This window comes from Anopheles ziemanni, chromosome 2 (assembly GCF_943734765.1).
Source record: "Anopheles ziemanni chromosome 2, idAnoZiCoDA_A2_x.2, whole genome shotgun sequence".
NCBI classification, from domain to species: Eukaryota; Metazoa; Arthropoda; class Insecta; order Diptera; family Culicidae; genus Anopheles; species Anopheles ziemanni.
In genome coordinates, this window is record NC_080705.1 from 39,113,643 (window position 1) to 39,235,082 (window position 121,440).

At 44.8% G+C, this 121,440-nt stretch overlaps 14 protein-coding genes across 15 annotated transcripts; 6 read left to right on the forward strand and 8 right to left on the reverse strand.

The window, feature by feature from the left end:
* Window positions 1–13,961: 13,961 nt before the first annotated feature.
* Window positions 13,962–15,776, reverse strand: LOC131282020 (hormone receptor 4). The gene is made up of 2 exons (XM_058311402.1): window positions 15,518–15,776; window positions 13,962–15,451 (listed from the first exon to the last, which is right to left on the reverse strand). Exons 1-2 carry the CDS (start codon window positions 15,774–15,776, stop codon window positions 13,962–13,964), a joined length of 1,749 nt encoding a protein of 582 aa, XP_058167385.1.
* A 3,803-nt stretch (window positions 15,777–19,579) lies between these two features.
* Window positions 19,580–20,196, forward strand: LOC131281462 (uncharacterized). The gene has a single exon (XM_058310794.1). It carries the CDS (start codon window positions 19,580–19,582, stop codon window positions 19,688–19,690), a length of 111 nt encoding a protein of 36 aa, XP_058166777.1. The 3' UTR covers window positions 19,691–20,196.
* On the reverse strand, window positions 19,812–21,687 carry LOC131281460 (tektin-4). Its single transcript, XM_058310793.1, has 6 exons — window positions 21,616–21,687; window positions 21,478–21,552; window positions 20,909–21,410; window positions 20,552–20,846; window positions 20,254–20,476; window positions 19,812–20,180 (listed from the first exon to the last, which is right to left on the reverse strand). The coding sequence occupies exons 1-6, from the start codon at window positions 21,685–21,687 to the stop codon at window positions 19,812–19,814; spliced, it is 1,536 nt and encodes a 511-aa protein (XP_058166776.1).
* A 342-nt stretch (window positions 21,688–22,029) lies between these two features.
* On the reverse strand, window positions 22,030–23,346 carry LOC131281499 (uncharacterized). The gene is made up of 2 exons (XM_058310833.1): window positions 22,787–23,346; window positions 22,030–22,686 (listed from the first exon to the last, which is right to left on the reverse strand). The coding sequence occupies exons 1-2, from the start codon at window positions 23,297–23,299 to the stop codon at window positions 22,030–22,032; spliced, it is 1,170 nt and encodes a 389-aa protein (XP_058166816.1). The 5' UTR covers window positions 23,300–23,346.
* A 1,597-nt stretch (window positions 23,347–24,943) lies between these two features.
* On the forward strand, window positions 24,944–25,926 carry LOC131288688 (spindle and kinetochore-associated protein 1-like). The gene is made up of 3 exons (XM_058317859.1): window positions 24,944–25,314; window positions 25,375–25,687; window positions 25,752–25,926. The coding sequence occupies exons 1-3, from the start codon at window positions 24,985–24,987 to the stop codon at window positions 25,907–25,909; spliced, it is 801 nt and encodes a 266-aa protein (XP_058173842.1). The 5' UTR covers window positions 24,944–24,984; the 3' UTR covers window positions 25,910–25,926.
* LOC131288678 (mediator of RNA polymerase II transcription subunit 6) lies at window positions 25,762–26,989 on the reverse strand. The gene is made up of 3 exons (XM_058317848.1): window positions 26,717–26,989; window positions 26,372–26,652; window positions 25,762–26,284 (listed from the first exon to the last, which is right to left on the reverse strand). Exons 1-3 carry the CDS (start codon window positions 26,914–26,916, stop codon window positions 25,965–25,967), a joined length of 801 nt encoding a protein of 266 aa, XP_058173831.1. The 5' UTR covers window positions 26,917–26,989; the 3' UTR covers window positions 25,762–25,964.
* A 1,026-nt stretch (window positions 26,990–28,015) lies between these two features.
* On the forward strand, window positions 28,016–36,769 carry LOC131281931 (regulatory-associated protein of mTOR). Of its 2 annotated transcripts, none has more exons than XM_058311299.1 (4): window positions 28,016–28,135; window positions 29,018–32,131; window positions 33,980–35,298; window positions 36,352–36,769. In XM_058311299.1, exons 2-3 carry the CDS (start codon window positions 29,079–29,081, stop codon window positions 35,133–35,135), a joined length of 4,209 nt encoding a protein of 1,402 aa, XP_058167282.1. In that variant the 5' UTR covers window positions 28,016–28,135; window positions 29,018–29,078; the 3' UTR covers window positions 35,136–35,298; window positions 36,352–36,769. The 2 variants fall into 2 exon arrangements, with proteins under 2 accessions (XP_058167282.1, XP_058167281.1); XM_058311298.1 differs by having other exon boundaries at window positions 28,076–28,704.
* A 2,887-nt stretch (window positions 36,770–39,656) lies between these two features.
* LOC131293535 (tribbles homolog 2) lies at window positions 39,657–72,602 on the reverse strand. Its single transcript, XM_058321611.1, has 5 exons — window positions 71,826–72,602; window positions 70,765–70,893; window positions 70,499–70,659; window positions 46,322–46,513; window positions 39,657–40,008 (listed from the first exon to the last, which is right to left on the reverse strand). Exons 1-5 carry the CDS (start codon window positions 72,600–72,602, stop codon window positions 39,657–39,659), a joined length of 1,611 nt encoding a protein of 536 aa, XP_058177594.1.
* A 4,332-nt stretch (window positions 72,603–76,934) lies between these two features.
* Window positions 76,935–78,988, reverse strand: LOC131294328 (NADH dehydrogenase [ubiquinone] flavoprotein 1, mitochondrial). Its single transcript, XM_058322411.1, has 4 exons — window positions 78,842–78,988; window positions 78,454–78,708; window positions 77,291–78,367; window positions 76,935–77,218 (listed from the first exon to the last, which is right to left on the reverse strand). The coding sequence occupies exons 1-4, from the start codon at window positions 78,888–78,890 to the stop codon at window positions 77,139–77,141; spliced, it is 1,461 nt and encodes a 486-aa protein (XP_058178394.1). The 5' UTR covers window positions 78,891–78,988; the 3' UTR covers window positions 76,935–77,138.
* A 2,277-nt stretch (window positions 78,989–81,265) lies between these two features.
* LOC131282607 (zinc finger CCCH domain-containing protein 11B-like) lies at window positions 81,266–82,273 on the reverse strand. The gene has a single exon (XM_058312112.1). The coding sequence runs from the start codon at window positions 81,870–81,872 to the stop codon at window positions 81,450–81,452; it is 423 nt and encodes a 140-aa protein (XP_058168095.1). The 5' UTR covers window positions 81,873–82,273; the 3' UTR covers window positions 81,266–81,449.
* A 788-nt stretch (window positions 82,274–83,061) lies between these two features.
* On the forward strand, window positions 83,062–85,201 carry LOC131282606 (E3 ubiquitin-protein ligase PPP1R11-like). The gene is made up of 2 exons (XM_058312111.1): window positions 83,062–83,235; window positions 84,843–85,201. Exons 1-2 carry the CDS (start codon window positions 83,140–83,142, stop codon window positions 85,176–85,178), a joined length of 432 nt encoding a protein of 143 aa, XP_058168094.1. The 5' UTR covers window positions 83,062–83,139; the 3' UTR covers window positions 85,179–85,201.
* Window positions 85,202–88,388: 3,187 nt separating this feature from the next.
* LOC131281176 (F-box/WD repeat-containing protein 5) lies at window positions 88,389–92,808 on the forward strand. Its single transcript, XM_058310439.1, has 8 exons — window positions 88,389–88,871; window positions 89,134–89,291; window positions 89,369–89,546; window positions 90,387–90,825; window positions 90,931–91,267; window positions 91,322–91,662; window positions 91,742–91,892; window positions 91,969–92,808. The coding sequence occupies exons 1-8, from the start codon at window positions 88,595–88,597 to the stop codon at window positions 92,098–92,100; spliced, it is 2,013 nt and encodes a 670-aa protein (XP_058166422.1). The 5' UTR covers window positions 88,389–88,594; the 3' UTR covers window positions 92,101–92,808.
* Window positions 92,809–93,727: 919 nt separating this feature from the next.
* On the reverse strand, window positions 93,728–108,016 carry LOC131293536 (solute carrier organic anion transporter family member 74D). Its single transcript, XM_058321612.1, has 7 exons — window positions 107,830–108,016; window positions 102,482–102,970; window positions 102,078–102,419; window positions 100,910–101,569; window positions 100,432–100,864; window positions 100,163–100,368; window positions 93,728–93,903 (listed from the first exon to the last, which is right to left on the reverse strand). Exons 1-7 carry the CDS (start codon window positions 108,014–108,016, stop codon window positions 93,728–93,730), a joined length of 2,493 nt encoding a protein of 830 aa, XP_058177595.1.
* A 4,820-nt stretch (window positions 108,017–112,836) lies between these two features.
* On the forward strand, window positions 112,837–118,325 carry LOC131281860 (solute carrier organic anion transporter family member 4C1). The gene is made up of 8 exons (XM_058311217.1): window positions 112,837–112,915; window positions 113,095–113,440; window positions 113,788–114,008; window positions 114,084–114,615; window positions 115,795–115,850; window positions 115,962–116,453; window positions 116,578–116,764; window positions 117,779–118,325. Exons 1-8 carry the CDS (start codon window positions 112,837–112,839, stop codon window positions 118,323–118,325), a joined length of 2,460 nt encoding a protein of 819 aa, XP_058167200.1.
* Window positions 118,326–121,440: the final 3,115 nt, after the last annotated feature.

Below are 121,440 nucleotides of genomic sequence, written 5' to 3' on the forward strand. Positions count from 1 at the left end.
AACCATTCGATTCGCATTCAACCTCTCCTCGGCCGGAAAACCTGCCAATTTGTCCAACCTCCCAATTACAACAGTCGGCAGTCCAACCTACCCGGACCCTTCCTTCCCGGCTCAGGTGAACGCCTTGGGCCTGCCAAAATTGGTTTCATTCGGCAACGGGTTGCCCGCGATCCGAACCGGGTGATTCTCAATTTATTTTCCGCCCGATTTGAGCGTCCCGGTTTCGTGCTCAATCTCGCCCCGTATTTTCGATGGATGGAACCCCAGCGGGAAGGTCGATGGAACGTGCGTGCTTTTTTTTAAAGAAATCATTGGTTTATCATATATTTTTTGTAAGTTTTTTCTTCCTACACACTGCATCACAACTGAGGAAATTGGGAAAAACGAACGGGTTCGTGACACTTTTCTCTTGTCGGTAGTTTGAGAAGAACGTAGAAGAAGTGCTATGCTCTGTGGCGGGTTATTGGAAGGAGTTCCTTAGGTGTGGGACAAAAACCAAAAACGTTCCTTCGTGTCCTTAGACCAGCATGGACGCGATCGGGATGTCCGCGTCCGTGTAGCTTAGTTTAGCTACTTAACCCGCATGCGGCGGCAGCGTTCCGGCAAAAGATGGCACCCAAGCAAAGCGTACGCCTACGTGCGGAACTGTCTACCACCATGCGCTTTCCAATGGAGCATCAAATTGCGGTGCGATTCACGAGCGCAAATTGTCCCGCGATTTTCCACGGATCCACACACGTGCGAAACAAAATCGCGTACCTCCACACTGCACGCCATCGGCAAACGATGATGCTGGGAAAATTGTACTCGGTAATGCTAGACTATTCCACGGTTTGCCCGCAGATTACCCTCCCACCCTGGAAGGTGGGTAAAAATGGTTCAATCAATTCAATCAATGCAAATCGTCTCCTTCGGTTGTGAACCTACGAACGATTTATAACCTCACACCTTTCGGCACGGCACTTCCTTGCAGAGATTGACAACATTGTCGCCATTTGTCTTGCCGTTTATGCCGTCCCTCATATGAATCGTTAGCAGTTTTCTTTTTGTACCATCTTTTGTTTTGTCTTTTTTTTGCGTAGCTATGGGTTGCTGGTTTGCATTACATTATCCTACGGCACATCGCCCACTTCTCTTCGGGCACCACAGGAACATGTTTACTAAATACTCTCCAACCCCGGGCCTCGAAAGACGATTAATGTAAACATGAGATCTATGGCAGCTCTTCAAGCGATTAGCATTATCCACGACAGGCACACTCACACTCACTCACCCACATACGGCCGCACCGTTTATCAAACCTTCGCGAACCCGCCCCGCAGCAGGGGACACCCGTTTTCCCGATATTTTATTATGTTTACGGACACCGGCCACCGGTCACCCATCATCAAGAGATACAATCGCAACGATCGTACGACCATCGCATTGCCGGCGAAAAGTGTACACATACCCATTACCGCGGAAAGAAAAATGCTTCCCTTCGGATCGGATCACCCTGGAGTTGTCCGGGCAAACCGTTGACCAGCGATGGCTTTCGGATGGCCGAAATGTCACGTTTTACTCATTAGAAGCTACAAAAATCGGCCACCCGACCGGAACCTGGTAACCCTTTCCCGGCAGCAAACACTCCTCCGTACCTATTCGTTTGACTTTCCCCTCGCTTGGTGGGGAAATAGGGATGGAGCGGGTGTTTGGAAAATCGGACCAACCACGGACCACGGTGAAATGGCGAACGGCTGGCAAACAAACCGTAAATAGAAATAGCCGAATGGTATTAAATTTTAGTGACCACCGGGCGGAAGGACCGGTACCGGATTTGGAAGCACGCCCCGGGAACGGATTAGATGTCTTAAGAAACGGTCCACACCATAATGGACGTCTTAAGTAAATTTCATTAAAATTGCAAACACTCTTCTTCGGACTTTGCAACTCCCGGGCCAAGCATCCTGGATCTGTCGAGGGGTTAGGGACGGGCGGGGGAGTAATTTGCCGCCTATCGGGAAAATTGTGCCCATCCTAGCTGGTAAGTTTCGCTCCAGACTCTTCCACGCGCGGGGCGAAAGTAAACGGATCCGATTTATCATAAAAGAGCGCATGCAATTTCGTTTTATACAGCACAAAAAGGACCGGCCATACCTCGCGCGCGCAAACGAAGCTCGGCCAGTCGACCGGAAGATGGTTTTGAATTTAAATTCAAATCTATTTATTATCTCCCCGGGTATCTGCCCTTTGTAGTTTCGTAATCCGGCCGAGGCTTTCAACTAGAGCGTCTTAAGAAAAAGCAGGGCAGCGCGCGTTTGGCAATTGCATTCATAGACGTATCATAAATTCGGTTGATGTTTGTAGCAAAATATTCCGCCCTTCGAGGACGCGGCCGTGGATGAATTGGTATCTCAAATCCGAGCTAAGAAGTCTGGAAACGCGCGAGCCCCAAAGCATCGCTGCACTAAATCAACTCCTTTCGGAAAAATTCCCCGCACGAACGGCGGTAACACACTCGGTTCCGCACTGACGAACGGGGTTGAAAAGTTCAATCTCTTTTTCCAAATTTCACGCTTCATTCTGCGAACCCACTCTCCCAATGCAAACCCTTTTCTTTTCTTTTGCCGGCGTAAGTGTGTATAAAATAACTTTTTTGTGCTTTTTTAAACACAAGCCGATGTATGTGTTTCTGTTATCTTCGAGTTGAAATCAACTCCATTTTTATAACTCAACCATACAAGGGTGAATCAGTTCGCTTGTCCAGTAGGATAATCGATTTTCAATTATTGGTAAAGAGTACAGTTCAAACCCTTTTTGTGTCTCACGTTTCATGAGATGAGGATCTTTGACCGGTGACACGTGTAACCTTACTTACTGCTGACACATTTAAGGAAGTGTAAATGGAAGTGGACATGCTTGAATTTGTTTGTCTTTCTTGGCCAATTGTTTGCCAATGTTACACGCCACTTATAAAATTTTTGTTCACAAATTAGGGATAAAAATTGTATGCAATACAAGTCAAATATGTACATTAACTAACTTTATGTTTTGACTTATGCTTAAATTTTGAACTATTTTCATATTGGCATCTTTTCTTCTAAATTTCTAAATCTATTTATTTTCGTTACCCACAAAGAGCTGTTTAGTTTTCAACAAACAATAAAATAATTTGGATGTTTAACATTCATTTTTTAGAGGCAGCTACTAAAAATAATTGTTTTTTTACTTTTATCATCACGAAGTTGTTCATAAAAGGTGGTTTCCTTTTTTTTTGTTCCTTTACTTATTCTAAACATTCAAAGCAAATTTTAATCTTCAAAAACAAATATCCCAAGTAAATTTACTCTTAACTTAACTTAATGTAAGCGAGCTAACCCTTCCTGTATTTTCTAATATTTTTACAACATCTCCTCATTTGATTTGAAGGTTTTTGTTTTAGTTTTTTTATTCTGTTTGATATCAATGACATTTGATGTTTATGTTCAGGGTTACTTTCTACCGTTTATTTATTTTCCTTCTCACATTTGCGCAACAATTACTGCTTTCAATATGTTGTACAAAAAAATCCTCAACCTCGGAGGTTGTTGAAAACGGAAACCGAACGAAAAAGAAAACACACCATAAAGAGCAGGAAGGAAGTGAAAGGAACATTTAGGGCTAACATATTGGTTTCACATAAATCTTCCCCTGTCCGATAAAGCCCCGTCCTTTGAGCCCTAACTAACTTTCAACTAATACGTCTCTTCTAATCCCAAATCAAAGCAGACTGCCACCACGATTCCCCGCTCTGCTGTCCGACAAAGTTCAATCTTTGAAGATTCTATTAGTGCTCGTTATCTTTAGTCCGTCCGCCATTATCATAATATTTAACCTCTGTCCCACTTAACCATTTTTAGCACTCCGTGGACGCGTCGTTGCGTGGTTGATTGTGGTTTCGTTGTTTGCCTTCGTATTTCCTGGAATCCTTGCGCTTGATAAAGAGAAAGGAAAAACTAAATAATATAACTGCACATAATGTCCTTCCATCGCCATTCCAATGCCTTCCGTTATGGCGTGCTCGGACATGCGACCGTTTGTTTTTTATTCTTGTCCACCCGGCTTGACCGTATCGAATTCGTTGTATTTTTTATTATTTATTGACACCCCCACCCCTCCTTACAGGGCTTTCCGCTTCTTCTTCAAAGTCCTCGTCCCTGCAAGAGACATCCACTTCCAAGATGTCACGCGGAGTTTGGCTGCGAGATAGAATACAATAAAAACCAGAACTGAAGAAAATTTAATATGATCTCCAAATCGCACGTGTGACGCTTCCTCTAGCTCGTACGACATGGGGAAGTATGGAAAGTCGAGGGAAACTCGCTGCTACACCGGAAAACCAAATTCTAAGCGCACCGGTTATCGAAATGAAATCCCTGACCATGTTGGGCCCGAAGCTTGCGGTTAGACGTTTTATTTATTGTTTTTCGATTTTTCCTTTCTTACGATTTTTTCTTCGGATTTCCCCCCTTCTACTCTGCTGATCTTCATACAATTCTTCACCTCTTACTCCCACACATCTGCCCATGGGTTTGTGGTTGAGTTCGGCTTTCATAAACGATTTTTCGTGCGATTGCGGTTGCGAACAACCTAGCAATTGGGCTTTATGGGCAGAGAAAATCGTTCGGCCAGCAGAGTCGATATTGCTGTTTTATGCGCTCCATATGTAAATTACGGCTCCCGTGTATGGTCACACCAAGCCCACCGCCCATCCGTGATGACCATCCGGTTGAAGATGCTCGGCGAAGACGCTACGAGCCCCAGGGGAGGGGCGGTTTGAATAAGTATCCTGTGTGACGGCCCGCCGTAAAAGCGTATGGTAAAAGGGCAGCGGTCGAAGGCCAGTTTGCGTGCCGTAGATGCACTCGATGTCGATACTAAATGGTTGGATTTTATTTGCTCCTCCGGGTGTAACGACATACGCATGGAATTCGGTACTTAAAATATAAACTAACTTTAAACGTAAAAAGTGTTACTTACGATTTCAGCAGATTTGTGTTGATATTATTTGAACTTCATCATGATAGTTTATACTTGCTTCCCTATCTTCAAACCTTTCTATTCGAATACGGTTAAAATTAATACAATCTTATTGTACTTTCGTACTGCAAAGATAACATTTATTTTTATTCATTAATTTCCATCTCAAGTGTCAAAACTTAGGAATTTCCTCAACTTTGTAAGAAAATAAAGATCAGATCAGATAAATCGACATTACAATAATGGTAGTTTCGGTTCTAAACAAATAAACCACTTTGTTATACTTAAACTACTTTGACATACCGGAACACTATACATATTCCATTTTGTATCATTTTAAAAATGTTAAAATATTGGAAATGGTAATTACTTTTATACAAATAGCTACTCCTCTTTACTAATATACTGAAATCAAAATATTTTCATTTCTCCGTGTTTTGTTTGCCGTCGCTACATCACAATAATTCACAATAATTTTGGATTCTATTTTATACATATCTCTTCTATCGCGTTTTGATGGATTCATAATATTATCAAAGCGTATCTTGTCTTAAAGAACATTAATTTATCTTTATCGTTCTTGTCTAGGCGTGTTCATTTGAAGACCTTCTGTGCTTTGAACCACGAACGGAAGCCAGTCGTTACCAAGTGAAGAGGTGAACGACACCTAACACATGGCAGCACGCAACGACCATAAATGCTGGCTCATCGGTTATCGAAAAATCATAACAAAACAACATTGGCACAGTGCAAATCGCACCAATTAGCATTTATGTCGTTCGGGCTCCCCCGTAAAAAGTCCACCGGGTTCGTTGGCCCCGCAGAAAACGCGTATCGCCCCAATGGCCCCGGGGCAAGGTAGCAGGTTCCCAGCTGCTTGCTCCAGCTCGCGCAAAAAGTTGTTGCTTGGCCGAAAAACTGCACACCGCAGCTCCACTCCGGGCGATGGCGAGGTCGAATGCTTCTTCCGTTCTGTGTGTGGTGGAAAACAATTTTACAAAATTCAAACATATGATTTCCCACCACCAACCATGTACAAGTGCCATACCAGGACCGCCCCGACCGGTCGGTAAATCGTGGCAAGTGATGGACATCGAACCGTACTGCCAATAACAATAAAAAACGAGGGCACCTCACGACACGCAAGGAAAAAGGAAAAACCCATAATGAACGAGAGACAAGTGCGAACAGTCGTCTCGTTCCGGCGTCCCTTGGCACCTTTCGTCATCAAATGTCCTCGCATTGCCAGCTTCCCTCAGTGTGCCGTACTGTGACACTTTATATGAGTCAAACGTGACTTTTATGAATTTAATTTTCCGACCCTCCGCAGAACGGCGTCTCGGGGCGGCCCCCTTCGGCGATTAGGTGCTGGATTCCGGTTTGCCCGCCACCATCTGGCAGCATCCGGGCAGCGGGCTTTTTTCCGGGGGCAGAAGAAAACCTGAAAAGGGAAAACAGTCCTTGACGCTCAAGTGGACACGGTCGGTTGTTTTCGTAAACCTAAAAATTAGGACCGAGCACACTTACGGCTCTTCGGGGTTGACAAAGTTGGCCACTTGAAGGGCATAGATTTCCGCGAGTTTTGTTCTCTACTTTGTTCTAGTTTTTCATCAATTATTTTAAAAATGTTGATCTTTGTTTTAAGTTTTGAACACAAATTATATATTTTCCGCTCAAAGAAGCCAAAGAACGTTTCAAACGAATATAATTTTTGAATTCCCTTTGCACTAACTGTGCGTTTTCGAACAGAATTATATAAAATTACATAACTCTGTCCAAAATAGACAACAAGAGCAAGCAAGCAAACACTAACAAAAAACATGCCGGCCTTAAAAAACCGTCCCCTATCGAACTGAGCACGCAATCGGCCCAGAGAGCGCATTTATTAAAGCTCTGTGGCGAAGCGTAAACAGTTTTATCGTCCCAGACTGATAGTAAAACCTATCCCCGCCATTGATCAGTCGCTTCTTCAGTTGATTGTCGTAATGAGCTCAAGGAAGCCGCCCTAAGCTGCCGAACCAGCGAAAGGGGGAAGCCGAGGAAGGCGACGACTTCATCGGCGAGGGAAATCCCTATTTCGGGGTCCGGTGTTTTTCCTGGTTACATTTTTTATCTCATTGGGTTCTCTGCGTTTGTGTGTGTGTGTTTGTGTGTCACGGAGAAAATGAAGGACAATTGAGCAGACGGCTGAGAGGGATGGAGAATGAATGGAAAGGCGCCTGAAGGTCAGAATGTGGCAAAAAATGTGGAGACAAAAAACTGAACAATAAAAAGTGATTTTACCAAATTGGATATCGGTTTTCCGACGTTTGACCGTGCGCCGAGGGGACGGGAGACCCTGCGTTCGACTGATCCGGGGCCACCATCGATGATGATTCGATGATTGCCGGTAGGAAATCTAAAGATTGAGTGGGGGGAGGCTGGAAGAGGATGCAGTTGGTCACACTTGCTTAAAGTGTGCTCCCGGGGGTTTGCTGGGCGACTTTGGGCTGGACGAACCGGAGCGATCCTTTGGGAGTTGGAATTACTTTCTAAATCTTATTCATTGGAACCGGATGAATCGAAACGGATGAAGAAGTCAAATGTGTATTACTTGTTACCAGGACTCCGGCCAAAAGGTGGATGTGTATGTGCCTGTAAAGAGTTCGTTTGTTTGAGAGGTAGACCAACTCTTCTGTTCTAGTCTAATCAACCTTTCTGAGAATTTGGAGGCCCTAGACTTATCCCTTTTTTATTGTATTTTATGCAATGTAAAATTTTGTACGGAACATTTTATCACATTTTCCTTCTACTTTATATTATTTTCTACTTTTATGATACAATACGAGGTTTCTCTTTGTTGGCTATCTCCAGTAAAGTCTAGTATATTATAAAATATTTATAAAAAAAACAAGAAAACTGCCACGTAGAGGACAAAACACAAGGATTTGAATTGACAATCATAATCCATCATGTTTTTAAAGTTAGAACTTATCATGATTGGTTTAAAAGTAATGGTTTAAAAACACCTTACATGTTTCAAAAATATCATTAGATAACTCCACTATTCTAAAACCTATGTTGGGGTAGGAAATGGGACTCATCATCACTTAAATAACATGTCAATTAGTTCTTTCATTGCAATATAAGCGTATTACGCCTTACAAATAACTTTTACTTTTATGAAACCTTTGTTTTCTTTCTATATTTTTTCTAACCAATTATCAAATATCAATATCGATGACATAAAGCGGAAAAATAATTTTTAGGAAAGTCGAGTGTAAATTGGATAAAACAGCTGAAACTGGATAGCTGAATGGGTGTATAAAATAATAATTACCTTAAATTTTGACGCACATGATAATTTTGGAGGAGTAGGGTTTTTTTTAAGAAAACACAAAATCATTTTTATTTTAAACAAATAAAATATTAAAGGACAAAACATAATATTCGTTCGCTATCCAAACTGCATCAATCGCTCTTACAACCTCGCTTGTACAAAGCACCACTCAAAATACATCAAAATCTAGGTCGAACGACGTAAACACTGTCATTGCTCGATTGCCCGACGTAAATCTGTCATCAACAGTTCATACTGATCGGGCCTTGAAATGAGGACACCAAACATATGATTAATCGAACGATAGCGAACCAAACCTGTCTTCCAATAATACTTCTCCGGAATAGGCACAACAAAATATAATCGAAGGGAAAATCACAGCCGTACTTTACGGATCGATTGCAATCGCACGCCGGAGATTTAATCGGAGACGATGCGATGAACTTCCCGTGGGTCAACCAAGGTGGCAGATTTGTTTCCAGTTGCAGTTTATTGACTTAGATGGTAAAGTGGCGGTTGATACGGGTGGGATGCAAACGACTCTCTCCCATCGAAGCGACTGGCATGGGTGTTTGTGATTACACCATTTATTATCAGTCGCCAATATTACGAAGCAAACTATACTTCGATCCATAATCGGAACTGGAGGCTTCAGGGTAAATCTTGGAATCCCATCAATATCAAGCGTGAACTTAAACATATTGAAACAAATCGGTATTAGCAGGAAATACGGAAAACTACAAATGGTAAATTGGTGGAAAATAATCTAAATTAAAGGAATGTTTGTTGTTTGAAAACATTACCAGAGCCATCGTTCAGTTGCGTTTTTTTTCATTTTTAATGTTCCTTTACCTCCGTTTTTTTGCGAGTAATGCAGGCAACTGTCTAATAAAACATCCCCAGCAACGGCTATTATTGGTTTGGAACGAGCTCAATAAAATGAATACACATGCCGAAGGATGATTAAAAGCGATACTAATAAAATTTGACGCATGGTTTTGCGAGGTTTATGATATTGGGTTTCGCCACGCCACGTTGCACCAAAACAAGGGACAAGGATTTCGATATCAAACGATTTTTGAAAAACAAAATAAAACCATCGCCACAAACTTGACCAACCGAATCGGACGACATTTTACGATATTCTATAGTGGACATCGTTTTTAATTCCGAAACAAAATATTTATGACAATGAAACGGTTTATCGTATTTTCCTACATATTTGTTATTGATTTCTGGTTTCAAAAGTGAAGCGAAACAATGTTTCAAAAATACGTACTCCTCTCTAACATGCGAGCCAAATGTTTGCGGTTGTGAGACAACCTTCGAACATCGACTTACAAATTGTACAACTGTTCCAAGATGATCCTTCTCCTCGCTCTTTATTATCTGCAGAGCCTTTCCCTTCTGTAGCAATGTACGAGATTTCCTTTTTCCCTATGCCAAAAAGGGGTGCGAAAATCGGCGCACGTCCACCCGCCCGGTCCAGATCCCGATCATTATCCTGGTCACGTTTTTTCGTACATCGTTACCAATATCATAGCCGCCGTTGTCGACACTGGTCAGGGTTTTTCGGTGATATCTGATGAAATATCAGACGACCCACGCCCCCTTCGGCCACGCGGTGGACCGCGCGTGTCCATCCGATTTTCCCACCACCACACTACACGCCACACGCCCGTGTGGAAAAATCCTATACACCGATTTAGCATCGGACCACAAGCGGTCCGTTTCCTCTGTTTTACGTCCGCCGTTTTGGAGGTTTTTACTTTTTTATTTTAACTTTATTTTATTACCTTCCCGACTGGACTTTATCTTGTCCGGCTCAAGAGTGCAACATGTCGGATAGCTGCTACCCTAGTTACAAACATGTATCTGCTGCCTTCGTTTGGGTAGGGTTTTATTTCATGCTGTTTACTCTCCGTCCACCAAATGTCTCTCCCTCACGCTTCCTTTACCCTCTGTTGTGTTGTTTTCCACGCGTGTTCGCTTTAAACCGGTCAGTTAAGGCCAAGGGTGTTGAGGTTAGGTGCTAATCTCTAGCATCCCGGAACGAGCATTCCGGGGTATACTGCGATTCCTCGGTTGAACCTAAGCATCAGCCAAAGAAATGCTGAACAGAACTGCTTGGTGCTAGACTATTTTAGTTTTAGTAAAAACATTGAATACCATTTGATCCGATGAAACGAAATTTACGAAACATACAAAATGTGGAAAAATGTGCCACATATTTTATTCTATCACAATCGAATCGTGTGTTCAATAGTTTCCGTCATACGATGTACGGCTGTCTAAACATTGTCCACTGCGTTTCTTATCCCAACCAAAGAGAGTCATTCAAATTGAACACCGATCCCGTTCAAGTGTTTCCTTCCTCGCCTTTGATTTTCATGCGTACGCTAATCGCTCACCTAATTCAATGGGGATCGTGCGTCGTGCAAAGGGACCGTGTTTATAATTTATTTAATCACTTTTCAAGTGGTACACTTGCGCATAGATCGCCGAAGTTGTTCCTGCTGACTTGAGCTAATCGGACGGCAAGCGCGCGAGTGCCCGTGAAAGACACTCGAAACGAAATGCGCCATGTCAATACGCTTCATTCAGCTGAGCAAGTGTGCCCTTCATTGACGATTTTTGAGGCAAATGTTTTGATTAATGGAATAATAAGAGTGGATTGTTTATGCCACAGAATGTGTGTAATATCTTATTCTTGCGCTCCAGGGTGGGATAAAGTAAACAACGAGAAAATATTTCTTCACCCACCGAACACTAGGGAATTGTTGAAGAAACGTATGATATTCATAAATTGTGTTTATTTTATGAAATCTAGCTAAGCGACACAAACGAAGGCACGTGGGTGGACAAAACAAAGACACTTAGCTTTCAAAAATTCTAATATAGACGGCTTCAACGAAAGTTAACATTTGCCATAATATATTATTGAATGCTGTACTGTGCCGTAGAAGAATCAATTTATTATTTAGATTTTTAGAAAATTGAAAAACTTTGGATTCTTGTGATCTGAATTTATTTTATAACATACTCACTAAATACTGACACATTTTGTCTACATTTCTTAGTTTGAACGGTCATCATACAAAACATCGACAAAACCCGATCGATGAAATCGAGCGATTCTAGAATCGGTCTTATAAAATGTTCATTGTCAAAATAATATTAAACATTGGCTTTGTTTTTTATCGCTCTTCCAATTTTCATGCAGTCTTTTTTCGGTCAACAAACATTCGTATCTCAAGCGTCAAACCGGACCATTTCCGTAACGACACAAGGCCATAAAATCGGGACACGCCCGTTGCTCTTACCCAACCGAACCGTTGCCAATCGGTTCCATACAACACCGACAAAACGACATCAACATAGGAACCGCTCAAGAACCGTCGTTGAGGACACCACACCACGTCAAAAAGGAAGCGATTCCGACTGGCGGGACGGAAGAATGTTTTCGCCATTCTCGGAAATGACCATCCTTGTTGACACTCGCAGAGTTATGTGTCAGATAAACACGCACCACCCACGGATGGCAACCCGCAGCAGCCGATAATCCGGAAGGACCTCCGAATGCTAATGCCACCCGCGCACGATGGACATTCGAGACGAAGCCAATATATTGTTCCGCTGCTTCCTTGCCATTACGCGAACGCGACGGCGGGCCGCGCAAAACAAAACATTCGCCAATGGACCTCCCCTTTCGGACGTTTGAGCGGACCGGAGGGTAAACAAACAACAAATGGATCCGCGGGAGTTTTCTTTCGCCATGCAACAAACAACACTTTGATGGATAGGAGGCATAGGAGCGAAAAAAATACCGCCATACACTTACTTGCGTCGATCAAATCAATGAGAACCCGATGAACCACAGCCCTTACGATCGCCGAAGAAAAAACACAAGACGTTATTTTTTTCATTTTTGTGCATTTTTACTTTATCTTTAACATCATTTCATGATAAACCTTCGAACTGTTCCCTTACAATCATGCTCCTTCATTTATACATTAGCGGTAAGTTAAGTCGGTTAGCTTACAGTTTTTGGCCTACGGGAGAATTAAACTGAACGAAACGAGATGCCAACAGATCGCACTCACCAAAGACACTGTTCATCTAGACTTGACGGAATTTACATTCAACCACCGCCGTATTGATTTATTTAACTTACTCTACTAGCAATAGAAACAAAAACCTTCACTACTCGAACGATTTTTAATGAACATGTTGATATTTCCTTTCTTATTCGTTCATCGAAAAAAAAACTCCATCGCCTCGCATGGTCGCTATTTAGCTTTTCGGTAAATCTATTGCTATTACTATCGATATAATTATTGCTGCGATATTTTCCTTTTTTTCTTCTTGTTTATCTATGTACATTAGTAGATTTTGCTGTTGGAACCAGTTACTGTTATTACCTGTTATTCACATAGCATTAGGAAACATGTTCGACAGTGTGCGGTTGCTATAACTCAGACTCAGTCGTATACTTTTGCCATTTCAAAAACAATAGAGTAGAGCTTCTGGATAGTGTTTGTTACCCCTACGACGCATATTTGAGCGTTCAAATAAATTGTTGTAAGATAACAAAACTGAGAAATAACTATTAATATAGCTGATACGTGCTTAGGGAGGTAGAAATTAAGTTGAAACATGATTAAAGTTTATTTGCAATTTAAGCAGTAAATAATGTTGTAATTATTGTAAAATGATAACATACAAAATTTCTAATGATGTAGAATAAAAATACAATTTTCTGTCGCAATTGTTAAACATTTGAAAAGCATTCGAAAAGCGTATAGCGATAAAATTATAAATTTCACCATACATCGGTCGTGTTATACATTTGGCTCGCAAATAAATCAGCAAATAAACTTATACTAGATAAATGCATCATTATTATCCGTAACGAATGCTCTACGGTAAACTTCACCGATATTAAGCAAAACTAACCTTTTTACAACATGAATTTAAGTGAAGTCTGGAAAGAATTTATGACTTCACCCAAAGTAACGCTTAAACTCTTAAAAATGTAGACACAGGGAAAAAAGGATAATAAAATTGAAAAAAAAAAATAATCATTTGCAAGCATTCGGAAACAAATTTTATAACATGGTTCGACCGATTCTAATGAAAAAATATCACTTTAAATGTAACGATTAAACAAGCTAAACAATTGATAATCGTCGTCCTAGCACTAACTAACAAATGATACACATGAGCATATTATGCAAAATTTTAAACATTTGAAAAGAAACTTTAAATCGTCTAAAAGGCAGTTAAAATTAAAAACAATAAATGAACGGTTCAAAAAGAAATACGATTAAGTAAACAAACAATTTCAAGTGAATGTTGACAGAAAAGTGATTAACCAAGTGAACTTTAAACTTTACGTAGAATAGGAGCGTCTTCTAGTCACCAAGTTCTCTTTATCATTTGCAGCAACTCACCTATCACGATGTTGAATTAGAGCATTTGAAAAAAAAATAGAAACATCTATATACAATACGACTTTTCGTCCCTCTCTCTTTCCCTCTATCTATACATGGCCATGCAATGGCTCTCTTTTTCCACCGAGTAACTAACATGCGTATCGTCCGACCCACGACGGCGTTTGATGGCCACCGAGTGTCGTCTGGCGTCATACGTAGTACTCCTGGGAGCTGACACTTTCGGCAATCAGTTGCTTCACCGAAGGTACCAACCCTGCTCCGCCACCGTTGCCACTTCCGCTACCTCCTCCTGAACCACCGGTGCCACCGCCAACGCAAGTTCCGTTGTGCTGAGTGCTGCTCAGATGCTGCTGTTGTTGCTGCTGTTGCTGTTGTTGTTGTTGTTGCTGCTGCTGCTGCTGCTGCTGCTGCTGTTGCTGCTGTTGATGATGGTGCAGATGGTGTTGCTGCTGACGAGATTGCTGCTGATACTGTTGATGCTGTTGGTGCTGTTGTTGGTGTTGCTGGTGTTGCGGGTGTTGTTGCTGCTTCTGTTGTTGAGCTTGATGTTGTTGCTGCTGGAGGACGTTGGCCGTCTGCTGTTGATGCTGTTGCTGCTGCTGAGCTGCTGATTGTTCTCGCTGGCGCATCTGCAGTGTCTGGATGAGTTCGTCGCGCTCCTGTTTGATCTTGGCCAGCTCCACCTTCATCTGCTGCATCTCGTGGTGAAGGTGACGGTTGGTGAGCTCTAGATCATGGCGCTGCTGGAGTCGCTTCGATCGGCAGTTCTGTGCGTAGCCACGGTTCTTTAGCGTTCGCCTTTTCTGCTTCAACCGCACGACCTGATCGCGGGGACAACCATGGAGCCGCTTGTTCAATTCGCGCACGGATAGCGTCATCAGGAGATCGTCGTTGATCAGGTCCTCCGACGATAGCCCGTTTCCAGAGCCCGATCCACCGAGCCCGTTGTAGCAGCTTCCGCCACCACTGCTGCTGGTTCCGTTTCGTGGCGAGATCGTCGAGCTCGTCGAGCTGACCGAGTGCGGGCGATTCGGGTGCAGCGAGTGATGGTGATGGTGGTGATGGTGGTGGTGCGGGTGCGAGTGCTGATGCGACGCCGTATGCATGTTGAGCGGACTGAACTCCAGCTGTGCCGCCGTGATATGGTGATGATGGTGCTGGAAGCCACCGCCTACTCCACCCCCAACACCACCACCGTTGCCAGCTCCATTCGCACCAACGCCATTGATGCCACCGCCCAACATTCCATTCTGGCCATTCGGACCTCCGCCGGACACCGCCAGCACACTGGCGTACTCCTTGCGATCCATCCACTCACCTTCCGGACCGATCGAGCAGTGGAGTGGCCGCAGATCGAGCGGTTGCTCACCACGCATCGTCTGCGGTAGGAACATCATTTCCTCGACCAGGCCCGTCTGTGAGCGGGTGCTGTAGAACGGACCCCCACCGTAGCCACCGGTGCCCGCCCCGGCTCCTGTTACTGCACCGGAAGAGTTTGGCGAACCGATGACCGGCGGCGTTTCCGGTGGAGTCGATGGAACACCACTGATCGGTGGATTGAACAACATCGGCTGACCGTGCGTGGGACCACCGACATGTGTGAACAGGTCCCCTGCACCGGGCGAACAAGCGTGCAGCTTCCGGGCGTCCTCCAGGTGCCATCCGCCGCCACCACCACCTCCTCCTCCACCACCACCACCAACACCTACAACACCACCACCAGTTCCAACGCCGACGATCCCACCCGCCACAACGCCATTACTGACCGCCTTCAACCGGATCGGCACCAGGACACCGTTCTCGTCCACCGTGGCCCCGTTCCAGACATTTTTCGAACCCAACCCATTCGCGAGCACCGAGTTGGGGCTGGTGTCCTCGCGCTTTACATTCGGTCCGGTGTCGTGGTCCAGGTGCTCTAGGACGAACTCCTGTATGTAGTTATCACCGAAGCTGGGCTCTTCGAGATTCATCACTCTAGCTAGTCGGTCGAACGGGAGTTTCATAAAATTGGCACACACTTTTCCCAACCAAGATCACACTTCTTTTCACACGCTTTGCCTAGACAGCCGTACCCTACCACCTGTAGACCTTTCGCAGTAACCGTATTCACGAAGTCCAGAATGCTTAGAGTCCGCAACAACAATGATCTACTGATTCTGAGACCTCCCTTATATGTTTACAGTTGACTTGGTATGGCTCTTTTAGATTATTCTGAGCGGGAAAGTGTAAAGACCTTACACCTTGAAAACACTTGGCTCATTTCCTTGCGAACTTCCTATCACATTCCTTGGCATAACATCTCCAGGGAAGTACTCGTTTGTACGTTGTCTTTCGCACCGTCTCTGGCGCTGTTTATCTGGTTGAAAATGGGACCATACACTTTTTTTACATAACTCTTACGCTTGTTCGCTCCACACATGAAACTTTTTTCGCTTTTCCATCCACTGAAGCAACGTGATTTCGTATACACGGAAGCACTAACTGGCACTAACGGGGTCTAGAACTTCCTAGGACGACCAGACCGGGGTTTATTTGCCGGTGGGCAACCAAAACAGTCACATGAAAACGAAACAATAGACAGCCAGGCAAGTGTTGGGCTTATTGTCGGCTCACTTTAGCACTCGATCACTCGGGGTTGGGGCCAGGAATGCCTCGCTGGGACCCACTGACCATTCCAAACAAGTACCGCCCTGTCCGGTAAGCTGGTGGGGTTGGGTTTATTTTCCTTTTTATGTGAAAACAAATAGGAAACAATTACTACAGTGTGTGAAAGCGACGCTTCAACAACATTGGCAAAATGGTGACAACATTTAGAGCGATGTACTAATGCGGTTCTACGTTGGTTTTGTTGGTCACTCTCTAGATGGTTGTTGTATTTTTCTCCCAGTTATCCACCCCCTTTTGGCTAATGGGTTCTTTTGCACTTTTCACCGACCACAAGCACTCTTTTGTTTTTGCTAGAAAGTCGAGAAGTTCTCGCGAACTTTTGTTACCGCAAACAACCCCCGTATGCCGTAACACTTTCACCACTTTCTCGGGACTGAATTTTCCTTACCACGTGATTCATATGTTATCCATGTGTCTCTTGTTTTGGAACATTGTATATTTCCTGTTTTTGGCGTTTTTTTTCCTAACGTAGTTTTTTCGGAAACATTTCACAAACCACGACCCTTTAAGACTATCAGCAGCAAATCACCACAGCTTCCATTCGAATGTTTTGGTTTAGATTTTCTACTGCCACGCTTTGTTTGGAGGAAAGCAAGTGGAAAAGTGTTTCCGTACGATTGATATCCTTATGAACACTACTGTTTCCGTATGTCGAGCACAATTCCCTTTTCCACAAAAGGCACCGAAAATACCGACAGTTTGCAAACTGCGCCGTTCGAATAAAAACGATGTGCATCGGTCCACTACTCGACGACAAATAGTCCACCGGAATTTGTTCGTTCTACACGCACGCGTTGCACTAACATCGCGCACGTCGGAACCGCAGACACGATGACTCCACCCCTCATGTAGGTGTAAAAGAGACCAGTATGTCGAAAACCGCGACAACACGATCATTGTGCAAATAAAAACGGATACCTCAGGTTCATCGAATTGGTTGTGTATGTGAAGCTCCGCCCAAGTCTCGATTTGGTAGTGTTTGATGGAACATTGTGAAGTGCGCATAGTCGTATTTATAGTTAAAAGTTTATGTTTTGGTATTTGCGGCTCGCAAGCCTTTATGAATCGGCACGTTTAAACAAATTAATAAAATTTTCACAAGAGCAGCAATCAAAACAAATCATTTTCGTGCAATAGATCAAACTCGAATATTTGCAAAAGAAATATGCTGAAACCAAATCAACCTGTTGGAACTGTATTAAGAGGTTGCTATGCATTCTTTAAAGTTTTGTAAATAATATTTCCATTTCAGAAAAGTAGTTTTCTAGTATTTTCATGAAATATTAATTTCACCATTTAAAATAATAATAAATTTCCAAAAATATTGTGATTTACAAATTTTGTCGGCCCTCGTTTAGTTCTACATTTCTTCGTTCTCGTTAATTTGCTTATGAACTGCCATTTCATATATTTTTCTCTTATTTTAATCCTGGATGCTGAAAGTAACCATATGTATGTTACGTTAATTATTTTTTTTAGTGCTAGATAATTTTTTGTTTCTTTATGTAATAACTACTGAACAATCACCACTCGTTTTTTTATTGACTTTGAGTAACAGAAAAGTTAAGTCATTAATTTAAAGAAAAAGATAGTCGAGTACCAATAGTACAATATTTTATTTAAATTTGTTTCGTGCTCGATGTTTTTCTAACATATTATTTATTTATTGAAATTCAAAACGGTCGGACCTAGTTTTCTCGTTCACAGTTCCTTTGAAAGGACCGGCCTAAGGTTCCCAGATATTGACAACCAAGCTCCGCTTCGTTTTAAGAACCTTGCTACTGTTATAGTGTTGGGAAAATCGATTCCCGTTTGGGATTCCAATCTTTCGATTCGAATCCATTTGGAGATCCGGATCTCCGAATCCGAATCCCAATCCGTCATACCATACACGCTTTCCAGACTGCACCGTCGCGTAACGCGACATCGCCTGACAGGCGCTGAACTCCATGCAAAAAAAACCTAGCGCGATTCGCGCGACATCGCGCAAGGTTTTTTTTATACGGAGTTCATCTCCTGTCAGGCGACGTCGCGCTGTAGTGTGGACCCCGAGATACATGCACATCTTACTCGGGGTCCACACTACAGCGCGACGTCGCCTGACAGGAGCTGAACTCCATATAAAAAAAACCTTGCGCGATGTCGCGCGAATCGCGCTAGGTTTTTTTTGCATGGAGTTCTGCGCCTGTCAGGCGACGTCGCGTTACGCGACGGTGCAGTCTGGAAAGCGTGTTACTCGGGGTCCACACTACAGCGCGACGTCCCGTCACAAAACGCGACGTCACCTGACAGGCGGCCGAACTCCATACAAAAAAAATGTCGCACAAATCGCGCCAGTGTAGAAATAGCGAAAACCGCGACGTCACGCTAGCTCTTGTCAAATGTTAATTCGAAACGTAAACAAACCGACAGCTGGACAAAACATAAACAAACCGAATCATAAACTCGAACAAAACGAGCAATATTCTTCACGAAACATCGGGTTTTTCGTTGTACTACTTATTTTTAGGCTTCACAAATGTAATTCAGTTATCAAACTCCATTTTAATTGATATTTTTACCAAAGTTTTTTCGGGTGCCGAAACGTAAACAAACTGCTCTTCAACAAGTAGGAGATGACGGAAAAATATATATCTCCTACGGTGGGGCAAAATATCGTCGTTGTCTGTTTTAGTTTCTTTTCTCAGTGAATTTCAAATGTAGAATCGCCAAACTTACTCAGAGGGCATAAAATAAGTAGTTAAACAAATATCATGCATTACTATGTCAAAATTCAACAAAAATTTTTCGCCAAGTTTGCGCCCCGATGTAATACATATTTCCACATACTCCCATATTTCTGTCGCGCTTGGCTTGCGCAATTGTTCTGCCGAAACTGGGTCAAGTCAGAACCGAATCAAATCGCGTCCCAAACAAATCAAATCAGGTTCGAATCCCAAACAAATCAAATCTGATTCGAATCCTAATCGAATCAAATCTTTAGAATCCGTCAAATGGGACTCGAATCTTTAGAATCCGTCTAGGGATCGAATCTTCAAATCTTCGTAATTGAGATTCTGCCAACACTATACTGTTGTTACCGTAAAAATGTAAACAAAGTTGTGCAAACCGGTTTGTTTAACTGGTTCAGCGTCGGAAAATGGAAGAAGATATCAGTTACTACGTTTATATTACGCTTACACTCGTGCCAGTTTATTTAGCGTTCAAGCTCATACAATGGATGGGCTGGGAACTGTTTGTCAATAACTAAACGTTACCCGGGACAGTGCCAAAACAGAAACCAAAGCCGAAAGACAGTGCATCGAAATCGCCCCAAGAAGAGGTGCATGTGATTGTAAAACTATTCTAAAAAATTCCACACAATTTAGTTGTTAATATCCGCTTAACGCCGTAGATGACGGAAAATGTGATCTCAGCAATTGACAACGGTCTCGGTCGATGGCGATGGTGCGTCGTTTGAGCATAATTTCGCGTTCCAGCTCGTTGCGACGATTTACGAGTTCTTGTTTAATATCCTCCTCCTGCTTCAACTGGGCATTCATAGCTGATGTACCCTCCTCGAGCGATTTGACCTCGGCTATTAGAAGTGCCTGCGGCTGGTCACGACAGTTTTCCACTCTCGGACGTTGATTTCTGTTATCGAGCCGTGTGTGGACAACCATCATACCGTAATCCATGTTACGAATAGCTACCTGCAGCTTTCCGATCTGTATTTCAGTGTCTGCCAAGCGTTGCAGCGTCTGAAAAAGGAGGTGTACGTTGAATAAATCATTCCGGTATGCATAACACGGTGATCAACACGGCCTATCTTACTGTTCGCAAATCAATCTCAAGCTTCTCTCGGATTTCTTCCATGCAAGATATGCGTGTTGCCAACGCCCGCTCTACACAATCCGCTTGCGTTCGCAAATCTCGGGCGGCATTAGTAAGTATGGCATCAAGTGTATTACGTAGCTGTTCCGACTTACGGCGGCAATCGTTGAACATATCCAAAGTTTCACGAGTAAATTTTTCCCAGTAGATCTCGGTAGATTGCCTGAAAGACGCAACAAAAGGGAATTACCCAATCAAATACGTGTTCCAAACCATTTTTGAATATCTTTTAGCACACTCATTCGAACAGCGTGTCGCTCCGGGCTTGAACAGAGTGTTGGTCGACTGGTTGCGCAGGTTACAATTGATAGCATCGTTCTCGTGGGCCATCTTCTTTTCGCTCCAGTCGAATTCCATCCTTTGCCGTACTGCGCGATTGTCGCTTTGCTGTTGTTCAATGTTCGCCAGAGTTTGCAATAGGATCGCTTTTATCTCGGATATAAGACTTATTTCACGTATGAGCTCCTCTTCTGGACGGTCGCGGATCAATTCAGTGTCTGGACGTCCTGTACGACGTTCGAGGCATTCGTTCGCTATGATGAGATGGATGTTGGATAAAAATGATGTGTTCTACTGTAAGCTAGCCATAACTCACCGATTGCTTCTGGCATACGTAGAACCGCGAGCGATTGCTTCAAGCGCCGACGCTGACGTTCAAGAGCCGTTATTTCTTCCTGCATTGCAGAAATGGCTCGATTCAGCTCACTCTTTAAATCGTCGATATTCTTAGCGCGCACATGCAAACTCTGGGTGCAATCGGTTTGCGTCTTGTCCGCCGTGGCGTAGGTGCGTATGATGGTGTTTTTGCTAGTGTTTTCTACCTTGACGCTATGGTCAACCGTAGACTGACACGCGGCTATGATGTCCGCATTTCTTTGACGCCATTCGTCCACACTGTAGCGCGTAATGCTGTACTGATTAACCACGGGACGTGTTCCAGTTTGCCCAGACAGCGCACCCCAATCGACGCGACCCGTAGCCCAAGGACCAATGGGACCCATCAGTTTTGCCAAAGGATAACCATCCGAATTGCCATCCCTTTGCGGTAGATACGGTGGTGGCTCGCTTGCTGGCAAACCGACCGGATTTGTTTGTAGCTTTTACAAAAAGAAAAAAAATCAAATTTGCTTCTAACACTAATTAATAACTACATTCAATGTTTACCTCCTTTTGATATGCATTAATATCAGCTACTGTAGGTTCCCTGGGAGTGTGGAAAGGATTATCCAAAGAAGTTTCCTGCATCGAAAACAATATTTTTAGGTAATAAACAAGTTTTCCGTACCCCCAACTATCACTTACCGTTTGAATTGGTTGGTGTTCAATACAAACAGATGCACAAGGGGTACACGGCGGACAATTTAGTTGAGCCATTTTACTTTAATTTCACAATTTGCAACCACGCCGAAAGAAATGCTTTCACAGTCAAGACTTTCGCAAGTCTGGCATCCACAACCCCTGGTTGCTAGGTTAATTGTTATGAGGAAGCATGAAATGTTTCTAGGAAACGGTTGCTTTGTATCCATTCGCCGAACTTTTCTAGCCTCCCGAACCGTCGGAAGAAAATGTCCTTTTTCGAAATGTTTCATGCCGACAATGAATACAGGGATGATATTTGGCAAATTAATACTTTCTCTTTGCATAACATCAGGCGTGTGTTTACGTAACCAACTGTTAATTTTTTTTACAATTCAAAAACATCAATCTTTGCCCATATTACAAATCTTTTATTATATCAATAAGAACCGGATTTACAATTTGATTGCACCTATCCATCTCTTTTAACGAGAAATCGATATCCTCAAACAAGCCCTTTAGGGAGGATTCATTTTTAATCAAGCCGGACAACGCTTCCACGTAATCCTTAATGCTACGCTCCAGTTCCATAATGTGCGCTGGCGGTCGACTGCCAAAAGGGTTTGAAATGAGGATATAATTAGAATTATTCCAACCATGCCGCAGCAAACGGCCGGTAGCGGAATAGTGAGACACGCTTTCCTCTGGCTCGGAACCATCCGAGAACCAGATAGTTTTTCTGACTTCCTTCATGGTTTCGGATATTTTCCCATCCAGTCTCGAAGGTGCCGCTGTTGGGACAGCAGGTGAAATTTTATGAATGCAATTGCCAACCCTGCCCTGAACGTCAACCGTCTGACTGCAGATTTCGCCAACAAAGTTAGTCAGGATCAAATACCGTAGCAGCAGCAGTTGCAGCCCATCCGGGACGATAATTTGTTGCCCGTTACTATGGTCGCCACACTTTTCTGCCGTGCTCAGCAAGCCTTGAAAGCTTGCGGAATGTAAGCCATCACTCTCTTGCCGGTAGGCCGTTACGTGGTGTTGTTCGTCAAAGTAGAGCTGTATTTGCTTTTCCTATTAAAAGAAACCGAATAGCAAATATTTGAGAATGACGCATTTGCAATCAGTAATTGATATGTTAATTAACACCTCGTAACAGGATCGATCAACTAACCTGCCTTGTGTTGCCCGCGATCAGCGTTTCACATTTTCGCTCTTGCAACGGGCGGCAATTTCGATCCGCAAACGACATCAGCTCACTTTCGGCCGTGCGTCCGAAGAATGTGAGTCTGGTACTGGAAAATGCTGCTAATACTTCTTCCGCTATCAAGCTGACGTTGATAGCGGCGCCACCCACTATATTTTCGCTTCCGTCGCAAACCAAAAGCATTTCACTGAAGCACAGCTTCTTCATGATGTCTTCGCTGATCGGATGGCGCAGAATGTCCCAAAGCTGATGCACCCGGTGCGCGACCGGTGTAATGCTGAAGATTTCCTCGCTGCCATCGTTCGCCGCAACGGTGGAGCGGTTGGATTCGGTTTTCTGCGCATCGTTCAAGCTGGTCTGCCGGATAAAATCCTCTGATAAATTGTACATGCATTGTTCAATTTCGAAAACTTTACTACTTTCACTGGGATCGCTTCGCTTGGCATGGGATCGGAATTTAAAAACGGAATTTGAAGGCATTTTGATGCGAACGGAATATTCAACAATCAATCTAACCTTTTCAGCGACCAACAGACGACCAAAGCGAACCGATCAGACTCAAAGCACAGCACGGTATGTCTCTAAACTGTTCATGTGCTAATGAGCAAAGTGGATCGAGTAAGCTACGGCGTAGTCGCTACAGACAAGTTTGAATCGAGATACGCCTTTCTACCAATTTCTACCACCACTGCACTGCAGATGAAATGAAATACATCAAGCTAGTTGCCATCAATATGCTAAATGATTCGCAATTGTGAGATCGTTTGTAAATAATCTTTCGGAAACGGGAACGTGTTCGTAAAGTCGTCCAACGGAACTACTACCAAATCGTATCTGCTGCCTCGTCGTCGTGACGATTACTACATTTGAAGGTGTAATAGCTTGCAGCTAGCTACGTACAGAGGATGAGCTGAAAATAGATTGCCGCTGATAAATGCAAGCACGCTTCATGCAAGTGTCTCCGTTTGTCCTTGTAGGTGTGGTATCGCAAGCTTTTGCGTCTTTTTGCATAACGCATCAGCCATCGGGTATGGATGCAACTTTGTTGCAATCGAAACACGTTCTGTAAAATAAAGAATACTTTGTACGGCTTGCAAAGAATGTAAATTTAGAATTTTTTTTTATTCTTCCATATCAATTTATAAGTACGATGACAAGTTAATCAGTTTAAGTCAGTTTTGCTAATTCGACATAACGTTAATACACTGATACAGAAATGCTCCTGGCACTTATGAAAATAATCTAGAATGTCCAGAATCACCACCACGTACGAACAATTGTATATTGTAGAAAATCAAGATTTTTGAAACGAGTTACGTAGTAAATTTCATAATTTCGTAATGGAGCGGTGCCTGGTTTGTTACAGATTTCTGATTTTTTTATAGTGAACACCATCTATCGTGTTCACTTCCAACACTTTGAAAAAATACATTTAAGCCACGCCGGCCACGTGGCCTGCGTGGGAGCACGTGCACGAGAGAAATATCGTGTTGGGATTTCTTTTTGTACTATTCCTTGGTGAAGGCATACAAGAAAAGTATTTTTAAGAAGAGCAATCATGTAACATGTATTTCAATACGACGGTGGGAAGGAAGCTAGCTAAAAATAGGAATCAAGAGTTTTAGACAACGTTAATTAGACAGCGTGGAGAAATAAATTAGGGAATGTTATTCAAATCGACTGGAATTTGAATTTTTATTCTATAAACTAAAAGCCTTTGAAAACAATTCGTTCGAAGAATGTGTAATGAAGATAAAAGATGTTTACAGTGTCTTTAATCTGATTCCGTCAAAATCTTCCATATACTATAGAGGTTCCGAACAACACTACAGATTTCCCGAACGATATGTCACAAATCCAAGGTCTAAACAAGACAGATATCCAACGAAAATTTTCTGGAGTGGTTGGAACATGCAAATACAATAACCACAGGATTCGAGAGTTTTATGAAAATTTTGTAGATTTGTTCAACTTAAAAAGGCTAATCATATAAATGATTGGTTGCATAAACATTTTGCATATTTCTTTGGGAATTATTTCAAAATGAACTGTCATAACAAATCATGCTGTGAATAGACCTCTCTCTTCCACTATAGACCTTGAACCAATCCTTCGAATCTGAAAACCATAACCGACTTCTGTTGTTTTGCATCAAACGCTCGAACATGGATACTTTAGAAGCATTGTTCCAAAAGCAAATCGATACAATTCAACGTATAGAGTTGTTTTTAGACATCTACAAGTGTAAACAGCACGTTTCGGAGGACTTGCGGGAGCTTCGGTCGGACGTTCGCGTAGCCAGTGAAAAATTACACCGGACCAGGGAATACCTCGAAACCGATCGGAGGCAGGTTTCATCCCAATTTATTGAAATAATGCGTAAGATGAGGAGAAACGAATTGTTAATGCTTCATCTCCTAGAATTGGCTCCATCCAACGTAGATAATACTGCATCCAAACCCGCACCCAAGATACCTTCGGATGTGTTGAAAGAGGTACGCATATGGAGCCGTGAATGATGTGAGGTGATTAAACAAGCAGGAAATCTTTCGCAGGTTCAAAATGAAAATCCAACGAAGATGTATCTTGCGGACTACTCAAAGTCCCCATTTACGGTACGCTCAAAACACAGAGCTATGAAGTTCTACGACTTTGATGCGGAAATTACCGAAGAACAGTTTGATTCCATACCCAAATACTTGAAAGGTAGGATGCAGCTTTCTGAGCTCACCCAGTTCTTGCAAGGAGAAATTATCAAATGCTTTGAAGACAAATACGCACTGATGTACAAGCAACGGAAGGCTATACCGAACCAACAGGATGTGACTGCTTGGAAGGAGTACAATAATTTACAGGCGAACTTCCCTGGTGAGTAGGATTGTCGGTGGAAATTCGGGAATGATGTGTAACGACAGATGATTAATGCTTTTAGGACACAGCTTTATTACACAAGATGACTTGACGCGGAGAACAGGAAAAGTGCTAGACAAGAAAAGCTACTCGAAACTGCAGATGTTGCGCCATCTCCACATCCTGCAGGAGGTACGCTCCGATGGAATAGTTTATTTTCTTTGGGTTTTCAATAAATGAGAGTGGATTTTAATCATTAAATATATTTTTTTAAACGCTGACATTTAGTGTAAAACTACATTTTCATTTTCTTCTCTACGGGAGCATCGCTGTTTCCGCCCCGACCGCCACTGCCATCGGAAGGCTCCTGTTTAATAATAGTGTGATCTGAAGCTGAGTGGTCGTTTTCACTGCCCGCACCGCCGTGATTGTTATTTGCATTGATATCGGTTCCAGTTCCGCCAGCTGTACTGTTTGCAACCTGCGGCAGCGGAAGAGGAAATTTTCTGAGAAGGTCTCCGAGCAACATATCCACCCGTTGACGCTGAAAGATGGAGCTCGGTTCCTCCTTCACCGGAGCCTCTTTTTTCGTCTGTGTTTTCGTCTTTTCCGCAACTATACCAAACGAAATCCTGATGTCAGTACTTTGGAAATTTTATCACACAAAATGTATACCGCACGAATCATGGCTAGGTGACTTACTGGCTTTGTTAGAGGAAAAATCCCATGAGTATCCTTTGCTTGGGTGGTAGCGAGAGTAGGAACTGGCCTCATCGAATGCCGTCTGCAAATGATGTACGGTCGATAGAATCCTTGAATTGAATACGCTGGCCAGATCTGGTGCCTGGTACACAGTTCCGGCTATGATGTAGTAGTCCGCCATAGGTGTAGCTTCCGTTGGAGAATGCCGATGCTGCTTACGGATCACATAGAGAATAGGATCTTGTACGTGTAGCAGAATGTACTCAACCCCGGTCATATTGCTGTAACAGAAGGGAAGAATTCAATTGTTTTCGACCAAGCTATATCGCTATCATGAACACATACTTTAAAAGTTCTAAGCTTTGGCGCTGCATCCGTACAATCTCATTATTACACGTACGGTCGTAAAATGGATTAGATTTTTCCGAAAAGTAGTCCATCACATTTCCGGGATTCAAAACCGGTATCCAATTGGAATCGTGCCACGATATCCAAAGAGGATTTTCCTGCACGATCGGAGCCAGCCCTAACCTACCCGGATTCATGGCTAAGAAGGGTGATAATTTAATAACAGTAACTTTAAGTTGTAGAAATGAAAGAGCAAACACCACTGTTTGGTAAAACTGCACAAGTCGTCTGTTTTGTTTATTTGATGGATATTTGGCATCGCTTACAAATGGGATATTTTCTAAAATACCCAAACAAACACGTATTTACTTTGGCGGGTCGAATTCTGCAGTAGAAACATTTTCAAACCTTTCAATGCAAAAATTGCTTTACATATTTACTTTAAATTTCATGTTAAAAATCAGATTATATTTTTCTAAACTTTTAAATCTCAACAAAATAATTAAAACTAACAAGAAATACAGAGTTTCCAAAATATCCCTTTCTATCAAACGGGATTTAAATATAATTAACCCTTAAGGGTAGTTGAGCAGGTGATTCTTCAGTTGACACATTGTTAAAAGAAGAGTGATGGGCGAATCGAATAAGATCTAGAATGTGAATCTCATTCCATGATACAAACTGGGCACGCTTATTTTTCGCAGTGAAAGACTCAGTGCAAGCACGAACTTTGATCGGCGAAAACGCATCATGCATCGTTTATACTGCACATACCCAAGGGTTCCTTTGGCGTGATATGTATGACACGCTTTCCAGACTGCACCGTCGCGTAACGCGACGTCGCCTGACAGGCGCAGAACTCCATGCAAAAAAAAACCTACCGCGATTCGCGCGACATCGCGCAAGGTTTTTTTTATATGGAGTTCAGCTCCTGTCAGGCGACGTCGCGCTGTAGTGTGGACCCCGAGTGATAATTGAACGATCGACTTAGTATGAGATTTGAAAGGTGTCGTACGATAAAATCAATATCATATCGAGGAAAAATCGATTTGAATCAAACCTACATCAACTTTCAAATGAAAGTTTAAACGGAATGTAATGAAATCAAGTATTATCAGCATCAAATATAACCAGATCTAATCAAGTCCTAGACGAATCGTATCAGATGAGATTCGAATCCGCCACATGGGATCCAGTCCAATCGAATCCGACAAGGGCTTGAGTCTTTGAATCTTCCGGATCGCGATGCTGCACACTAGATGGCACATCACTAGTCAAATCCCCATCGATTGTGACAAAAAGCGAAATAGGATTTTCATTCTAACCTCCCTTTCTTCGATTAGACGTATTGAGAAGTGTGAAGCGGCGCAATAAAACGTTCGGGAACAGGTCGTGCCGAAGGTTCAATGTACATTTGTATGCATCGTTTCCCTGTAAACACGTTAACGGTTTAGTAAACAGACGCATCCCATGGATTTGAGCGCATAAATTCCATTTGAACCGGTGCAGCAGTGTTATTGCAGTGCGTCCAGTAGTCCCCCGATGCTAGAGGTCCCTGCAAAGGTTTTAAACCACAGCATTCGATTCCAAGTTGTTTGATAGTGGTTCTTCTGGCGGTGGGATTCCCCTCGCGGAAAACAGGCGTCTTAAACGTGTATCACTGAACCATACTCCCCACGAGTCATCGCGTGCGACGGACGCCAGAACGGCGACGAAGGAAGGGTGCGCAACACAACACTGAGCATGGTGGACGTGTTCCGCTGCGGAAAGACGAGATGGTGCTAATACTGTCATAGTACAACACACAAACAGGGCAAAACGAACTTTACTTCATCTTCCGCGGTTGCCCATCAGCTGCAGCACAGCCTACTTCGAACGTGATAAGCGCACGCCCGTAAGTTCGAAGAAACTCGTCCACACAGTGAGCCGATCTGATAACAACAACAAGCAGGCCGGAAGGGATTGGTCGAAACCCTAGTCGAAGGGTGAGTTTGGTTTTGGAAGTGACGATCAAAACATGTGTATTACGTACGTTCAATATATCCGAACACGCGTGGTTCGGGTGCAGCTCGCGTAGATGGTATGCACGTGACACACAATGTTTTTGTTTGACTCTTTCCATTCAGAAGATGCAAAGATGCATTACCTAATGCGCCACCGACTGCGAATGCCCAGTGACTATCTGTGTGTGTTTTTGTTCTAAAATTTTCCACCTAGGATACATCAATGCCTAAAGTGCATCCAGGCCCGTGCAGACCCTTGCTGTGACCAAATCTTGTTTTTCTTCCTTCACCGTAGGCATATTGCAGGGACACGGTGGTAACCTCCTGCCCGGCTGGGTGGGGCCGGTATGTGAATTATGATTGAAACGACGGACAAAGCCAACGATGCCACCCAGCAGGAGGATGAGGACGATGCGACGCTACCGATCAGTTTCGGTAGCGTGCGGCATTCCGGCCGCATCGAGGGCATCAACTGTACGACGCAAAGCTGGCGCGTGAAGGAGCGTATGAAAACGGTCAGTGTGGCCTTGGTGCTGTGCCTAAACGTTGGCGTCGATCCGCCGGATGTGGTGAAGATCGACAAGTGCGCCCGGATGGAGTGCTGGGTGAACCCGTCGTCCGTGTCGCCCAGCAAGGCGCTCGAGCTGATCAGCTTCGCGCTCCAGAAGCAGTACGAACGCTGGCAACCGCGTGCCCGCTATCGCTACTCGCTCGATCCGACGGTGGAGGACGTTAAGAAGCTCTGCACCTCGCTGCGACGGAACGCGAAAGAGGAGCGGGTGCTGTTTCACTACAATGGGCACGGGGTTCCGCGCCCGACGTCGAACGGCGAGATTTGGGTGTTCAATCGTACGTACACGCAGTACATCCCGTTGTCGATCTACGATCTGCAGACGTGGATGGGCGCACCGTCGATCTACGTGTACGACTGCTCGAACGCGGGAATCATCGTGACCAGCTTCCAGGCGTTTGCTGAGCAGCACGAAAACGAAATGGATCAGTTGCGCACTCGTAGCGGCAGCACGGCCGGCCAACAACAAGGGCACGGTCCTGCGGGAAGCGAACGGGACCCGCCGGAAGGGGCTCGAAAGTCGCCCTCGCCATCGATAGGGACGGGGACGGGTGGCCCGACCACGTATCGAAACTGCATCCAGCTGGCCGCATGCGCCGCGGATCAGCTGCTCCCCATGAACCCGAATCTACCGGCCGATCTGTTCACCTCCTGCCTCACAACACCGATTAAGATGGCGCTGAAATGGTTCACGCTGCAGTCGGCCTCGAAGCTGGTGCCGAACGTGACCGAGGAGCTGATCGAAAAAATCCCCGGCCAGCTGAACGATCGGCGGACGATGCTCGGTGAGCTGAACTGGATCTTTACCGCCATCACGGATACGATCGCGTGGAACACGCTCCGGCCCGACCTGTTCCAGAAGCTGTTCCGCCAGGACCTGCTGGTGGCCAGCCTGTTCCGTAACTTTCTGCTCGCCGAGCGTATCCTCCGTGCGTACGATTGTACGCCGGTCTCGAGTCCGGCCCTACCACCCAGCTATCGCCATCCGATGTGGGCGGCTTGGGATTTAGCGCTCGATCTGGCCCTAATGCAGCTGCCCGACATCCTCGAGCGGGGCAAACCATTCCAGCACTCGCCGTTCTTCGAGGAGCAGCTGACAGCTTTCCAGGTGTGGCTCGAAGGCAGCACTGAGCAGCGCAGTCCACCAGAACAGCTGCCGATCGTGCTACAGGTGCTCCTATCTCAGGTGCATCGCGTACGTGCCCTGGAGCTGCTCGGGCACTTCCTCGACCTAGGACCGTGGGCGGTCAACCTAGCACTGAGCGTCGGCATATTTCCCTACGTCCTGAAGCTACTGCAAAGCTCGGCCAAAGAGCTGCGCCCGTTTCTCGTGTTCATCTGGGCCAAGATACTGGCCGTGGACGGTACGTGCCAAATCGATTTGGTGCGTGACCAAGGCCACAAGTACTTCCTGGCAGCGCTGCAGGATACCAACCCGGGTGGCCAGCCGTTCAAGGGTAACCACCGTACGTACGCCGCGTTCGTGCTCGCCAGCATTGTACATAACTTCCCCAATGGGCAGCTGAGCGCGCTGCACGGTCAGCTGGTATCGATCTGCTTGGATCAGCTGAACGACGACAGCAATCCACTGCTGCGGCAATGGCTGGCCATCTGCCTTGGGCATCTGTGGCAAAACTGTGAGGAAGCCTACTGGCCGAGCGTGCGGGACAACGCGAACGAGAAACTATACCCGCTGCTTAGCGACCCGCATCCGGAGGTACGTGCGGCCGCCGTCTACGCCCTCGGGACGTTCATCAGCTCCGTGACGCGGCGGTCGGATCATGCGAACAAAATCGACCGCTCGACCGCGATGCATCTCTTCGCGACGGTCAGCAACGATATGAGCCCGCTGGTGCGGATGGAACTGATCGCCGCCCTCCAGTGGATGGTGCTGTTCTTCGAGACGCAGTTCGTGGCCACGCTGCAGATGGCCGACAGTCCCGAGCGGGCCGGCACCAATCCGATGAAGCGCGTGTCCAGCACGAACAACATTATCGGCAATGTGGGCAAGGCGTCCGTCACGGTCGGTATTTACCAGAAGCTGTGGAATGGGTTCGTTTCGCTCTCGAAAGACCCATTCCCGGAGGTGGCGGCCATGGCGCAGAAGGTCGTCGATTACGTGCGCGCCGAGACGGCCAAGGAGGTGACGGTGTGCGATCGGAGCGGTAGTAGCAGCGGCCACTATAGCAGTGCCTCCAGCGTCAGTTTGCCTCCGTCACCGAACACGCGCGTCAACTATCTGACCGGCGAGTCACCACCTACCGGGCACGGTCCGAGCGATAACGGGAGCCATCGGATCGTCGGTAACCACCATCACCACCCGCACCATCAGACACCCCTGTCGCTCAAGCGAAGGGTAGTGCACGCCCTCAATGAATCGTCCGACTATTCTAGCATCGAAACAACTAGCACCATCGTTGCCGGTCCAACGCAATCCTCGGCATCCTTCACCAGCGGTTCGACGGCTGCAACGGCAACGGCGACAGCGATGGCAGCGGCGACAGCGACGGCGGTGGGGTCGGCCGTTCCGCTAAAGCCTATCGTTGGCACGAAGTTTATCGAGTGGTCGGTCAGCTTCTTCGCGCAGCCCTCGAAGCACATGCACGACACGAAGGAAACCGGGGGCACCGCCGCCAGTACGGATCACAATTCGTACGAGTTCCTCAACCGGCAGTCGCGCCGCGTCCGGAACCAGGCCGTCCGGGAGGAGGGCCGTTCACAGCGCAAGAAGGCCATCTTCAAGCGGCTGGACGTGCAGCATTGGTCTTGCCGGACGCAGCACGCCCCGACGATCATTAAGCTGAACCCCTATGACGAGCAACTAGCCTTCGCGTACAAGTGAGTAATGCGTATCCGTTTGCTTTCATCTTTTTAGACCAGAGGTGCCAAACATGCGACCCGCAAGAGCGATGGCTTCAGCCCGCGACCCCTTTGAAACAATACATGGAGAGTTTTGAGCCTTGACTATTGGCATTCGTTTGAGTAGCAAACATTTGTTGTGAACGCGGTTCCACGTAATGTGAATTTCATACGAGCAAGAGGACTGAATCACCATCATTTTTTGAAAAATCTACAAGAAAGTAATACTCATCATTGTTCCACATCACGCTGACATTCATATATGTGGTGGTGGACATGAGTAAGGGCTTTACACCCTTTTTTACGAGAAAAGCGAATAAATCTACAAGAGTTTTCGCTATGAAATTACAGAAGTGTAGCAGTATATACTATTATAAACGAAAAAACGGCATAAACTGTGCTGTCCTAAATTGCTGAGATCAAGAGAATGTTTCTTGAATTGTCTCAAAACCTGACAATTATCTGAAATTCATTACGGAAAGACGAACAAAACAGATATATTCTGTTAATTAATGTGTTTTAGCGCGCAGAGAAAAGTTTTTCTTTTTACTTTCTTTTTTACCCACTGTTGTAACGACGAATAGAGATCGAATTTTCTAAACGAGACGTGCAAGTGATACGAAATCAATGTTCGCCTTTTTTATTTTCGATCTGAGCTCCATACAACAAATATGTTGTTATTTATAAGTTTATAGAAACTTTGAGCCTTGATCGCTTTTTCGTTTCTAATACAACAAATATGATCGTTAAGTGAACTAAATATGATATAGTTATTTAAACGTATTTTGCAATTCAACATTATTGTGCTTTTTGGTAGAGAGTTAAATTAAAGAGAGATAATTAAAAGTACATAATTACTACAGCTAACTGAATGCTGAACAACTGTAATTTCATTTAGAATGCTCGTGCAGTTCGTCAGCTTCGTTTTCAATGAATACTGTTTATATGTATATTTGTCTCGAAAAATTTATGAAAACCCCTTGCTCTTGTTCACCGCCATAGTGGGATATAATTGATAGCAAATTTATAAGAGAAAATATGTATTATGAGAAATGTGTTAAGCATGCATGTTAAGTTAAAAGCACACTGATAACAGCCAATTTTCATAAATCCAACCAATGTTACATTTTGGCCCGAAAACGTATTTTGGGAGGTAATGCGGCACGCGAGGTCAACTTTGAGTTTGACATCACTGTTTTAGACATTAGTGTCAACAACCTGGGAGTTATTCGCCGGCCAACCCTAACTAAAAACTTCCGTTTCAACTAAACACCTGGTCTCTGAGTAGTCCTAGTTACCCTTCGTAGCTGAACACTTGCGATGCATAAGTTTTTAACTTGTCAAATAACAACACTGTTACTATTTACGTAATGTCTTATTTCCCAAAAAAAAAATTAAGGCTAAATCTTTAAATATGGTATGGTATAAAAAAAACCTACTTCAAAACCCAGTGCCTACTATTCAGTCGTTGAAAGTAAAAATGAAACATCGTGTATGATACGTTTTGATGGCAATTGTTCCTTGTTTTGCACTGCCACTTCTTTGGTTCATTGTTTAATAAGAAACGAATCCGATATTATCAGTTGGCAAGTAAAACACCCGTTGTTCAGTTGAAGTGCAAATGTTTAGTTACGGTTGGCATGTAGATTGAGACGCAAGTTGACGGTTGGACTCAAAGCCGCTGTGTGTCCCTTATGAAAAAAATCTCTAGCGGTTACTCAACTCGTGTGCCTTTCGCAATTCTTGCTCTTAAAAATAGTCTGAAATGCTTTAAAAGTACAGAATTTCTATTTTGTAATAACATTTGCGTTTGTCTTGTCTCCACAGGGATCGCGTTATTGTAGTGAATATGAGTACGGATGCAACGTACAGCCTTGTGCCGCAGAGACAATCAGGCAACGGGAGCGGCAGTGGCAGCATGGGCGGAAGCAGTCAACACCTCCAGCCGAACGTGCACCACCAGTCCCAGTCAATGCACACCCAGCACGCACCCCCGCATCGGTTGATCAGTCAGTCGATCAGTTTCCTCGAGCAGCACCACCACGCGCAATCGCACCAGCCACAATCGCTTCAGCACCAGCTGCGACCATCCTACGAATCGCTGTCCGGCGGAGGTGGCTTCATCTGTCCGGTGCTGAGCGTCACGTCGCTCGAGTTCATCAACGCGCACGACGTGGCGCTGGTGATGGCCGGGTACAGCGACAGCACGGTACGCCTGTGGCGACCCGAGGACGCGAACGGCGATAACTGTTTGCTGTCCGCCTGGCACGGACTGCTGGATTTCAACACCTCCAGTCTGTCGAAAGTTAGCTGCATGGAGCCGGCGCCCCTCGCCGCCCACGGCAGCGGCTCGGCGGCACCCGGTGGCCTAGTGCTGGCCTGGCATCAGCGCTCGCAAACGATCTTGGCCGCCGGCGAGGCGAAGTACATTCGCCTGTGGGACGCCGAACGGGAGATGCGAATCTGTGATATACCGAGCGGCTCCGATACGGCCGTGCTAAAGCTGTCGTGCGCTCCGAACGGGCTGTTTGCGGCCGGTTTCTACGATGGCAGTGTGCGCCTGTTCGATAGCCGTTGTCCGCCTGCGGATGCGCGCCTGGACACGATCCGGGAGCACGTGAATCCCATACTGACGTTGTGCATGCGTGACGACTGCGAATCCCTCGTGACGGCCTGCACCGGCGCGGTGGTGCGGCTGTACGATCTGCGCAAGCAGGGCGGTTCGCTGCAGCACTGGAGTGCCGGATCCGAGGTGTCGGCGATGGCGATCCACTCCAGTGCGGACATACTGGCTTGTGCGTCCAACCAGATCGTCATCTACGGACTGGACGGAGCGGTGCTTGGGCAGGGTCGTAGCAGCGAGGGCTTCATGGCGACGAGGAAAGGGGTCGCCTCGTGCCTGTCGTTCCACAAATACAAGCTCAACCTGGCCGCCGGGTACAATGACAACACGGCAGCGGTGCTAGTGCCCGAGCGGAAGTAGGAGAAGACCGTCTCGTCCGTGTGCTCTCGTCGCTACCCGAGGAAGAAGGTAGATCGGTCTAAACAACGTTAGCTTTATTACCAGTGTAGCCTACAGACAATGCAAGCAGCAGCTGCCAGCAAGCCGATGCAAGCCAAATCAAGCAACGCACGAAGCTTCCCAGGTAGGAAACCGTACAAATAATTTTAGTAATTTTGTAATATTGCATCCGTCTATTAGCAGATTTACAAGCGATCAGCCCAGTTTGTTCAGTGCGAAATCAGTAAAACTTTTGTATATGTTACATGTAGTGTTGTGCTTCATGAATCTTTCGATGAAATTCATTCATGTGGATCTTCTGCAACGAGTGATTCGATTCACGAGTCGAATCTTGAATCCGATTAGAGAGATACACGAATCTCTAAGATTAATGAATCTCGAAGATTCGTGAATCTCCAAGATTCATGAATCTCAAAGATTCTCGATATCCAAGATTCTTAATAGTCCAAGATTCACGAGTCCCGGCATGGCTAGAATTTGGAAAAATGCAACAAATGAGAGTGTACGTGTTTTGACTAGCGTGTGTGTGTGAGCCTGTACTACGTACGGCATTTGCTTGTGCGTCGTCAGCTGACTAGGCTGGCTGAGCATTGCTTCGACGAGCACTGCTACTTTTTAGTAGGCTTTGGCTATTAAAAACGATAGCCAACAAAAAATGATAAAGAAAAATGGTCTGTGTGGAAATATTACCAAAATTGGTGTGCCAGTCAAATTCAGTTGAGCCAGGCCAAAGAGAATGAAAAAAATCATTAGAAACAGCGATGCACGTCTGCTCTAGAAAAATGTATAAAACATCGGTCAGCTGACGACGCACAAACATATGTCGTACCTAAAACAGTCTCACACACAAACGCTAATAAAAAAACATGCCCCCTCATTTTCTAGTTCCGCCTTCCCAAATTTTTGCTAAACCGGGTTTCACGAATCTTGGAGTTTTACGAATCTTGAAGATTCATGAATTTTGGAGAATCATGAAACTCTAACATGAAGATCCAGATTCATTGATTCTTTTCAAAGATTCATTAAGATTAAATAATCTGAATCAGATTCACACAACACTAATTGCATGTTGTTATGGCCCTTAAAGTTGAGGTTATCCGTTAAGCAACTTGTACGTTTCTGTGATACCATCATCAACGAACTTAAAAAAAAAAGTTTAATTTTTCTCTCATTTCAGGCAGAATTGCACTTTATTTTCCAACAAACACAGAGACAAAGGAAAGGCAGCCCACAAGCACCTCTTTCCCCAACAATCCCGGTCCCATCTATCCTAGATCCCAGGGCGTGCGAATCCTTCCCAGCCTAAGAAGTCCGAGCGAAACGGCCGGGAATGCAGTCGCGGATACGGATGGTTTGCGTGCGGTGCAGAAACGAAATGGAAAGAGAATGCCATGCCATTACGGGAATTTATAGTACGGTTCCTCAATCGCTTGCTATTGCTAGCTATAAACGAAACAGAAAAAAAAACAAACAAAAAACCCACATGTACAGCATAGTGTCGCTTGAAAAGCAAATCCCAAAATGAAGCATTAAACGAAATTTAAAAAATGTCATAATGCAAAACGAAAAAAAACACGAGTGTCGGTTCCGAAAATGCTAAGAGCACAGCGAGCCCAACAGCGGCTCGCCTTCGCCGGGATGGTACGTACATATCGTAGGAAGTACGCCCAGTATTAGGCAAAGCTTCGATAGAATCTAGTTCTTGTACAAGTGTTTTTTTTTTTATTGCAAGTTCCGTTGTTTGCGATTGCATATCGGTTTTGTGTTTAAAAATATTGTTTTAGCTTTAAGCATTGTTGTACTTTGAATTATTTTTCTTATGTACCATTTTAGTACTATTTAGCGAGTGACGTTTGTGCAATGTTTATTTTTATCGAGTGTATTTAGTAGTGCCGGGAAAAAGGATGTAATAATGAATCATATCATGTAGATAATTGAATGTTTGCGCTGTAGACATGACTCCAATTGTTGTAACCTAACGGAAATGTTTTTACTTTAGCTTATTTGTAGAAATATATCGAAACTTTATTCGTATTTTAAAAATGTTCTTTTAGTTTGCATGCTTAGCGGTTATTACTGTAATTCACCATTTTTTCACAAATTCTGCACTAGTTCCTCTTGAACTATCCACCTTCCTTTTTCGTCTTTGCATTTTGTTTTATTAAATAGTTTCTTTCAACCACCTACCATGTAGAGTAAAACACCAAACGCAACCGACTTTGTATTATTTATAACAAAATTTATTTACTCCTATTAGGCTAACATCCGTCCGTGTATCGTAGCTATAATAACTAAGGGTTCCTGTATCGCTTTTCGCCATTTTCTCTTTCCGATTTCACCACCTTTGTTGTGTCAGCTTTGTTTGTACACAATAGTTCACGTTTTCCATTGCTTTTACAACAATCGCTTGAAAATAACAAAATAAAACAGTTTCTCTTTTAAATATCTCATCCGCGAACGAACCCCCTCTTTTCTGTCTACACTACCTTCCGCCCGGAGGGGGTGGGGGGAGGTAAGATGCAGAGGTCATCACAACACTCGCGGGTCCGCAATCCTTTGCATCCTGCGTACCCACCCGGTTCTGCGACGCGATTTGTACTACCCCATGCGGAACACAGGGCGTTCTAACATATTGCGTGGCTGGTCGACACACTTCTACACTTAACACGTTAGTTATAAACACGTGGGAAGATACACATTTCGTTATTTCATATATCTCTATGTAATATGTAGTGGCAGAAAAAAAAATTTCTTTTCCCTTCGTTTGGAAGATTTGTAGTACTCATGTTAATTGCAAAATCTCTTTCGTAACGATACATCCCTAAGCTACTTCTTTACACGTAAACGGTCAAATTGTTATGTTACTATGTGATAGGTCTATATATATGCATTTTTGAATTATTTTTGCTCCAAAGTGGGTGGTGCACTAACCGTAAGGAAGAGGAAACTTATAAGCGAAAAAAATGTACACTTCTGTTTGCTCGATCGGGCCAACATCAGCCAGCACATGGATCAGCTTTAGATCACAATAGATCATTTAGATTGGATGGCCTGGCGTTTGCAACACGTGGGCTTGTTTGAATGTGTACGCGAAAGAGGCGCGCCTCTGTCTGTTTTCGAAGTGCGGCGGTTTACGACCCCAACAGCAAAACGATGCGCTCCCTAGGATGGGATGGGATAAAGGGGACACGTTTACGGTACACGGCGGTGGGGAGATGGCCGTACTGCTATCATCGTCATTTCCCCGCTATCACAATGCATGCTTTTATATGCTGCTCTTAAAAATTGTTCCACTTTATCGTCGTCCCCCAATCCCAGGACGGGCAACGTCTTTTGCTGGGTGTTTTGTTCGTATTCCTCGCTCGCTTTTTTAATATACACATCTGCTTGGGTAAATGTTGCCCTTCTAGTAATGTTCACTCTGGGGATGGCAATGGATATTTGTTATAAATTAACAAACATTACACCCGGCAACGAATTCGGCCACAATATATCGCATAGTTATTTTTATGGTACGAAAAAAAATAGAGGAAGAAAAAGTAAAAGTAATGCATGGAAGGAGCTTTTCGTTTTGCAGAAACCGGACAGGCATTGTTATGTTCTAGGCGTATAAACATTAAAGTAAAACGAATCCATAGATTGCACACATTGGCGAAGGAATTAAAAAAAAATCAACACGAATCAAGAGGAGGAAGAAAAACGGACGACATCGCTGAAGGTGCTGCAAATAATATCCTAGCTACCTACCGGGTAATTTGTGTTGGACCGCAGCATCGATTCCTTTGAGCGCCATCTAATCGCTACGCCTACACGCTACACACATCCGTCCGGACTTGTTGTCCTTCATATATAAATAGTTACTACTAACTCGCCCTCCTGTCTCTCTCTCTCTCTCCCTGCTTCCGGTCGTTTTTACACGCTACCTCTTTGTTTACCATTGACGGATAAGCTAGAGAAAAGGAAAACTATACCTCGGTGCGATTTGTACGAAGGAAAAACAAAAGGTAAGGTAGGGAAACGAATACTGCCGACCGTGGTTTTACACAGTAAGGTTGATCGGAAGGATTCCCTGATCCGTACGTGTCCTTTTTTCTGTTTCCGCAAACGATTAACTTCGAACATATCGTTTTGCTGGTTTGATAATGTAACGTTAATGGCGCGCTTGTTAGGTAAGTTGTTGCTGCTCCCCCGTAACGCCCTTAGTGGTCGGTCCTTGTTTGTTCAGTATGTGTCCTGCACAGAGAAGCTTCAACGGGTGAGAAAGAACATGGTCGCTTTTGTCTGTACACCTGCGACTCGACAGTAGTTCACTCATCCCGTTGTTCCGTGCTTCGTTGAGCGAGCTCCACCTATTCCTTCTCACAGATGTATTTAATCACAGCGATGACCCATGGGCAATCCTTTCTTATACATATGCCAGTGTGAGTGTGGCGGGAGACAATTTATCTTCGTCGTCGTTGCAGATGCGGATTTGTGTCATCCTTAGAGGGAATTGCTATCGAAGCCGGATTCTCGCCCGTTAGTGTGGTTAGTCCGCGTGGAATCGGCATCCTCCGACGGATCGAACCACTCCGGAACACAGTGATCATCGTTGGACCGGCTGCCACTGCCGCCTCCGTTCGATAGTGAACCATACGCGTGATCCTTGCTGTCGTCGTGCAGCAGCCACGGATGGTACAGGACGTCCTCGGATGCGATACGCTCCTCCGGATCCCGCCGGAGCAGCGCCCGGATCATGCAGCGGGCCTTCGACGATAGGCACTCTGGCACCGTGAACTGGCCACGGCTGATTTTTGCGAACAGTGACGCGTGCTCGGAATCGTTAAAAGGATACCTGAAACGAGAAGGAAAAGAAGAGGTTAAATTTTAATACCCACGTTTTATCCGAGTGAAGAAACATCACGATAATTAAATATTGTATGCGAAAGTTTTACTTCATCGTTAATACTTTCTTAACAAATGTGAAGAAAACTCTTTAAAAAGTTCGATCATACAGTTGCTATAAAAAAGGACAGCACACTCCCATAAAATATTTCATAAGCGCCGCAATCTATGCAACCGTATCGACTAAATTGTAATACCCTTTTTAAAACAGCTTATTTATGACGGACTTATTTAGCGCTCAACTCGACTTCGTCATGGTGTTAAAATAAAGTGAGCATACCTTCACTTAACTGTTTTTTCCAAGTCATTTTTTTTTAATTTATGGTACGTGAAATTTGTACATTAACGTTAAGTTGTGATACTATATTGGTGTGTTTTAAATCCATTATTAATACACGACGAACAATACCACATCTTAGTTTCAAAATCCATTTTTTATATTCTCTCAAGTGAGTTCAATGATCCTCGTGGTTCATCTAAGTATATCTACTCCACGTATCGCAAGCTGGCAGCGATTATTTTCGAACAAAGATTGTTTATCCGTGCCTTATGCAAAAAGGTTCCCCCCGTTCTCCACTTCGTCCCACTTTGGTGTGATTCGATCGGCAAAAGGAAAAAAACACACACACACACACGGTGAAACAACACACCGGACGCAGGAAAACGGACATCCGCCAAAAATTGGCTGAAACGAGCGTTTTGTTTCTTTTGCACGCAAATTCTATTGACAATTGAGCTGCATGCAGCAGCATTCCCTTTACCCTTCCCGTCCTTCTTCTTCCGGCCGTCGCGTCCTGTGGTGGTTGCCTGTCAGTTTCATAATCGTTTGAAAACGTCAGACGGCAGGTGGACAGATATAATTGTTGCCCGCAACACAAACCCGAGCTGAAAACCGAACTCCGCCAGCAGATGACGTTTTAGGGATGATTTGCGGACGGACGGTGTGTTGTGGAGGGGGGAGGGAAAAAAAGACCAGAAACGCATAATTTTCTATCCGTTCATCTTTGAAGCGTCATCCGCGTTGGCCGGATGGATGCAGCAGCAGGCCGCTTTTGCTGCCTTGAGGAAACCGACTTGATTCTGTTTCTGGCCAGCAGTCGACGGCAGAGGACGAATGGTTTTTGGACAACGCTTCTCTACAGAGAGAGAGAGGGAGCGCGAAAGAGAGCCGTACACACGAAACTTCGTTCAAAAAAAGGTAGGCGAAGGAGGATGTTTTTTTTTCTTTTTTGATTGAGGAAATCCAACTGGTGTCCGTTGTTCCTTCGAATCCGTTAACCGTCGACGCGGCGGGATTCAACTCCTTCCTCGACTCATCCAAAGTCCTTATATGCTTGCATCGTGCGTCGTTATCCTTTGGAAACCAAGCCAACAGCAACATGTGTTTCATCATTATGTGCCTCTCCTTTGCGTCGCCTTCCTTCCCGGCGGGCGCTTATCCTTTGGCTCGAAGTTTATCTTCGATTCCACATTGCGTCCCACAGCACACACATATCCTGTGGCAGCACCACCACGCACCGCAATGTTTAACATCCTTTTCGGCCATTTTTATGGCGGTTCGCGATGATGACGACGATGGTGCGGTGGCGTAGGGAGCTGCTGTTGCTGCTGTTGCTACTGCCTTCCTGATACCTTCACCGAGAGTGAAAGAAAAAAAGGCATACGGCAAAGGGAGGAGGATGAGGAGGATGGTGAAGGAAAAACACACACACGCGCGCGCGCACGATCGTACACGGAAAAGTTTAAAAAGTAAAACACATCTGCTCGGTCGATGGTTTCTTTTCCTATTCCTCGTCGATCTCACTTATTTCGGAGTTTTCGCGTTCTGATCATCTTTGCTGTGCTGGAGAACAGTGTCTTTTCTTCCCAAAAACGCACAGATGCTTATCGATCGGTTTTCAACGAGCTCGCCAAACATACCGGGGCACGCACTCCACAAGGATTTTATAGGCTCAAGTGCTTGTCGGTCAAGAGGAGTTCAGGAGCAAAATATCAAAAGGTAGGACGACCTGAGAACCTTAAGATGTAGGATCTTTAGGATCCTCAAATAATTTTTTTTTAAAAGACTGTCCAAAGCAGGTCAGTTTCGCTGATTTCAGAGGGCTTAATAAAGCATGGATTAATTGGGTTTCATAAGATTTATTTTAAAAATTCCATTCTAATTCTTATCTGGAAGCGTCGAATTGCGATAAGATAACACATTTTTCAATCTTTATATCAATAGAAAAAAACGTCTGTATCTGCAACTTTTTTTTCTGCAACCATTTGTTTTATCATTTTCATAGGAAAATTTCCTTCGATAAGAGTTGAAATTTTCTCTGGAATCGGGGTGCCTTTCTGTAAATCACAATCTCCGACAACCGGATGTGAGATTCTTTTCTTCGTTTTTTTTTTTATCAAACGATCCTCCCACTCTGATAACCGAAACATCTTACCGGAGAAATACGATTGATCTGATAAACGCTATAAGCGACCTTGTTTCCTCCAGTAACATGTATGTTTATGTTCTTCTCGATGTTTTTCTTTCGCTATCAGTGGTCGTGTTTGTTTTTTTCTTTTTATTTGAAACTGGTGTAGAAAATGTAGTTCGGTCAAGTTTAAAAGAAGCAATCGACCCCGAGCACCGATTCTTTGTACAGCTTGTCCCTCTCAATAGCGGGCGGGCTGTTTCTTCTGTCTGGAATGACAGCTGCGATTTGATAGTCAAACGTTTCGTTGACCTTCACCTGGAAGTGGCCATATCTGTCGGGTGCATGGCAAGCATAAACGCAGGTGATTTTGATTCATCAAACCACGCCATGTGAGGGCCACATTTCTGTGGTCTTTTTTGGAGGACATCTTTTAATCTATCGGTCGGTTTATGCTTTCTCAATCTCGTTTATAACTTTAAACTCTCTTTCATACTGATGCGGTTGAGATGCATTCTTGACCAATTTTTCACGTTTCAAATCTTCAATTTAATTTTTATGGGTTTCACGGACCCCAAACTTCGGTCCTTTGTAATGATTATTTTTGGTAGCGACCAATTTATTTTTCGCGAGCGCGTGTCCTCCTATAAATAAACTGCACGTACACGATCGTTCGCCGTTCGTTCTTTTTTTTTTGCCCGTTTCTTTATCACCATAATTGCGTCCATCTTCCCTCCTTCGATTCTCGAATGCACAGCAAGACCGCGCACAAAAACACTGCCTCGCTTCTAATGCATTTCGGCTCGTATGAATCGCAACGGAAAGGTGAAACCACAAAAAAAAACACCTGAGGACACGGGTCGCGGACCCGTTGACTGGGAGGAAGGGAACGCCAAAAATTGGAGTCAAAAACAGAATGTGGTCGCGTGTGCACCTGCCGCGAGAGTTATCCTTCCGGACTCCCGACTGCGACGGCAGAGCTTCGCTTCCCTTTTCTTCTGGCTTTTGTCGTGGCAGGGCAGAGAAAGGCTTAATAAAAGTCGTGTCCTCGTCCCGATTCATCCCTTTCGATCCCTCCTGAGCGCTACACACTCTCGCTTTTTGCCGCCGTGTACATCTTCTTGCCCGTGTTGCGTTGGAAGATCGACATCTTTCGTCGTTCGGTCCCGATCTTTGGTTTGACCGTTGCGTGTTGTTTTGTTTTGCGGCGTTTGCATCCTTTTCTTCGTCTATTACACGTTTCCTTCCCATTGTACCGGGAGACTCGTGGGGCGGCTGTTGCCCTTTGGGCAGTTTGTCACGGCTTGGGAAGAGGAAGAACTAGAAGGGTACACGCGTACCTTAACGTTTTCCTTTTAAAACCATGCGAGGTGCTTTTTGACTAACTTTTTGACACTACGAACGGGTTCCGTAAAGCTAGGTGTACAGGTTTACTTTGGAAAAATAACAAATCCCAAGGCTTGCAAAGAAAAAGATCTAATCTAAGCTGTACCAGTTTGTTTTGTAACATTGGCAAATATTTTTTAAAAAGTTGAAGCGATGCTTTGCGAAACTATACAAATTGCATGCAGCCCATCTGAATTGCATACAAGACGGTTTGTAATTTACGATCAGGTAAAAATAATAAAACATGCCTGTAAGTCTTGCGCATTTTTGAAATGTTAAAAATAATTCACGCAACCATGCCCTTGAAAAAATATTTTCAATTGCAATTATTAAATGTTTCTATAACTTTTATAGAAAGCTCAAAATTGTTAATACACAAATTTAAAGATACAAACTGCAAACTTTATCAGTAACATGTTTATACTTTTGGAAATAAAATATTTAGTTTCATAAGCAATTATGAACCATTTCATATATAAATAGTTTATTTTTTTTAACAATAGATTGGCATGTATCATAGTTAGACCATCAGATATTCGTTTTCATTAGGAATGCCATTGAATTTTAATTTTCTCCTAGCACATGTGTTCAAACGATAGCTTGTGTATATTTAAAGTCTAAATATAAAAATTGATACATAGTCCAACACAGGGGTGGGCAAAACCAAAACCGGCCCTCCAACTGATTTTATCCGGCCCGTGCTGCTTTATACAAAAAATAACTTTAGTGCTTCAAAATGTTTGTTTACTTGCCAAAAAAGAAGATTAAAATTGTTGAACGAGGTGTTCCGATTACTTGTTGAAAAAAAATCAAAATACAACGAAAATAAGTATGGAAGTGTTTTAAAAAGTTGTACTCACCGACCCTTTTACCAAATTTTTTAATATATTATCTTTTACTTCTTATGTAACTACTATTTAGAAAATGTGTACTCCATTCATTTTTGAAAGCATTAAATCATCTTTTCAGGTATCCAGCCTGCTCTTTCGGTTTTTATAAAATCATCAGGCCGTTTTTAGTAATTGTATGCCGAGCCCTGGTCTAACATGTTATTTTGTGTTCCTCACAAAAGTGTTGATTGCCTATCCCACAAATGCACATCGGTAACGCTTGTTTTGCAACTGCTTTATGTGCAACAACGAGAGCGACCGCGAGAATGATGATTCACCGCTTATGCAGTTCCTTCTGGAGGTTCCGGGAATTCCTGGAATTCCTTACTGTTGGGGAATTATGCTTTCTGCTCGCCGAACATCAGAAGATTGCACCAACATTCCCAACATTCGTTTACACTGGAATGCATGAGTCATGCAAACACAAAGCTCGCAAGATAAAACGAAAAACAGCTTGTCTACCTCTGTTTCATGTTTCCAAAAAAACTGACTAATCTTAGCATAAAAGAAATCTTGTTAGAACCGATCGAATTATGCTACCTTTAGCCGCACGGAGTGATGTCAGCCAAGGCTGACGTAGGCAGCGCGCGTGCGATGATCGTCGCGGTAAAACCCTTCCGCGCTGTCGGATCGATCATCAGCAGTGAACTCCCGCGTCCAGTTCCCGAAAGGAGGGGTAACCTCTTTCTTCTCTCCGTTCCCGTCCCGCGTGTACGAATACCGTTTAGCGCCCGTTGGGAAGCGAACCGCGAACACAATCTCTTTTTCCAACTTCTCGTTTGTTCGTGCTCGCGCTTGCCTTCTTCGCATGACCCACCACAATCGCGCTTGTACGAAGACGACGACGACGACGGCTAATGGCGGGAGGAAACAAGATTAAACGTGATTTTGCCAACATCGACGACGCGTCTACTCGCGAACACAGTGGAGGTAATGCTAGTAACACCGACTCACCACAAACCGGCGAGCGATAGGCAACACAAACCGAGTCATTGACTGGCACAGTTCCTGAATCTGAACCCGGGAATCGCGTCACCTTTCCGTTGGTCGTGATCCAATCCTGTTCGTGCATGCCGATGCAAACTGTCGGAACTTGTGACTTTCTGCATTGAATTGGTGAGGTGAGTCAATGAAACGGGCTTTGGAGGGGTCACTCAACCGCATGCGAGCGGATCAAACGGCATCATCATCGTCGTCAGCTGGCGTGATTTATTGCGTACACTAAATATGTGTGTGTGTGTGTGTGTTTCAACAAGCGAGATTGCTTTAAGTACCGGAACTGCACGAAAGCAAACTTCCGGAGATGAGTTTCGGTATGACTTTGTCATTAGCACTCAATCATACCCCGACTACCCTTCGGGGCCTCCCGGAAGGCGATGCCTTTGATCTGGAATAATGATCTCCTATCGATTGAACCACCTTTCCACGCCAAAACGAGCGGCGGCCGTAGTCGGACGGCTATAATTACACACTTCCGTTTCGCAACCCGGGCGGATTGGGATGCCCGACCCCGGCCGACTCTTCTTCCATCCGAACGTCTCTCGTAATTTCTAGTATTGCACTGTGGGGGCTGGCTTACCTTCCGACCAGCATCGTGTAGAGAATCACGCCCAGCGACCACATGTCGGCCGCCTTGCCCGAGTAGGTCGTGTTGGCGCGGAGGATTTCCGGCGACACGTAGGCGGGGCAGCCCCGTTTGTCCTGCAGCAGGTCCTCGGTCGGGTCGTCCAGCACCACCGCGTCCTCCAGCGATTCCAGCTTCAGGTGCGTCCTGCAATTAGCAAAAGAAAAAAAAGGGAAACGGTCAATACGGAGTGCACTGGAACCTCCTCCTCCTCGACGCGGATTGTCGTTAGGCTAATGATGTTTTTGCTAGGTCAATTTGTTGCCCTTTCGAGTACACCACTGTGTGTGGCATGAAGTTCGGGATAATGACGTCAGGGTGATGAAAACCTATGCGGACCTCCCAAGATTGGTCGAGCGTGCGCTAATTGATTTTCTGCAAGCAATGGAGGGGTTTCTTGACAACGTGAAAACTTAATTCCTTGATTGAACATTAGTTCTCTCTTTACCCCGAAAAGTAAGGAATGGTAATTTGTATCAATTTTCCAAACGGATATATTCCAATCTAATGAAGCTAAGCCTTCCACCAAAACCATTTTTTATCACTTGCAAGCTAATTTTCAATTATAGCATATAATGGATTATGGATTATGATAATGTTCATGATGTAAAGTTTGTTTTCATTCCAAAATTGAAGATTAATAATGTTGAATGAGGTGTTCCTGTTATATGTCAAAAAAAAAACGAAATTCAACGAAAATAAGTATGAAAATGTTTTAAATAGTTTAACAATAAAATTTAAAATATTTAATCTTTTTCATTTTCAATGTATCTTTAATATTAGGAAAGTGAATGCTACATTCTAAAGGGTACTACTTTGAAAACATTAAATAATCGTTTAAGGTATTTGGCCCGTGCTTTCGGTTTACTTTAAATCATCTGGCCATTAAATCATCTGGCCAAATCTATGCCGACCCCTGAATAATAGCATGTAAAACATGCTAGCATTATTAATTTAAGGTACGATAAAAATAATCCTGACACAACTACTCGAAGACTAACTGCTTTACTTAAATAATTAATCGATTTGTTTCCTAGTTTCTATAATTCCAATAAAGTAGAGTTGTGTGATTCTGATTCAGATTCATGAATTACTCTTTACATAGTTTTTGAGATTCATAAATCTTCTAATAAGAGATTCATGAATCTCAAAGATTCGTAAATGCTAAAAGAAAGCTCGAGAGAAATAAAAATCAAGGAAAAATGCAAAACATTGGAAGAGAGGTTCTTCTTTTTGTCGCTTGAGATTTATGAAAAATTTGTGAAGGTTTCCTAAAATTAATCATCGGTTTAGGATTCGAATCCCCCGAATTCAAATCCAAAAGATTCATGAGTCAATATGAATGAATCTTAGATGAAAGATTCATATGAATAAATCTTAGATGAAAGATTCATATGAATGCATTTCGCCTAAAGATTCATAAAGCACAACAGTACAGTACATAAAGCAGTAATAGTACATAAAGATTAGATCTTTGTCAATGCACCATTTTACTATTGTATGTTCAGATCTTTTCGATTGTATGAATTGTTTTTTGTTTCGAAAGTATATTTTACTAGTGCTGTATATTTTAAGTCATTTATGTAAATTTCGATTATTTTGAATTCTCATTTTGATTAGGTTCGCTTAACTCAACTTTTCTTATTCATATTGAAGAACTTTTAGATCATTTGTCCAATTTCATCGTTCTTTTTTAACTTAACCTTCTTAAGTGGTGAAATTTTACTATCGAATTGAAACACCTCCGAATCAAACTCAGTTGAAATCGGCAACCGCAAGGACTCTCGGCAGCACGTAATCCGAAATTCTAATGATGTGTCCAAATAAGTCTGTTATGGCATTCTTTGACAGGACCCATACATGCGCGCATACACACGCAAATCCGATGGCTTCGCATTGAGCGATTATTTGAATTTCATGAAACCGTCCTTCGCGAGAAACCCCATTTTCCAGCCAAGTAAATCCTTCGACTTCGGTGTTGTTGCAAAACTCTCACTCTCTCTCCATCTCTCTCTCTCGCCACGGCTTTGTGAAAATTACGATTTCACGACCGCTACCTTGGCCCTCAGGGTTATGGTGGCGTTACCTCACCGCGCGCGAGCTTCCACAGCCAATACACTCGCTGGCCATGCTTGAAGATCACTCGATCACCCTATCGTACAGAAATAGGTACACACACACACACACAGCCGTTGTGTTCGCTCCAATCGAAGGCAATTGAAGGCGACAATTTCCCATCGTAAAAGGATGCCGACCGATGGACTACTTACAATTGAAACGATGGATGGCACGGTTTTCAGTGAAGAAACAAACACCAAGTACAACCTCATATTGCACCGATCTTCTCCCTTCGCGGAGACATGCAACATATCTTTTCCGCAGTGTTTATGTTTGTCCCGCTCTCGGTCCATTGTTGCGGTCCTGTGTTTTGCTTAACCCCGCGCCTTGCTGCCCCTGAGCAGAGCTAACACACAACCGTTTCATCATAACGAAGTCGTCGTGTCCTCCAGGCGGCTTCTGTTTCACACTGAAACTTTTCATTACCACCGACAGAAGGAGAAACCCAAAATGGAAGTAGTATCACAAGATGGTAGGGGGGGCGCTTTACCGTTTCACTGGCCATCTTCACAAACCCCCTTCTTCCCACCCCCAGTGTACATCCGGTGCTGCTACTCCCAGCCCGAGGTTCAGCTGAAGGTGAAACACCGATTGTTGTCATGTAAATGAGCTTCCATGCACCGATCATCCCCCACCATCCCACCCCAACCGCCGGCCCGATCCTCGGTGGACCCGGCGGAGCCGTTTTCTTTGCGGTTTTCTTCGATCCACCGCGCGTCACGCGTCGTCACCTTTACGCTTCGTCGCGGCCATCGGCGTAACCTCCCCCGACCCAACCTTCCCCCTCGCGCCACTCCAACCCAACAGGCAGTAGAAGGCCACGATTTTAGAGGTTGTCTCCGCGCTCGCCGCCCTCCCTTCTGCTCCTTCGCCGCCCCCCATGTAGTAGATGGATGTCGCGCGGCGTCGCGCTTGCGATCGCGTGTTTACACAACCACTTGGCGTTCTACCAATAACTTTGATGGTCCATTGATTGGGCGGGAAGTTGTTAACCATCGGAGACAGAGCAGCGCAGCTCTTATCGTAGTCCCCCTGCCTCTCTTGTGTGTTTTATGCGTTTGTGGGTGGAAGAAAGGCAAGCGTGCACAAACCGACGCGCGAGCGAGGAAAGTGTGTGTGTGTGTTCCTTTTTTAATGATCGCAACCGGAAACCGGATATTGGGCCTGCACTGTCCAAGACACACCGGTTAGTTTTATTCTTAGTGCCATATTCGCTTCGCCGCGTGGGTTACGTAAAAATTATGACAAGAATCACGTCGCCAATAGTATGCAACTCGGGGTGGTTGCCATCGCTGCAAGGGGAACCCGACGAAAGGGGGGCACGGAGGATCACCTTTATTTTGGGGGGGTTAAATTCTTCTTCTTCTTCTGCATAACATTAACGCAACCGATGAACCGCGTTCGGTGGTGGTGTGTTTGGTAAAAATAGGTTCTTTGAATTGCAAATTCGGCATGTTTTACCCTTTTCGCACGCGGTTTTGCTTTCGGTTTCTGAACTTTCATCCCACGTGTACCCCAGGTTCAAATTGGCCCCGGATTTGGCACCGTTGGAGACAGGTTTTGCTGCATTTTAGAGGTTGTTTAATGGTTTAGAATTTTGATCCCTTTTTTCTTTTTGGGAATGAAACGAATTTCGTTATCCTGGTGGAGTAAATTTTTGTACGTCGGACGAATCATCACATTTTGAATAATATTTTTCAGTATTTTACCAAAATGTATAAGAACGCAAGGAACTATCTTATTTTATGTTTTGATAAAACCTGAAAAGCTTTTTTACGGTATATTTTAGAGTTTTTACTAAAGAAGAATATAAGCTTAACTCTCCATTGAAGATTGTACATATTGTACATAAACCAACAAAGTAATTGCAACCATATTGGTCACCTTTATCCAGGTTTCAGTCAAAATCCAAATCAATTTAAATAAAACCAAAAAAAGATCTGTTAATCATTTTATCCAATGGTTTTACAAAGGTAATGGTTTCAAAGGTCTGAATTGATTTAAGAGTTCCAATGATTGCAATTTGATTATATTCTGTTTGTCAAGAGTTTACTTGCAAGGAAAGCAATATTATGGTTTTCATAATCTGTTAATACGTTCCGTACCACATACTCCATATATTTGGGGGGCGCTATTGTTCTTATTCAACATAAATTTTTTAATGCTCCATAACTTTTTTTCTGTGTAAGATATGGTTAGTTTCGAAATGGCTGATTAATGAGAACTTTTAACTGCTAAAGCTGAATTATTGGTTGCTTTTTTCTACCTCCTCTTTAACACCTTTTTTCGTTTGTAAAACATATGCAACATTCGTCCGTTGGTGGTATTATTTTTGAAAGGTGCTTAAAAGTGGTAATAAGTTAAAAGGATTTTAAAAGTGGTGAGTAACAGAAAATAATTAAAATATTTTCAAGCTAAGAATATGTCTCTCATGCAAAAATTGCATTTTTAATGTTCACATAATCGATCATAGCATACTCGAAAATACTTGATGGCCATACAACGCAACCGACTTATCAATTTCTCGAAAGTGTATCAGAGTTCAGTAGAGAATTATTATGTTTGGCAGCCAATCATTGTGCAACTTGCTGCACCGCCTTAGTCGTAGATTATTATGTTCGGGCGCCACCTTCTACGGCCGGGAAGCGAACTTTCCTGCGGCACACAGATGGCCATTCGCGTGGCACGGCGTACGGAAGAAAACCAGTTTCACAAACATTCCCCTCCCGAGGGCATGCGCCAGGCTCGTAATGCGACGACGTGTGGTAATTTCGCGCACACGTCACGCCGGGGAACCATGTTTTGGGCAAGTTGTTGTTACCATTTGTTTCTTCTTTCCGCGGGGCCGACGTGGTTTGCTTATCATTATGGCCGAAAACGCGGACACACCCTGCGATACCGACACTTCTGCTGCTTCTGATGCGGCAGGTCCCGGTTTGTTGTTTTCAACGTTTTTTATTTTTGGCCACCCAACCACCTAATGGCGCAACGCAATTGGAGTGCGAAATGTATAAACAATAATTTTATCAACTGTTTTGCGTTGACCCCGTCGTGACCAAAAGAAGCCCGCGTGTGCAACCCAGCGTGCAAAAATAAAGATGCGTGTTTGTGCAACAAGATTCCACACAGAAACCCTCCACGAAACGTTCTTCCTTGGCCTACCCAACATTCGGGCCTCCCGCCCCTCATCCTCCTTTCCCAATTTCAAACACCGTCACCCGAACGTCCAAATCGGGGGTGGCAATTTTGCGACGGTCCTTTTCCGACGACCGGGTGGTGGTATATTTGCTTGTGGTGTCCTGTCGTCGAAAGGTTGAACATGGTTGTATTTCGTAAATGGTACCTTTTCATCGCCGGCGAGGGGGGGAGAGCGAGGGGGGGGGGGAGTTGGGGGTTGGCTTATTTTTTTCTTTTTTTTGTGTACCTCCGATGAAGGAATACAGGAGACAAACGGCACATGGTGAGAGAGCCGGCGATCGGCGAGCTTTGGCAGCATACGAACCGCGGAATGGTGGTTTCGCAATCTCGTGAAATGAATCAAATAAACTATTACTCACACCGTACACATGGCTTACTTAAAGCATCACGTTTGGATTTACTAAGAAATTGTCTCTAAATGGGTAACTGAGTTTATGACAAAAAAAAAATAAAAAAGATTTTTGAGTTTCAAGTGTCAATCACCATTCTACTTATTAATAAATAGCATTTTGTAAAATTTATGAGCATATAGGTCACTTCCAACCCATCTTATGCCAATAAGTTGTAACATGTTTAATGATCTCTTTGCAACACGGAAAACAAAGTGACAAGTCAGATAATGTTTTGGCACAACGCACAACGAATCACATAACGTACAAGAAAGTTGTGAATATAGTAGTAGGAAAAGAAAGCTGGTTGCCTCTCTTTTTTTTTCATTCCGTTTAGAGCGACGTTAAAGACAATCTGTCTTTAACAAACACATTTAAGTAGAACTTCTATTTCTACATTAAGTATTGTAGTATGAATTGAAAAATGGGATAATTTTGTCTTCAATTTCTGAAAAACATCCATTTGGAGTTTCGATGGACTTAATTTTGCTTATTTCGTCATCACTCAATCGAAGCCACGGGACAAGTTGCACAAATGATCCAGAACCTTTAATGCTACAACATTTTGCCAATCGACAGAAGGGAAAAGGTAGCTAAACAATAAATATAAATAAATAAATAAATTGTCACCAGACACACCTCTCGGACTGATCGTGTTTCGACACCCGCCCCTCTCCCTTCCCTCCCCGTGCGCCACCCGAGGGCTCCCGCATCTTAGGATTTACCAGCATTTCGTAAGACTCTCTTGCTGAACCCATTCAGAACCGCCGAACGCCCGTCCGTCGAAAGCTAAATGAGCCGCGGCGCACAGCGGGATCTACGGAGGACAAATGGGGTGCAAAACAGGGCGCAGTAGTGGTGCATGTGGCCGTTCGAGGTGTCGATGCTCGCAATCGGGGCTACTTTATGCGTGCTTTCGGCGTCGTCACCACACTAGACGCCACTAACCCCCTCTCCTCTAAGACGCACATACTTCCCAAACGTGACGGTGTGCCAAAAAGAGTGCGTCCCGGGCGGTAAACTTCCACCTTCCCGGGTGGAGCAGGCCGGCTTGGCCTCATATTCGGTTGAATTCAAACCTAACGCAATTCCTCAACTCACTTGCAACAACTTTACTCCACATTTATGCGTCGCGTTATGCGCTGGCCGACCGGTATCGCTAACTTTTTCCTTCCCCTCCGTCGCCGATAGAGTTGTTGCTCTTTTCCTACCGCCAAGTCGCGTGGTGTTGTGTCTACGACGTCACGGCCCGTCGGGGGGGAGGTGCAATAGAGCGCAGATCACGGCGGCGTATTAGCATTGCATCATGCTAATGCAATGGCACGTGAAAAAAGGTCCGCCGCCAAGCCCGGTCTGCAGTTCGACTCAAGCCCGACGAACAGACGATCGAGCTCGGATTGTCGTTCATATGCGATTTCGCGTCGCGCGTAAGTTGTGATTTATTTATTTGCCTCAACGTTCGTCGACGAACCGGCGGCGGAGCGGCGAAGAAGCGGAGCGGTAAAAAGGGAATCTTGGACCGATCGTTCGCCGATCATTTTTCGCCCTCGCGAGGTTAGGTTAGAATTTTGTAATCCTCTAACGCCGCGCTCGGTCGTCCATGATGAGTCGGCCCAAACGGACGGCGTGAACGCAAAGGGGGGTGGGGAAGGGATTCATCTTTGACGAAAAAAGAACCCCAGTCCCCCCAGTTGCGAGCCGTCACCATCATGCCCGGCGCTGCTGTCAGTGTAATCGGTTAAACATTGCTAAATTGTCGGATGACATTCCACCACCGCCGTGTGTTTACGCGAGCTGCTGGCGAAATGCTCGACTTGAAGCTGAGCTGTATCCAAACGCCAACCATGTGCAAGTGCATGCCGCGAAGATGCCACTCGAGTCGCGTAGACATTCAGTCGAGGATGCGGCGCTGGTGGAGAGATGATAGTCCGCGACGTTCCGCGTGAGAGAGAGAGAGAGTTTGCGTGCAAGCGAGCGAGGGTCTACCGCGAGGGACTTCACTAAAACTGTCAGTTCGAACGCGAACGTAGACTCACAACATCAGCAGCACATTTGTGGTGTAATAAACTTACCGAGCGCCGTGTGTTTGTCTATAAATAAAAATAGTACAACCAACGGTTGGGATATGTCTCTCAGTGTGTTGGTTGATCGAAACGTGGACCGGGCAAGGGCAAGCCCGCGAAGTACCACGAGGGGACACGATCACCTAGGCGTGATCATGTATCGAAAACCGCTTGGCTCTCGATTCGCGTGCGTGTGCGTGGTTCGTTTGCAAATGGTCAGCCTATAGTGTGCGCGAGAGTAAACTTACGCGGCAGCAATTATTGAAAACCCAAAGACATAGCTAATGTCACAAAATTGCTAGAACTGCACAGCAATAGTTATTTGATTAATGTTTACCATTTGACATACCATGTACAGATGTATAAATTAAAAAAAAAAAACAATATTATAACGCGTTTGAATTTGTGTCTTTGGCGTTTGAAATTGTTAATTGTAATGTAGAATAAAAGCAGACAGCCGAGGGGTTACGCCGGGGAAAACATCGATTCCCTCGACGGCGTGGGTTCGAATCCCAACTGAGACCGTACAGACTATCCACGTACACAAACTATAAACAGACGAGTAAGCCCCACATAGGGTAGGCATTACCGAAGACGGGTCGTTACGCGAAATAAGAAAACCTTGTAATAATAACATTACAATAATATACCAATATGCTAACCAATTGTAAAGTTTATTTTAAATTCAAGTCTATTGATACGATTTGCAAAAAAAATGTTGTCAGCCTTGCATTGCATTTTCCCATAATGTACGTAAATATTCTCATGCAGGGAAAAGCTCTGTCTTGTTTGGTAATCAATTCAATAGTCTCTCTCTCTCTCTCTCTCTCTCTCTCTCTCTCTCTCTCTCTCTCTCTCTCTCTCTCTCTCTCTCTCTCTCTCTCTCTCTCTCTCTCTCTCTCTCTCTCTCTCTCTCTCTCTTTGCTTGCTATTTTCAATCCAAATTTAAGCTTATTTGGTACAAAGTGCGCAACTTTGCCCCATCTCACACCGGAGGGTACTAGCTCTAGAGCTGAAAGTCGCATTTGGTGTCTGGGGAACGTTCAAAGATGGAAACGGTGTGCGCACTGCAGCAGCGGCCGTAATAAATAATATTGGTGTTGGCAGGCAGTGGAACGGTCAACGCCGGGCAGCAATTTTAATGTGCTTCTCCACCGTACGTAGGGGTACGCGACTCGTTTTGCGTTTCGCGATTGTGCCTTAATCCGAGGAGTTTGTCGAACCGATGCTATACTAGCTAAACGATCCGGTCCAGCTGCTGCCTTTCGTTGCAGCCGCCAAAGGTTATTGACAGGCTCGCAGAGCCAACGGATACTTGACCGTAGGTGTGGGTCTCCGGACTGAGTGCGAATTGGCTTTGGCGAATGTTTTATGACTGTTTATGGCCCGTGGCGCTAGCATTCTAGGCTTCCAACATGATATGTTGGGCGAATGCCGTGGTATATAGCTAGGTAACGTATGTTCACACATGATCGGTGTCTGCAATATTTGCAGCACATTCAACATTTCACCAAAAAAATCGAACGCTTCCCAACAACACATCGTTAAAATACTTCTTCTTTCTGGAACAGGAATGGTACACAGGACTAACACACCGTCAAAACATCTAGCCTAGCAAGAAAAGGAACTTGTATCACTTTACATCCAACCACCAGATAAGACATCTGTGCCTAGCAACGTGTTTCCACTTCAGAATCTTATGCATCTTTTCCACCGAACGCTTTGAGCCACATCACTCTACTTCACAGTCAGTTCCAAAAGCACCGGAAAACATGTTACGCGTATCCCGGAATTCTTCAATTTCCTGTCCATTATCTAAAAGTTTTTCCTGTCCCACCAGGCCACAACACGGGGCGATTCGATCGTCGATTCTCATCTGTTCCGTTCTGCTTCCCGTTTATCCATACACATCACATGCTGCCTCTTCTGTGCTCGGGGCTTTACTTCCGTGCAGTTACGAGACGCCTACCGACCGGCTGCCCGGTCCCTTCCGTGGAAAGGCTATACACACTTTTCCAAAGGTTTCACATAGCGCCGCTAACGGTGCAGAGAGTGAGGCACGGTATACCTGAACCGAGACGAAAATATGCAATTGCGAAAATGTTGTACCATGCATCCGACATGGACGGTGGTGAGGATAGTACAGCCTGGTTTATAACCTTTCCCTCTTTCTGTCTTTCTTTCCTTTGCCCATTTCCCGGCCATCTCAGCGGAACCGAGATTTCTTCAATGTTTTGATTGCATGCTTATTTTCCCCTGCTACCAGAGAGAGATAGAGAGAAGGGCATCAGGTTTGGCTCGTAACATTGCTGTAAAGATCAAGGAAATGCGACGACGAAAACATAAGCCTCGCCGCGAAGTAGCTCGAGAAAGTTATGAAGTGATTGACCCCATGGGGCGATCTCCTTCCCGCTCTCGTCTCTCACTCTTTCCCGTTTTGAGGTTCATCTTGGTTGCTTGGACTTTCGCAACTCCTTCCCAAAGCGGGAAGCACGATACAGGTGGAAGATTTAGTTTTTCTCGCCGCAGAAACCGGCAGAAATGCTTCACTTCCTGGTTCCTCGTGTGCCTTTGTGCCAATGGCGAAAAAGGTTGCACAACGCCGTCATCCGCAAAGAGTCCATCGTCTAGCATGGCTGAAACATTTACGGACCGAGAAACAGCAACCTACCGACCAACGTTTCACACCATGCAGAGAAAAGAGATCCAGGAAAGAGAACCGGTGACCTCACCGCACCTGAATGCAACGACAACAGCGATGCATATGCACCGAATGCACTTCAGGGGGCGGGGTGCGCACACCGAGTCAACCGGCTTTTTGCGTTATTCATGCGACTCAGAGATGTTCCTCGTCGTTGCCACGGATTGCATTTCAATCGCGGGGTGTGCTTTGTGTAACACTTTCTCCCAAAACGCAAAAACCATCGCTGCTGAGGATGGTGATGGACGCTTGCTTACGTGCGATCAGATTCCATCGCTCCCACTCCCTGCAGTTGCCACAGGTCGGTTGCATCGCATCGGTCGAGTGTCTTTCTTTCACCGATACGGAAGGCTTTTCGGTGCATTGGAGGGCAGAAAAAAAAACTCCCCCGGGCACCGATAATGGCATTTAATAATCAATTGCGCTTTCGTTAGGCAATAGATCAAGCGGGAGTGGGCTAGGTGTTAGGTGAGCTTAACACGACAGGAAAACACGGGTGCCTCTGTTACACTCGATGCATAGGAAAAAAGTGATCACCATGGCATACAAGTACACGGGGAAGCAAACCACATACTAATGCACGATCGCACACCGTCTGTGTGTTACATATTTCGCCTAACCAACAATCTGCACGAGGAATTATTTCCCGTCCGCCAAATCGCAAACAGCGACATCAGACCCTACAACCGCAGACCGGCACCGGGAAGTGAAAAATATGGCGCACGCAGCTTTCTTCTTTCCAAGTCTAATCACGCCTCTGGACGTTCGCTGGTTGCGTTGTCAGGCGCCCACCAAACCGGCGACGATAGTTTTTCACACTCACTCAGTTACGCAATTGAACCACGAGGAGAGCACGCGAAACCGACAACGCAACTGTCAGCAAGCAAGGCGCACAATTTATTACGACGCTGCAGTCGCGAGGCCGTTTTTGGGGAAGGCCTATTGAAAGTCTAATGCACCAGAAGGAGAGTTTTCCAAACTCGTTCACCATTTGAACATCGGCATAAGCCTATTGCGTGTGAACATACCCTTTGGAGAGTAAATAAATTGAATTCGGTGCTACATACTCTTGATCACAAAAACGCAAGCGTGAGTATTTCCACGTATTTTTCCGTCCAGTAAAGTATTTTCAAAACTCTTGAGGTCCTCAATTTTAAGTTACTTGTGTGACACAAATAGAACTAACTTATGGTTTTTTGTGGTTACCTTAACATTAGGAGCAATGGCGTTCAATAATTCAAATTAATTTGGTATACCTAATATTTCAGGAACCAGATTTGTTGACTCACAATCAGTGTGATGGAGTGGCATCAAAATACACCAGTACGATTCGGAGTTTTTCTTTATGCGACCAGGCTGTAAAATATCATCAGTACCACTTTACAACATGACATAGTGATGCAGGTCTTAACATTTATAACCTTCTTCCAATTTCTTTCTACCATTGAACTTACTCGGGTTGAGAAATCAGGACTGAAATCAGACTTTTAAAATCTTTTTTCCGGATGTGAAGAATTATATCGGTCGATTGAAAGAATCAACAGAAATAAGTTAAAAATGTATATGGACTTCCATCGCACTGCACTACAACTTTGAATTTACAGCCATATACTGGCTTTTACAGCTCTATAACATCACGTCCTCTTTGGCAGCCAATTGCACCTGGAACTTATATGATCTCCACCGATGCGTTTGAAATCTTGCCCACTCTAATCCCTGGTTGCCACCCAGCGACCCAGAAGCCCAACGTAATCGATTGAACCACTCTACATCTTTATGGCCGTTGGCTTCGCACGGCGTCTTTCTCAAACATGGTGCGTGCAGTAGCTTCAGAACACAGAAAAGCGCTCCAAAATTCTGCTCTTTTGTCCAAACGCAATCGAATGCGTCTCCCAACGACGACATCTGTCCATGGTGCACCAGTTTCCACCAACGGAGCGTCATTATGAGGGCTTCCTTTTGGTTCGCCCGTCCTTTGGTCTAAAGAAATTTCGTCCTCCGGTAGAGGTAGAGGTGTGTAGAAGTTTTCCCGGTATGTACCCACGATCTCAATCTCGCAGGTATGCGTGCTTCAGCCGAAGGATCGCCATTTTTACCAGGTACCATAAAATGATGCCATGCGTGGTGCGTTGATTCCTACGGGTGTTTGCAGTGCGGCTTGGTTCTACCCTACCGATATACACACACCGAAACAAAGTGCGGGTGTATGTACCTTTTGTCACCCGTAGGCTTTGTGTTTCTTTCGTTCTCCCTTTCTCGTCACCGGTGGCCCATTAGGTCGTTTAGTCAACCGTGTCCTGGAATCCTGAAAACGGATCTAGTCGCGATCGAAAAAGAACAAACCCTCGCTGACGCTTGAAAAAAAACCATTGAAAAGGAATCCTTGTCTGTGTTGGTTGGTTTGCAATAGGATTCTTCCTAGAAGCTAGGTAGGACGACACGTGATGGCAACATATCGGCATTGGGTTCTGGGATTCTACCTAGAGAACCCAACCAGAAGAAAAGGTGCAACGGTGTGCCTTTCTTCACGGGCACAGTTCTTCGTAGCAGTAGAAGTGCATCGCGAGGTTCGTAGCCATGTGCAACCTCTCCTTTCGCTCGAACTTCAGAACGGCCGGTGGCGAGAAGGTGAAGGAAGCCATCCCTAACCTAGGCGAACACGCAGCGGGCAGGTAAGGATTGATCGATGTCGTGAACGATCGCGTGGTAAGGGGGAAGAGAGACCGGGTGCAAAGTGTTCCCATATTTACACGCCGATATCGAATGTACCGCAACCTATCCTTGGCATGGGAAGGTAAACTTTCCGCCGTCTGTCGGCTGAGGAAGTCCGAACCACCTTCTGGCAGGGTGAAGTTTCACTCTCTGTATGACGGTGGTGGTGGTGGTGGTGGTGGTGAACTTACACAACCGAAGTAAAGATCGAGGAAACATGCGCTTTAGCCAGCGCGGAAGCGCATACACAATCGGTACTGAGGACATACCGACCATACAATAACTGATCCCGAGGGCTGAGGAGTCGGAGGACTCGTTCTCGCAGGCAAACGATCGCCGGCAGCATGCCAAAGAAAAACAACCGTCCCAACAGTTGTTTTCTCTCACAACAAGCAAAACCACCGAGAAGAAACCCCGATGATCGGGATCATATACGGGGGTGTTGTGTCGTGTCGAGTCTGGGATTCGCCTTCACTGATGCTTGGGATGGGAAATGTTGAACATCTGCAACAGCGGATTTCAGCGTTTTTCCTTTCCTTTTAACTTAACTCTCAATACTCGTTCTTCCTCTTTTTTGTCTGCCCACAACAACTCAGGCAGAGAGATCTCTCAGGAGTCTCACACCGATCCCGCATGCGGGAAGGAGAAGCCTACACCAGATCAGATCAATCCGGGAAAGGTTGTACCCATATCCGAGTGTGGGTGAATTTTATTGCCGCAATAATAAACGGCAGCAGCGTTCTCTCCACAACAAGTCCTAGAAAAGGAACGACACATGGTATGGGGTATATAGACAGGACCTTCTTTTTTGTGTCTCAAATTTATTTTCCCACAGTTTCTACCCACATTCAACGAGGGGTTCTGGATGTCGGAGGCTGCAAGCGATAAGCTACCTTCTATCCCAATCCCAAATAAAGGGGAGAAGCGAGCTTCGATCTTGAATCCCACATCGTATCTTTCTCGGCGCACCAGAGCTCCTTCTCTAGCTGATAAAATGCGAAGTGTACTCACGCTTGGGGCGTGAAAAATTACCACACACTTGCAGCTCGCTCGAGGAGGCGTGAAAGTATAATTATTTTTGGAACCGACAACCCGGTGGCATTTTGGGAAAATAACTTTGCCTCATATGTCCATCCGTTCCTATTTAAAACCAGCCTCAGCGGGGGATGCTGAAGTGCCGCCGCAAGGGGGAGGAATACCACATTCCTTGCGGCTATCTGACTCGCACTTAAAAATCTTATCTTTTCGAACATTGACCCAGGCTTGGAGGAGTCTGTCCTCGTGTTCTTGGAAGAGTACAGAACACGAAAAATATTAATATTTCCACCGAGCGCGTGCTACGAATGAAACCGACTTTCAGTTCATACGACAGGTTATTTAGGGGGAACTAAGACATACAATTTTAAAGGTCGACCAGATCGAAAGATCACGTTGGATGATAGGAGTGGTGGTGGTGAAAGGGGGCCCAAGGCAACATACATTACCACCAAATGTGTAACATTAAACCAAACAAAGCTTCTTACATTACATTCCGGTCGAACGGTTCTGGCACACCTTACCACACTCACCCTCTCCCATTGCTTCCATCGCTCCACCTTGGCACCGGAGAGTCCGGGAGTTGCTCCACTAATCGAATCAGCGCGACGTGTTCTTACGCATCGGAACTGGGAGGAATTAATTCCATAAACCGCTCGTGGCGTTCGATTTTAAGTGAAATTGATGAACGGGGGCGCGCTCGCACACACTCTCGCGAATACTCCCGAATACCCAGAAAGACACGATACGATATCCACGCGACAGTGGAGTTCCTTGTCCCATTGTGACTGTAACTTTTTCTGTTAGCTGCTTATTAAATTTATGCTTATTTAATTAAGCTTATCTAATTTTCCTTCATTTCACACCCTAGCCACTGTAGGCTTTTCTTCTTCACTTTAATTCAATTTGGAATTGACACCGTGCGGTGTTTTGTTGCCATTTACGATCGTACCTCGACGACGAGGTCCTAGAACTCTCCCTTCAGCAGGTTCTTTATTCACTTAGCAGATGAGGTAATAAGTACAAACTAATTGCAGTTAATCTAATAAATAATACTGTTCGGAGCAGTGCCCTCTTCACAGAGACGTGGGCGTTAATTGAATGATCTATTACTGATAGACAAGACGTCGGTAACAAATTGAATTCCAATCGTTGGTCTAATTAAATTTTCTTCTATCAATGTCACTGTATCAAAAAACAATGGCGGCCAAATTAGAACTTCGTGTTGCGACTCGGGTGGCATTGAAATCACGGGATGGCGATCGCATTAAAGCTGTCGAAGGAAAACTAATGCACGATTGGGTCGTAAATCCTCGGCCGTTTGGAAGCTGCACCAAAAACCAGCGGCTTAACTGAACCAAAAGCAATTGCGCCCTCCCCGCACGAACACACTGACATTAGGCCGTCTCTGGGCGGCTCTTCAATGCCAATCCAATTGCGTTAGGGTTGCTCTGGTCGCTGTGCAATGTGCAATGTCCTCCCCTTCTCTCCTCTCAGTTGTCCTCCTCTACCGCAAATCTTTTCCATTGCTCCCCCGAAGACTCTTCTGGCGTTGTTCTTTCGCGTCGTCGTCCAACGTTGGAAGATGCAAGAAGAAAACCACCACCACATCCACCCAAACTTAAGATCGCACCGACGGCGAGAGGGACGGTGGTAAGTGGGAAGGGGTGATCGGCTAAAGACATTAAGTGGCGTCCACGAACGCCGGCTTAGAGCACGCTCTGCAAGCAACCAAACGGTTTTGGCGGTCCAAACAAAATCTTGGTCATGGTCAAACCGTTCCGTGGCGGTGGTTCACGCAACCCCCACGACACTCTTCTCATTCTCTCGCTCTCTTGTCCCATCTCTTTCCTGTCCAGATGGATTTCGTTTCTCGAGGCAAGCGGGGCTCGGTGCCGCGGTTTTAGGAGGTGTACTCTCTAACACCCCACAATTGCAACTTCCACTTGGACATCCGCTCGCTTCATCCGACGAACTTCGGCCCTCAGCCCGGACCGTGGTTGCGGTTTTGATCTCGGTCAAATGCACCGCCACGTCTCACTCCCCCTGTCCCTTAGGCGAAAGAGACCTCACGTCGAGGCAGAACATAGACGAGGGAGCTACAAATCCGTTGGCCATAAAATTGCCATTCGTTTGAATGTCGCCACTGAATCAATTTCGATCGGGACCGTTTCGGTGGCTCCCTCCCTATTACCCTCGTGAATGCTCATCTCAAAGATGACCCCAAGACGAAAATGGTATGTGACGTTAATTGTGACGTTGACTAACCCATCTTTAATTCCCAAGTAAAGCCTGCAAGCCTTTAAGTAAAAAAACACCACGTTTAATTTAAGACAAAAAAGTCAACTAAAACACAACGCTCAAGGACTCCATCTACACCGTCATAATCGTCATCGACGGCGAGGTAGGCCAACACCACGACACACCGCCACGGCGCAAATGTAATGCATTTTGTATGCAAATGATTGTTGCAACACGCGGAGCAGCAGGGTGGCCAGCGTTCTAGCATTGGGGTGGCAAGCATTCTAACGGGCGGATCGTATATCTTCGAACGATACTATTTCTGCGCCAAGAAGGTTCATTGCACGGGCAACGGCATAATGGTGTATGTCGATGGAAGATAAAGAATAATTTCCATAATGACCTTTAGAGTTATGCTTTCATCGATTCGACACCACCGAAAGCATTACAATACATGCCGGCAACATCTTGGCAAATCCCGGGCTGAGGCGTTTTTTTATTTTGTTGAATGCGAAACCTTTCTTGATAATCTTTTTTCAATATTGTGAATTGTTTCCAGAGGGGATTTTTTTGTAATTTATAAAATTGGTAATAGAGAGAATTAAAATTATCAAAACTGATCGGAGTATTCAAAAGTTCAAGTTTTATAAAAATGTTGATTAAATTTCAATATCTGTCGGATACAAATGTATGAGGGTTTACATTGCTACCCGACAGATTTGGCATAAAGCCTGTCTCATAGTAAATTGAGCCAAAGAAAGCGCGCTACTGTGGCGCCTCTAGTGGCGTCAGCCGGAAACTAATATTTTTAGTAGTATTAGTAACTTGTAACAATGAAGATGTGAAAGTTTCAGACCTGTACTATTGTTTTTCGCTAAATGCCGTATTTTGGAAATTGAACGACCAAAAATAAATCCGCACAAATTACTGGAGCGCCGGTGGAAAGATTGACAAGGCCTGGAATCCATAATAAAAGCAAAGAAAAATTAAAAGTATTTTTCTTTTGTACAGTTATACATAAGGTTTGTTAAAAAAAAAGGTTTTTACTTTTTGCGTGATCCCTGTTCGTATAAATTCACATACTTTTTTTGCCGATTTTTCGACCTGCCATTATTCTACGGTTGTCTTAGAGTGGTACAGGGCCAATAAGATTCACTTTGTACCAAAACCAAATTTCCCAGAGTTCGCCTCATCGAAAAACACTGGGCAGTCTCAAAACTTCGTCTTAGACAAACTGGTGGAATAGTTACAGATGTTCTTGGCAAGAGGAAATGAACGGAGGCTGCGAAAACGGTGTCCCATTCCACGACATGGGCGTTAATGCAGGAAACAAAAACAAAATACGTGAATTTAAAAAAACAGGGAATACGTAAATAGTAACACCCTATTTTTATAACACACTTTATGTAAAACTGTACCAGAGAAAAATACTTTTCATTTTTTTGTTTTTTGTTTTAATGGGTTCCCGGTCTTTTCAATTTGCTCAGTTGCCTTGGTGCTATAGTTATTTGTGCGGATTTATTTTTGGTCGTTCAATTTCCAAAATACGGCATTTAGCGAAAAACAATAGTACAGGTCTGAAACTTTCACAACATCATTGTTACTAGTTATTAATACTACTAAAAATATCAGTTTCCGGCTGACGCCACTAGAGGCGCCACAGTAGCGCGCTTTCTTTGGCTCAATTTACTATGAGACAGGCTTTAAAATACAATGTTTTTTAAACTGCTTTAATTTATTTGCTTTCGACCCCATCCTCTCACGTTTCCACCTACCCCCGTCCAATCATTACATGATCAGATGAATTGTTACACAAAACTCTCATTGCCTCATTGCAAAAGAGTAAGCGTTATTTTTAAACCCGTTAACACCTCGGCGCAACATTTTCCTCAAACTCTTCCCCTTGATATTGCTAAATAATTAAGCAGGCGCTAACAGCATCCGCCAGGGCAAGGTTAGCATTCGAAGTGTAAATAAACACGCGTAAGCGATCATTTCCACGAGCAAAGAAGCATTCTTGCATTCCGCTAGCGTCGGAGTCCTATGGCCGGTGGGGCTCCTTGGGGGGGCACGCATTGCGTCACATTGGTTTTGGTCCGGGGCATGGACACGTGCGGAGGCGATCCTCCCGATGACACCCGAACGGTGGTGCTAGGTTTGCCATTCGCACCAAAGGGGACACAGCACGACTCCAAGCGGAGGAGGAGGGTTGTGCCTTTTTTTACTAAACGTTTTCGTCTCTTATCGAAATCGATCATCGACGCACGCTGGTTTTGTTTGTTTGAAGCTAATTAATTCCAAGGGTACTAATTAGTTCGCCGCCTGCGGGCATGGCTCTTTTTTGGTCTTGCCCGGCGCTGCTCGAGAAAGGCGGTGCAGCATCCATGTTGAAGGTCACCGTCCTTTTCTGCGGCTTGGTGGACCAACTGTTCCATATCATGTGACACGTTTCTTAGACGGATGAAAGAAAAAATATAGAATTGATCGTCACTCAATTGGCAGCTTCCGAAAGGGTACTGACTTGTTCCAGTGCAAGTGTGTGTTTAGTAACCGGCCAAATGTTACACATAGAACACACCACTGATTACACACCACACACACGCGTCCCGGCGGTGGTGGTAGAAAAAGATCAACTTCCATTGCCCGACCAAATTGCGAGATGTCGTTACCTTCACATGGGTGGCGGCGTTACGCTGGCCGCGCCTTTCGCCGCCCCTTCGCGCCCCAGGACGCCACGACATGCGCCGCTGCTGGGAGCATTAGGTGAGAAGATTATGTTGAATGCCAGCCGCAGCAGTCTGGGCGCGAACTCTGGCAATGCAATTGACCTCGCAACACTCCACCACTACCCCACGCTGGCGCGCTCGTGAACCCTCCTGCCCCCCCGCCTTCGTCCAAACAAATCTGAAAAGCCGCGTCCATTTTTTTTGCTCCCTCTCCCGCTCTCTCACAGTTTTCGTGGCCGTCGGTTTCGGCCTGCCTTCCACACAACCATGAGCATTGCGATACCTCAACATCGACCCGGCGTGGGAGAGGCGGGGTGGGGGGGGGGGGGGGGGGATGTCGGTGTGGCGTCCAATGTCACGTTGCAACACGTGCTCGCGGGCGCCGCCAGCCGGTCATTCGGACGCTCTTTCCCTACCCCTTCTTCTTGGCTCAAGCTCTCTCTTCACCGGGCGGTTTCTCTTCGACAGCGTCAGGAGAAGGGATGCAGTGTTGGCGCATTTTGTTTTACTCTTGCTGGTCCATGCAACACGTCATAATTGTCTCAAGTTATGCTGGTTTTACATGCAGTTTGTAATGTACATTTTATTTTTCCTTTAAATCGACAGTTCATAATTTATGATTTTGTTAAAGTAGGTAAAACAATTTCAATCAATTTCTGATGTGCAATGGTTAGTTGCTGCACAACATAGAAAATAAATACAAATCAATAAATAAGAAACTTAAATTCTAGTCCACAACAGCACAAGTCCTTGGAATTATTACAACAACGTAATCAAGCTTCATCGTTACCACAATTGGAAAACCTTCATTTTGGAGCGCTTCAAATCACGACATACTGGAGAGCATTACTGACCTAGGTTCCGATCCGATTCGTTCGAGATCCGCCTGGCGACCTCACGGGAATCACGCTTGACCCAACACCATCGGTCCAAAGCCGAGGGCCACCGTTTTTTTTTTTCGGTGGCCAGTGGCCATAAAAGAACCACGTGTTCTAATTTTCGGATACCCTCCGCATAATTTTCCTTTGAGCCACGGAAAGTTTCCATTGGCGAACGCGAGGTACACTGCATGAAAAGCGGTCTCGGTTTCGAATTGGATGGTGGTCTCTCACTTACTCTCTCTCTCTCTCTCTCTCTCTTCATCTGGATTTCCTCCTTTCCGGACCAGCCCATCCCCTTCCGGGCCCAACCAACGATTGCATTGTGGTCACATATTGAGGTCAGAGAGCATATGGCAAAGGCAATCCGAGGCACATAAAACCAAAAAAAGGAAGGAAAAACGGTGGCACCACCAACGCCATCCACCCGTCGTCGTCGTCGTCGTCGTTGCGGCAGCATTGTTGCGATTGGTGAGAAAAATCGCCGAGTAACAACAAGCAGCAGCAACAAACAGCAGCAGAAAACAAATGAAATTTAACGAGAGTAGAAAAGAGCCAGTTCACGATCCGCGACAAGAAGCATCGCAATCCGTTGGGGTGGAGGGGAGGGGGGGGAGGGGGGAGAACCACACCTGGGGACCACAATCTTCGCCGGCAAAAGGGTAGGTGAAGGTGACACCAAATAGCTAAACGAGGTGGACAGGAGAGGGAGCGGGATGGAGAACGAGAGAAACAGTGGCCGCCGCCGTCGTGTAAAGGCTACTCATTGAACCATAGTTTTCAAGGTTTCAGTGTTCCAGTTTGCCGCACACCAACCGAAGCCTGTGGTAGTTGAAGTTGCAGTTGGCAATTTGCTGAATTAAAATCGCTGCTCTGTATGTGTGTTTGTGTGTGCGGCTATGAATGAGCCAACCACCGTGCTTTACGATCCTTCGCAAGAGCCTGAGAATTTAAGAATTTGTGAAGAAAAAGCCGAACCTCTCAAAGGAGCACCGTAAAAAAAACGTCGAGACGCAAACCAACCGAGCACCCTTGAAGCATCTCTTCAACACTCGAGTGATAGAGAGAGGGGGGAGATTAATCTTAATTTCTAGCAGATACGGTAATCGGCTCAACTTCAAGCAACAAGGTGGTGGTGGCAGTGATGCAGTCTGGAACTACTCGTCACGCGATCAATCCAAGTGCAAGCATCGACTCCGGTCCCCAAACCCTCATTGGAGTCTCCCGAATAACCTTTCACGGTCTGGCGAAGGTGGCCAGGGGTTGAACGTCGCAAAGGGGCCAAAGGGTGAGCTTGTGCACGCGCCAAAAAAGTCCCCCCCTTTTGCCCGGAGGACAAGAATCGATGTTTCGTTTTCCGTATGGACGCGTGCCTGAAAAGCTACACCATCGGAGACGTTTGTTAACTCGAGAAGGCACGAGAGGTACCAACCAAGAAAAATAAAAATGGAAACAGGGAGTGTGCCACCAAGAATTGCGGAACGAACGACGCGCGTCCCCTTCAGAAGGTTAAGAGACCGGTGGTGGCCAGCCAACCGGGCGAAACCGACGCTCGGTTTTTCCTCAAATACCGACACATCCGACGGCAGCGTGCCGTCGCATATAAAATTGTAACGCACGTGGCAAATGGAGGAAAAATTTATGCGAAATCGCTTCACTGACTCACAACATTGCGATGCGTTTTCTTTTTTCAATTCTCCTCCGTTTGGCTTGCTGGACGTAAACTTTCCCTCAAACATTCGCAAGATTTGAAACCGGAACCGTTGTGCCACGAGCCATCCGGAGAAGGGTCTTGGGGAAGCAGTTGCACCTTTTTTAATTGGTCAAAAATAGGGACACCAGTCCCAGGGCCGACCCCTCGAAGGGCATAATATCTCAGGGAAGAGATTCTCGTGTTTCGCAACCCGGAACGTACGTCCGAAGCAGTTAGTCGTGTGCCCGATGCGGTAAATGTATAGATTTCATTGGATTAGCACAAGGTAAAAAAAAAAGAAACGAGACCAAGAACAAAATCCATCGGAAGAGATATCGTTGCGGTCGGTTGAATGCACGGGTGCCGGATGCCGCATCGAGGGCAACCTTGAGAAGAAATCTGAAGCGTAACATGAACAAGGATACACTAGTATTGGGGGGAGGGGGACTGCTGAGTTCTAGCGCGTTAACTAATTGCTTTTTATTATATAGAACTGCACAACTGAGTGACTTTCCCGCTCGGTCCAGCGTCCAAAAGCTTATTTAATCTAATGTCTTGGTTCTTTCTACGTGATATGTTTGCAAACATTCCTTACAAGCTGGGTCAAATAACTATTTCAAATAAATAGAACCTTGTCAAATGAAGCCTTCGTTCAAGGGAGTGCTACCTGCCTCAATGCACAATAGCAAGCATTGCACATTGGTCATCGGAACAAACGCCGAAGTGAACGTGTGGGAGGTGGTGCTGTGTTTGTTGGCACAAATCTCGTCAAAGTGGGCAACTAATTCCATTTGGGATCCGTTCGTCCATTGGTTCGCCAATCGGAATGGCTACGCCGAGGCTGCAGTTTGGCAAGGGGACCGAATGAACATGCGGCATAACGTAGGAACTTCGACTACGAACCCTCAATTAGGTGGCGCGCACAAACGCAGGGCTTGAACGTGATCGACAGAAATACACACACATGTATGTGGGGTCAGCGGAAGTTAGGCAGAGGCGGACGACGGACTTCTGCACCGAGGCTGCAAACATGCGCTACCCGCAAACTCCCATAACCTTGGGCGGCCCCCGATGAAACCAAACCACAATTATGCTGGTGCGCTGCGGAAAGACGGATACGGGGGGGTTAACAACTACTGTGCTCTAATTTGCGTTTGCGCTTTTACGTTGCTCCTCTACGATCGGCATGGAACGCTAATTTTATCTCGATTCTAGCCGCACCGTTTGACAAACACCGCCAAATCTGGCCAAACCACAAACAAACCGATGGAATGTGTTGCCACTGCTGGGATCAGTGGGAACTGGCGTTCAGCGCACACACACACACACAAAACCCGTGTTGGTGGTTAGCATGTACGTGAGAAATTGTTCATTTAATCATTCACAATAAACGGAAGGGAAGTTTTGCTGTACAAGCACGTTGGCTAATCGACATCATGTTGATAATAGACAGGCTCAGCACTCAACATTCCATAGCATAGTTGGTACGGTAGTTGAATCCAAAAGTTTGGAATATCTGACCCCCAAGGCCTGTCCGATCGGAGTCCTCAAAGAATCTCAGATAGGCTAAATCCATAATTTAATGGATAGGTTTGGTTTATTCGTCAAGCTTTCAAGTTTTGTTCTGTTACTCTAACTCGTCTGTATGCAATTTTCCCTACTTCTCAAATATCTGAACAAACATGATTAATATATTTCATCTTATCATAACAATCCACTACGTGGCTTATCAAAGTCTAAACATGTTTAGTTGCCAATGCAATGTATATTTTCCTTCTGACCTAAAGCTCCTTTGTCGATTGTGTGGCCCTTGGTTTGGCTCTACAGGCACGCAAGCCTGTTCGTTCCGGTCTCGCATGTAGCCCTGAAATCAATCCTGTACCAACAAGTCACCAAGATAATGCACAATGCAGCCAAGAACGTACGCTGGCCAGTGCGCGGCTTGGCGCGTTCTCAAGCATATTTAGTGATGTAATGAGTTCACGTCAGCTTCAACGCTACCGGACAGAACATGTTCGAACCGCCAGCGACGCGAGCGGTCGCAGAACAGGTTGTGCAGCCTGAAGCCGCTCCGTCCTCAGCATTTCCATGCTTGGAAACCGGACCCATTAAGAGATCCGCCTTCGCAAATGTCACAAACGACAAAAGAAGTCTGAACGCTCTCCGCAGTGATCGTGCACCGACGTGTCCACCACCGCTGTTATCAGCTCGCCCGGAGCTGTGTATCTGAAAATCGACGGCCGTCTTTTGGGTGTATGTATTTCGTCGTTTCACGCGAAACTGATATTGTTCCCACAGGGGTATTTCTCCTTTCCTTCCCTCTCCCTTCCTTCGGCAAACCATTGTGCCGGAGTTCCGCAAGCCCACTGTTTACCTACCTTTCGCGGTCCGCAAATACAAACTTCCGCAGCTTGAGATCACGCAAGACGATGCCCTGCTCGTGGCAGCTCTTGACTACTTCGCACATTTGACGGCAGAGTCGGCGCGCTTCCGGTTCACGGAGTCGTTTCCGCACGCGCACGTACGAATGCAGATCGCCCTGTCGATGTTGATGGCAGGAGAGAGACAATGAAAGAAGAAAAAGCACTTGTTACCTCCATTCCCGATCGCTGATGATTATCACAAAAGAAATTAGCACACTTACCTCCGACGGGTTGAACAGCAGATACGTCTTGTTGTTGTCTTGGATGACTTTGTGCAGCGGGTTGACGTGCGGGTGCCCTTCGAGCCGGAAGTGTGCCGTCAGCAGGTTCGAGCAGGGATTATTCGCAACCTGTTGAGCGTACGAAAATGGTATTTAGAAAAAATGGGCAAAAAAGTAACAATCTGCACTGGTGCTATTTATTACGGCTTTACCAATTTCACCCTCTCATTCGCGCCCACCCCTTATCTAGGCACGTACCAAAATTAGAAACACCGATAGATAAGGGTAGCACACGTTTTGCGAGAGTCATTTCTCGTGCTACGTGCTAAACAAACATGAGTCACCTAAACCCGAATCGCAAATCGTCAGCGACTTTAACCGATCGCAAAAGCCACTTTTCCCGTAAAATTCGTGTGTTTTATCTTTGCTTTGCGTCAACGGCTGAAGAAATAATACAAACACCTATCGATGCAATAAAATCATTGCTACTCTTAAATGAACGTAAACAGCAAAACAAAACGCTCGCTCATAAATCCTGTTTTACAACCGTGACCGTGAAATATTATATGTTTTCCTCCCATTAAGAAATCGTAAGTACAAAAACAATTCCGCCTCCAAATAAAGGATCGCGACTGACCAAAGCCTTTGTTCGCGAGTTATCCTTCAAAGTGCCGATTAGGGACATAATCGTAAAAAGGGAAAATTAATACAACAGGGAAATAAAAATATCTTTTAACGGTTTCAAATTACTGTCGCGTCTGGTCTGGGTTCGTACACTTTTACGACTTTGGATGGCATTCTAAATTATATTTGTGTGCATCGAAAATGGAAAAAAGATTACAGAAGGTAGTAAAATGTACTTCCAACCGTTCCTCTTCAGTTACGCTCCACAGCATGGCAGTGTGACATTAATATATTGATGGCACCTGCCGATCCTAAACCTGATCGCCACGGGTAAAGAGCTCACGTAGCAGAGCACGTTTTCCCTGGACTAAGGCTAAAGATTTCATCCCTCCGTCCACTGGAAGAAATGCCGGCTTTCGTGGACACTCTTTCTTTACCTTGCACACGAGCTCCCCGCGCGTTTTGATGTCGCAGCAGTGGTACAGATTGTTGCCTTCGACCGCCTCCATCATCAGGTAGCGACCGGCAAGTAGGACCGCGTTCGGCGGTGGCGGCGAAACGTTCGTCGAAATGGCATCGCGCTGCTGGGGGTAGGCGACCGGGGAACCGCCATTACGATACCGGTTCCAGGCGGCCGCGTACGGGTGTCCTTGAATGTTGCCCGATGGCTGGAGATGCGTCTGCTGCTGCTGATGCTGTTGTTGGTGCAGGTGATGCTGATGCAGATGATGATGGCTCCGCGAGCACTGCCGATGATACGGACACTTTTTGTGCCCGGAGCTGCTGCTACCGCTACTTGGACCATTGCTTCCGGGCATCGCCATCACCGTTCCACCCGTCGGCGCTAGTTGCGCCGAAACCGAGAGCAACCGGTTCAGCATGGCCGCGGCACTGGACGGGTGGGATAGCAACGCCGCCGACGAATGACTGCCGACCGCATCGCTGACCGTGTTAGCCACGCCGCCTTCGTCCACCACGGCGTTAACCGTCCCATCGGACGAGGGACCGTTCGGCATGAACAGCGGTGACGGTATCGCGGGAGGCATGATGCTAACCCCGGAGGTGGCGTGGGTGGCCGGCAAAAAACCTGCGATCGTGGCTGCACCGGCCGCGGACACCGGTTCGTCCGGTTTGTGGAGGCGAGGTAGTAGATCAGTGATATGCACCACCGTGGTGGTCGGTGCCACGATCGTGGTCGAATTGAGTGCACTCATTCTAGACGGCACTTGTTGTCAAACGAGAAACAACCACACACTTGATACGCTTCAAACAGGTTCAACGATTCTCAAACGGGTGCTAACTTAACAAAACTATTTAACGAACTCTTTATTTACACTACAAAAAAAAAAAACTATACACAACCGCGACACCTGTTTCGCACCGGATCACTACGTGCGTCACCTGAAGCGCCTGAAGTACGCACGATCGCTCACACTCACGAACGTCGTCGTGATCTGGCGCGGGTGGGTTTTTACTACTACTCTATATACTCAGCTTCCCGGTTGTACTATGAATCATCGGCGCCATGATGATGCACCCTTACGAAATTAGAACCACACTGTCCCGTTTAATTATTTCACACATAAACACCGCACGCACACGAATACACGTCACTTGTCACCTCTCCTTCTCCTCCTTGCGCGAAACCTTGTGAATGGGCTGGCCTTGCCGACGCCGAAATACACAAGCGCACACACAACCACGACGCCCTGTCACACACGGACACGTCGCTATCACAGGACAGGTGACGTCACAGGTCAGCACAGTGCACACATTGTTCTTCTCCGACTGCGTTATCACGAAACGACGAAACGACGAAACGTTTGTTTACTGTGAGGTTCACAAAATCGCGCACCACTAAATCCCAGTTGATGGTTTTCTCCTACTGCGCCATCTCGTTGTGCGCAATCAGCATGCTGAGATCCGAAAATGTACCGAAGAAGCAATCAAAAACCGGTAACCATGTTGATCGGCGATGCGTATTTTTCAGAATAGTTCAGCGAAACGAGCGTCTCAGAATGTCCTAGAAAGGAATCAAAAAAGTAAACTTAACATTAAAGATGATCTTCAGTTACTGTTAATAATTGAGGTAGAACAATTCAGGTAACTAACGATCAAAATAAGGTGCATGAACAGATCAGTGATAATCAATGCTTGCATTAATTCGGTTGGGACAACAGGTTCGCAGTAATATTGGCTAAATGTCTTTAGCCTATTAATTTCACAACAATGATGGCCAATTGAACAGAAAGCACATTCGGCTGTTGTACAACGCAGCGCGTGTTTCCCTGTGAAGCGTAGGAAAAAACGTAAGCGTAAGAAAAACCCCTTTTTAATTCAAATTGAATTGAACGCATCAACCAATAAAACACTTCATACACCAACGAGAAATAGAACAGTGCACGGCGTGGCGGCCAGTGCGGCTATTGATTCAATGCAATCCCGGAATTCCTGTATTTCACAATCCACAACTCGATCGAGGCCGCCTGACGAAAGGTCGAGCAATTTCTCGCCTCCAGTTTTTTTACGATCACAATGGCGCAATGACAGATAAGAATCGGGTGGCGGTTTGGGGTGGTACCGTACCCGACGATAGTAGTAAAGCATGAAAGAAGGCAGAGAAAAAAAACTGCAACAACGTTTCGCTCTTATCTTATCGTACTGTCCCTTTTGTCGTCAGGCGTTCCTTGCGAGTGGTGGGTTTTATCACAAAAATAGAAATAAAAGAACTAGCCGGGGAAGTGGCCGACGATGACGCGCTGGCACAAAGTGGACACCTCTCGCATGCTTGGATGGCGAAATTTCATCTACGTGATCCCCTCGCATCGAGTGCCCCAAGGGGGGGCAGGACACACATATTTCACTATTTATCTCCTCCGGAGGGTTGCACAAATGTGAACAATAGATAAGATGTTCAATCGCCACGATCGCACCTAGCTCCGCACAGATTGAACAACTTGTTCTCGTTTGTCCGTAAATCAGTATCGGTGACCATCAACCGGTGGCCATGAGGTCTGTCGTTGTCTCAGGACAACGTGTCATAGCTTTCGGTACGAACGGTGGCATCTTTCATGGCCACCTAGGTTCAGCATGTTTCGCTTCCACACGGCACGCTGTGTTCCCGTGAAAGGTGCACTGTCGTAACTATGGCAACGCCACGAAACAGGTCATGCAACGGAACTTATGGACCAATCAACTGGATTTTCCCGTACTTTCTCCCAGCTCGCCTTCTCTTGCCTTTCCTATTTCGGGTGCTTTCTCCGGCCCATCGTAATTACGCGAAGCTTCACATCACATAACGGGAGCATAGATTTTTCTTGCCATCGCAGCAAAACGGTGCCCTCACCACATTCTACGCATTTAACTAACGCATTCGGGAGGCGTCCCAAAAAAAAGGCAAACATCGCTGGTCAAATATTCCGCAGCTCACGGGTTGTTCGGTCATTGCTCCACGAAAGCGTCACACGAGCAGAAAACAATTTGGATCGAGTTGCATCGAAATGCGGCACCAAATGTGATTACAAATCAAACACAACCTTTTCGCTCAAAGCACTCTACGATCGCGTCTTGGGGTTGGCAACGAAGAAAACGAGTACCGCGTCGTTGTGCCAATCCTGCGCCGCACGCCGCACACGGTGCCATCGGTTTCCCCTATTTATTTTATTCTTGAAGGACCTATAAATCCTGCCGATGGTACGATAATTATTTGCCGTCGTGCACAACGTCGAACACTAGACGACCCATGCCCCTGGGTCTGTAACACTTTTCTTTGCGGTGCGTAAAAAAAGGATGGAAAAGGAACAGCAAAAGGAAGAGAGTGTACCAAACAATGACCAACGATAGTGTACGTGTGCATGGAAGGGATATAATATGCGCTTTCTTTATGCGGATCGAGATACAAAAAAAAACAAGGAAAAAACGCTGAAAAAAGAAACACAAATGTTCCACCTTTTTGCCACAAAACATCCTCTGCCACCTGAACTGTGTTGTACGTTATCCTTTGTGGTCCATATTTCAACGCTATTTTAGGCACCGAAAAGTCTTGACATCGAAGACGACGGGCATCGAGTGTGTTTCACAATTCATAACTTTTTACCCCGTCTGTGTACGCCATTCAAGTTTCGCTACTACAAATGAAACACAACTACCAAGTGGTTAGCCCACTACCACCTCGACTACTACTTGCTCAGCAGCGGTGTTTACAAACCAGTTGTGAACGGCGACCACAGCTACACACCAGCGCGTACGGTTCTCGGTACAGTTATGATTGCGAATAAAAATTTAACTTTCGGTTGCAAAATCACTCGCAACGACTTCTTTACCTTTACTCCCGCGCACGATGCCTAGTTTGCACTGCAAATATACATTGTTGACACTGTTGGTTAGTGGTTCAAACTGGCCAAATTTCACATATAAGCTACAGACACACTATTCACTTCTTCAAACTTGACGCTTCATTTTCGACACATTCAGTTGTGCTTCAAACGGAGTTCAGTTCACTTTGCTACCGAAGCATCACTAGGAATCGGCCTACTATGATACGCACAAGATTACTTGGAATTTACGTCATCACAAAATCGCAGAGCTGGCTGTGTATTCTCGTGCCGTCTTGCACAGAATGTATGGTGACATACGTGAACGGTTGTGAAATCACGACGGCAAACGAACGCGTCAGAGCGAGGGCTGAAACATCAACAGGGGTACGACAAAACAACGCACCGTCCGACCGACCGAGTACAATCGCCAAACACTCCTTACACGCTGAATGCCATCGCTCTACTGAACGCCGTACGCGATGCCAAACGCTCGAACAAATGCGACGCCAGCTCTAACGCCGTCCCTGTTCCGCACCGGTCGCTGTTTCCACAAAACTGGCATTTTCATGGCAACTTCTTCTTCAAAAGCAGACATTGCAACGTAACGCTTGCTAGAGCGAGACGATCGACAAGCAGTTCGCATGAATGGACGACACCACTACACGCGCACCATTCTGTTTACCATGTTGCGTGTCATCGCTAGACGTCAAAATTCAAATAAGAAACGTTCAATTCGGTACGAAAAATCTCGTTAGTGGACTGCCGGCACACGAAACCTTCTTCCAATGAAACAACTTTTAACAGCGCAGGTGTCAACTATTTAGCACAATTATGCGGGATCGATATTCCCAACAGCGGAGATTCAATTCCACATGCGCACGTATTTCACAATCGTGACACACTCTAGCCTGCTATGGTAGAACGTTAAAGGGTAGTATTTCGTAAAATAATGCAATTCCTTGCTTGTTTTTTTAAAGAGAAATCAATATGCAACCAGAACAAAGGCAAAATCACACTGAATGATTCATAGTTACATCAAATTCTTTTTGAACACGTAGCTTTTCTACGAAAGTCTTATTGGAACATGTTATAATCCAGTTGCATTGTTACTTAGTTGGATGATTTTTAAGACGTTTCAGTTGACTGACTTCCCGTGAAAAGTTCATTTAAATTGAAATAGTTTTGGAATTCGGTTCAAAACATTTTAAGTCTACATATTGAGTTGTTCCAACGAACCAGCTTGTAACATAATAAACGAATTTATTCGTGCTGTCGATATTTTAAACAATCTTTTGGTGCTAACTTGTTCCAAAAATTCTGACTTTTATGATGTTTAGTATCTTCACACTCTGGATGCCTGCTTTTTATACCCATTTAATCACTACAGTTTTAGGATGCTTCGGGAGTGGAACCGGCCAGACACAGGAGGACAATTTAGTTCTTTCCGGCAGCTTGCTTCTGCTCGTATTGCTTCATCCTAGCCTCAATTTCCGGACGGAAGTGTCGGATAAGACCTATATAAAGTATGAGAAGGTGTTATTAAAACGGGTTTCGCTATTTCATCGCCTTCCTATTTTTATTCTTACCTTGAACTGGCCATGCAGCACCATCACCCAGAGCGCAAATGGTGTGTCCTTCGATCTGTTTGGAAATTTCCCACAGCATATCAATCTCGGCCGGACGGGCGTTACCTTCCACGAAGCGATGCATAATCTTGTTCATCCAAGAAATACCCTCGCGGCAGGGAGTGCACTGTCCGCAGCTCTCGTGCTTGTAGAACATGATCAGGCGTGAGATGGCCTTGATCATGTCGGTCGACTTGTCCATCACAATTATGGCCGCGGTACCCAGCGAGGTCTGGGCCTGCACCAACCCATCGAAATCCATCAGCACGTCTTCGCAGACCGACTTCGGAATCACCGGTGTCGAAGAGCCACCAGGAATGATACCGAGCAGGTTGTCCCAGCCACCTCGAATGCCACCGGCATGCTTCTCAATCAGCTCCTTCAACGGGATCGACATCTCCTCCTCGACCGTGCACGGTGTGTTGACGTGTCCGGAAATGTTGAACAACTTCGTGCCCGAGTTACGCGTGCGCCCGAAACCGGCGAACCAGACACCACCGCGACGGCAGATGGTCGGTGCAACGGCCACCGTTTCCACGTTCGAGACGGTCGTCGGGCAACCGAACACACCAACATCGGCAGGGAATGGCGGCTTTAGACGCGGCTTACCCTGCTTGCCCTCCAGCGATTCAATAAGGGCCGTTTCTTCGCCACAAATGTACGCGCCGGCACCACGGTGCATAAACACGTCGAAATCGTAGCCCGATCCGCAAGCGTTCTTACCGATAAGCCCAGCCTGGTACGCCTCGGCGATGGCCAGCTGCATGTTGGACGCTTCGTTGTAAAACTCGCCACGAATGTAGATGTACGCGGCTCGGGCACCCATCGCACGGCCCGCAATCAGGCATCCTTCGATCAGCTTGTGCGGATCGTGGCGCATGATCTCGCGATCCTTGCACGTACCCGGCTCACCCTCGTCCGCGTTTACGACCAGATACTTCGGGCGTCCGTCGGAAGGTTTGTTCATGAAGGACCACTTCATGCCGGTAGGAAACCCGGCACCACCGCGTCCACGCAAACCGGATACCTTGATTTCATCTATCAGGTGAGAAGATCAAAACAGTTGTCAAATAACCAGAGTTCATTATTGATTTTTCACTGTGTAATGACGAAAAAGTTCGTACTTAAAATCCAGTCCGTGCCCTTCAACAAAATTTCCTTCGTTTTGTACCAATCGCCTCGCTTCAGAGCACCCTTTAGGCGCCAATCGTGACGTCCGTAGAGATTGGTAAAGATTCGGTCCTGGTCGGCCAACCCGCCAAACTTGGTCCTCGTTTGTGGCGGTGGTGCTGATGCTTGGGCCGACTGCCGACGAACCTGCTGCTTACTGCAATCGGCTACTACTGCCGAGCTGCGGATAGCCGCTGGAACAAGAGCCGCTGGAAAAGAATATCCGGGTTATTGAGATTTTTTGTTATGAAAAATTACATAAGTTGCGCTTGCTGAGAAGCTACGCAAAACAACGGTTCTATACGTAGACCTTTCAAAGAAATGATTGCACTGAGTACCTACCTAGCTGCTGTTTTGGCAAGCAGTTGATACGCACAAGGGCGTTCGCCATTGTTTAGCTTGATACCGCTTATATGTTTTGCGTAGTCGAGAAGAACTGTTTTTCAATGTGGACACGGACTGCTGATCGAAGAAATTTCGCGATATTAAGAAAAATACTGCACGGTAGTGTTGGCAGAATCGGGATTCGGAAGATCCAAAGATTAGATCTCTTGGCGGATTCTAAACGATTGGATCCCACTTGACGGACTCGGATCAGATTTGCTTCAATTGGGAATTGAATCAGATTTGATTGGTTTGGGACCCGATGGTTTTGAAATAATTTCAATCAGACTTGATCTGGATCAATTTTGATCTGACACGATTCAGACACGAGATGAGTCGAATACGTCTCATTAAGAATCGATTTAGAGACAATCAGACTTAGCACTGACTTCGATCGAATTAATCCGATTAAATCGAATGCAATGAATTTAACCAAAGATATGCAAAATAGATTGCGGACGGACTAGGATTCAATTTTGAATCGAAAGATTCGAGTCCCTGTAAGGATTTGATTAACCCACCACTACTGAGCTGCACATTGTCACTGCAGCTGTCAACAAATTGACAATCGTGTGGAGTGTCGTATACCCGATTTCAATTCTAAAAGTCTTGGGTGGTGATTATTTTCAATCAAATGCAATATTTCAATCATTCCGTTGAAGATTCAATAATTTAGCAATACCAAAACTGCTGCATTTCGTTGGTTATCTTTGATAGTTTAGTCTTGTGAACAAAGTATAACAACATGGAGTTTCAATTGCACATTTCCTCATAGAAGCAGTTTATTAAGGCCACTCAACAAAAAAAAAGACATTGGTTAATCCATTGATTCTGTTTGTTTGTTTATTACGTTTAAATTTTACGATTATAGTCCATTTTACTTTGCGCCCTACGCCATTTAACTTTTATCCATGGTATTCATTTAATTTAGAATTGCAAATTCGAAAGAAACCTTTGCTAGGTATTTTTTTTCTTATTCGTTTAAGGATAATAGGGGGGATTGCGTTCTTCCTCCTTGAAAGGATAACAGCGCAATTCAAACTCAGGTTTTACAATGTGTCACAAACCAAAACTCTGCTCAAACATGCTATTTCATTTGGGGAATTCTTAAACACGTCCAAACACAAGTACCTGTACGTGCTTCTGGGCACGAGGTGTCTTGCTGTCCTTGATCTGTTTTTTTCCTATCTCGTGGTTATAGTATATATTCAATCAATTAAAATGTGTAACATTCTGCTTTTGTCTATACTCATATTACTTTTCTTACCACCCTTTTCCAGGTGTCGCACGATACCAATTCTCATTTGTATGTGTTTTGTTTCTGAACTGTATCCATGTTCTTATCGTTCAGTGTTATAGCAATTGAAAATAATATTTGAGTTTGAACATAAATCATACGATGGATTTTTTTTTTTGCTGTTCTAAGTCTGTCTTCTACTATGAATTTTTACTATTTTCATTTATGAGCATGCACTGCGCGACTGACTTTGTTTAGATTCCTTTTGTAATATTTTTTGATAAGGAACTTTCAATCACAAACCTTCACCAAAAACAAAATACATGAAAAAAAAGTTAACTAACCATTCGGACATCCGTCTACCAATAGAGCAAGTGGAACACTATCGTTAGGGGCTTCCTGTTTCGAGTATAATTCATATTACTTGTTTGCAAATGTGAACAACAACACTTTATGCAACGTGCACAATCAAGCCGAGAGATTTGCAAAATGTGTGGTAAAGAAGAATTGGTTTAACAAAAATAGAAAAACAACTGGGAAAAAGAAACAACTTGCTCTAAGATACCCTTAATTAACTTCTCGCCATACGCGGGCTTTTGTGTGAGCGGGTGGGTCCTTTCTTTTTCTGCTTCATTGCAGTGTTTGTATGCGTAAAAAGTAACAAAGAAAGTGGAGATTTAATGCACTCATCGTGGTACGCATGATGCTGAGTGCTGAAAGCATTCAGTACGACCGTGAAACAAATCTAAACGACTATCGTTTCCTTCTATGGTTTCTCGTCCATTTGCCGGGCTTCGCGCCATAACTTTGTTTCGTAGAGTTTAACTTTCTGCCCATAAGCTGCTGGAAAGGATATCCGCTCGCCAAACCGGTCAACAGTTTTCGCTAAGGTTCTTATAGCTATTCGAGTTCGCTAGATGCCTGTTCTGGATTTCAGGATGCTAATTTCCCATCCACTGCTGATGATGAGATGAATGATAAGGTTAAGCGCGAAAAAATAATATAATTATAATAAATACATTTTCTTTGAGAAAAGTGCCCAAAACAGCTTCAAATAGTTGCCTTCCTTCAACCAAACATTACGATAGTATAAGAGCAAACTAAGGATGTGTACTTTAGCTGGATCTTTAGTATGGGACACACACACCCACTCACGGCTACAGTATCGATGCAACAATCCTATCAGCTGGTGTGCATAGTGTCCTCCATGTTAGTTTTGCGGTTCAGCCTAATATCGTCGTCCAGGATGATCGCAGGACACAAACCACATGGCGAGCCGCACACACGGTCGCCATGATGCCCCGCGAGAAGCGTTCGCCTGCTGGTCGCTTAGATGATTCTCGGCAGCAAAGCGGCATAGTTGTAGTCCAGTACGACGGCGGCCGAAGTAGAGTGAAGCAGGTGGGTGGCAGCATTTGCCGCGGCAGCAGCGGCTGCCGGCTGCACCGGGACACCCACGTTGCTCGTCGTCGGCTGCGAGGGCTTCGGGATCTTGTGCTGGAACACGCAGTGCGGCTTGCGGCATCCGCCCGGTTGATCCTCCCAGAAGCACGGTGTCGCCGAGCGCGGCTTTTCGATCTTCATGTGGCGCATGGTGCAGGTGCGATTGTAGCACTTTCCTTCCGCCCACATCTTGCACGTCTTCTCGTGTCCGAGCGCCGCCGGCTCGTGGCGGTACTCGCAGCTGGTACCCTTCTTACATGTTGAGTAGTAGAAGAAGTAACAATCATGCAGATTCCTCGGGAGGTCCATAAATGGTGGATGGACCAGCTTCCGACGGGGGGCCTGCTGCCTTTTCGATCGAAGAGCAATTTTCGAGCCCAAAGCTTGACCTCTTCTGCGGGGCAATTTCTCGGTTACGATCGGCGTCTTGATCGCTTTTTACAGTACCGTGGCTATACGAAAATAGTGCCTCCACACTGTCCCACTTGCGGCCCGCTGTTGCAGCCTCTTCGAAAGTTGCTCGTACGCGACACGACGGTGGCACCTCCGCTTTTGCTTGGTTGGCACGGCGGAAGAAGCGAACGCGGGCAGCTACTAACACGGACACGGACACGTGCCGCGGCGAAAATTCACTACTGCGTACACCGCCGTATCAAAGGACATGAAGGGCAGGAATTAGAATGCAAAAATACACACAATCTTTCCTTTTTTCCTCCACAACTGCACTGACAAAATTACCTCTTCCAGTAGAGGTGCGTGGTCCGAGCTGGATCAGATAATATGATCCGACCCCAACCCGGAGTGATTCAATCCGATCTATATTTTGGCGTGAATCGCTCCTCTTCTTGATCTGGGAGCGAATGGAATTTTGGACGTGAAAACAGGGTTGATGATAATGAGAATTCACGTTGATTTGTTGGTGGTAGTAGGATAATGGGATATGACCATTGTCTGATCAGGAATCAGGCTGAGAAACTGCCATTGTTGATCAAAGATTTAGTTCAAATCAGAATTCACCTACCTTGTTTAAAAAATACTGACATACAGTAACAAATAAAAGCGTATGTTAAAAGTAGAAGACTGGAGATAGTGAAAGGATTTGCTCCGTTGAAAATTGGAGTTAAATGATTAGATCCTTTCACGGAGCTGTTAGTTCCACCACTATCTATGCCGCTATAAAAGAAATTCTAGCAACCGAATCGTGAGTTTATAGCCAATAGTGGAATTCTGCACATGATTTGAATGTTGTATATTTTACATTGAAGAATTGGAAAAATGGTATAATATAATATTCAAAACTGTAGATTAACACCATATTATCTTTTAACCAAAAACGATACTATGCTTAAGGAAAATAGATTGAATGTCATACATAAAAAAATTAGATGCTATAAATATACGTACCTTGAGTCTATTGTCACAACTGACAATGTGTTTGACAACTGCGTTTTTTGTGATGTAAATTTCGATTAATTAATCTTCCAAAATAGCCTGTATTTTGTGGTAAAAACTGCGGTTTTTGTTGGTCAATTTGAACGAGCAAGCTTTCGCTAGGTTTTGCTTGTCCCGACGAGCCATGATGTCTGCGGAAACACCTACCCTCAGCCGCACTATCACGGAAACTATCCCGCAAGATGAGGTAGTCCCCGGTCCTAGCACCAGCCCGCGACAGGCAAGTAACACATATACGGCTCTTTTATCGGGGTGTGTGGGTAAACAATGATAATTTGCATTAGTTCCACACGGCCACAGTGAGGTGATCATATTTTCTCCTTCCGCGTGCGATTATATTGTTACCAAAGCTAGGCGTGATTTGCATATTTCATCCATCGTTGCACAGTTTTGCTGAAAATGTCTGTGCGATTTGTGCTGCCGAATTCGTTGAGCAATAGAATTGTGCGCAATTTCTACGCCAGACATGGTGGCAACCTCAGGTCGAACTGCCGAAAATTGTCAACAAACGCACGAGAATTCCCACTGGAAGGGGTGAAGATCCTTGATCTTACACGCATCGTCGCCGGACCGTACTGCACCATGGTGCTCGGTGATCTTGGCGCAGAAGTTTACAAGATCGAACGCCCATACGCAGGAGACGAATCGCGCAAGTGGGGTCCCCCCTTCATGCCCAACTCGACCGACTCGGTTTACTTTATGGCGGCCAATCGCAACAAGAAAAGTGTTTGCGTGAACTTGAAGACTGGCCGGGAGGTGATCTACGAGCTGGCGCAAAAGTGTGATGTGTTGGTGGAGAACTACGTGCCTGGGAAGTTGGACGGATTAGGATTGGGCTACGAGACACTGAAAACCATTGCTCCGTCCCTGGTGTACTGCTCCATTACGGGGTTCGGTTCGGAAGGGCCGTACCGTAGTAAGCCTGGGTACGATGTCATTGCTGCATCCATGGGAGGACTTCTTCATATCACTGGCAGCGAGGATGGACCGCCGGCGAAGGTGGGGATTGCGATCACGGACATTGCAACCGGACTCTACGCACATGGTGCAATCCTTGCAGCCCTTTTGCAGCGTTATCGCACCGGCCGTGGGCAGAAAATCGACGTGAACCTCTTCTCGACACAGGTCGCTTGTCTTATCAATGTCGCGAGCAATTATTTAAACGCCAACAAGGAAGCGAAACGCTGGGGAACGGCCCACGAAAGCATAGTACCGTATGAAGCGTTCGAAACCCAGACGGGCTACATCACACTTGGTTGTGGAAGTGATGCTCAGTTCGTTTCTCTTTGTCAGTTGTTGGGAGTAGAAGAGTTGGCCCAGGATGTCCGTTTTGTTAACAACCGGACACGGGTAGACCATCGAAATGAATTAATCACGATTCTTTCCGCGATTCTGAAGCGTAAAACCTCATCGGAGTGGATGGAGGTTTTCAAGGAAGCATCTTTCCCCGTTGGTCCAATCAATAGCATGCGAGAAGTGTTTCAAGATAGCCATATCAAAGCGATAGGATTGGTTAAAACGCTTCCCCATTCGACGGCCGGAGAGGTGAAACTTGTCGGTCCGCCGGTTGTGTACAGCGAGGCACGGAATGAAGTAACTTCTCCTCCTCCGCAGTTGGGGCAGCACACAAATGATGTGCTTCGCGATCTGCTTGGGTACGAGGAGGAGAAGATAAATCGCTTGAGGAAAGAGAATATTATACAATAAAGCATTTATTATTTGTACTGCGTATCTTTGTTTCATAATCTGCGCTTTAAATATGTTTTTCCGAAGAAATAGTAATCACTATCCGTTAAGGAATAATTTTGTTTTAAAATGCAATTGCAGGAACCACCAGTATTACGATTACGGCTGCAGAAACCGCGTAACGACAAGAAGGTCCAGTGGACAAATGGTACAGTCGATAACGAGCATATGAACAAGAAGAAATCAAAGTGCTGCTGCATCTACGTTAAGCCACGGGCATTCGGCGAGAGTTCATCCGAAAGTGAAGATGAATGCGAAAACTGCTTTGGGCATGTTGAGTTAAAAAAGAAAAACCAGAAAAAACCATCAACAGCCCATGGGGACGGCGATGAGGGTGAGAACGATAATTCCGATGGTGTCAATGGACCAATGCCGACGGGTGATCCTACCCCACAGTGTTGCAAATCGGAAAATTAATTTTGTAAACGATGTGCGAGACGCTTTACTTTGTTTTTGGTCATTGCTCAAGAAACGACAAAAAATGGACAACGCATTGCGGCACGGAGCGAACGGTGTAGATGAACAAAAATGTATTTAGAACCAAATCTGTACATACATCTCTAATTTAAATAAATTAAAACTTTTATCATAGTCAGACATGATGATTTTATTACATTGAAAACAAAAAATCTAATAACTATAGGTAATGCTATGTAACATTCAAATAAAAGAGGTGGGTTAACCCGTAGTTGCAAAATAACATTTTATAATCTGGTCTTTACTATTGATATTTTGGCACTGTTTGTCTCGAAGTTATTGATTTTGGTCTTCGTCGAAGTCCTCATCAAACCAATTTCTCAATCCCTTTAACCTAATTGAACATGTCAAGACATGTAGAATATAGGAATCTTTATTGTACAAATATACTTATTGAATTTATGTGTGCAACCATTCAACCATTATTTCAAATAATGATCAAGATGTTTGAAGCTTGTATAGCTCCACTTGGTCAAATGTAAATATGTTGGTACCAGGCAACGCTGCTGTCAGTTGCGTATTTATTTTTATATTTGCACCCGTCGGATCTAGTGGTGGTGAAACTGAATCTCTACAGGGATTCGAATCTTTCGATTCAAATCCATTCTGAGATCCTGATCTTCGAATCCGAATCCCAATCAGTCGTATAATACATGCTCATCTAATGCCGATTTTTCATATGATGTGTTTAATTCAATGAATAATTTACATAAAAATTGTGTTCTCTCGCAGCAGTGCTGTAAAACGAGAGCACTTCTTCAGTGTTCATAGCAAACGTTAAAACAGAATGCAGTCCTACTCTTACTCCTTGATAATTGGTACTCGGACATCGCGATCCTGTTCACAGCAAAGCAAAACGAGTTGTGCCAGATCCTGCAGTAACAGGCAGTGAATTTATACTCCTTCCTTAAGCTTGATAATGAATTATAACACTCCAACTCAACTAACTTAATGAAAATTTTCATATAAAAGAATAAATCTTGTTTTCGCTGTTCAGTAATACGTAAAAGTATAAAATAAATTAAATGGAATAATAAATTTTCAAAATAAAAGTTTTTCCGTAAACGTACTAAAAACTAAAAAATTAATGTATGTTAAATGAGACTCGGGGTCCACACTACAGCGCGACGTCACCTGACAGGAGCTGAACTCCATATAAAAAAAACCTTGCGCGATGTCGCGCGAATCACGCTAGATTTTTTTTGCATGGAGTTCAGCGCCTGTCAGGCGACGTCGCGTTACGCGACGGTGCAGTCTGGAAAGCGTGAGATATGTATTTATGTATCAGTTTTTCGTTTTTGTCGTTATTCGCATAACATCGTAGATGGCGATCGAGCTGAGAGCATAAAACAAGACTTTTTTCATTCGTGTCTCATTATTTCCGCAATTGGAGTTTTTTTGTTTCTTTTTTTGTATATTCGCAAAGAACAAAGGTTGGAGAAGTCCCCTGTGCAGTTTTGTGTCGCTAGCTGCTTCGAAGAAGAAGATAACTTAAGGCAGCGCTCTGTCAGCTATCGAACAAGACAAACCCGACAAAAACGACAAAAAACACACGAACAAACCCATGTAATCATATGGAGGTGCTCTGTCAACCTGCATAGAATATGTCAGACAAACACGACACAGAACAAAACAGTTTGATTTTGTCGTGCAGGGCTGTATCCCACGGTGGAACTGTATATACATTGTTTATTCTGCTACCTTGCGGCTGGGATGAGTGACAGCTCTTCACGACAATTGGCAGAGCTCCCTTCAAACATTGTCGTGTTTGTTTGGTTTGTTGGGCTGGTCACAGAGCGCTACCTAACTCGGAGTCCACACTACAGCGTGACGTCGCCTGACAGGAGCTGAACTCCATATAACCCGGGGTCCACACTGCAGCGCGACGTCGCCTGACAGGTGCTGAACTCCATATGAAAAAAAAAAAACTATCACGATGTCGCACAAATCGCGCTAGGTTTTTTTGTATGGAGTTCGCGGCGCTGTAGTGTGGACCCCGAGTAAAAAACCTTGTGCGATGTCGCGCGAATCGCGCTACTGTTTTGTTCTTAGCAGTTTGGTTACGTTTCGGCACCCGAAAAAACTTTGGTAAAAATATCAATTAAAACGGGGTTTCATAACTGAATTACATTTGTCAAGGCTAGAAATAAGTAGTACAACGAAAAATCCGATGTTTTGTGGAGAATACTGCTCGTTTTGTTCTTCTTCTTCTTCTTCTTTCGCTATGCGAGTCGGGGTATATCCTCCTACGCTAAGTCGAACGTTTGTTCCCTTACTCGTAATCAGAGGCGTACCGACTCTGTCCGAACTCCTATGAAGGGACTCGTCCTTTAGGACCGGCTAATAATAGCCATATGTCCACCCGCCGGCCACGGGAGGGATAATTCCTTCCGTTGTCAGGACACAAGAACTCGTGGTCCGCTTGATTGACTCAAACAGAACGAGATGTGCGGCAGCTAGGATTTTTCTTACCTGAGCTCCAGCTCGGGGTGACCACGCGGTCGTGCCGTAACCTTACTTTTCCGCTAACCCTTTCAGGAAACTTGTGCACTGCTAACATCCGCTCTGATGCACTACCGAACTGGAACTGCTCGTTTTGTTCGCGTTTGTGTTTCGGTTTGTTTACGTTTTGTCCAGCTGTCGGTTTGTTTACGTTTCGAATTGACATTTGACAAGAGCTAGCGCGTTTTTCGCTGTATCTACACTATGCAATGTCTAGCGCGATTTTTGCGACCCTTTTTTTGCATGGAGTTCGGCCACCTGTCAGGCGACGGCGCGTTTCGTGACGGGACGTCGCGCTGTAGTGTGGACCCCGAGTCAAATGGGATTCGAATCTTTGGAATCCGTCTAGGGATCGAATCTTAGGATCTTCCGAATCCCGATTCTGCCAACACTAATATTTATTTTTATTTGCTACCCGACGGATCGACATCGCACTTGATGGTGAGCAATTGGTCGATCCGCTTTGGGTCAGCTGTCGGGTGCTAAAACTCAGTCCAAGGTTTTTCCGTCGCGTCAATTATCTAAATAATTATAGTAACACCCTAATTTAAACGGAATAATTCGTGACCGTTGTCGGTGTTTTACGTTTTCCTAGGGGCTGTGAGTACGGTTGTGCGTGCGTGTGTTTTTTTTTACTGCGTAGCGGGAGTAAAACATCTCCGTAGTTTGCCAACGAACGGCAGCACAAGACGGAGACGGAGAACCAACCGTAGATAGTGAAAGTTTACGGTGCAACTTCGCAGTCGGCAGATTCGGCGGAAGTACTGCCGTGCTGTGGGAGGTGGTATTGTGTTGAGTACGGCGAAGAAATAGAAAAAAAAAACGCTTGAACAACGGTGGAAACGAGATTTTCCATGGCGGAAATGGACGATGTACCAATGGCTGATGCAAGTAGCACGTCCAGCACCCCTAGCGAACAGGACGACGGTGGCGTGTACCTGGATAACAGTCCGTGGGTATTTCTGCCGGAGCCACTGTTCAACACAATATTTTTGCGACTACAACCGCGCGATTTGCTGAATGCCAGTCAATGTTGCAAACGCTGGCACAAGCTGTCGATGGATGACTACATCTGGAAGAAATATTTTCAGGCCGAATTCAATGTCGACCCGTCGATCCCGTTGAAACGAGGTAAGAATAACGCGCATGACGCGCAATATGCGCTCATGTGCCGATGCAATCAAACCGTTGCCAATTCGATAATCGAGCGCAAAAGTAGCGCCTCCTCGGATCGATCGCATCTTGCGGTGACATAATGCACGATCGTCAACCGATGCGCTAGGTTTTTGCGTGTTTACATCAAGCATCAACAAAATGTGGTGTGAGAAAGCGCGATAGGTTGATTACTGGCTTGCTTTAACTAATCCATTTTCTCTCCCTTACACATAAAAAGGTGCAGAATCCTGGCGCGCAGAGTACCGCCGCTTGACGAGCAACGTTCCGATGGTCCTGACAGACATTCTAACGAGTCATTCACATCAAGTACTTCACGTTAGCTTCTCGCACAATGGTAAAATGTTTGCCACTTGCTCGAAGGATGGATTTGTGATTGTAAGTGCCCGTACATATGCGATCCATTTTTTTTGTTTTAAAAATAAAACCTCTAAAATCGTGCTGCTACATTACAGCTTTGGAACTCGGCGTATCCGTCGACGATACGCGACTCGTATGATATGCGAAAACTGAGCTGGAAGTACACACAATTTTCGCAGTTCAATCAAAGCGACACGCTGCTACTGGTGTCCGGGGTTCACTTCGGCTCTCCGCACAGCACTTCCGGCGAGATTGCGGTGTTTACTGTCCAAAGTAAGTTTTTGATAAGAAAGTTTGGTGGGTCTGAACGATGGGTTTTGAAAAGAAAATTGACTCGTTACGGATGCGGTTTACGACCCCTTTACATGCACTTAATTAATTCTGATAACTCTCTCATACATCTATCTGCCGATAGGAGTTTACGTTGGTTTGATTGATTTCTGGATTTGGCTCATTTACTGGTTTTGTACAACGGATTTTCGATAATTTCTTATGATTGTAAGCTTTTGTCCGAATTATATTAAATGGTAATGTAGAAAGGATTAAAAACCGGTAATAGGTACACATTTTAGATCAGTCATACACGGAATTATATCCCAAAATAGTTAAATTTATGTTTTGTTTTTGTAAAAGCACTTCCAATAACACTTCGTTTGCTTCACAAATTTTACACAACCGTCTTGGAAACCAATATTCCTCAATCAGTGAAAGATTGTAGGCAAAACCGGTTTTTGGGTTTACCCCGCTCGTTTGGCAAATTCGGTTTGTCTTATCACATTCGCATGGACTCAAGACAGACGCTTTATGGATGCTGTGGGAAACATGCAAGTTTGTGTGAAACCAGTCTCAGGACTTGTTAACAATACTGTTTGACAGTCATCTTCTTAGTTCTTTTGCAAGACTTTGTGACTGCCTTGATGAGACTAAGAGATGACTCAATTCAATTGCCAACGAAATCAATGCATTGGTTTGAATGAATTTCAACTACACTACAATTATTGCCGCATTCCTTTATCGACATATTTTTGGCTTCATGGGAACATATATAATACGTCGAAATATTTAAAAATGTTAGTGTAATCTCATTTAATTATTATGGTTATACTTTTACAGATGGATTCACTTTGAAATGCCGTGTGACGAACAGACCGTACGATATTTTCGGCACATGGTTTAGCGATCAGCATCTGCTTTCGGGCGACATGAGCTGGCTGGCGCATCTGGTCAGCACGTCAATACTTTGGCTGAACAAGGCCAATCAAGAGGTGGACTCCGAGCACACCCCCGTACGAAAACAAATGTACAAATTCTACAATCGGAACGCCAGTTCGATACGGGCGATCATGATAGCGAACTGCCCCTGGCTGAACGATGATAGCGGAGCTAAAAAGGAGAATGAGGTCGGTGAGAGCTCGAGCAGTGGGCAAAAACCGACGGACGAGGACTCTAGCGAAAACGATCGTCGAGCCGGTAATCCACTGTCACACTACCAGATGAATCAAGATGTGGACTCCGACGAAGAACCAGCGGCAGAGGCGGCTGATGAGCGTAAGTAGCGCGTAACTGCGAGGTGTTATTGGTTGGGCGAAGAAAAATGACCGTTTCTTTGCCTGGTGATTTTGGTAGATTTACGCAATGCACCCGCAAACGCTGCCAGTTCGCGTCAACAACCTCCCGACCATGGAGACTACGCCGGCCCGATACAGTATGTGGAGGAGTTCCGGCAAGAGTACGACGACTCGTACTACGAATCGTCGGATGATTGCCTGGGAGACGACGATGACGACTGCGACGACGAGGAGCTGTCCGAGGGCGACGACGATCTGGAGAACCTTTGCCCAAAGTATTTGATCTTCTCGACCGGCTCGAAAACGTACACACCGCACCAGATTGGGTTCAAGCGCATTACAAGTGTCAACTTTCCGCGCCGCCTCGACCCGGGTCCGTCGTTGCAGGAGCGCATCGCTCTGCGCGATCGGCAGCGCGAGTTGCAGGTAATTATGGGCGAGATGTCACCGGAAGAAATTCGCCTGCAGTATATCTTACAGAACGAATCGCCACCGAGAGAACCGAACTGGAACAACTACGATGAGGTGGCCGGCCGGTTTGACAAGGTGGACAAGCTGATTGATCTGCACGGCCACATCATCGGAATGGGGCTAAGCCCGGACCATCGCTATCTATACGTCAACAGTCGACCGTGGCCGAAGAACTGCGTCATTCGCAATCCACTGCAACCTCCGGCGATCGCGCAGGAGATCGACATACACGTGATCGATCTGATGACGCTGAAAAAGGTGGGCAAGATGCTGCGTGCCCACAAGGCGTACACTCCGAATACGGAATGTTTCTTTATCTTCCTGGACGTCTGTGATAACTACGTTGCTAGGTAGGTCAAAGGATCCGTTGCGATGAACGGGGCGAGTGGCGTCACTTAATGCAAATTGTTTCCCGTCTATTTTTCACAGCGGTGCGGAAGACATGCACGCATTCATCTGGGATCGATATTACGGTGTTTGTCTGGCGAAGTACCAGCACGACAATGTGGTCAATAGCGTTGCCTTCAACCCACGTGATAATGAGATGCTTGTAACCACCAGCGATGACTATGAAATTAAGGTAAGTTGAAAAAAACCTGCCAATGGCAGTAAGGTGCATTAATGGACGGGTTCATTGTTTATTATCCTTTGCGTAGATTTGGCGATCACTGTCCAAAGCGAAAAAACTGGGCATTCCGCCCACCGCTCGGGCGTCCGAGTATCGAAAGAATAAAGTAAATCGCCCACCTCCACAGCCACATCAGTACGCGGGAAGATCGTTCGTATAAGACTTACGAAGGAATGTATTCAAAACCAATGTGCCGGATGTTGGCGCAATAGAAGTTTTGCGCCATCTATTGCGAAGTAACGAGCCAAGAGTGACCACCTATACTCTAGTCGGGGAAAAGAACGCGCATGAACCGCGAACAAAAGGCGGTCAGCGAATGTCAAGTTTGTTTTCTCTTTGCCAGAAATGGTTTAATTTTTTATCGTTCGTTTTAGTGGAAGATATTTTATTAGTTCATAATGTTGAAGATGAAATCATAATACCGGAGGGCGTAGTCGAACTACGCCAATCGTAGTTTAAAAGCTAAAAACATCACAAAATAACGTTTGTGGTACAACCAGTGAAAAGCAAAGAAATCACAACAGATTACCAGAGACATTTTTTTTTTAAATTTTAAATGTGAACTTGTTTAAGCGAATTCAAAGTCATTTGAGTAAACAATTGTCAGCGGTCTTGATATGTTCATTTTCGAACAATTTTCACTCGCCGACGATTATTTGTTGACCAACAAAGTCGTGGCGATGTTTTTTGGAGTCTCATTTTCAGCATTAAAGGATTCTGCGCTTTATTCTCACAAACAATTGTTTTTTTGTTTTAAATATTCTTCATTTGATTTTATCGTATTTTTTTACACTCCATGCCAAGTGGTTCGTACAGCTAGGACTTATTAATTCAGAATTACCCATTGAGATGTTTGTTTTCCTCACTTCAGTTCGTGTCATTCTAAAGGAAATCAAAAAGCAGGCGAACAGAGTAATGTTATGTATTATTAGAAAAAGTTTTGGTAATAAATAAACTTTTTTAAATACACAAATAACTAAATATGTATTGCAAAGATTTATTTATTTATTTTAACACTTTGTTGACGGGCGTTTTTTTCCCAAAACTAGCTGCTGTCACCGGGGTCCCCGGTAACGAACGACCGATCGAAACGGATACGACGAAACGAACCAAAAACCCGAATGCTCGACTGTGCAATGGTATGCGTGCAACGTACATGTCCGTCTTTCCGTCCTCAACGTTGAGTCAAAAACAGACGAAGATCTTCGTCTCCCGTCAACAAGGTGTTAAGAGCATGTTTCATGTAAAAAAAATCACCCAGCTTACCTTTAATGTAACCATAACGACAATTTCCGGATGGTAAAAACCCTATAATTGTTTTGTTCTTTCGAGGCAGTTCGAAAGTTGGGATTGAACGGCAAAAAACATTCAACCTTCGGTAATTTCTTCTTAATTTATGTTTAGAGGTGCTGTTATCAATTAGAGGTTGTTGTTTCAATTGGCTGTATCAGATGATGTCAATGAATCATCGCCTTGTGTTATTGGTTCGTTGAATTTCACATTAACCTTTGATTGCTCAACTTTCCGGGCTTTCATGGATGGAATAACATCGTTGCTTTATTTCTACCGAATTCTTACCGGGTCATTCTCCTCCTAGGATGAGGTCCCAACCCTCCCTCTCCCACCACCTGGGTGGGGGAGACGTAAATAAACAAGAAAATGCACCACCCCACGCATTGTGCGCCTTATCTCTTATTTGAAAATTAAAAAAAAATTAACAAGACACAAACAAACACAGAAGGTAATACATAATGTACATAGCTCACTGATGCAGGTCACGCTCCTATCTATCGAGTGTCCTGTTTGAACGCTTGATTGCTGATCGATTCCGGGTTAATTTTGTGGCTCTGCGACTGTTGCTGCCTTTGCTGTTGCTCAGCCATCTCCCGCTCTCCGTACAAATCCAACGTCTTGCCGTACCACCAAACGAGTCCGTCGAAAAATACCCCGACGGATGTGAGACCTGCGTGTTCAAGACAGGGAAAGCAGAGTAATTAGTGTCGAGGGTGTCAAGTTGAAGCTGTAGATGTATGATGGATTTCAATAAAAAGTGATATGGAAACGCCGTAGGAGAAGATAAGAACTCACAGCGAAGTTTTATGAAACAAATTTACGTTAATCAAAGTTGCCCTTAATGTAATGAAAAATTAAGTATGATCATAAATGTAGGAAAAACATATACAGTGCTGTTCTTCAATGTTTTAAAGTGGTTGAAGGTATCTTAAAAAATCAATTTAATTGCTTCAATAAAAATGAAACTACTTCATATACAAGTATCTAGTTTGAATTTGTTTGTATAAAAAACTGAAAGGTAACATTATTATTTGCTTTATCTAAACATAGTTTTGATTATATAAATTTACAAACGTAATATATAGCAGGTTTGGTTTAAAATTTAAAAAAATCCATACCCATTTTAAATATTCTAACCAACAAGGGACAATTAAAGAGACCTTACTTGTTCGACCCTTTGATTATTACAATTCAGGGTGAATTATAATTGCATTTGGTACCCTTTTGTTTGAATGGAAATACCTCTTTTATTAATATGGACAAACACACTGAATGTGTGGAAAAAACAAATTACCACATTTAAAATGATGAAAAGTATTCAGTAGCTGGGAAAATATCATAAACTTGTATTCTGCTTTTTATGTTCTTTCGTGTAGCTCTGGTCTTTTCAATCAGTACACATAAATTACATAATTAACCATTAGAACTATATTTACTATGACGATCACGTACACTTTAAAAACAGAGGTCCTTGGCCTAAAACTTAACGGTACATAAAACAGACGCCACGCGCGGCTCGTCCGTGCCCGATCCTCTACCGATCCCCAGCCGAAGTCCACTGGTCGACGGACGCTGCGCATTGACCCCGATGGATAGCAGGAACCCACATCAGCTGATAACGGCGAGTTATCAGTGAGTGGCCCAAAGCTTATCCATCGGGTCAGGTCCTATCACAACATCTCCCCCTTTTAATTCAGACGATACTCGTCGAGCCTACGTGGGGGTCTTCTAGGCCTAGAAGACCGGCGTGGCTCTTGTATCGGCTGCCGTCGTCTGCTAGTCACGAAAGGGACTGGACGTGGAGATGCAACCGTATCCGATGCGATGATTTGCTGCCCTGCAGGAGAAATCGGCCTTGTTTCCTGCGGCGCTGGATCGATGAGCAAATCCAACGGCAATCGGTTCGGCTCTACGGTATTACTAGGTGCATTAATTGGCGTGGCAGCACCGCGCTCTCTAAGCTGATTCAGGTGACGTCGATGCACCTTGCGATCCTCGGTCTCCACCTCGAACATCACCGTACCTAGTTCTCGTACAATCCGTGCTGGAACCCACCGCCAAGAGTTTCTAGCATACATCTTGGTATAAACGGCGTCACCGCTACCGAACCGTTTATCGCCCACTGGCGGTGCTTCCTTTTCTGCGGAGGGAGGTTTCAATAGTTCTAGGGCGGTCCGAACCTTTCGCCCCAGCATAGCCTCCGCCGGAGTTTGGCCATTTCTTACAACCGGGTTGGGAGTCATCCGATAAGATGCAAGGAAAATATCGAGTGATTCCTCTCGTGTGGCTCCACCTTCGTGGATCTTTTGCATTTTTCTTTTTAGCGTGTCCACGAAACGCTCAGCTTGCCCATTCGATTGAGGATGAAACGGCGCGGTTTTCACGTGGTCTATGCCGTTTCTACAACAGTAATCCTCAAACTCGGACGATACGAACTGGGGCCCATTATCGCTGACCAACGTTTCGGGATAGCCAAATCTTGCGAAGATGCCCCGCATCATCGCAATAGTAGCCTTTGTCGTAGTGCTACATGTCCTTACTACCTCTGGCCACTTTGTATGCGCATCAACCATTACCAAAAAGTAATCACCGTCAACTGGACCGGCATAATCGATGTGGATGCGCTCCCAGGGCTTCTTGGTAGCTGGCCAGGAAACGGGTTTCTCACGTGGGGAGGACTTCGATGCTACTGCACAGGCGTGGCATGTTTTCACGTACTCGGCAATGTCTCTATCGATGCTTGGCCAGTACACATAACTGCGAGCCACCGCCTTCATCCTTTGGATCCCTGGATGTCCTTCGTGCAGCTGCTCCAAGCAACGCCGCTGTAGCTTTCTTGGGATGACCACCCTCTCCCCGAACAAAATACTTCCCCGGAACGTGGATAAGGCCTCGCTTCTGTGGAAAAAGCGAGCCAAATCTTCGCCGTATGATTTGTCTCGCGGCCAACCTTCCATAATGTATTTTGTTACTTGCCGCAGTACCGGGTCGGATTCCGTTGCCTTCGCGACATCTCTAAAATGAAGCGGAAATAGGTTAATACAGTTTATTACAACGGAACTCACGTCCTCTTCCAACTCAGCGCTTGCAATGATGTACTCTGGATCTGGTTTTGCGTGCTCCCTTATTAGCCTTGAGAGCACGTCCGCGTTGCCAAATTGATCCGTTTTAACATATTCGATGCTAAAATCGTACAGTTGAAGCTGCAGAGCAAAACGCTGTAACCTGTTGGCTGTGTAAACAGGTATACCCTTGTTGGAGCCGAAAATGCGCAACAGTGGTCGATGATCCGTCTGCAACCGGAAATGGCGTCCGTACAGCATTTTATGGAATTTCTTAACGGCAAAAATGATCGCTAGACCTTCACGATCGATCTGACTGTACCCTGCTTCTGCCTTCGTTAGGGCTCGTGAAGCATGCTGCACCACCTTCATCGATCCATCAGCAAATCTATGGCTGATCGTTGCGCCTAGACCAACCGACGAAGCATCCGCAGAAACCACTATTTCCGCGTTGGGGTCGTAATGCGTCAGGAGCAGGTCGGAGGCCAGTATCTCTTTAAATTTCCGAAAGGCATCTTCGCACTCGCGTGTCCATTCAAATTGTGACTCGTTTTTCAGCAGCACATCCAGAGGGTACCGAAGGTCTCTCATCTTTGGAACGAACTTCCCGTAATAATTCACGGCTCCTAAAAAGGATCGTACTTCACTCACATTCCTTGGCGCCGGCAACTCGTGAATTACTGCTATCTTTTCGGGATTCGGTCTGAGACCCTGGCTATCAACGATGAACCCCAAATACTCAATTTGAGTCATTTTGAATGCACACTTTTCCGCGCGGATGGTAAATCCGTAATCTTCGATGCGCCGGAAAAGGTTTAGCAGGTTCTCATCGTGCTCACGCTCTGTTCTTCCTCCCACGACTACGTCGTCCATGTACCCGGATGTACGATTCAATCCGGCGAGCATTGCATCCATCAGCTGCTGGAATGCCGCTGGTGCAATCTTTATCCCGGGTGGCAGGCGGTTGTAATGGTATAGTCCGCGATGCGTATTTATCGTAAGTAACGGACGATACTGCTCATTTATTTCCACCTGCAGGAACGCGTCCGAAAGGTCAATTTTGCTGAAAAACTGGCACTGAGCAAGTGTTGCAAAAATATCCTCTGGAAGTGGTAGTGGATACTCATGGGACTGGAGAGCTGAGTTCAGGCCAGTTGAATAATCTCCACATATTCTTATACTGCCGTTCTGTTTCCTCACTACCACGATTGGGGCTGCCCAATCCGAATAGTCCGTTCTGGTGATAACACCCAAGTCTTGCAGGCGGTCTAGCTCTTTTTCCACAATAGCTTGCATCGCGTATGCAACCGGACGTTTGGGACAAAATACTGAACGGTGATTATCCTTCAGCCGCAGCTGAATATTTGCCTTAGTGCACAATCCACTTCCACTGAACATTTTAGGGAACTTGCTTTCCCATTTTAGCGCTTCTGTGCTTATCGCGTTACAAAAGTGGTCCATTGGCACCGACCCGAGCTGGAACTGCTCGATCGCATCTGCTCCCAGAAGCTGCAAGTCTGCTTGTATGACGCGAATAACGACGACCTTTGTCCTGTCGCCAATCGTTACCCTTGCCGTAAATTCCCCATCCAGCTGCAGCTGCGAGCCAGACGCCGTCCTCGCGCATACTCCTACCGGCTTCAATGTTGGCCTACCCAACTGGTCCCATGCACTCCGTCCGACCACCGTGATGTCCGAACCGGTGTCGAGCTGCATGCGCACCTTCTTGTTGCCGATCAGAAGGTCGACGAATTTTCTTGTTTGCGTCACCTTGCAGACGTTGATCGTTACAAAACGTGTCTCAACCGGAGTGCGCCTGTTCCATTTCTTGGATTTTCGCCGCTGGCGCCTACCGTTTTGTTGGTTGCAAAAACCCTCTCTATGGCCCGTTTTGTTACAGTCACGGCACTTATGTTGGGCATAAGAACAGTTTCTTGCCCAATGGGTACCTCCACACAACCAACAAGGCCCAGCCGGCTTGTCGCGAGTTTCTCGATACACGCCACGTTCTTGCCGCCATTTTCCTCCTTGATCTTGACCAGGCGACTGGTATCGCGGTCCTCTGGCCCTTAGTGCCAGGACGCGATCATTAGATTTTGCTGCAATCATCGCGCTGTCGACTTTAAGACTCGCGATCCGTTGACATTCCGCGGAAAGCTGCTCCAATGTCACGTCGTTTCGCTCCTCGATTCGAGACAGAAGCCTCGTTCGCACTTCAGCGTCGGCTTCGTCTTTCAATCCGCAAACGAGCATTAAACATTTAAATTGCTCTTCGCTCATTGCGGCAAGTTGAAAATTCACGCAGGAGCGGTTCACTCTGCAGACAAATGAAACTAAATCCTCGTTCCGCGACTTTGTAAGCTGCAAACAAGTGTATCGCTTACTAACGAGCGACTCTGCTTTCCCGAAAAGAGCTGTTAACCTTTTCGTAGTATCGACGAACGACAAGTCACGAGGGACACTCGGCAAGATAAAACTAGTGTACCGCGCGTACTCGGCGGGTCCCAGCTTGCGTATCAGCAAACGCACTTTAGCTGCATCGTCGAGGCGAGAGGCATCCTGCGCAAACAGATCCTCGTATCGTGCAAACCATGCACCGAAAGTTACGTCCGATTCCGCCTCGTAACGAAACTCCGTGATGCTACTCGATAAAGCATCCATAATCACCTCGGGATTGCTGGGAACACTATTTGTCGGCTGGGAAGGCTGTGATGCGGATTTCGGCTGCTGCAGCAATTGGGCGAATAACTGATGCTGTTGTTGCATCTGCTGCTGCTGTTGCTGCATCTGCTGCTGCATCTGCTGCTGCTGTTGCTGCATTTGCTGCTGCATCATCTGCATCATTTGGGCCAGCATCGCAAAATCAAAATTCTGCCCAGGCGCTCCGGATGACGCGGCAAAATTATTCTGCAATGGCTGCGCGGATGCACTTTGCAATGGAGGCTGAGTCCATGGCGCTTGGCTTTCGTTGGCGGGCTGCGCGGATGCGCTTTGCAATGGAGCCTGTGGCCATGGCGCTTGGTTTTCGTTGGCGGGCTGCAAATGATGTTGCCCAGGAACAAAACCACCAGAGCGGATCGCGGATGATCGACGCTCGTCCCCTTCCACTGGAAACTCGGATGCACCGCTTCCGTTAACGCTCATCCTTCGCCTTTTTGCCCGTGGACGCGGAATTTTGTCTTCACTGTGCACGCTCGTACCAAAAGTCTTGTGTCTTTAATGCACACGTTCACAAAAAGCGTTTTTTTTTTTTTCACTCGTCGCCACTTTTATGTTCTTTCGTGTAGCTCTGGTCTTTTCAATCAGTACACATAAATTACATAATTAACCATTAGAACTATATTTACTATGACGATCACGTACACTTTAAAAACAGAGGTCCTTGGCCTAAAACTTAACGGTACATAAAACAGACGCCACGCGCGGCTCGTCCGTGCCCGATCCTCTACCGATCCCCAGCCGAAGTCCACTGGTCGACGGACGCTGCGCATTGACCCCGATGGATAGCAGGAACCCACATCAGCTGATAACGGCGAGTTATCAGTGAGTGGCCCAAAGCTTATCCATCGGGTCAGGTCCTATCACAACACTGCTACTACTGTATACTTCATAAACCTCATCAGATGGTGTATTTTCAATCAGTAGGATAAGCATTTGAAGAGCAGCACTTCAAATGTCGATAAATGAGCCAACAAATAAATTATAATTAATAAGAAAACAAATATTATTAAAAAGATATCCACACTTCACCTAAGAGCTTGAAGAAATGTGCACAACCCACAGGTACTTCTTCGAACAACATTATTTTGAAGTTCAATAACAAATGTTTACTTTAATGAAATTGCAAATTAATGATTTCGAACTTACAGAGCGCCGTAATGTTGATATAATATCGGAACATCTTTTGATCGTATAGTTGACAGTTTCCACGCTTCCCACATTCCTCCGTCCACACCAGACACGTACTGTCGATGATGCGACCGTAAATGATTGGGCCAGGGATGAGGGCGAACAGACTAATCATCATAAGGATGAGTCCTTGCGTGAAGGATTTATCTTGCTTCGAAACGCACCTAGAAGAAGATCAAGTTTTTGTTAGTATACTGCTGTACAGCATATTACCGGTGTTTACTTACCGATAGTTCACCAAAAGATTGCCGATTCTACCGGAGGCACCGAGGCAGTTGATGATGCTGGAAATGATCGAAAAAAGGTAGAAACCGAGAGCACATCCCTTCAGGCATGCTCCTGGAACGAGCTTAGCCGCATACAGGACGCTATCCGGTGGGCTCGTCGTTGTTGTCGGCTCTGTGTCGATCGTTTCGGTAGCTCGCTTTCTTCGACGAGCCGCTTCAGCGATCGTTGTGGCGTCTGTCACCGTAATGGTATTGTCAGTGGACGGCGAAGCATCTTCCTTTTCCCCCATAGGATTCTCATCTGTATCCGCTTCTGATGGTCGTTCACCAGAGCCCGCTTCGATGTACCGCGAATCGTGTTGATCCCCATGGGTAAGCGTGTAGTTGACTGTGGTTTCGTTTCCCGCCAGAAGCTTTATTGTGTCGGCTGATTCTGGAGTAGTTAGGGGATGGTCCATGACAAAGGCGGTCGTTAGACCTGCGGCGCTGATCGTAACGGTTGACGTCTCTCGATAGGCTGCGGTTGTTGAGAAGTTCTCGTCTGTTACACCGGCGTGCGTTGTGTAGAAAGGATTCGTCGTCCGCTCCCAGGGCAGCTTCGTAATGGGCGAGTAGTTTTCATTTTGACACGAGCATTGATCGTAGTACTTCATGCTGGTGTTCCAGTTCTCGCATCCGGCGTGACAAGCGGAGAAGAATGTGATACCCGTGTCCTCCTGACAGATCGGGCTGTACGCGACACCATCGCAATGGCAACGGCTGTTGCACTCCGTCGTCAGGTTCAGCCGACCCTTCACCAGCGGCATCGTACCATCGGGACAGGTCAGAAAGAGGTAAGAGATCTGCCCGGCCATATAGCCCACCCCGACGATCACGTTCCAAAAGAGTAGCTTCCGAGGGGACGGCTTCTTCTTCGAGATGACGATACCGGAGATTAGGAAACCGGCCACCATGCCGAACAGGGTTATTGGCCCGGTGATGACGGTGGCGTTGGCCGTGGATTTGTGGAACTGCACCTCGATGTACTTGCTAAGGAAGGTGATGTAGCCGCTCGAGCCGAGAATGTAGAAAATCCCGGACAAAATGTTGAACATGAGCAGCTTGTTCTTGATCAAGCGCATCAGTGCCATTGGGAAGTCTACACAACGAGGAGAAAACATTTCGTTAGGTATCGTCAAGTAATTCCTTCATTACAATAGGATCATTTTAAGTAAATAAATAAATTAAACAAGAAGAAAAAGAAGTTTTACAACAACATACACCATGTAATGTGAACGAAGCTACACCGAATATACCGATAGAAGACCACTTTAGCACTTCAAATGTACTGCAAAAGATCTTCTCACTAACTAAAGTTAGAAATCCTCTTGAAGTGAGGTCAGTAAATTGACATATTTTTAAATAATCTTGTTAACGAAAAAAATCAAGATATACTTGCTTGGAATTGAAGTAATTTGAATCCGGAAAGTTGACTATTTAGAAACATACATTTAGATGTTCTCCAGGCAGAAAGATGGCTATGTGGAATTTCGTATGGCTTATTGCAGTACTTACTACAGATACTCCGTTAATGTACAGTGAGCTAAGGCTCAGCCAATTAAGCGGTATAGAAAAAGAAGGGAACGAATTTCCCCAAAACAGCTTACCATTTAGCTTGGGGAATTCCACGATACTCTCGACATAGTCGGACACGGGCTCTGGCGGAGCAGGGCGCACTTGCCGGGGTTTACTGAGACTTTGCTTCTCCTTGCCAAAGGCTTCCGCATCGTGCATCAGTATCACAGGCATGTTGGAGTTGGGCCGCTTTGCGTTCGGCGGGGATTTCTTCGGTATCTCCTTCGGGAACATCCCGATGAGAATGGCGAAAAAGAGCATCGCCACACCGAGCAATATCCAACCTAACCACCAGGCGCCCAACCACCGCGGATCAGAACTGTCGATGATGGGCGTCTTCGTTGGATCGATGTAGATCTTCAGCGCAAAGTATCCTACACAGAACACAGGGATTAGTTGAAAGGGCAAAACTGCTTGTCTGTGATGGGTTACTTACCGAGTGCGAACCCTACCACCGGTCCGAAGGTCCGCAGCGAGGAAGCGTACGCCAGCATGAGTGGCGTGTTGGTTTTCTTCGTATTATCGTCCAGATACGTCTGCCCGAGCGAGTAGTACAGCGTGTTACCGATGCCGAGCACAAACTGCGACATGAAGATCAGAATGAGCGGGATGACCGAGATCGTTTCGAGGCATTCCTTTGGCGAAGACGTGTCCAGGCACAGCCGGTTGGCACTCTTTACCGCGGTCTGGTTCGTCCGGATGCGCGCCTCGTCCTCTTCTTGCTCGCGGATGTACTCCTTCGTGAGCCGCAGCGCCTCATCGCCAGCACCGTAGATGAAGTGCGGCATGGCGAGGATAAAGCAGGACAGTGCACAAAAGACGACACCCCATGCAATCCAACGGGGACGATTTCGATGGCCTCCCACGTACGATAGGATCAACGAGAGAAGTATCTGCGATATTTCATTACCACTGAGGATGATTCCTGTACATCGGGAGAAGAAATTGATTGAATTTTTTCATCAATTTTTTTGGTGACTAAAAACCAGACAACGTGAAAACGCCAGGGAGGAGCTTTCCGTCGGCCACACAACGTGTAAGTTTAAGCAGGTTTTAACTTATAATATACATAACAATTTAATAAAAAATATTATAAAATCATGCAAAAGAGGATATAAGAAAAAACACTGTTGTTCAATTATATTTTCTTAAGCGAAATAGACCAAACATCCTTTCAATGCTTAGAATAGACTTAAAACGGGCAACAAAAATATTCACCATAGAAAAATAGATACATTGTATTCGTCTGCATTCTTAGAACATTGAATGAATGAGACAAAATGAATACACCTTTTCACTATGTTTTAAGAAATTTTGAAAAAGAAAGAAATGTCGCTGCTTTTCATGAAAAAAATACGAAAATGTCTCTGATGTAAAATTTGTAGAGCTATAATTATTCCTCAAAGAAGAAAAATGAGTTTCTCTTACTTCGAATAAGATAAATTTCAGTGATGTAATAATTCGAGGTTTAATGTCCAGGATTTTATTATTAATGCAATAACTCTCAGTCCTGGGTGGAGAATCGAAGCATCCGATCTTCAGTGTCGGTAATGTTTCAACACGGAAGAATTAACTTGTGGAGATATTTCCTTTTTTTCCTTCGTTGAAGTATGGAGACAAACGTGTTATCGCGCTATTTTGTATAAGTTAGACTTTTTGTAACAAAAACTGAATACCATTAAGTGTGAAATGAACGCCGGCTGAACAAGAGATGTATTTTTTATACTAACACCAACAAATTGACTAAATGTTTCACACATTTTTTTTCGTTATTTAAAAATTTTTATGTTGAAACTGCAACGTGAGTAGGTAATAGCAGTGAAAACTCAATTTATCGAATTCCACAAGGGAGGGGGGACTAAAAAAAATAGTGTTTTATTTGCCGTTCCACTGTGAGAGTGACCGAATTCAGTGACCGTTTGCTCTTCAAATTTAAATGTCTTGTTTCATATTCTCTTACAATCATTTTGTTGTCTTCATCAGGAAACCTATAAAAATGGAAAGAATAAATCCATAGAGATCCCGATCTTTATAAAAAAAACGACGTATCTTTTTTTCATAAAATGTCGTTTATTGTGCGTGTTACATAAATATTATTATGTTTCTATTTGTACACATTTTTACATGCAACAATCAAAAACGTTTAGCTTCAATCACAGCATCATTGTTTCCAACGATGTAGATTACATAGTTGGAGAAAAAACATAAAACAGAGATTTCACCCTTTAGTCGTGAGAAAAACTTACAATTGAATTATTACAGTAAAATTTTCTGAAAGTTTTATTTTAAGTTAGTTAGAAACGAATATTTGGTTGAGGTTGAGTAAGTTTCAATTAATATGTAATGGTTTTTCATATAAAAACATCTAAATATCAAACAAAAGAATCAGTAAGTCCCTTACATACAAACTTATTCGTTTTGCCTGTTTCCAAATTCATCTGCTACAACCAATTTCTAGCCAAGTTCGCGGTTATCACTTCTAGAAAGAATCTGCCATTAGTAGATCTGAATTGCCCCGAAAGTCCATTTCAGAGAAAGACGCGGTTAGGCTATTTTGGATCAGAGTTTAGCGATAACATTACTCTACCAAAAACAAAACCAACTGTATTCGTTATCATCAGCGCCACAAAACTCAACATCCGATCACTCGCGTTAGTGTTGTGTTAAACTCGGAAGAGTAAAGCGGCTAGAGCAGTTGTTCCCTCGCTGAAAAATGGCGATAAGCATAGTTTTTGTGTTACTGTTTTACAATGTTCTGTTTTGGTCAGCTCAGCCCGCTGCGGCTAGTGGTGGTGATGAAAAAGAATTAATTCTGGATAAGTTAAAGGTTTTGCAGCAAAAACTGGATAATATAGAGCATTCGATGAAGGTGATTAGTATTTTTATTTTATTAAGGTGTTAGCCAACTCAAAAAATGCAGAATAGTATTAAGCAAGTTACAATTTGTTGCAGGAGGAAAAACAAGCTATACAAGTGAGAGAAGCAACCATGCAGAAAAAACTTAGCAAATTCGAGGCCAGACTGGGCATCTTGGAAGATATTCTGCGAGATGTGAAAACAACAGCGACCGATACGCAGGATAAGTTGGACGAACTGGAGAAAAAGTTGTTTCCGTCGGAGAACAACCAAACTAACCAAGGCGTAATCTACAAATCATGCAAGGAAGTGCCGACAAAAGTTTCGGGCAAATATGAGATCCTACTCGAGCATAATCAGAAACCATTATCAGTGTATTGCGAGCAGACTGCGTACGATGGTGGATGGATCGTGTTTCAGTATAGATTTGATGGACAAGTAGACTTTTTCCGCAACTGGACGGAGTATCGTGACGGCTTCGGAGATCCTGATGATGAATTTTGGTTGGGGCTTAAGTACGTGCACAAGCTTACCTCAGCCCGAAGACACGAACTAATGGTCGAGGTGAAGGACTACCATGGAAACTATGGATACACGCACTACGATCATTTTGCGATCGGTAATGAAAGTGAGGAATTTCAAATTAAAGATGTTGGAAACTATGACGGAACGGCAGGAGATGATTTCATACACAAAGTGGGGTATAGCTTCACTACGAAGGATAGGGACAATGATAGGTGGCAGTCGAATAATTGTGCAGTGGATCAGCATGGCGCTTGGTGGTACAGCGCATGCAGCTTTTCTAATCTGAACGGACCCTACGGAAATCCTCCTACAAATCGCGATAAAGCAATGACATGGTTCGAATTCAAATCCGACTCTCGTGCTATGTCCTATTCCCGAATGATGATACGGGAGGTCGATTAAAAGTTTCATGGTTGTATTTTCTATTAAAAACTATCTGAAGTATCTGAAGATCTGCTGAACAGGAATCACTAAATCTGCACCGATTATAGAATGGGTTTACTACTACTTTGATTGGCAATGAGTGTAGTTGTATTATTACTCTGAGCCTGTACAAGTGTTAAAAAAAACGAATTTTAACGAAACGAAGCCCGATAACTTAACAACTGTATCGTAAATGTAACAAGAAGATCACTAGGTATAGTTTTTGTCCAATAACAAATTGAAACTGTTCAGATTAAAAAAAAAAACGGATTACTATAAACAAATTAATATTGTCAAGGCAATACAAGAAAAAGTACGAAGAGTTAAATGTTGTTGTTTTGCCTTCGTTTTGAAGAATTAATGTCACTAATAAAACATATGGACCATATTGATAATTTTGTTTTTTAAATTGAGATTCACATTGTTTGTATTTTAGAGTAGACTTAATTAAGCGTGTCGTCAGAATCATTACCATCAGCCAACAAATGGATGCGAATGTTCAAGTAATCTATGAAGCTTTTCAATTAAACGTAATATCATCTTGTCCTGAAGCATTTAGCTCATTCAAGATAGTCGGAGTTATATGCTGTTAGAGATCATATGATCAAAAAATAGTAGTCAAAACAGATGATGGTTGTAACTTAATTAGCTTAGATGCAACTCCACACATTGACCGTAGCATCCAAATATAACTGCAAATTTTAATTCGGTCAACAACAAATCACGGTTAAGCATATTCAAATCTCAATTTACAAGTGCTTAAATTGGAGCCAACATGGTGGAAAAATGTATATTTTTAATTATAAATTGCAACAAAAGTAAACATTTGCTCAATGGCACATGAAAACACTCATTTAAAGGTAAGGAAACGAGTGGCTCTATCAATCGATTAGAAAATCATGTACAACAATTTGCTGCCTAGCATTGAAGGCAATCAAACAATTAATCGATCAATCAATCAAGTGGCGCTAAAGCCTTTGAATCCTTTTGATTAGAAATGCTGACATAAGAAAAAAGAGACAAAAAACAAAAAAAATGAAGGTCTAAAATATAATATGAATTGTAGAACAAACACAGGTCTTCAGTATCGTTTTGAACTCCTTCATATATCTCCTTACCCTTAATTTTATAAAAATAACCACACAAACATTAGTTTTATTGACAATCTTAGCATCCATTAAACAACATGTTTTATTTACAGCTGCTGAACGACACGGAAAACATTCAATTTGGTTTACTAGCATTGACATACGGAAGTACTTTTTTTTATCAATCAGTCGCAATCAGCTGTTTACAAATCGATAAGGGCATTTAATTAATCGCATGGTGCATATTTGTTGAACGGAGCGAGCACAAAGGGCACACAAACCTTTACCAGGGGGTTGTTGAGCCTTAGCCTACTGTGTGGTGTTTGCATACCGATTCCGGAGGCTAGCTGGACGTTTGTCTGATACACCATAGCTTTTATCATTTGGTTGGAGATCCCCTGCTATCGTCGGGTTGTTGACTTTTGCCTGGAACACCTTAAGCGTGCCCAAAGTTATTCGTGAAGTAAAATGACAGATCATCCAAAATATTGTGGTAGGTAACCTTTTAGTTTATGATAGGTTAGTACTGTAAGTAACCGGTGATGCCATAAAGCATCAGAAACATTTGAATAGTGATTCCCGATCAGTTGCAAATGCAAACAACCCTCTAGACACTCTGCGAAGCCCTTGAACAGGAGTCTAGGGCTGAGGGATTAGGTAAAGTGTACCGCCAATCGAGGTCCAGACACGTCTGACGAACGCACCGGAGATAAAGCCGGGCACCCTGATAGTGTAGTCGATAGCGAATTGCAACCTGTGCCGAATGTTCGACGTGTACTGAGATAATGTAGGTGGATAGCGGGTGGCGATGTGGAGTGGTTCAATCTAATCTTGACTTTTTTGCTATGGGTGTCAGATACCCAACCCGGTCACCCCCAATCATTTTGCTTACCGGTGGTCGAGGACGGAATTTTGAATCGTTTCTCCAACGTCGTAAGCGTGATGACGAAGTAGATGTACGCCATCGCTTGCACGGTTCCGAGAAAGCCGTAGACCAGGATGAACGACTTCGGGGTGGCAAAACGCTGCAGCCAGGCTGGATGCCAGCAGGATATGCCGCAGAGATAGTTGGACTTCATTGTACTGAACAGTTGCACTGTGGCTTTTGGAATATCACTTAACGAGCGCCTTCCACTGGACCGTTAGACGCACTAGAACTAAATACTGCGAACACTTAATCACTACCTAAATTTTCCAGGAGTTCTATCCTAGCGTTGGATTAGAGCTACAAAACCAAAATCACCACTTGTTCAGCTAAGGTCGTTCCCCGGAATAATGCACCAGCTTTCCGATCACGTTACGAAAGTCCCGGAAATCACTATCACTTATCATGGCGCCCCACGAACGACTCTGGGAAAAATTGAATCGTAACGCGGCGGGCAACAGTTAGGCGACCGTTTGAGTTAGGGTAACCAAAGACCTGGCAACCCAACTGGCCCGAGGTCCGCTATCCGAATGATCCGGTACTGACTGCGTTCGACACCGCGGAGTCCTACGGCCCTTTCAAGATACGCCACGAATGCGAGATAATCGCAGATTCCTTATCGGAAACCCCCCTCAACTCCAACAAAGGTACTGCACCATTAGTCCACTCTTCACCCTTACACAGGTGTTACCACCGTGAGTGCGCACCTTTCGGACGCCTCGTATTTTGATGAACGATGCTGTTGACAATGCTCTGCTGAATGGTCCGATAGGTCCGGTCAATAGGACTGATTACTGGAGCGACTGGGCCTATCTGACCGTCAATCCCCGTAGCCACGGGCGGCAGTATCTCTCATCCGGTAGTTCTTTTTGCTTTAGCCAATGGGTTCATATTTAGGGTAGTATAGCGGGATGGGACAGTTATCATGTCATGTCAGCAAAGATGGCAAAACAACAGCAATTGTTGGTACCCGCTCTAGATTTTTCTTACCGACGACACGCTTCCCCATTAGAATTGGTTTATTGATACGGCACAACGCAAACGTCATACGACATGAATGCGATAGGCACCTAAGTGTGTGTTTTTTTCACTGTTGGTGTGATCAATGATTGGAAGGATTACATGCGATCCGATAAGAAATAATTACAGATAAATTTCACACCGCCAAACTGTCGAGGCAAGGGTTCATAGCACCTTGATAAGCACTGAAGGTCTCCAAACGCGTGGGATGAGATAAAAGGGGGACCCGAAAAAGCTGTTGTGGGCGATTGATTTCCTGTCATCTGGTGTCTGATCCATAACTAAGTGGAGGATGCCTATTGTCGATCCAATCATTCCTTCGCCGGCATAATACATTTAGCCGAGGAATGTTTCTGATGTCTGAGAGAATTTAGCATCTTTGCAGAAATGATCTACGCCACGGAACGAATGGGAGTAAGTTTAGCTTCACTATCACGAGTTACGATCTTTTCAAAAAATATATATATACAAAATATTTTCGCTAGCATTGATCCATACATTAGCAATTTTTTTTACGCGATTAAATATTGATTGTGCAATAAAGATGAACTGAACTTTCGCCAATTTTTATATGACTTTGCACAATTTATGATGCATTGTCTTTCTAGAAACATCGTTTGGAATTATTTTATTCATTTTGCATGACCATCATACGTAAAGCTTTTTTATTAACGCCTCTTTTTGGAACCTGTTCCGTTTTGTTTTGTGCTTGTGCAAATTGTTAAACCAAACCGTGAACAGTTAAGGCTAAGACGAGTCAACGATGACGTTGCTGGTGCTTCATTAGCCACCTTCATATAACCTTTTTTGTGGTCTTCCAATGGGAAAACTAATCGTCAATTGGCTAACCAACTCAATGGGGTTTGGTGCTGATCGTTAGGCTCGCGAAGAACGGTGATGTTTACACACTTCACACAACCGGTTTTCTAATTTCTATGTCAGTTCTACCATTTGGGTGACTATACTGCGTCAGTTCGTGTGGTGCCATATTTTCGTGTGTGGAATTGGGAACACAACAAGTTTCAATACTACTCGAGGGCTTCGGTCATCTGGGACACTGCGTGATTTCAATGAAGGCCGAGTTGAATGGCATTTGAGTAAAAGTAGATGCTCCGAGGGAGCTGGTGCTGAAGTAATGTGCGCTGTCACCTTGTTTACGAAACGCTAAGCCATCGAGAATGATCGACGGAGTTTTATTCTCTTGTAAAATTTCGAAGGAACAGAACATAGAACATTTCATTCGAATGTAGAGACATTCGCATTACAAAACTAGAAGATTTAGATATTCTACTTTTTGTTTACAAAAGTAATTCTGTAAAATAAGCAAATAATTAGAGCTTCGCGGTAATTTTTTCGCACATCGAAACCCTATGTGCTCTGAAAGTAGCCATTATTGTATTGCAGACTTTGACCTGCGTGTCGGTTGTAGTTGATCGCTTTGGATAAAACCTAATTCTTTCCGGTTGCATTTATTTTTGTTGCTAACTCTTCCCTTCCACAAACTATCATTAGTGACACGGCGGATAACCCTCACGGCTAGGTTTATCGGTTGACACAGTCCTATGCAATCATCAGCCGGCACGAGGTAGAACATTCTTTCTGCAGTCACGTCGTTTAGCGAAACATACACGTGGGACGCTGCGGGCATGACTGAATGCGAACGAAACGGCTTCACTTTTGATCGCTTAAAAAGTGAGAATTGAAAAAACGAGACATCAGCGTCACAAGCGTCACTCTGTAGTCCCTCCCCTGCGGACAGTAATTTCACACCATTATCATAATCACATCAGCACATCTGCGAATCGCGGCGTTTTCGTTGCGAAACGGAAGTAGAATGAAGCACAGTACAATGGAGCCCGGGGACGGCTGTCGGATAGTAATTCGACCACTAAAATCCCGAACGACCAACGAGCGTGTGGAAACGAGAAGTGTGAATTTGATTTAAAAATTGTTTGGAACTGGCGTGTTTTCTAAAATACTTGCAAAAAAGATGGCATTGGGGTTCGGTTATATTATTTAAATGATTTGAATTCCACTTTGTATTAAAAGAAATGATGTATAAACCTCAAAGAATTAAACACAAATCAAAGATGGTTAAATTGAAGACGACATGCTTCGTTCGATTCACTTTGTGGCACACTCTTTGCATAACACTATCATCATTTCAGCAGGGCAACGACACTCCATCATCTCGAAACTTCACCCAGCGAGGTACACAGGGCGCGAAAGCTGCTCGACAACTTATCTGAAAAATGACTCCGCAGTGACTGACCTAAATGCGATCGATCGTCGATCATCAACATCGGCCAACATGTAAGTTTAGCGCAAATGTGCTACAACGGCAGCATAAAGCTACCCACACGGCCTTAAATAAATTTGCGCGCGCGTATGCTTCCTCTTCAGCGCGCGTCGCGTTTCAAACTGACGAAGTGTGCTCGGTCCAGCGGATTCATGCATCTGATCCGATCGTTCCAGGTAACGCAGATTCATGAATCCGCGCGTGGAGTATTTCGCTCTCGAAAGAGAGGCAAAGAAAAGGCGCGATATTTGCTTTTGGAATCTGGAATTTTAAATCGTGAATCTTTTATTTGCTATAAGAATCTAATCCGATTAGAAGAAATTGCTTTAGTACACTGCACTTTTATCGAAATGCCTACATTTCCATCAGTCGAATCTTTTGTTTTGATACGGGTTTATGGTAATGAATGTAATTAAAATATGTATAATATATAAAAATAGACGAATGAAGATGAAAGAAGTGAAAACCTGTAAACATTTGATGAATAAAGGTGAACAAGGGGAAACAAAATCTCGATAGAACTGAGGTCATAAAGTATAGTAGCATAATTAGCTATTTCTCGATGAATGGAATGAGAGATATAAAAAGTGATAATTGTAACGAACGCAACGTTTATGCAACCATCGGTGTTAAGAATAAATAATGTCTTACTTCTTAACGAAATATTGGTGCATTTAGCAATTCATATCCTACTACAATTTGTCAAACAGATTAATTGTAACGAAAAACATGTTTTTTACAAAACTGGTTAAAAATCTATGGGTAGTGAAACATAAATGTGGCACATACGAAGGAACGGCAAATGGATTTTAAAAGATTTAATTTAAAACAAAATAGATCATTTGTTATAAGCTAGAGATCTTGAAAATAAGTTCTTTTAGGACTCTTGCCAAAGTAAATAAAATAGATAAAAACAAACTTTAAGCCCCACATGTACAATGCGTAGCAAAAAAGTAACATTCGACTTCTAGATAAATTGAGGAAGTGAATAGTGCAACCTTCTGTGGTATGCACGGTATCTAATCTAATCCGAGTGAAATTCGTGAAATTCAGATACGTCACCGTCACGAAGGTTTAATCATAGCATTTGAGATAACATTAAATGCCAAACTAGGAACTTGTTGCAAATAATGTAATGATGATATCAAGTAATGTTCGGCAATAGCTGTTGAAATTCTGACTAGAAGGTCTATATGTAAATTATGGCAAAAGGAAGCTAACTTTAAAAGAACTACTCTTTGGCGAGCTATAAAATGGCGAGTTAGCCAATAATAAAAATGTAGATGATTGGTGAGGGGTATAACTTATTGTTGACGGCTCCGATCGTATGATAAAAGTTCTAAAATTTGAAATCATTACAATACAAAATGTGTACACCTGCAAAACCACCCTGTTCCGTCTGAGATTTACAAATGAATTGATAAGATAAGATATACGATCCGTAGAAGTAGAGATAAGGGTGGAGTCCACATTCTGCCGCAACGCTTAGATACCTCAGTTTGGGTTAGGCCACGAGGGTGAACGAGTGTTTGGGTGTCATTACTTTCGTGCGGTGAATTAGTTATTTCCTTTTTTGGATAACAGATCATCCGTCCGACCGGATAATAATGTTAGGCTAAGTGTGAATCAATCGAAAGCCTATAGATTCTAGCAAGATGCGACCAGAATCCTTACTTAGTGACTATGACGAGAGGCAACCTCGCATCGAGGCCAACGCGAACAACATCAAACAGGGTGAGTCCAGGCCGTGTTTCGAGGTGGAAGATTACTCACCTTCGTCAGTTGCCGCCAAGATAGCGCTGTTATCAGTCATCGCCGAGGGAGCCTTGTAGTAGTAGAAGCGGTAGTAGTGGTGATATCGAGTACTAATGTTGACTAAACCGCGCCGTTCGGTTTCGCCCGTTTTTCGCCAGATGCGATCGATTGCGGCGTGACGGCGTGCGGATGGTGCAGTGGCCCAGGATGTTTGCGACTCGGAACTTCCACCGGTTTCGTTGTGGTGCTTTCGTTGGTGGCTTTCGTGAGCGGTGGCATCGAGAGCTACTTCCGGCTCGCGGCACACCAGGCCGCCAGTGAGCTAGACTTCGATCCGATCGTGCTCGACTGGCTGCTGGTGACGGCCGGCATCGCCCAGGGTGTGTGCGCGCTGCTGGTCAGCTACTGGGGGAACCGGCTGCACCGTATTTCGTGGCTCGGAGGAATCTTCATGCTACAGGCGATCAGCTTGATCATTCTGATCATACCGACGTTGACACACAAGTAAGTGGAACTAGTTCTTAGGAAGCAATGCATCAGGATGGAGCTCAAGAAAGGGTGGTCCCTTATGTTTCCAAGTGATTTAAAAGATATTATGCTACAGTACATAGACCAGGTCTTGTTTATTGTGGATACTTACCACCTCTTCTATCAAATATGCATATTTGACGATAAAATTTATGCAATCCTCACATTGTAAATAAGGCAAGCTCAAGCATATTAACGTTGTGTATCACTTCGGTATCAACATCAACAGTGAAGTAAAACTGATAAATGTGCGATCACACTCACCATACCGATCGATAATGTTCTCCGTCAGCCTAATTTGTCGATGCATTGCCTTTTTGCAGCTCGGATGAAAGCAATACCATCGAGGCGCCCAGTATGGACAAAACGTGCGCGTTGGAGCAATCGGCCCGGCTGGAAACGGATCGACCGTACGCCATAACGACGCTGGTGCTCATGTTTATCGCGCAGGTGCTGATCGGCATGGCGAATGTCGCCATCTACGCGCTGGGCATCAGCTACTTGGACGACAACGTACGGGAGCACCATAGCCCTAGTTTGATCGGTACGTCACCTAAGTAGAGGGGTGGGTTGGAAAAGACTGGTTATTAACATGGTACTTGCTGGTCGTCCGTTTCAGGTTGTGTGATAGGGGCCCGGATTTGGGGCGCACAGCTGGGATTGGCCGTTGGTCTGGTGGTGGGTGCCACCCCGCTCGGCTGGTGGCTCGGTTGGACCATCGTGGGACCGTTGACGTTCCTGCTCGGTTTCATCATCTCGCTGTTCCCGCGGCGGCTGCTCTCGACGATGGTACGACTGGCGGCGAACGAAATCGTCGAGACGGCCACCAACAACAGCATGCAATCGCTCGCCACCGTCGACAAGTGGCTGGCGGACATCAGCCTGTGGGCCACGCTGCGGCGCGTGTTCTCCAACAAGGTGCTGCTGTGCAATGTGCTCGCCCTGGTGTTTATCAAGACGGGCGTGCTGAACTTCCACGCGCACGAGCAGTCCTACCTGCAGTCGCGATTCTTCCTGCCAACCTCCTCTGCCGACGGCATCAACGACGAGTGGACCTCGCGGCTGATCACCAACCTGCTGAAGCCGTTTGCGGCCGCCGTCGGTGTGGTTGTTGCGGCGCTCGTCATTGCCAAAGCTAATCCATCGGCCAGGTGAGTGACATTTACGGCCACCAGATAGCGAACTATTCCAATTTGGGTATCACGATTCGATCAACCATGTTCTCTTCTCATGTCTTCCAAATGCTTCGAAACATTATATATTTGAGCCACATATAGCGATGGTAGCAAACACAGTGAAAAACCCACTTTTATCTATTCATTATAACTTTTATTTTTTTCAATTTGAATTTTTACTAAAATATTCCACCGAAGAATCCAATGCCAGTCGTTCGGCTGTCAATCCGTTGAGAAGCGTTACTTTGAGAAACTTTGATCACAGCTTGATATATGATAAGAACATATAACCATATTAAAATTTATTAGAAACTTCATTGACGAGTTTTAACAGAACAAAAGCAACATAAACAGATTTTAGTAACACTTTGAGCACCAATGACCCACATAGTGGGTGACAGGCAATCCGCAACATGTCACGAAGCTCATATGTTATTACACTAATATAGTCGTAGGCTGTGGTAAATGTACAAATTTATCCTTAGGAAAGCTTGGTCTATTTGTTATTTGTTGAAAAATAAGTCTTAGTATTTTTTTAATATCCAAAATTCATCAAAATCTACACATTTACCATAGCCTAACACTATATTTGTGTAATAACGTTATAATAATTTTGAATGGCACTTTTTGGCAATAATAGAATTGCATTGTAAGCAAATTTAGAAAACAAATTATGGGATTCATTTATCATTTGAAACGTAACACAAATAAAATAAAAGCATACAATCAAACTCATGAAGTGGGATTTTGGCATCAGTTCTTGCCGAGTGCCACATCTGAAGAAACTTCAATGGAGCAACAATTTAACGCCAGCAGGCAGAAAGACCTTGCCAACAGCACCGTGGACAAATGTCGTTAATCGATGTAATTAAATCCGTTCGCCGCCGACATCATTCAGCAAATTGGTACTATTTACATCGTTTAAAGACTGTTACGACAGTGGAGTGATGGACAAACTCATGCTTTAATGGTTATGGTAATTTGTGCATTTAGGCAGGAGATAAAATTTAAACAACAGTTAAAAGTTATTCTAGTTCATCGAGATAAAGTCAAAAACGGTCTATCGATCCACAATTTAATTCCATAAAATATGATTCGATAGAATAAAGCTAATGTTATTGGAGTTCTTTCATTTATGTTTTGTTATTCTTTTAGGAAACTAGCCGGTTGGAACATTTTTGTTGGCGTGTTGGCAACCGGATTGTTCATAGGTATGATATCTGTGGTTCTATCTTTTCTGAAATAATTTAAAATGATTACCGTTTCCTTTCACTCACTTACTTACTTTCTTACTTATTTGTGTGGCCTTTTCCTTTTACCAGCATCAATTTTCATCTCGTGCGACGAGGAACAGATCGCCGGTGCGTACCGTGGTCGGAAGTTGATCAAACCGTTCTGCGCTTCGAACTGCGTGTGCGCCGAGAACGTTCCGTTCACGCCGGTCTGCCCGGTGGACAGCAGGTTCACGTACTTCTCACCGTGCCATGCCGGTTGCCAGGACCGGGAGGAAATCAACAGCATCGTCATCTACCGGAACTGCTCGTGCGGCGTCGACGTCGATATCGTGCTGGAAGCTGGTGGTGACGCCACCGAAGGAGCCTGCGGCGTGGAGGACTGTCAACCGTACTGGATCATATTTCAGGTGCTGACGGTGATCTTGACGATGCTGCTTGCCTCCGGCCTGACGGGGAAGGTGATCATCAGCCTGCGCTCGGTGCTGACGCAGGACAAAGCGATGGCACTGGCCGTCGAGTTGACGCTAGTCGGGTTGGTGGTTTACCTACCGGGTACGGCTATCTATCAGGTTGTGGCAGGTAAGCTATCGAATTTCCGAGCGAATTTACTACCGCTTCTGGATGTTTCCCGTTCAGCAGTTTGATAGACCAAGATACTTCCCTCTGACGATCACCTGGTTTTCAATTTAAATGTTTCATTTAGCACAAACCTGCCAATTCTGGTCCTCGGACGAGAGGCAATGTTTCCTCCATGAGACACCCACGTTCGGTAACATTTTGAACATGATAACGGCCGCCTTGATAATCATCGGTCTGATCTTCGAGATGGTCGTGTTCTATTTGGTAAAAGATATGACGCTTTACGGGGATGATCAGTTGGACTCCATTCGGTAAGTTGATCGAGATCGTGCGGCGAAAAATATCCTTTGATACGAATTTTACTAAAGCCATCTCATATCGTCTTTAGTTTTCAATAGTCCTTAGTCAAATCTAGGAAATCTTCGTTAGTTTTTTATTATTATTGTTAAGGAAAACAGCCACATAGGGTTTGATACTACTAACTCTAACTACTCTGTAAGACTAACTACCTACACGGCACGGTGTAGGCTGGCAAAAAAGACAATTGTTTCTACGGCTTATACAAACAAGAAATACTTTCCGAGATCGCACATGTATTTTTAGTTTGAAGTTCTTCTTCTTCTTCTTCTTGGCGTAACGACCTCTTGGTCATGCCTGCCCGTTAAGGGCTTACGAGACTTGTTTCCCTGTTGTACGTGGATAGTCAGTCCTCTCGTACAGGGGAGGGTCCGGTCTCGGTTGGGATTCGAACCCACGCCGTCGAGGTGGTGAGCCCCGGCGCTCATGAGTTTATTATATGAGTTAGTTTGAAGTTATAATTTTTAAATTTACAACACGTAGACCACTATCTTGACCTATATACCATCTTGACGTACACTACAGGTAGTTGCTTTGAAGTAACTTAAAAACTTGTTAAAACATTACTACCAATTTCATTTTTCGTGGAAAAGGTACCTATAAGAAACAATATATTTAGAACATCATAAGAAAGGCGACGGTATTGAGTGAACACTAAATGCATTTTAATTTAAATCGCATGCTATTTTACTTAGATAATTACATTTTCAGCTTAGTTGAGGTCAGAAAACAGTTTAGTTGAGATCATTCCATTTTAGTATTTCTTTTCACAATTATTCTTTTGCAGTTGCACCAACGATTTAGTATACCTTTCGCATAGCGTTTTACCCGAAGGAGAGATAGTAGCTTTTGCTACTTGTTTTAGTACAATTTAGTACATCAACGCCATATGCTACAACTGGATTTTAAATGATATTTGTATTTGGTGGGAGAAGATTTTAAATCATATTTTTGTTTCAATTTTGTAGGAGTCCCATCGAGATGCGCTTCATATCTCCGGCACGGACACAGGCCGAAACGGTGCCTCTGAGTGCAAGGATGCACGAACCGGGTGATCGCACCACAACCTCCGACACGGTCGTGCAGTCAGCCACCCTGATCGCCGACGAGCCCATCCCATCGCTGCAGACCATCCAAAGCACTCAACCGTCCTATCCGATACGCTCGGTGTCTCCGCTGGCGTCCTCATCCGCCCAGTACGCGCAGGTTGTACGCCAACTGCCAATTCGCGAAGTCTCCAGCGATCTGGAGGACCAGCTGGACTTCCGATCGGCCACCAGTTTACCGCGGGGACTGACGGACAGCGACGGTGACAGCGTGTACCAGGTCGGGCAGGCGCATTCACCACAGCAGCTCGGTCCTAGGGTGGGCCCTGCTATGAGGGATTACGCCCGCGACGGACTATTTTCCCCCAGAGCGCTTTCACCGGAAAGTCCACCGCCGGGAAATGGGGGTCCAGTATTTCGAACGAGAAACGTTCCCGGGCGGCCGTTGAGTCCGGAGACGGACTTTTGAAAGGTGATTACCGGGATGTTGTGACAGTAGCATTTGCGCCCAGGTGTAAGCCAGCTGTAGACCAATAGACGTAGTATTTCCTTCTTATAAGATGTTGCATCTTGACCTTCGTCTGTAGAGCCAGCGGGAATTCTAAAGAGTTCAGCTAAATTTCAACAACATACTAAGCACATGACCGATGTTCGGGTTAACCTTCACCAGTAAGATTAGAACATCTGTCTGTCATCTTCAAGCTTTCTTCGACCATCTTCAGGACTCAACTAAACGGATTGTTTGTGGAGACACGACCGACATATAAATGTAAGGCACTTAATAATTGAACATACTTTTAACCTGCCATTGGTGGCTAACTCTGGTCTTCTTACATTCAACTTTATTTAGACGGCAGAGTGAGCTTGTATTAATTTAATTACCAATATGACAACAAGTACGCAGTAATAGTTGAAAAAGTGGAAGTTAATAAATCAATAATAATAGAACAAATATGTTTAGATAGAAATATAGAATTTTTTAAATTAGTTGAGAAAAGTTTAAGTTGGAGTTTTCATTTCATTTTTCAAATGGACAACTTGTTCAATGGCATGAAAGAAACCTTCTCCAATTGACTCCTAGAGGCACATACGATGTCAAAAATGCACAAAAACATTTTCAAAATTCAATTTCGTTTGTTAAAAGGAATTGAAAGGTAAATTTGGATTACCATTTGTCATTTAGTGTTATTACACCCAAATATTAAAAACATCTTGGAAGCTATATTTAGCTAACCCGTCCTGCTAATTCTTTGACTTTGTTCATGCTGGGAGCTTTAACATACTGGTAACGTATTTCTCAACTTAAACCCACATTTAGACAACCACACCACGAGTTTCATTCATTGTTTGTTGTATTTATTATTTATCCATTTTTCTTCATAACGTGTTCCACTGAGACACACAATCTACAGTCGATCGGACCCTCCTCGCCTCATCCGTGCGCGCGCCCCCACCACCATGGGGACATCATGCCATAGACTTTCTACATCTGTCTTCGGTTGTTGATCCTTTTTTGGTATTTTTTCTTCTGCATTTTGCATTTACGCGTAGGATTATTTTATAGGAGCCTTTTGTTGTATGCAATAAATAAAATGTAAATAAAGGAGCCTGGTGTGTATGTACGTGTGTGTATGTGTGTGGATGTGTGTTTTTTTTATAAATGTGGTTAAAGCGAAAGTTGTAGAAAACATGATGTTTTCATTTTTTCTAAGTAAAACAAAAATGTAGATAAAAAGTTCTCGTAGATTCTACGTATGCCATACGACGGATTGGTTCTAAGCTCCTCAAACTCCTTCTACATGTTCTGCTGCACGGGTCTGTGTGTTGTTTTTTGCTATTTTATCTATCCTTCCGTCTGCTGGGAGGTGTTCAATAAAACAGTCCTTACTTAACTTAAACGCTAGGCGCGGGTGACAAGCAAATAGGGTAATATATAATTATGCTTATATGACTTATTCTCTGCTCCTGCGGGGGAGGGGGTGGGCTTTTTTCTCCTCCCCCACTCGTCGTCTTTTGCCACTCCAGTGCTTGCATTCGCACGCCGCAAAACACACTGACTCACTGTGCTCATTGTTCGTTAGAAAAATATATAACCTATGCGCAGCCGAGCAGTGAACATAGCAAGTCCTTCCCAATTTTTCATCCCGATATCCTTTGGCTGTGGCCAGCTTGTTTGTCGGAACAGTCTACACGTATGGTTTACAACAGTTCGTCTAGGATTCTAGTAGAGTGTTTTTTCGGGACGTCTAAGCTGCAAGCAGGTCGACTCCCAAGTGTAGGGAGTATGGGAGGAATAGTCTACGTTCGAATGAGCTGGATGTAACTCATTCCCATGCTATGATACGCTTGTAATAAACAGTGGTATGAATTTTGCTTAACTCGCTTGCATCCGCGCGTGCGCCTGGTACTTGGTACCAAATTAGTCTCTACGGACACAGCGTAAAAAACAAAAGCAAACAGTGAAGCGGCATTAACATTTCATCGTTTTTGTTTCTGTCTCTCCTTCCTTAATCGCATTCATTCGTCACCTCACACGCCCTTGCACATACTTTACGCTTGCATCTTTGCATACATACTACAACATGCTCCCTCTCTCCTTCTTGGCCGCCTCCTCTTTGGTGGCCCGAATGCACCCCGTTCATCATAATTATCATCAAAACCTACGAGTACGGGGACTAGCACCAGTCCCCTCAGTGTGCTCGTTTTCATAAATCTCTTTTATCCCGTGCCCCTGTGTTGCTAAGCCCCATTCGTACGTTCCCTTTTCGCTATGTACAGACGGATCACAATAAAGTATTTGCTCTAATAAGGACCTCAATCCTAACCTGCTGTTTTCAACAATCACCGCGCGACAGTTTCTACTCGTACAAAGACCTGCTTTTTAATGCTGCCCGTGCGCATCCCGACACGATCATCGCCTGCCTGCGACAAACAAACAAAGGACGAAATAATTTAACAACAAGTCGACAAGGCCCTCTCACACAATCAATAGGAATCATGGCAATCGTTTTTAACTGGACAGTGTCAACGGAACGGAAAACGGAAAAGCGTGCGCTCAGTGAAGGGATCAACAGACAAAAAAAACAAACCGGCCCGCACGAACCAAATCGGTTGGGGGGCACCATCGTAAAAATTAAAAGAAAAAAAAGAGAAAAAAATCGATCGTCAATACTTTTGCAAATTAAAAGCACACACGGAGTTTTCGATAAGTGCTAGTTTCGGCCAGCGGAGAGCACAGAGGTCCCAGCGTTCCTTCGTCTTCTTTTATTGCTTCTGGTGCAAAGAGAGAGAAAAACAAAAATAACTAAAGCTTGTTCCGGGTCTTTACGCTTACAACGCTTCTACCTCCACACCGGATCCCTTCATATCCCTGTCTCTTTCTGTGCACTCGTAATCTCGCTTTCTTGGCGAAAAGTAACCTCTTCCTATCATTAAATCACATTTTAACGTATCTCAGTTCCGTTTGTTGGCTTTCTTCGGTGCGCTTTCTCCTTTCTCGCTAACCCATTCCTCTATCCTCCACTCAAACTAGTTCCGTTGTGCCACGCTTCCCTTGTACGCACGCACGCAAGGACACACGCTTA

Coding starts and splice junctions, on each gene's coding strand:
- LOC131282020 (XM_058311402.1), bottom strand. CDS start 15,776: ATGAAACTCCCGTTCGACCGACTAGCTAGAGTGATGAATCTCGAAGAG. Junction 15,452..15,517: donor CAGTAATGGCGTTGTGGCGG/GTGGGATCGTCG, acceptor GTGGAGGAGGAG/GTGGTGGTGGCGGCGGATGG.
- LOC131281462 (XM_058310794.1), top strand. CDS start 19,580: ATGGAAGAAGATATCAGTTACTACGTTTATATTACGCTTACACTCGTG.
- LOC131281460 (XM_058310793.1), bottom strand. CDS start 21,687: ATGGCTCAACTAAATTGTCCGCCGTGTACCCCTTGTGCATCTGTTTGT. Junction 21,411..21,477: donor TTAATGCATATCAAAAGGAG/GTAAACATTGAA, acceptor TTTTTGTAAAAG/CTACAAACAAATCCGGTCGG. Junction 20,181..20,253: donor TTGAGATTGATTTGCGAACA/GTAAGATAGGCC, acceptor CTCCTTTTTCAG/ACGCTGCAACGCTTGGCAGA.
- LOC131281499 (XM_058310833.1), bottom strand. CDS start 23,299: ATGCCTTCAAATTCCGTTTTTAAATTCCGATCCCATGCCAAGCGAAGC. Junction 22,687..22,786: donor TCGCGGGCAACACAAGGCAG/GTTAGTTGATCG, acceptor TTCTTTTAATAG/GAAAAGCAAATACAGCTCTA.
- LOC131288688 (XM_058317859.1), top strand. CDS start 24,985: ATGGATACTTTAGAAGCATTGTTCCAAAAGCAAATCGATACAATTCAA. Junction 25,315..25,374: donor CTTCGGATGTGTTGAAAGAG/GTACGCATATGG, acceptor AATCTTTCGCAG/GTTCAAAATGAAAATCCAAC. Junction 25,688..25,751: donor TTTACAGGCGAACTTCCCTG/GTGAGTAGGATT, acceptor TAATGCTTTTAG/GACACAGCTTTATTACACAA.
- LOC131288678 (XM_058317848.1), bottom strand. CDS start 26,916: ATGAATCCGGGTAGGTTAGGGCTGGCTCCGATCGTGCAGGAAAATCCT. Junction 26,653..26,716: donor CAAAGCTTAGAACTTTTAAA/GTATGTGTTCAT, acceptor CTTCTGTTACAG/CAATATGACCGGGGTTGAGT. Junction 26,285..26,371: donor TTTTTCCTCTAACAAAGCCA/GTAAGTCACCTA, acceptor CGTTTGGTATAG/TTGCGGAAAAGACGAAAACA.
- LOC131281931 (XM_058311299.1), top strand. CDS start 29,079: ATGATTGAAACGACGGACAAAGCCAACGATGCCACCCAGCAGGAGGAT. Junction 32,132..33,979: donor CAACTAGCCTTCGCGTACAA/GTGAGTAATGCG, acceptor TTGTCTCCACAG/GGATCGCGTTATTGTAGTGA.
- LOC131293535 (XM_058321611.1), bottom strand. CDS start 72,602: ATGAGTGCACTCAATTCGACCACGATCGTGGCACCGACCACCACGGTG. Junction 70,894..71,825: donor GCGGGGAGCTCGTGTGCAAG/GTAAAGAAAGAG, acceptor TACGCTCAACAG/GTTGCGAATAATCCCTGCTC. Junction 70,660..70,764: donor TGCTGTTCAACCCGTCGGAG/GTAAGTGTGCTA, acceptor CAACATCGACAG/GGCGATCTGCATTCGTACGT.
- LOC131294328 (XM_058322411.1), bottom strand. CDS start 78,890: ATGGCGAACGCCCTTGTGCGTATCAACTGCTTGCCAAAACAGCAGCTA. Junction 78,709..78,841: donor CTTGCCAAAACAGCAGCTAG/GTAGGTACTCAG, acceptor ATTCTTTTCCAG/CGGCTCTTGTTCCAGCGGCT. Junction 77,219..77,290: donor TGCTGCATGGCCAGTTCAAG/GTAAGAATAAAA, acceptor TACTTTATATAG/GTCTTATCCGACACTTCCGT.
- LOC131282607 (XM_058312112.1), bottom strand. CDS start 81,872: ATGGACCTCCCGAGGAATCTGCATGATTGTTACTTCTTCTACTACTCA.
- LOC131282606 (XM_058312111.1), top strand. CDS start 83,140: ATGATGTCTGCGGAAACACCTACCCTCAGCCGCACTATCACGGAAACT. Junction 83,236..84,842: donor CTAGCACCAGCCCGCGACAG/GCAAGTAACACA, acceptor ATGCAATTGCAG/GAACCACCAGTATTACGATT.
- LOC131281176 (XM_058310439.1), top strand. CDS start 88,595: ATGGCGGAAATGGACGATGTACCAATGGCTGATGCAAGTAGCACGTCC. Junction 91,268..91,321: donor ATCGGCAGCGCGAGTTGCAG/GTAATTATGGGC, acceptor TATATCTTACAG/AACGAATCGCCACCGAGAGA. Junction 91,663..91,741: donor TGTGATAACTACGTTGCTAG/GTAGGTCAAAGG, acceptor TATTTTTCACAG/CGGTGCGGAAGACATGCACG.
- LOC131293536 (XM_058321612.1), bottom strand. CDS start 108,016: ATGAAGTCCAACTATCTCTGCGGCATATCCTGCTGGCATCCAGCCTGG. Junction 100,369..100,431: donor AATCTTTTGGTGAACTATCG/GTAAGTAAACAC, acceptor ATCTTCTTCTAG/GTGCGTTTCGAAGCAAGATA. Junction 93,904..100,162: donor TATCAACATTACGGCGCTCT/GTAAGTTCGAAA, acceptor TTGAACACGCAG/GTCTCACATCCGTCGGGGTA.
- LOC131281860 (XM_058311217.1), top strand. CDS start 112,837: ATGCGACCAGAATCCTTACTTAGTGACTATGACGAGAGGCAACCTCGC. Junction 114,009..114,083: donor CCATAGCCCTAGTTTGATCG/GTACGTCACCTA, acceptor CGTCCGTTTCAG/GTTGTGTGATAGGGGCCCGG. Junction 116,454..116,577: donor TATCTATCAGGTTGTGGCAG/GTAAGCTATCGA, acceptor TGTTTCATTTAG/CACAAACCTGCCAATTCTGG.